The following is a 119,280-nucleotide window of genomic DNA, read 5'->3' as shown; positions in this document are numbered from 1 at the left end:
AAATAATTTTTTCTTTACATGCATCATTAATTAGTTCATGTCTCTTTTCTTTTCTGCGTTTTAAAACACAAGACAGATACATGATTTAATTTAGACAATGAAGGATTTTCAAAACGACTTTTCAAAAGAGTTGTTAGACAACTCTGACTAGGGAGTGTTTCCAAATCAAACACCAGGGGGCACTCAAGAGCCAGTTTTCTACAATCAAGATGACGACAGAATTTCCTCTAAAAACAAGTAACTAAATATACACACTCTTGTTGAAGCTGTGATTAAGAATATATATTTTAGGGAGTGTATTTTCCTAACTTAGCGCTTCAGATGTCTTTTTTTTTTTTTAACCTTTTCATGCATAAATATACCCAGTTTTGCGCCTTATCTCATTACTTTTACTTCATAAAATGTAAATATCTTGTCATATAAATTTTGCTTATTTTGGTGTTTTTTTTCCCTCCTGAATATCACAACAATTAAAAGTAAATGGATTGTCCATGTGTAGGTATAACACAAATAAAAAAGGACAAATAAATAAAACATTATATCTGAAAAAGAAATCTTCCAATGCCTTTATAATAAAAAAAATAATGTCTAAAATATTTATGACTAAAACAAAACTATAGAAAATATATTTTAAAACAAAATATAGCAATATTCTTGTCATGTACAAAATGTACACAGTTTAGGACTGTTGCATAATGCAGCTGATTTATGAGGTTAAAAATATATCTTGAATTTTTTTTTAAATCTAAGGTGTTCATTAGAACAAAAACAAAAAAAAATAGATTTTTTTGTTTATAATTTTTTTTATTGTGTATGTGCAAAGTTTGTTAAGATAAGCCAGAAACATTACTATTACTATATAATTTTTATTATTACATAATGTGATTTTAATTTTTATATTAGCCTTTAAGATCTCAGTAATCTTTAGAGTTTGGTCTAAAGGATAAGGGTACCACCCCAACGACAAGGAAAGGTAAAATTCAGTATCATTTTTCCAAGGGTGTACCATAACACATTTTGAATTTTTAAGCAACACCTCCATCTGCTGGTGACGTGTATTCATGCATTTCTTTTTTTTTCAGACTACCATTCACACCTTCGATAAATTATATCACAGATGCATACCAAATCTCCCTGTCTCTTAAAATGTTGGTTCAGTTCATATTTACAGGAAAAGTCTAATTCAGCAACCTACATGTAGAATAGCTATATCACTTCACACATGGCCAGTAAAATAATAATTGGAGCAAAAGGAGTGTAAAAGCAAAGAATGGCCAGACTGATTCAAGCTATAAGGAAGGTTACAATAACTCAAATAACAAGGTGGTAATCAGAAAAGCAAAAAATCTCAGAATGCACATGTCAAACCTTCAGGGAGATGGGTTACAACAGCAGAAGGCTGCACTGGGTTCCACTCTTGTCAGCGAAGAACAGGAATCTGAAGCTACAGTGCGCACAGGCTCACTGAAATTGGAGAGTTAATGTTGGGAAGCGCATCGCCTGGTGTGATGAATCTAGATTTCTACTGTGACCTGCAGATGAGTAGGTCAGATATGGGCATCAACAGTACGAAGCCATAGACCTGATCTGCTTTTTGTCAGCAGTTTAGGCTACTGGTGGTGGTGTAATGGTGTGGAGAATGTTTTCTTGGCACACACTGGGCCCCTTAAAACCAATCCAGCAGTGTTTGAATGCCACAGACTATCTGAGTATTACTGCTGACTACATAAATCCCTTTATGGCAACAATCTCATCTTATAATGGTTACCTCTAGCATGATGATGTGCCATGTCACAAAGCATTATTTCAGAAGTCATCTCAAATTGCTCAAATGTACTTTAATGGCCTCCCCAGTCACTAGATCTAAATCTAACAGAACACTTTTGGGATGTGTTTTGGTAGAACAGGAGATTCACACAGCTGTGGAATACATGCCACAAAGAATTGATGCTGCTGTTCCGGAGCAAAATCCGGGTAATACCCAGTTCCTAATAAAGTGGCCAGTAAGTGTATATTAGTGTTTTGACGATGGCGGTGTAGAGTGATGTCAAACATCTCCTATAGATCTTCAGATGGGTTGAGATCTGGTGAGGGTGAAGGCCATGGTGTATGATTGACATCATTTTTCTCCACCTCAACCATTCGGTGAGCCTTCGTGTCCTGTCGAAGGGGGCGGAGTCATACTGAAAGAGACCACTCCCATCAGGATAGAAATGTTTCATTATAACATAAAGCTGATGAGTCAGAAGAACTTTGTATTTATTTGCAATGATAAGGAAAAAAGTACAAAAGAATAATAATAGCAGTAACAGCTGTTGTCCACTAGATGGTCTACTTCAACACCACAGAAGAGAGAATGTTGATTTTCTGTTACTGGTTCATTGATGTGAAGAAATAGCACACAGCTTCAGTTGCAGCTTTTAGTGTATTCTCATTCTGGTCTGGCAACTCCGTGGCACTGACACCACCACACACACTGTTAAATAAAACACTAGACAGTGAGACAGCGGAAGACTTTTGTCGTATGATGAAACTCACAGCTTGTGGATGGTGTAACTATAGAACCAACTAATGTTTTAAGCATGTGACTAAAACCAATTAAATGCCTGTTATTTTGGTCATTTGGCTTGTTAGCAAGCAGGACATGCTATTTATACAGTGGCAGAAAGGGCACAAATATACACCACCAATTTTTCTTTTAATAATAATAATAATAATAATAATAATAATAATAATACATATTTTGTGTAACTTCAGTTACAGTTCGTCACTCTGAAAGAGTTATACATTAATGAATAAAATAAAATAAAAAACAACACCATAATTGCAATTATTTTAAAAAAGTAAATCATTCACAGATGATCAAAGCTTGTGTTGTTAGGAAAATGTACAGAATATAGATTATATTTATTTTTTTTATTATTTCTTGTTTTTGTTTGGAAGCCACTTACATTCAACCAATTTGCGTGGAGAGCATTTCAAAATAACATTATTTTTTTCATTATCCTATATCCTGAAAATGTTATGTTTAAAAACAGCACTCAAGCCACTAAACCTTCATAAAAATGTAGAAGATTTTTCTAACTGATAAAAGACACAGAATTTAGAGACGTGGGAGGAAAAGCACTTTATCGTAACGAGGAATCCTTCAAAACCAAAGTACAACTAAATATATGATATAGAATATATGTGAAATATATGATATAGAAGTGTGGATGTACTTGGAAAAAAATTCTGTTGTGTCTTATTTCAGTTCACTGGCCTTATTGATTTTATAATACAATGCAAAATACTACTACTACTACTACTACTACTACTACTACTAATAATAATAATAATAATAATAATAATAATAAAGATATAACACATATCAATATGAGGCCAAATGGAACTGGATTTGGAAATGAATTGTATTTTTGAAACACTTACATACAAAGAGACTTGGCTTGAGTTTCTTTTGTTAGGATTGATTTTTTATACACACACACACACACACACACACACACACACACACACACACACACACATATACATATATATATATATATATATATATATATATATATATATATATATATATATATATGTGTGTGTGTGTGTGTGTGTGTGTGTGTGTGTGTGTGTGTGTGTATATATATATATATATATATATATATATATATATATATATATCCTAACAAAAGAAACACAAGTGCCCTCCATTATTATTGGCACCCTTGGCAAATATGAGCAAAGGCGGCTGAGAAAAATTGTCTGTTGTTTAACCTTTTGATCTTTTGTTTAAAAATAATCACAAAAGTACTCTGCTCTCATGGATATCAAACAACTGCAAACAAAACACAGGTTTATCAAAAAAATGTATTTGTTAAATATTGGTATGCAACAATCATTGGCACCCTTTCAATCAATACTTTGTGCTACCTCCCTTTGCCAAGATAACAGCTCTGAGTCTTCTCCTATAATGCCTGATGAGATTGGAGAATACATGGCAAGGGATCTGAGATCATTCCTCCATACAGAATCTCTCCAGATCCTTCAAATTTCGAGGTCCATGCTGGTGGACTCTCCTCTTCAGTTCACCCCACAGGTTTTCTACGGGTTTCAAGTCAGGGGACTGGGATGGCCATGGCAAAACCATGTATGTTTTGGATCATTGGCCTGCTGGAAGATCCAACCACGGCCCATTTTAATATTTCTGGCAGAGGCAGTCAGGTTTTCATTTCATATCTGTTGATATTTGATAGAGTCCATGATGTCATGTATCCTAACAAAATGTCCATGTCCTTTGGCAGAAAAACAGCCCCAAAACATTAAAGAGCCACCACCATATTTAACCATGGGCATGAGGTACTTTTCCATGTGGCTACCTTTCTGTGTGCACCAAAACCCCCTCTGGTGTTTATTGTCAAGAAGCTCTATTTTGGTTTCATCTGACCATAGAACTCCATTTGAAGTTCCAGCAGTACCTAGCAAACTGAAGATGCTTGAGTTTGTTTTTGGATTAGAGTAGAGGCTTTTTTCTTGAAACCCTTCCAAACAACTTGTGGTGACATAGGGGACATCGGATTGTAGTTTTGGAGACATTCTGACCCCAAGATGCATGTAACTAAACTCAAACAATCCTCTTCACAGTGCGTTGAGACAATATAGACTCGCGTCCAATTCCAGGTTGATTCTTAACATTTGCACTTTACTGGAACTTCTTAATTATTGTCCTTATGGTGGAAATGGATATTTCCAATGCTTGTGCTATTTTCTTATCGCCACTTCCCATTTTGTGAAGCTTAACAACCTTTTGCCACACATCACATCTATATTCCTTGGTCTTACCTGTTGTTATGAATGAATTTGGCCTATGTGTTACCTCATATTTATACCCCTGTGAAACAGGAAGTCATAGTTGAGCAATTTCCTGCTCCAAGTCATCTAGGTGTACTAAAAAATGTAAAACATAAAATGGGAATATACTTATTAATATACAAATATATTTTTCTCATATGAATTCACAGGGGTGCCAATAATTGTTGCACACCAATATTTAACAATGAAAAGGCTAAACAAAGACAATTTTCACAGCCTTCTTTGCTCATATTTACCAAGGGTGCCAATATTAGTGGAGGCCAATGTATATACTTTATTATTTTTTTTTATATTTACAATGTATATTATTTTGGTGTGAAAGAGTTCAACTGTGAAGTGCTTTATTTAAAAAATAAAAACATTTTAAAAAGATTAGTAGTTTTAAATATATATATATATATATATATATATATATATATATATATATATATATATATATATATATATATATATATATATATATATATATATATAAATAATGATATTCAAGGTTTTATATCGGTCTCAATATTGGAAAAGAAAATGTGGTATTGTGCCATTTATAATAATAATAATAATAATAATAATAATAATAATAATAATAATAATATTTTTATTTCAATCTATTTTGAGGATATTGGACCATAAAGAAGAAGCTTAAATTGCACTCATGTCAATGTTTCCTGGGCAATATTTAGTTTAAAAAAAATTAATTGAGACATGACATGATCATTTCTCTAAAAAAAAAAAAAAAAAAAAAAAAAAAAAAAAAAAAAAAGACAAGTCTAAGTTTATAAGTTTAAGTTTGATGCTGATGAGAATTTTTTAATTAAATAAAATGTATTAAAATATTACATAATAATAATAATAATAATAATAATAATAATAATAATAATAATAATATGGTTGAAAATTATATTTGGAAATATTACATTTATTTTTTTACTACATAAATAACTAAATCATCCTCTTTATCTATATTGTTCTTATCTTTGGTTGGAACCACTCGCATCCAGTCAAGGAATTTAAGCAAAGTGATTATTTCCTTTTTAATATATTTTTTATATTTCCAAGTAGTCTTAAATAATGCTGTAATGTTTGTATAAAAAGTTCCACCCAAGCCGTTAAAACATCAAAACAGACACCAACTGATTTAGGAAATAACATCCTGACAATTGTTACACTATAATGTGGCTGTTTATATTTGATAAATTATTTTTAAATAATAATAATAATAATAATAATAATAATAATAATAATAAACAAGTTGTGTTTTTTTTTTTGTTTTTTTTTTAACACAGGAAACTTCACTGAAGTCAGTCATCTGGTATGGTCTATGAGAACATGTATGAGGGAAAAAGAAACAACACAACACATATTTGTTGAAAATTAAACTCTTTTTTTTTTTTAGTGATGTGGGTAAATTAACATTTCTTTTATTTTAAAATTTGTAAAATGTACATAAATTATATTTGACGCATCACCACCAAACGTGTTATTCAGTAATCATTCTTGCAAAGGGAAGGAACAGAAGAGAAAAGAAAAATAAAGAGAAATTGCACTAGACATTCCTTGTTCAGAGAATTTTCAAACAAAGATTTGTCAGACTTTTTTTTTCCAGCTGGGAAAGCAATGTGCTACTGACATCAACTACTGACGACAGAAGAGTCCACCAGACACCTTCATCGAAGCCTTCCCATAGAATAGAAAACCAATTGAGGAGCACGAATACATGTGTAATGCCTCGGACCCCGAGGCCCAAACACAAGTACCACTTTTATAACCAATCAATCATCATTTCTGCTCCGTCTCCCTTCCCATGTTCAGAGAAATGGAAACATTACATGGAGCATATGGATGCTCTCTAAAAGTGCTAGGTAACTGCTCTATGTTGGTTTGACCAGGTTGGGTGAAGTTTGCTCATTAAGCTTGGTTTCTTCTCTTCTAGACCCAGACCTTTTTAATTATAAGTGCAGATAAAGGCTTTTCAAACCTCAAGAAAATAAATGTGGAATTCAGCCACATGCTTTCAAATATTAACCCTCGTCTTTTAATTGATATACTACATAATGCCACCATTGGCACATTTTATATTGCACACAGTAATGAAATAATGGAAAGAAAACAAAAAGCCATGACAAGTGCTGTGGAAAGTCAAAGAATTGGGGGGAAAACCAAAGGACGTGCTGGCCATGAGTAATTCAGACAAATTGCTGCCAAGATCTAGAGCTGTGAGCGGGTAATCTCACAAATGTCAAATTTGGGCACCTGTAGCCAAACCTAGCCCACAAACCCTTCTCCTGTTTGCCTCTTCCCAAAATCTGACATGTGAAAACCAGTGGAAAAGACTGTACTGTGTTTTCAAGGATACCAACCCATGTCTGAGTTTACATGTGGGCTGATGCTTAGATGCGATTCAATGACAGCATGGGAAGGGACAGACTGAGTCAGTAGTCAGGGAAAGGCTGAGGGTCAGGAGCTTGTGAAACACCCATATTATCTTTAGGACACCAAGCAAGTCCAACAAAGCCTCAGAAAAAAAAAAAGGATATAGGAAAGACAAGAACCCAAACTTTGATCCAAAGCACCAGCCAGCGTGTAAGCATGTGGAGTATAAGGCACCAATGCTGAAGAGTATGCTCCCCAACAAGTAACATTAAAGTTGGCTCTCCTAGTCGGGCACACAATGACCGGCGGTCAAGCTTTACAACTGTTGTGCGTCCTTCTTGTTTTGAGCCTTGCAGCTTGTGGAAACAGAAGTTTCTGCTTGTGGGTATGGCCAACCTGCAGATCTACATCTCATAAAATTTGAGTTATTTGGTTACAATCGGACAGAGTGGCTCACAGGAACTTTCAGCAGTCGTGGTTTTATTGTTTTGCATTGTTTCACTGTTGCGAGTTCAAATACTTTATGCTCTTAAAGGCCTCCTTAAAGGATGACGTTCAGCTGGCTTCTACAAACATTACGATGTAGTTGAGAAGTAAATGGCTATAGTGGTGAGGCTTTGCTTGCCCTTCACGCCAACAGTAGCTGGGCAAACTCCATCGACGAACACGCTACATGACAAAGTGTGTGACTTGATCATTCATTCGTTCATATGCGACAGCCTATATGAAACTGTGAGCTTGTAAGCTTGTGAATGTGGTTTCATTTTCTTTTAACCCTTGCGGATGTCGTCTCTACTTTAAAGTGCCCGTGAAATCAAAATTGGGATTTCAGAACTTGTTGTGCCTGTCCAATAATAATATGGACACCAATTACGATACTATATCTAAAAATAACCCACAAAAATAGCGTTCCGAAATTTTTCTACATTGTTGTGTGATGACGTACATCTAGACTTTACTGATGATCATGCAATTATATGCACTCTAGAACACGTATACATGCCACCCTAGGAGGTGGATCTTACTCTATACTGTAACAACCTAGACAGAATTATGTACAAATATTGATAGTTATTTAGCTATAATCCTATCACTCGGACCATTCAATTCTACCACCTGATGCCTCCACGACCCTGTGACGCTCTCTCAGCACTGCTGATGATCAACCTCTGCTAAAAAGTCCATAAAGCATGTCATAGTTTTTTTGTGATTGCTGCAGCTAAAATGCTCAAATTTTCTGTGGCTTTTTTCAAATTTTGCGCTGAGATTTTTTTTGTGCTTTTATTGTGGAAAACTATGCGAATTGCCGAAATTGCAGTTGCACATTGTTTAGCACAGTCTCTCACAGTGATGTTTGTTGGTAAATGAGACCTTTTTAGCTGTACTCATGTACAAAACATGAATCGAAGGGGGCTTTGACTGAATGCGTGTTGTGATGACTTCACATGATGTGTCTTGGCCCAAATCTGAGGAAAATCTGTGATCATTTTGAAAAATTGAAGGCTACTCTGAATATTGCGGAGTTGGCTTGAGTTTGCTTTAATTTCAGTGATCGCAAAATCCTGGAGGAACTGGCTAAAACCTCCAGAAACAAGTCATCTCATCATCATGTATGATATTATTAAAGTCAAATGGCGTGGGTGAAGACGCAGATGAAAATCCTTCCCACTTCTCATTAAACTCTTTGCTTCTCCATTTTTAAATAGCTCTCTAAGCTCCAGTCAGGTATGTTTACATTCTGCAGGGGAGTGGTATATCGTGAATGCTACTGGCTGATGTGTAAGTCAACACAACTTCACTCTGACTTCCTGTTTCAGAAGGAACTACGTCAACATACAAAATGAAATCACTTAAATGGGCACTTTAAATGTTCTGAGGCCTTAAGACTCAACTTTTGAGTAAAAGAGTGCTGAATGAATAAATTGAAATGTAAAATGCCGATACTGCTTTGGTTCCTTCGTGTGCAAATAATCACGGTCACTGATTTCATAATATTGTGAACTTTTCTGAGGCAGGATACACCTCTTTTCAATAAGTGCATGGATTTGGAGATGTCTGTAGATAAACCGTACCCACAAATGCACTCCATTCCAACTTTGTCCTGCTACATTTCTCAAACGGGGAACGTACCAACATTATCAAGCTTCACTGCAGATCCTTACATTTCTGACTAGGGCTTTCCCCAACACAGGTCCTAAAGGACCCCTGAGAGAGAGAGTGAGATTTCATTGCAACAGACCTGTCGTTCATGTATGATCAAGCAGTCAAGGATTCAATACTGTATTTACAGGTTGAACGGAAATTATTCATCAACTAAGTGACCAAACATCACTGACAGGACACTGTCCATGAAATCACTAAATAGAAGGTCCTTGAGGACACACATTGAGAAACCCACCTCAATGTAGCTGTGTATAGGTTAACATGCAACAACAGCATTCCTTGGCGCCACTCATACTCTCATTGGTAGACCGATATAATATTTAAATCCTTCTAGAGATTGTTATTTAATTCCCCCACTAAAAACGTAGGGTATTATCTTCTCTGTAAGCACTGAAATACAGCTGACTCACAAAATCATACTCTGTCTATATATATATATTTTTTTTACATTAGCATTTTCATGTTTCTTTGCACCTTCATCTAGGGGCCTGGTAGTTTTGGGAAGAATTTTTCCATTACAAAACTTTCAAAGTAGTCTTTCTGTTGTCACTGCTTCCCCTTGTTTAAAGTATCTTTCATAACTTGTCTATACACTTCGCATGACAACAAGACACAAGTACATAGTATACTCATCTGCATGACAATTATTTCAATGGATAAAAAAATACACTGGGATTATACTCCATAGGCCACCTTTTGCGTATAGGTCTCCATGTCAAGGACCATCGTCCAGTCAAACAGGTCGTCTAAGAAACCGACTGCATTCTTTAGTACAGTGAGCACTTGTGACCTTTGCCAGAGTTAACCTGTACCCAAGGCCTTCTACGTTCACTGACATTTTCACCTCCACGGTCCTGAATAGCCTTCAGGTGATGCTTTTAACATATGAGTGGCATGGTTACCATGACAGCCTCTTAACTGGATTTGAAAATTTAGTTTTTAAAAAAGGAGAGAACATAAAATAAAACCATCTGATTTGTTGTGCTGAAGTTATTAGCTTACACATAAAGGACTGTTTTTTTTCATGTTTCAGCAATAATTCCATTTGAACATTGCAAACACTTTTTTTTCCTGTTTTTATAATATCTTTGACGTGTATAAAAGTTCTCGGTTAATAAGGGAAATAAACACTCAGTTCTTTATCTGTAGTCAAGTAGGAAACACAGTTCATAGCCTATATAATGTTATTACTCTGTTTAGCAGCCGCTTACTGTATTAATGGTGGGTAAGTGGATCACATCCAGTGATGGGGTACGAGTTGCACCTGTCATCTTGTGGAGGTTTGCTGTACGTTTGTGGATACTTACTGCCCCTTGGAGTTAAACCGTTACAGTTAAATCTTTACGTTTCTTTCATTTGTACAGTAAAGTTCGTTTTACGCGTCGTTTCGCTTTGTTTTGATCGTATATTTTTTTTTTTTTTGCATGTTATCCTCCCTCCCAACTCTCCGCTCATTATCAATCCTCATCCCCGTCGTCCGGGTGCATCTCTCCCGGCTGTTGTTGCTGCTCGCACACCCTCCTCTCCCGCTGCTTGTCTTGAATCTTTTTCATCTCCTCGGCGTATTTACAGAACGTGCTGCCGAACTTGGCCCACACTTTGTAGGGCACCGTGATGGAGTTGCGGTACGTGGGCTTCACCTCGCTCACGCGCATGAACACGCCGTACTTGTTGGAGCCCACGTCGAAGAAGAAGCGCTTGTTGTCCACAGTGAGCGACGTGCCTTCGGGCAGCTCGGCAGGCTCATCCTCCACACCGTAGTCGTCGATAAGTTTGGCGAGCGCGTCGCGGAACTCGATGAGCCCCTGCGCCGGCAGCGCGATGGTCTGGCCCTGCGCCGAGCCCAAGCCAGGCCCCCGGTTTACCGTCTGTCGGATCCGCAGGAAGCGGCCGCGCTGGTTCTCCTTCAGATCCATGTAATACTTCCGATTCTCGCGCACCAGGAACTCGCTCTTGAGCGCTCGCCTCGGCTCGTCCTGCACCGCGTCCGGGTTGCTGGGCCCAAGCTGCGCGTAGTGCTCGATGAAGTCCCCGAGGTAGTCTCGGAACTCGACGGCCACCGACATGGAGAGCGTCAGGCGGCTCTTGTTGCCACCGGCCCCCACTTCGGCGATCTTTAGGAAGCGGCCTTTCGCGTTCTGCTTCACGTCCAGGTAGAAGCGCTTGTTCTGGATGTCGACACGCTTGGACGCGAGCTCCTGCGTGTCGTGCTGCAGGCCGGAAGCCGAGCCCGCCCCTCCTGCCACCGCGTGCATGGAGCTCAGAGCCGGGCCCGTAGCCGCTCCTCCCTGCTCACTTCCACTGTCTCTGTCCGCCATGATGCCTGCCTGCCTTCTCCCTCCGTCTGCTGCAACCTCACAGCCAGCCAGCCAGCCACGCGGCCGCTCTCGCGAGATCTCTGCAATGAGACAGACAGGTTGGATTTAAAGCACCTAGTCCCGCCGTTTCACCGAATCCACGATAAGAAAACATACGTGCATGAAACAAATGATAGATACTACACAGTTTTGCTTGTTTTTCCCCCACCCTCAAATTACATCAAATATCCACACCAACTGCATTTACAATGCAACGCCATATTTGATATTCTTAAATACCTGATCCTGGGTGTCCTGTCTTCTCGTTCTGTGTTCTCTTAATCACCAGCCCTAAACTAAAAGGAAAAAATGAAGAAAAAAAAGGTCATTTAATTTTTTTTTTTGTTGTTATTGTGACAGAAATATACAGGTTGGCAGACTATAACCTAAATATTTGCAAATTTGATGATAACACTAACCAGTTAAAACGGTCATTAAATATTTGTTTTCTTATTGAAGCTCCCACCTTTGATTTTAAAGCCTGCTTTATAGCTACAGTGCACAAGGTTCGAGAAAATATGTACAGACAGTAGTCTAAAGTCAGACAACGGATCAAGGTCTCCAAAAATACACATAATTGTTGTTTGTGCATATGAAGCTTTCTTGTCAACTCATAACTCGTATTTGTAAAGTCACCGAACGCTTTTAATCTCATTGTGTATTTTTCCATTAAGATTCAATTCCACAAACTCGACTTTTATTTCAGAAATTTCATACTGCTCCAAACACGCATAGAAATATACCTGCAACCGTTTAAATATATTATTTAGCTCACCAATAGCACTGTAGTCATTTCTTCCAGATATGATACAATAATTCAAACCCAGATTCATATTCATTATTATTACAATGCAACAAAACAATACAAACTCCTCTTCTCCTTTTGTGTACATTATTATGATTATTATGATTATGATTATTATTATTATTATTATTATCCATCCATCTTCTATACCGCTTAATCCTTTTTCAGGGACTCGGGGAAACCTGGAACCTATCCCAGTGAGCATCGGGCACGAGGCGGGGTACACCCTGGACAGGGTGCCAATCTATTATTATTATTATTATTATTATTATTATTATTATTATTATTGTTGTTGTTGTTGTTGTTGTTGTTATTGTTATTATTATATTTAAATATTCTCTTGTCCATGATCAAACAGTTGAGTTTTGTCATCATTTTCATCTCAGTTACCGCTTTATCCTAGTCAGGATGTTGGTCGCGCTGGATCTGGAACGCATCCTGGGAATGGGCGCGAGGCGGGAATGCACCCTGGATGCGACGCCATGCCCACACATTCCCATCCAAAAGGCAGTTCGCCAAACCATCTACCGGAATGTTTTTGGGGGTTTTTTGGAAGATGGAAGAAAACCGGAGAAAACCCAGGAGGTCACGGGGACAACATGCGCATCACCACACAGATTGAACCGGCGACCCTGGAGCTGAGAGGCGGCAACCGGCTGCACAACCATGCCGCACAGTTGAGTTTTATATCTTTGCAAATTATTTGGGTAGAGTGCAGAAATTCATCTTGATGACATTCATGATACAGATCCCGATTGTCAGTTTATCATTAAATTAAATAAATCGCGTGCATATTTCTCAAATATAATGTTTATATAATGATTGCAAAGCGTTAAATTAAGATCAATGTGAATACAATTAAAGGGAATGAAGCTACCTTAAAATTGCTATAAGTGGAATAAATAACATACATTATAATAATAATATACGCCACATTGGACACAGAGAGGGTTTTGACATTTTTTCTGTCTGTGTATGTGGAAAGCCTGACTTTTAACATCATTTTATTAACACAAAAATTCAGGCTTCAACAAAGCTGGTTCGCATAAAATTATAACAGGCAATAAAATGTCAATAACATTTCTAAGAAGAACTGGCACATGGACATTCAGGTCTCACAGTATTTACAAAATAAATACAAATCAAACTGCAATCAGAAGAAATACATCTATAAAAGACAATGAATTTAAATATTTTGTGAAAGTATTCGTTGAAGTTTGCCAGGTTTAGAGAACTGCAATAATAATAGTAATAAAAAAATTAATGAAAATAAAAAACCAACAACAACAACAAAACACTGTTTTGTGGAGAATATTCTGCAGCTTGTTTTATTGTGCATCAGACGCTCTTATTATTTGTTTCAATCCGTTTCAACATCTTTGCCGAATGGGTTGGTCCAGGTATATGCAGAGTAACTTGCAGGACTCAAAAAATACTATTATTTATTGTTATTTTTAGTATGTAAAAAAAAAAGGGGGGGGGGGGTCTTATAAATATCTAATATCTGAATATTTATTTTAGCATCTGAAATTAAATAAAATTAGCAACGCATGTCATTTAAGTGCAGAATTGAATCGTGTTTATTGTAGATCTCGGTTGTAGAGTTGTAAGAAATCCTTTGGTCTCTTGGACATTTAATGAATTTATAATGCCTTTAATCCTGTCTTCTAAATTGTTTTATCTTTTACAATAATAACTGGGTTAAAACAGAATCTATCAACTAGATATATCTTTTTTATTATAATTTTTTAATGTTATCATAACACAATTATAACATAAGATAACATCATATCATAATTATGTTTCATAACACGCATACGTTTCATTCAAGTCAGTTGAAACAAACGAGTACGCATTAAATCCAGGAAGTCTTAATACGCAAATAGTAGACCTAAACATTCTATAAGGTTGTATAATTGGGGTCAAATTGATGTAACAATTTTCTGATAACATTTTATCAGAAATGAAAAAAAAATTATAAGTAATTACTCTGTATCTTAAGTATTGGTTAGGTGAATAGGAATATAACGTGAGGCAAATAAATTAAAACAATAATAAGGCAGATGAATGCACAAGTATTGACTTTATGGAAATTGTATTGTTCACAAATTTGTAATTAAAATATGTAGTTTTACATGTAGTGATAAAAATAATAGCATAGGCCCATATTTTCGCTTTGGATATATATATATATATATATATATATATATATATATATATATATATATATATATATACAATGAAATTAGTAAATTAGTAGATATATTAGTAAATGACGGAAGCGGTACAGGTTTTTGAAAGTCGGAAAGTTAAAAAAAAAAAAATGGTCCAGGCTCTTGATTACCGGGCAATCTAAACTATCAAGCCTTAACATGCAAATTTTTTAAAGGTTTGTGTTTTTTTCTCCACCCAAAAACAGACAGATAATAATGTTGTTTTCTCGATGATTCATAATTCGGGCGAGGCAGGCCCAATTCGGGCGAGGCATGGTAATAGTGTCATTAAGACGGCGTTTAAGGGCTCGTAAAGTCAGTCATGTTTTATCCGGTCAGAAAAACCTCTTCAGTATTCAATGAACCTGCTGTACTTGTGGCAGAAATTTCGAAAAATATTTATAAATAACATATTAAATGAGTAAACGCGTTCATCTAATTGATCAAGGAATAACATAATCAACCACACAGGGATAGACAGGCTGTGTTTTTCAGTAGAACAATTTTGTTAAATTGTTTTTACTTACTTTTTCTATGCTATTCTCTTTTAAATTATATTTTATTGCAATTAAATTCGCAACTCCCCCATATGATTACCTGATATATATATATATATATATAGATATAGATATAGATATATATGTGTATGTATGTATGTATGTACGTGTGTGTGTGTGTGTGCGTGTGCTGTAATAAATTTTCAGGTTCAGAAATTATTAACTGATGACTATACGTTTTTTTTTTACAGCTATAAATATATAAATATCGGAAAACAGCAATAACAAAAACAAAAAAGGCAGCAACTTTGCTATAATTCAAGTACTGTCTAAATGAACACTGTGAGAGTAATTTTACCACTGTAAATGTTTGTTTTGTAAATTCCGTGTAATTAGTATTCACTTGTGAACTAATCAAAGAACGACTATTGTAACGTCAAGGTTCCTATAGGCCCATTAAAGGGGGTCTTGTAATCGAGAACTGATCACACGAAACCGTGAAATTCTGCCAACAGACGCAAACCTGGTCGCCCCTAAAATGGGACCGAAAATAGCAGCGTCCAAGCAGAGTGTGTAAAGGACAGAAAGAGAGAATGACAAGGCATTGTGTTGCAACTGATGTGTCTCAAATGAGGTTTTAAAATGTTGTGACATACATTCGTTAAAAAAAAATAAATAAATAAATAAATAAAATCCCGTGGTACAATGATTCAAAATGCACTTTGTTTTTTACTGCAACGCCCTGTAATGTTTTGCAACTACTTATAGAGTTTGCCTACGCAAAGTGAGCGACACCTAAAGAGTTCGACAAATTCCTTCTGGTGCCATCATGTTGATGAAGAAGCGATTACACTGCATTTAAAAAGTGCGAAGCTCATAAGCAGCTACGCGGTCCGTTTGTTTAGTGTTCCCCCCGCTTAGTCTGCAGCAAGTGCGTTTTAGCGCCTGTGCAGCAAGGAGGAGGGGAAAAAGACGCAGAAAAGCAAGCTGCGAAGGCCTACCGTGAACACTAGCGCGTCTCCCTTTCGCCGCTCCACAAGATGGAACGAAAGAGCGAGTCGTGGCATGGAGACGGACGCACGCGAATATTGCACGCCGTACGGCCGCCTTCTGATGTCAGCACGCTGCGCTCGAGCTCCTCCTGCCGTCGCATTCGTGCTACTACAGCCTGCGTCTCTGTTAGAACGGTCTCTGCGCATACGTCTACAGACTTACTGCATCATCGTCACTGTCAGCGCTACTCTTTACGCCACAACTAAAAAGTATTATCTGTGGAATGAATAAATCTAAAGAAAAAGGAATATTGCTAAAAGGGTCAAATGTCGCGCGTGTGTGTGTGTGTGTGTGTGTGTGTGTGTGTGTGTGTGTGTGTGTGTGTGTGTGTGTACAGGTAGTCATACATAAGGCCAGTGAGGACACACTGATACTCAGACACTAATCACCCAGCCTCATTGAGAACTCAAATCTTCCGGAACACGACCCAGAGCTATCAGACTGACGTCAGAAGCGACCGTGCAATATCTGTGCTACTAGATTGAAATACTAATTAAATAGATACAGCTCATTCCAAACGTAAATATTAGGAATATTACCACACATGAGCTACCCCTTCATCTGGCCCATTTATGGCTTAAATGACGACAATGAAGTCAGCTTGGTGAGACGGTATGTTTACAGCCAGATCACTTTCGGACCTAAATTGAATTGCCTCACACGCCTTTTCAGCACACACTCCAAATCCAATTCACTTGAACTGTGGTTGCTCAGCATTTTTGGCCCACAATCCACTTGCCATTGCCATAACTATCCCTTCTGTGCCTGAACTCACGCATAGCTGTCATTTCAAATCTGCCTTTTCCAATGCCAGTATCATGCTTACATTGCAGACATGGATTTGAGGCAGTCTGTACAATGTTGTAAATCTGTTAAATCACCCCAAAAACCAATAAAGGAATAAAAACAGTTCGATTAATTTGAAATCTTTCAGAACCATGGACAGTGCTTGCTTATTTGCATGTCGAGGTCTGGTCTGTGATGATAAAATGTATTTGTATTATTTTATTTTTTTACATAAAAACGAGCAATTAATAAACTTCATAAAGCTCATCAATGCTGCATAAGAATCTTTGTCATTTTTCAGAGGGTAAAGAATGAAAAAAGAAAGAATGAAAACCGTAAATAATTATAATTATAAATAATTATAAACCGTTTCTATATTATGAGTTTCAATTAAATGAACTGACATTGTTTTCTCTCTTTGTTTGTTCTCGCTCACTCCCCTACTACACAGATCTCATCATCATCATCATCATCATCATCATCATCATCAGTAGTAGTAGTAGTAGTAGTAGCCTAGTAGTAGTTATAGTAGTAGTAGTAGTAGTAGTAGTAGTAGTAGTAGGCTAGTGGTAGTAGTTCAGGTAGCCCAGGATGTCAACATGGCTTGTTGAGAGCACAAATTGTTTTCCTCACTATTTTCACACGACTCAATCTAGTTACTAAGTCAAGAACAAGTTTTGCTGTGTGATGTTAAACGCATAAAGGACAGCAGAGGTCGCTCTTAGTGAATATTTAACAGCATCCTTGGATGCGGCTCCACAGGTTCAGCAGCCTCGCACTCTATCTTCATATTCTTCCTTATAAGTGAGCATCCATAGAAAATGTGAAATCACATATACAGTATTGTTACCTGCATTCATAGCTTTTCTGCTCATTTAAGCTGTTCACTGTATAAACTCTGCCGCCTGGTTGCACAAGCCTCTTTTATCATCTTCCAGTGGGTATTTCCTCCCCGCAGTTTAACGCAGATCGCAGCAATGTATGTTTTGTCCTCTTGGAAACATTGGGATAATGCTTTTCTTGCCTTCTTGTAGCAATGCAGCGGATGTCAGATGTATGGATTTGATGCAACGCCTCACGATCATTTCTCTCTCTCTCTCTCTCTCTCTCTCTCTCTCTCTCTCTCTCTCTCTCTCTCTCTCTGAGGCCGAGCGGCGAATGTGACCTGAATGCAGCACATGATTTAGCGATGGAACGAGACGAAAACTCATTCAGAACTGCTGAAGAATCCGTGACGCGTTTCATCGCCTGATAACCCGCAAGCTGCTGGGAAACGATCATGTCGGCGCGCATCAATAAAGAAACGGAATATTAGTGGAGGGACGGTCGCATCCTCCGACACCAGACATTTTGGTTTTCCGTTTCTTTTCCGTATGGATTTGTGATGGCAGAGATCATGGATTGACACATATATAGACTCATACACACACGGCGGTATGTCGGTGCTCTGTGTGCGGTGAATGTGTCTTTGGTGCGGGGAGGATTACTGCACGTTTCCCCCGCTCCGTCCGCGCCACACTGGAGAAGCGGACAGAGACTGGCCACGAGGGACACGATTGGAACAGTTTATCGCTTGAGGCATTAATAACCCGGACTTTGTCGCTCAGGAAGTGGATTTAATGGTTTTTACTTTGAGCGGACATCGATCGTGCACCGCAGCATTTCACGTTCGTTTCTTCCTGCAGTGAGTGATACAGAGGCATCAGTGCCGTTAAGCGCGCTCACTACACTACTGCATTTTTTGGGGCAAAGATAGACTGCGGATACTTGCTATATATGGCTGTGTAGCTTCCATGGAGGAGGGCCAATCCCCTCATTTCGTTGCATTTTTTCTCACAATGCGTTTTATCCGAATGTACTTGGGAGATTTTTAGCCCGGAGTCATTTGGCCGTTCCACTATCTGCCGTCTCCTCTCCAACTGCAAGATTATCGGGAGGGGAAAAAAACCCAGCAGCGCATCCCCGATGGCATGGACACTTCCGCAGGGTCTGCCGCGCCGCCGTGCTACCGGAGCCCGTTCGCAGCCCGCCCGAGCCCGCGCCGAGCCAAAGCAGGCGGCATGAGGCTCGAGCCGGTGCCCTTCTCCATGCTGGTCATCGGGGTCGCGTTCGCGTGCCACTCCCCGAGCCCGAGCTCGCTGCGGGAGCGCGCCCGTCACTCCGCCGTGGTGATCGAGGGCCGTGTGCAGTCGGCGCCCCACAACGCTTCGGGCTCCGAGCCCTACCGGGTGGACGTCAAGGTGCTGGACGTGTGGCCGCGGCACAGCGGCGGCCTGGAGCGCGAGCAGCTCGTCACCGTGCGCGAGCTGGGCCCAACGAGCGGGCCGTGCGCGCGCGTGCTCAACGACCACCAGTACATCTTCTTCATGGACCCCACCGACGAGCCGCTGGTGTTCAGGGCGTCGTACGCGCCCCTCGAAGCCAGCGGCAAGGATCTGAAAAAAAACGTCGGGAAGATCTTGTGCGAGGACTGCGGTAAGTTCGAGCAAGCCAATTAATTATATATACCGTCACGATCGGGTTCGTTGTCATTTCTTTCCATGTGTATGGTCATGTTTCGCCAAAATATATTTGCTGCAAAGCTGGACGCTTTTCGTGTATAGACTCATTAGTCAGAGATCCATGTAGTGTCCTTACACAAATTCACTCACACACTTGCGCACTGCAAACAGATAGACAGACAGACAGATAGATAGATAGATAGATAGATAGATAGATAGATAGATAGATAGATAGATAGATATAGACATAGACATAGACTTCTGATATGCATCAATATATTAGACTCCAGATTGAGATCCAGGCTTGACTGTCAGTGAAAGAAAATGTGAAATCTCTCACTGTTGGTAGCATGAATTCAAAGTAAATCTCAAGCCGGAGTTGGAAAAGAAAATCTCAGCCATCACTGTCATAGCTATAATATCACAGCTCTGCAGACGAGTAGACATCCGACAGAAATGTGGAAATAAATATAAATGTATTAGATTTCTTAGATACACATTTTTAGGATATAAATATTTCTTAATTATTTGTGCCAGGCTGACTGTTATCTCTTCAGATTCCTGAAAGCACTACCATGGCCATTGATAACTAAGAATGTCGGTGTTTCTGTTTTTGTTTTGGTGACAATGATGCTTAGCAGGTGGAAGACTTTCCTGTCGCATTTCAACTTTCAGATTTCGCTTGGTTCAAATGTTGCTTGCACTGCCCGGGGGAGGGGGGGGGGGGGGGGGGGCGGGGGCAGCTGCATTTTTCTCCATTGCAGTGGTCTCATCTGCCCAGATGGTGGGCCGGGTCCTCTGCAGAAAGGATTTCTGGGCCATGCGCTCTCTTCTCTAGCTCTGTATAGGCCTGACAATTGCAGTGGACTTCCCGGTTTTTCGCTGTCCAGGGTGCTACATCTGACCGCGCTTTCCTTCTTCTAACACTTCTCTTAAAGGCTGATTGACAGGAGCATATAATACTAATGATTCTAAATTAAAGAGGCAAATTAATAATTAGTGTATTAAAATATTGTTGTAATTTGTAAATATTACAAAGCCCATTGTGTAGTTTCCACGGCACACGTAGGTTATGGATTAAATGTGCTAGATTAAGTGCATATGAAAGCCTTCTGTAAATGACTTTGCAGTTTCTGTTTGTCAAGCCTGCTCACAAGTTACTACTGGATACATTCCTCATGACTTGTTGCATCTATTTTTTTTTAAGTTGTCTCAATTAAAGTTCTTTAATATTATATACATTCATTCACTCATCTTCTGTAATTGCTTTATCCTGGTCAGGGTCTAAGTGAATCCAGAGTCTATTCCAAGAACACTGAATGTGAGGCAAGAATACACTGTGGACACACTTTCACACACTCATTCACACCCAGGGCAATTTATCATATAGCCAGTCCATCACCCAGCATGTTTTCGTGGGGGGGGGTTCACTCCCCAGAACCTGAAAGAGACCACATGGGGAGAACATGTGAAATGCCACACTGACAATACAGTTATGCGTTGGCTCACAACAGAAAGTTGTGTAATTTTCTTATTCATTCACCAAACTGCAGCTAATTGTATCGTTTCTCTCTAGTATCAGACCACTGATCATTTTACATGGTGCCAATTAAAAGCAAAGCATACATTACAAAGTGTTAACTTTTAACATGTGTTTTATTAACACATCAAAACACAGTATAAGTTAGATTTAATTGGGATTCAGGTTACACACAGCAAGGTAAAAGTGTACAGAGGAACACTGACATCTGGAACACCAGGAATATGAAACACACAAAATATTAATCATGTATCATTCAAAATTAATAGACTAACCAATCTGACAATATTTGTATTATGTATGAAAATGAACATTTCAAAAGTCTGGACAGATATCAGTGTTCCAATTAATACCCACAAGTGTTCCTCAAGGGCTTAAGGGTTCTTAGCTTCTTAAAGGGATTTAACTTGCAGCCCTGACACTGCTTTAGGCTTCTACAGAGGGACATGTACATTTTCTGTTATATGACTGAAGTATTTGTTATGCTTCATTGTGGATGTGAGTTGACTTCAGGAAATCTTGGATTGTGGTTTCGAAAAAAAATAGAATTCACTTATCGCCATGCTTGCTTTAAGCTATAGAACATTCAAGGTAGTGCAACAGGTAGTGTTGAGGCCTCACAGCTCCAAAGTCCCTGGTTTGATCCTGAGCTTGGGTTTTTGTTTGTTTTGTTCTTCCTGTGTCTGTGTGGGTTTCCTGTAGGTTCTCCGGTTTCATCCCAAAAACATGCAGGTGGGTGGATGGGCTCTGCTAAACTGTCCCTAGGTGTGAGAGTGTGTATCATGGTAGCATTCTATCCATGTGTATTCTCCACACCCAGTGTTCATACGATGACCACAATAAAACAGTTAATGTAGATGAATGAAAGAATGAAAGATCACACGAGCACATTGTGTGTTATTGCAAAAACAGTGATTTGGCAGCAGGCATGAATTGAAAGTGATTGTACACAACCCCACATGTTCTATTGTTTTTGTACAACAATTTGTACATAATAGAAAAAGGAACACTACAAACATTTATTTTTCAAATATCTATTTTTGACATCAGCTATTTTTCCTCCTTGCTGTTATACAAGAAAATATTGTAACGGCAAATACGGTTGAGCCTGCAAACTAGCAGGCTATTTATTCGTCATCAGCCGGCTCTTCAGCGTAAACGCTGCTACAGTTATCATATTCAGTAGCAAACAGTTAAATGAGATTATATTCTTTGAACACATGCTACTTCACGTACAAATGTAGTTGTTGTTCCAACCTCTGTGGAAACTTGACACATGTTCCATGACAATATATGGGGACTTTGTTCATAATTTCACTTTTCTTCTTCCGTGATGATTGAAGTTTGTCCGCCATCTAGCAGTAACAATAATTCAATGTATGGAAACATTCATTCATTCATTCATTTGTTCATTCATTAATTTTCAGCATCCACTTAATCTTTTTTTTACCTGTTGTTTTTTTTTTGGAGACATGACATCTCAGTTCAAATGTTACGTCATAAGTGATTTATTTCCATACAATTTCTGTATGCTGGAAAATCATTTCATGTGCATGTATAATGGGGTATAAAGTAATAGCGCATAGTTCAAATTTGCAATACTGACCAGAAGGTGATGAGTTCATATCCGAGGCCTGCCATAGCACCACTTTCCTTAACCCTAATCGCTAAGATGTTTACTGGGATTGGATTCTGTCTCATGGTAAAAGCATCTGCCAAATTAATGAATAATTGTAAGTGCTCATTTTTATTCAGGTTATCTTACTCTGCAATGCTGTAGTATAAGATAATTTTTACATGGTAGTGGTGATATTGTCCAAGCAAGGGTGACTGTAGAGAAACCTTTATGTTCTGACACTTATAAGCTGGGTGGATGTCTTTCTAATCTGTATCTTGGTTGCATTTAATGGTCTCACCACATCAATGTTTAAGTATATAAGAATAGAAGTATTGGAATGTCATGCATTGTGCTAGAAAGGAGACTTTCTTCCATGTTGTTCTCCAAACCCTCATCACTATTAACAAAGATCACAGCTGTTTTGAAGTAATGAATTCCCAGATTCCCCTGTAGCAAGATCTCACTGATATAACTGCATGACACAAAGACAAGAATAACTGCTGATTGACATGTACTCAGGGAAGGACATATTTTCCTTGTGTCTGGGTTACTTGGTTGTAATTATTTATTTATTTAAAATTTAAGGAATCCATAGGACAAGGAGCTTGTGTAGCTTTTTGTAGGTTCTATGAGGGAGTACTAATTACTCTACATTCTCTTGAGATTGCAATGATAGATCCCTAGGGGAATTGCTAATATATGCCATTAATCTGTCTTCAGAATGCGACTGAAGGAAAATATTTAAAAAGACTCCATGGAAAGTGAATATTGCAGTGCCTACAGTAAAGGATTGAAATATATAAAGAATTAATGGATGGTGTGAGCCGTCAAAGACTGCTTTGGAAGCTGCATCAGGCACTTAATCGGGAATTAACTGAGCTCTGTCAGTATAAGGGCATCCTCTTGTTGAATTAGATTGCAACTGATTTCTTTAAGTGTGTCATTTGTGCAGAGCAATAAAGCATGTTCTAAATGTATATGTTTAAATAGAATAGGCATTTTATTGGTGCCCTTAGTTGTCTTTACCTCACAAATTAGATATAGTTAGATTTGGAAGTAGGTCCAAAAATGGGAAAAAGAACAGGCAATGTTTTCCTAATCAGAGTTTGTGTCCACTGTAGCTTCAGATTGCTCTTTTGTAGCCCACATGCCTCAATGTTCAACATTCTGAGATGCTTTTCTGTTGACCATGGTTGTAAGGAGTGGCTATTTGAGTTACCGTATCCTTCCTGTTAGGCCATTCTCCTCTGACCTCTCTCATCAACAAGGCAGAACTGCTGCTCACTAGATGTTTTTATAATTTTTTGCACCATTCTGTGTAAACTCTAGAGACTGTTGTGTGTGAAAATCCCAGGAGATCAGCATGTTCTGAAGTACTCAAACCAGCCCATCTGGCACCAATAATCATGCCAGGGTCAAAGTCACTGAGATCACATTTGTTTCTCCCATTCTGATGTTTGATGCGACCTGTATCTGCATACTTTTATGGATAATGATGTTCTGTAAGGAGACGTTTATTTAACATTTATGAAAGGAGTCTCCAGTGTCAGCGCTTTGTAACAGTTTCCGCCACAGGAAAGTCTTCAGGACAGAGGAGTTTGCACTTTACAATTTCTTGGTGAAATGACAGGCTGCATAAAAAACATCTTATTAACTTCAAGAACAAGGGAATAAAAGAAAAACTGTAACAACAGTGATAACAGGAACAAACATATGTTTTATAGCATTAAATGTACCTACAAATAATGAAAAAGCATGACGTGATGTCCTTTAATAAATAATAATTTGTAATTGGCAAACTGGAGTTGTTCAAGAGGAAGAAAACACTTACAATGAACATTCCTATAACAGCCTGCTTTATTGTGCTGTATACCTTGCATATACAAGAACAGTACAGTTACATTCTTTTCTTCACATATCCTAGCTTGTTAGGAAGTTGGGATAAGTGTTAAGCCAAAAGGTTAAACCAAAGAGCCCACCAGTGGCAGCTTGTTAGTTCAGGGATTTGAACTCATGACCTTCTGACATGCAGCCCAGGGACTTAACCACAGAGTCATCCAAAGATATATTAAGAGTACAATTCACACCTACAGTGTCCTACAGAGATATAATGGCACTTGTCCCAGGCTCTTGGTTGAGTAATTCATGATGTGTAGTGCACTTTATGGAGATTCAATGATGAGTCTTGAGTTCGCATCTACCATCATTCTAAAGGAAAGCTCAAACTAGCTTATTTTATCCCAGGGGCTATCTTACATGTGCTCGTGTTCTGTCTTGCATACCATGGCTCTCTTGGAAATGGGGCCTTAGATGCTGTTCTGGAACTCCTGTGTGAGTGCAGTGCTGTTCCTTGACTATGGAATACTCAAGAAGGGCTACGTATTGATCCTGCTCATGCATGATGATGAATGTTTGTGGAGATTGTTCACTATCCTCCTCTGGAGATGGATTCATACACTGCATCCCCTCATGGGTACTGTGCTTGTGCTGTTCAATGCATAGCCACACTGATATAAGATGTATGACAGAACAGGACACACGTGTCATACACTCCATGGTGCAAATGTCTGAGAAACTGATTTTCCTGGATGCGAGAGTCCATTATATAGGGAAGATAAACATATTTTCTACCATTTATTTAATGTATAAAGACCAGACCTGTATACTGGGATAAAACATCTTTTTGTGAGTCAGATTTGATTTATTCATAGTGATATTTTGGGACTTATAAATAGTTTGGCCAGAAGTGAGCGTACACCATTTTATCCTTACCCCAAAGACATAGTCAAGACATGTTCTAAAGTTTGTGTCTTTACTACCAAAATAGCAGTGTACAAACTGCATGCATAATGCATTCATCACACCTCAAAAAACGTAATAAATGTCCGATGAAGTCCAGTGTATGTCCTACTTAATAATTAGCAGCAGCAACGCTCTCTTCTTTAAACTTTGAACCACACTTCCTAAATGGGTTGCTTGGTGGAGTGACATTAAGGTCGCAATGCTTCTTTTGGTCTATTTATATATGTAATGGTGTGTCACAGAGCATCAGAAGTCTATTTGAGTTTACTTAAGAATGCAACAATTTGTTTATACATCAATTTTGCATGATGGTAAACAGGTAGTTACAAGCTTTGGAACATTAGTTTGAGCATATAATTGTGTATACTTGTAATTGTGGGGGATGTGTAATTGGCAGGATGACAATAATAACATAATGACAAAGCTTCACACAAAATGTCGAGAGCCTATCACACTTGACTAATGCTATTGGCTAAGATCTAGTGAATTTTTAGAATAACCCAGGCTACCAGCTCATTTTAAGTGGTTTTAGACACACAGTACTGTACAGTAATGTTTCTCATTGCCTGCAAGGTATACACCAAAGAGCTAATATCATTAACCAGGGTTGCCAGGTTTTTAACAAAAATTCCATCCCAACTCCGTCTTAAAATCCACAGAAAAGACTTAACATTAGGCCAACAATTTGTTTTGGGAAATAGAGACAAATGTTTCTTCTTTTTTTCCACAATCAAGTGAACTTGCATAGGAAAGAAGTTCACCTTGGTGCACACACATTTCTGATGTATGGACTACCTCTTTTAATCTTTGCAATACAGTATATATTACAATAGAAGTGGTTCTGTACATCGAGGACCTGTCTGCACTTTGATTTAATTTTGATTACTTGCTATAAAACACAACCCCAAGATTGTGTAGCATCTAGAATGGCAGTCAACTCAGCAGAAAATTGGCTTATATCTGTCAAATAGCCAATTTTTAAACCATTAGTCACCTCAGAAATGTATGGGGTTGTGAAAGAGGACTATATGAATATTAATGTTTGTTGAACAGCTGAAATAAATGGTGGGCTCTTCCCCACCAGTCCCTAAGGATGAGCCTCCACTACCTCTCAATACGTTTTGTTGCATTTCGGGGAGAAAATTGTTGAGTTTAAGTGAAACCTTGTATAGCAAAGACTATTTTTGTCTTTGACTCAGGGCATATTTTTTACAGCAATATGTGCTTTTCTCCACTTGTTGTCTGCATATCGTCAACTCAGCTCACTCCTCCACAATCCTGTATGCCTAGACCAGGCCTCTCTCTCTCTCTCTCTCTCTCTCTCTCTCTCTCTCTCTCTCTCTCTCTCTCTCTCTCTCTCTCTCTCTCTTTTCCTCTCAGTGTCCCAACCATGAGTTCACTTGCCATCTTCACAAAGCCCCTCATCATGCTGAGTATCTGACGTGAGCACTGAGCAGCAGTCAGGCTCTCTGGCCAGATCTAATGATTGCCATAAAATTTATGGTGTGGTTAACTCTCTAAATACTCTCAACGTTTGTGACCTGATATGTGTAGCTCTTATAATTGAGCACCAACATCCCATTGTTTAAAAAATGGTTGATGTTCAAGTCCATTTCTTATATATGTAAATAACATTAGATAGTTCTAATTAATGTTTGCAGTTTGTCCTGACTCTTGTGTAGTAACAATTTTATTTTAGGTTTGATCACTTTGTGTGCATTTATGTGGCTAAGGAGCACACTTATTTAGAGTTATAAATGTATAGTATATAGACTTCTCGTGCACAATGTGAAAGAAAAGTATCATTTATGCCATATCATATCGTTTTTTGACATGTCTTCGTATCGGACAATACATTCATCAGACTGCATAATAAAGTAGGCTATTCACTATAGTATTTTATGTGATAGTATTCACTATAGTATTTTATGTGTTTAATAAGCATTTAAACTTAATCAAGCCCATGTTCCCTCCTCTGACAAAGTAACTTACTCTTTACTACAAATTAGGAGAGGCTACAGGGGTGTAAAATACACATGCTTCTCCCAATCACACAGTTTTTTTCCAAGCCAGTACACTAGCATGCTAGCATATTAGCTCAGGAAAAGCAGCAGTGGCTTAGATCAGCAGCAAGCGTAAGTGAGCAGTTGTGCTTCCTGAAAAGTTACGATGGTGTGTCAGTTACACTAATCCTTCTGTGTCAGTCGGTATTAGACTAAAATACAAAGAAATGCACGCACACACACACACACGTCTCTCTGCTGCATTCGAGCAGCCATTCCTCACTGATTCAATCCAAGCTAAAGAAATCACTCCAGCGATTGGGAAGTGCAGAGACTACTCAGTAGTGAGGAATGCAGGATTCAAAAACGTGTAGAGCCACAGAGAGCTGTGTAACTTTAGCAACAACTAACAGCAGAATTTAAATAAAGCGTTGTGAAAAAGTATTTGCCCCAATCCTGATTTCTACAGTTTTTGTGTATACTGTATCTCATACTAAATAAATAGTTTTAGATCTTCAAACAAAATACAACATAAAACTAAGGCAACCTGAGTGAACACACAATACAGTTTTTTAAAAAAATTTATTTTACTAAAGAAAAAAAAAAGGTTATCCATCATCTATCACCAATGTGAAGAACTAATTGCCCCCTTAAACTTAAAATCGGTTGGTGTCCCCTTCAGCAGCAATAACTGCAGCCAAAGACCTCTGATAACTGGAGATCAGTCTGTCACTTAATTCTGGATCATCGCCTTGCTGTATAATCCAGTTGCGCTTGAGTTTCAACTTACGGACTGAAGACCGGACATTCTCATTTAGGATTTTCTGGTAGAACGCAGAATTCATGTTTCCCTCAATTATTGCAAATTGCCCAGGCCCTGAAGCAGCAAGGCATCGCCACACCATCACACTTCTACCACCATGCTTGACCGTAGGTATGATTATCTTTTTTGTGGAATTCTGTCTGGCTTATGCCAGATGTAATGGGACCCCTGTCTTACAGACAGTTTCACTTTCCACTCATCAGTCCACAGAACATTCTCCCAAAAGGTTTGAGGATCTTCAAGGTGTGTTTTGGCAAAATTCAGCCTTAATGTTCTTCTGGGTTAGCAGTGGTTTTCACCTCACCACTCTTCCATAGATGTCATTGTTGCCCAGTGTCTTTCTGATAGTGGAGTCAGGAACAGTGACCTTTATTAATGCAAGAGAGGCCTGTAGTTCCTTTGATGTTGTCCTTGGCTCTTTTGTGACTTCCTGAATGAGTAGTTGATGTGCTCTTGGAGGAATTTGGGAAGGTCGGGCACTTCTTGGAAGGTTCACTACTGTGCCAAGTTTTTCGATAATGGCTCTCACTATGGTTCTTTGAAGTCCCAGAGCCTTTGAAATGGCTTTGTAACCCTTCCCAGACTGATGTTTTTCAGTATTTTTCTCATCATTTCTGGAATTTCTTTAAATTTTGGCATAGTGTGTTACTGGGTAAGACCTTTTAACCAACCTCATGCTGTTGAAAAAGTTCTATTTAAGTGTTAATCTGATTGTACAGGGTTTGCAGTAATCAGGTCTGCTTGTTTCTAGTCCAGCTGAGCCCCATAATGAGTGCAGTTTCATAGATTTGGGGAATTAGTATCTGGGGAATTAGTATCTGGGGAATTTTTCACAGCACTGTGAAAAAAAAGCTTTATTTTGCTGCAGATAGATGGCTGCAATCGCAAAGAGCACACACTGCTTCTCCTTCATTTCATAGGTTACGATGCATATACTGTATACACTGTACACAATGCATATACTGTATACACTGGTGAATTTTATATACAAATGCTCTCCCTCTAGAATGTTTAATTTTAGTGGCAATGGTTTGTTGTCAAAAGTGGAATGCTAGTTGTGCCACCCACTGATAAGTGTTACTATGGCAACCAGTAGTAGGAATGTCTACTGGCGACTTGCACTGATAAAATTGTGAAAGTGTGAATGAACCTTTTACCTCCTTTTTTGTGTTTTGTATTTTGAATTTTGTGTACTGTTACATCCTTAGTGAGATCTAGTCAGAGCCTGGTGACAAGATCTTTTATTTGAATGAAAAACTCCGTGTTTGGCTGTTGCTGACTCAGTCATTAGTCTTACAGCCACTTTAGCGACCTAACTATCCCTGACCGTCTTTATTCCAAAAAGTACTCTTTTATAACACAGCATTAGCTAATGAAGAAGAAAGCAGTAAGGGTGCCATGTGTTTGATGGCATACAGAGAAGGTTTTACTTGGATTAAATGTAGGTGGGTTTAATCCAGCATTTCCGGGCAGTAGAAATGGCAGTAAATTAGTTTCATGATGTAGAAGGTTCTTTGTCACCGGCGCTAAATGACTAGTACTTCTGCTGGAAATGAGTTGCATGTTCGCTATTGTTTTTAGCTTCAAACACAGAGTCATGTTTGAACTGTGACCATTGATTTTCTATTCAGCATTTCTCGTGTGTGATCTGGCTGAGTGCTGTTTTAACAGATCTATTCTAGCACACGCTCCAAAGACCTCAGCGGTCAACAGTGACCTCTCGATTTACTCCCACTGAGCTGGAATGGAGCCATCTTACATTATCCTAACACCACACACAGATAATGGGTGCTGTTTATTAATTGCACATTTTATTTCCAAATGGCATTCCATCCAACGCAGTGTGTTATTGCACCCTTATAAGACAGTAATGTTTCCGTTTAAGCAAGCAGCAGAACATAATAGCACACAATCTAATGCTACTCCAAATCTATGAATCATGGTGACTACCACAACAGTCAGGAACATTTCTGACCTCTGTAATGAATCTACACAATGGAAACGCAAGAAGCTGACTGGTAAAATGATGACTAACTGGTCTAAGGGATTTCCTGAAAATAATAACAATAGCACGACATTATGCAAACCAGAAAGATCCAGTGGAGATAAGTCCAGGCTCACAATTTGTAATTTATTGGCGAATCTGCAGTGTTGGAATTATCTATCTGCATGGTGATAGCATTTAACATGGCATGGATCCATTGAGTGACATGGGCTGAGAGGAAATCGGGTGTCTGGAATGAAAAGTGTCGATTTTGAAACTGAAGATGGCTACCATTGAATTGTGTTGCATTTTAATTGCATTTTATGGTGGTCCTTAAGTGGAAAACCCATTAACAAACCAAAAACATGACAACAAATCTTAAAAGAAGAGCAAAATCAAAAACACAGCAGCAAATTCAGAAACATGATACCCCTTATTGTTAAACATCCAAATATAAGATTATTAAACCTATTTCTAGACAATATTATTATTTCTTGCTCTGTTGGCAGGTTATTTTGCTTATTTTAATAATTATGATTATAATAAAATTATCTGCCAATAGAAAAAGACTATTTCAAGCCATTTGTACTCATTTCAAGCTTGAAATAATCTTTTTCTATTGTTTTCACATTTTATATATGGTTTATTGTAATCTTATAATAGGAAATACTAGATACATTTGACTATATTCAAGTTATTTCCACTTGCTGTAATTGTTTTTTTTTTGCAGTGAATATGCTGTTTCAAATTATATGGAGTTTATACTTTGTATGGAGGCAAAGGAGATCCTCATTTTATACGAGTATGTTGCTTAGACAGTATATTGAACCTTTTTACTGATATAGGGCCAGGGATGCTCATCCTCAAGCTCAACCCTGCAGTACGGTGGCTTATCCATATTCAAATGCACATGAATAGCTATAACACTAATTAAACTGGCATGGTTCTTGATAGTTTTTTTCTGTGTTTATGAACCTGATTGGATGCATAAATTGAAATGATTGGATGCTAATCTGAGTCTATTTGATGGATTTGTAGCATACAGTCATTGGCTGGATTAGAGAAGATTTGTAGCGAGTACTTTGAAAGTCTAAATAAAAATGTATGGAGTAAAAAGTAGGTTTTTAACTGGAAATATAATTTAAAAAGAGTACAATGATTCAATTTCAATAATACTCAAATAACATAAATATAAACACTTTTTGTTGCATAGTACAATTAAGAAGTAATTCCCAAGCCGGTTTACTAGCCACAAATTTTTTGTAATGGTGCACTGCTGTCAGTCATTAATCACTCAAATCAAAAGTCAAATAGCAAATAGCATTCCTGGACAATGATTTCTCTCAATGGGTCTAAAATTCCTCCATTGGGTTAGCCAAGGCTCAGAAAGGAGCCATTTTAGAGAATCTATTGGAAATGACCTTGTTGAATTACAATAGCAGCAAAGCGCTTGTCCGTCAGTTGTGTAATAAATCTGAAGATGAATTTTTGTGGCTAGGTCTATGGGGAGTTGAGCAGCTATATAGGGGTTATAAGGTATTAGAGGCTACACTCAGGCAATCCTGTATAATGCCCTGTAATTGACAAGCTGTACATTTTCAGCAGTAACCATCACACTGGTGGAATGTTTGCATGCGAGCACATACACAGTACCTGTTGAGCAATATACTTATTCCCACTCATGAAATCATTTATTTTTAACTCAATGAAGTCAATCAACTCATATGTATACATTTGTGTGCATTGGCATGCACTTGAGTGGAGAATTTGTTGACTTGAGGCTAAAATGTAGTTATGCATATTGGCTTTTACTTTTTCCAAATAACACTATATAACAATGTTCTATTTTAATAAATATTCATCTAGTTGCAGAGCTATATCAAAACTCAATACAGTACAACACAGTTTGTTCTGTTCTGTATCTTCTTTTAATGCTATATGCCTTTAAAAAAAATAATTAAAAAAAAAGAGTATAGTATTATAATTAATTTGTACTCTTGTTGGTGCATTTCTTTTTTTGGCTATATAAAACAATAGAGGAATGCATCACATTGACCACATAGAGGCAGTATATGAACAGGATTTTGACCAGCCCCAAAACATTCCCCAAAAAAAAAAGTGTGGGTGAGGCCTTGCTGGAATAGAGTGACAGTGTTACTTTCATCAATTGCATTTACTTTCAGTTTAATTCGTGCAAACCACATGTAATAAAGCACATTGCTGGAGTTTAAACTATTCTACTCCCCAGATGGAACATGTTTAGAAATCATGCTACAGAGTAAATTGCAACGTAGCACGCACATTTTATTCTATGATGGCATCTCTCCGATCAAACTGAATGACCCCTGGGGCTAGTTTAAATACCTTAATGAGTGATAGCAAAGAAATAAACAACAAGCATCAGTTATAGGATTTCCCACTAAATCTGAGGCACTATTGATAGGTTTTCTTCTTTTAACAGTTCTTAATCTGTTGCATATTATACTTAAGCCCTGATAGCATGAACGTCTTATGTAACATTGGAATAACAAACATCTTAGCAGATATTAGTTATGACAGAGGCTGGCAATTGAAGTAAACTGACACGCCATGCAAATGTTTTGCTGAGAGGCAGAGGAGGTGGTTTTCAGGAGCAGAATTTCATGTTAGTCTTTCCTGTTTACTCATCCTTTCCATGTTTCCTGTTTCCTTCTAGCTGACTGAACAGGCTCCAAAGGAAACTAAGTGGATGGAGAATTCTAATTCACCCCTATAAAATTACTATGCTAATCAGTCCTGTACAACCCACCATGCTTTAATCCTAAAGCATTGTTATAGGAAGATTCTTAACTGTTTTCTGTGACCATTGTGTCTATTTGGTGTTCGTGCCTTATTATTGTTAGTGTTATTTTTTGCATTTCTGTAATATCTTGTTTCATCTCTCTTCCTGAGAACTTCATATCTCCTATTGGAATTGATTGCATCTTGGAATAGTAATTATTGTGGTCTCAGTGTTCTTGGGTCATATCCAGCTGTGTTGCATTGGATCTGACTGCAGTCTTAGATGCTGCTTTGACTATCATCTCTTCTAATCCTTTGCTGAGTCCAACCTCATCTCTAACCTCTTTGATTTCATTCTCACAGAAGAATGGCCATAGCGAGGTTACATGCCTGTGCAAAGTATGCAAGATCCTTGACATGGGTCACGTCCACCCAAGGTTGTACTGTACGTGGATGTTCATTTTAGCTGAGTCTACTATAAGTCCGTTCTCTGAGTTACAGCTCTCTCAGCCCAATCCTCTCATCCATTACATCCAATACTATGGGCGCTCAGCCTTCTCATTAGATGTGGTGTTTTTAAAGCCTAGAAAAAAAAGGAAGGAATTAAATTGTAATATAGAAGTATAGGTGAAATAAGGAGAGGACAGAGATGAGTAGGAGTTCGATGGTGGGTGGGTGAATAGATGCATTGCTTTTTGCCTGGAAGCTCCTTATCAACTATTCATCAAGACGGCACATCACTTACCCGCTGCAGTACAGTATGTGCACTGAAGATGCTGTTAAGGAAGCAGCCAGATTGGCAAAGAATGTGAGGTTAAAGAGATGTGTTATCTTTCTGCAGTTGCTTCCACAGACCCTCCCAACACCACCACCAATGCCATCATAGATTGGCAGATTGGTAACATAATTACTATCACCACAGAACCCCACACCATCATCACCACCTCTACCACCACCACAAACCACTGACCTTATATATAACTTTATCATTATAATCATGCCATAGCAAACCTTTAATATTGCTTACACCACAGACCTCTGCAACACCATCACCACCTCAGACCCCATTAACACCATCACCACCATCAGAACAACCACCACAGACCCCTCACAGCACAGATTGCTAATATCATAACTAGGACCCCAGACCACAAATGTGGTCTATAAATGTCAAATATGATCAACAACTCTATTTCAAACACCATCAGCACCACCATAGACCACCTCTTCCATGACCAACCTCTTCCATCACCACCACCTCCCTCCACCAGTACTATCTCCTACACCATTAGTACCACCTCAGCTCACCAATACATCACCAACACCACTACCACTCTCAAACAACACTATCTCCAACATCATCATCAAATCATTAGTAATACTACATACCTTCTTATCACCATTCATCAAGACATTCATCAACACCATGATCTACACTGTAGAACATTAACACCATCACTAGTAACACCATTACCACCACCATAGATCAAGAGACATCTACACACCATTACCAGCAACACAAACCCTAGCATCATTATCACCATTATAGAGCACTGACACCATCAACACCACAGACCAGTACCAGCACCAAATGACGCTAACATCTTTGTTAACACCATCATCACCACCACAGGCCCTATCACCAACACCATGACTGATCAACAAAATCTTTACCAGTACCACAGACCCCACAATGGCCATCATAGACTACTATTGCTAACACCATTACTACCATTAAAGAACACTAATGCAGGATTTCGCTGAGTTTTTTTTTTATTGTTGCAGCCAAAAATGCTTGATTTTGTGCTTTTTTTACCCATAGAAAACTACTGGAATTGGCGAAATTGCAATTGCACGAAATTGTTTTGCACAGTCTTTCACAGTGATGTTTGTTGGTAAAAGAGACTCCTCAACATAATCACCCACACTATCCCCAATAATAATATTACCACCACATCTACCACTATAGACTGACACAACACCAGATTTTCAACTCATCTCAGACCATTCAACACCAACTTTATCAACCCAGGACAGACTATAGTGCCATCATTACCAGCACAAACCAGTAACACCATCAGCAGCACCATTATCACCACCACTGACTACTGTCAACAACACTATCAACATCACCATCACCACTCCTCACAGTGTTCTGTGTTTTCTCTTTTTCTATATCTCTCACTCATGCCCTGATATCTCTCTATCTATGGCTCTGTTGCTCTGCTTTTTGTCCTCACTCTCACCTTCACTCTCTCTCTCTTTCTGCATGTCAGTAGGGAGCATAGCTCATGTCTAACCTGTAATTTACTGGTGCATAAATTGATCTTCCCAGTGTGTCTTCCCACACACTATTCCCTTTTCCAACCATCCCTTAGTTGAGGGCAAGTTTATTTGGGTTGAAGAGGGTGGATTTTTCTCAGGTGTTTTACCAACTTGGGTTACAATGCTGTAATATTTTATTTCCTCAGTCTTAGCAAGAAACCAATTTTGTTTTTGTGTAACGGCTTCTCCATCAGTAGGAATAAAACTTGCTTATTACTAATTTCTTCGCTGTCCTCTATATTTAGCTAACCCTCCAGGTTACTGTCAGTCTTGTATAGATTCGACAGGGTTGTGATGTTTCCCAAACATAACAGTCTATTGACTGTTGTATAAGTTAGTCTAGCAGGTCAATATGCCATCATTCTGACTTCCTGTTTGAGAAAGAAATACAACCCCAATTCCAAAAAGTTGGGACACTGTGTAAAATGTCAATAAAAACAGAATGCAATGATTTGCAAATCTCATAAACCAATATGTTATTCACAATAGAACACAGAAAATGTATCAAATGTTTAAACTGAGGAAATGTACCATTTTAAGAAAAAAAAAGGTAATTTTGAATTTAAAGTCTGCAACACGTCTAAAAAAAAAAAGTTGGGACCGGGCAACAAAGGGCTGGAAATTTTAGTGCTACTAAAAAGAAACAGCTGGAGGATAATTGGCAACAGGTCAGTAACATGATTGGTTATAAAAAGAGTATCTTTGAGAGGCAGAGTCTTTCAGAAGTAAAGATAGGTTCACCAATCTTAGAAAAACTGCATCTACAATTTGTGGATCAATTTTAGAATAATGTTCCTCAGCATAAAATTGTAAAGACTAGGAATACCTCATCATCTACAGCACATAATATAATCAAAAGATTCCGAGAATCTGGAGAAATTTCTGTGTGCAAGGGCAAAATCAATAATGCATGGCGGCACTGTACTAAAAACAGGTATGATTCTGCAATGGAAATCAATGCATGGGCTGAGAAACACATCCACTATCTGTATTCACTATCTGTGAACACAGTTCACCGTGCCATCCACAAATGCTGGTTAAAGCGCTAGCATACAAAGAAGAAGCCATATGTAAACATGATCCAGAAACGCCATCGTCTTCTCTGTGCCAAAGCTCATTTAAAATGGACTAAGGCAAAGTGGAAAACTGTTCTGTGGTCAGAATAATCGAAGTTTGAAATTATTTTTGGAAACCATGGACGCCGCGTCCTCTAAACTAAAGAGGACTAAAGAGGAGAGGGACCATCCGGCTTTTTATCAGCGCTCAGTTCAAAAGCCTGCATCTCTGATGGTATAGGGATGCATTAGTGCCTATGGAATGGGCAGTTTGTACATCTGGAAAGGCACCATCAATGCTGAAAGGTATATACAAGTTTTAGAGCAACATATGCTTCCATCCAGATTCCATCCCATCTTTACTTCTGAGAGACTCTGCCTCTCTTAGATACTCTTTTTATATCAATCATGTTACTGACCCGTTGCCAATTAACCTAATTAGTTGCAAAATGTTCCTCCAGCTGTTTCTTTTTAGTAACACTTACTTTTCCAGCCTTTTGTTGCCCCATCCCAACTTTTTTGAGATGTGTTGCGGCCATCAAATTCAAAATCACCTTATTTTTCCTTAAAATGGTACATTTCCCCAGTTCTACTGTGAATAGCATACGAGTTCATGAGATTTGCAAATCATCGCATTCTGTTTTTATTTACATTTTACACGGTGTCCCAACTTTTTTGAAATTGGGGTTGTACATCAACATATGGAATCAAATCACAGCTAACATGCTATTTCATACAGGCTTGAAGTCTGAATACCGGTGTACACAATTTTGGTAATAACTCTGTGAACTATGTGTACTCATGTCTACTTGGTCCACAGTGCTGATGTTGGCTGGATGTTTGTGTGCTGTAAAATATTGCAGTCAAGCTATGAATAGAATGACCTACAAGGAGTAAACCACATAATAGAAAAAAGGGAGTGCAATATATGAAGATATGTGAAGTAATATGCATCTGAGATGCTTTTTCTTTCCTGAGAAAGTGCAGTCTTTCTTAGAATGTTGCTGTACACATTTAGAACAATTTATGATGAGACAATGGATAGTTCTGAGAACAACTGACACACTATCAATTTTAACCTGAACCATATCTTTTTTTCACTAAAACATTTTTGAGAAACTCTTTTTATTCTTGAACTATTATAGTCTGTAGCACTACAGTTTTAATAAATTGTTTTTATTGCATCTACACAGTAAAGTCTCTAGTGTTGAATTAACACCCAGAGTGTTCATTTGTGTCCAGTGGACTTATATATACACTGTAGGGTGTAAATTCAACACTCTGGGTGTTAAATCAACACTGGGGATTTTGCTGTGTATGACTGACACCTTTCATTGGGTACCTAGTTATTAGTCATTGTTTTTTGTTTTCTTACATATTGCTTTATACACTCAATCATTAGCTACAGATAATATTAAACTGAAGTTAGAATACTAAAGCTACTATATAATACCTTCTGTGTTATATAAATAACATATAATGCTATGTTCCTGATTTTCTATGAGTCACCCTGACAATCCTGCAGTAGTAGTTCACAATCATGAGCTGTGTCAAGGGTGTTGGGTTGGTGTTTGGTTCTCATCACAAGACTGAGAAAGTGAGATTGTAATGGGTTATTTATTTCTCTCCTAATTTGGTGGGATGCTATTGAATGATAGCCAGCCATTTATCCATAATTTGGGAATTTGTATCATTAGCCTGATGTGAAGATGTTGAGCCAGAACTAACGATAATCAGCTAGTGACAGATGGGAGGTCTACTTGGTTATAGCGTGTGAGTGAGCCGTCTGCCCACCATAGTGTGTATATGCTGTGTTTCAGCTGGCTATTCAGCTCAGTGTTTTTGACAACATACACAGATCAGATAATAAAACCCATAGAAAACTACAGATTCAGTTCTAAATATACACACATCAGAAGCAACCAGAGGTTATAGTTTTGTTCTATGTTCTATGATATTTTAGCTAGCTAGCATTAATTAAGGTGCTACGTTGCATCTGTTTCATTGGAGATGAAAATAACCACACAGTAACATGATGTAAAAGAGCAACCAACAGATTTACTTGGTACTCAGTAACTTTGACAATTGCATTGTTAAGCACAATAGATATGAGATATGAGTCCACAATTTCAATATTCAAAGCACCTAAAAACAATTTTTAAAAAAAAAGTAAAGTAGGCATTATCAGTATTATTTAATATCAAAAGCAATCTGAGTGGTTAGTAGAGTTAGGGGGAAAAGCGCACCATTAGCAAGAAGGTGTGTGCCTGCCTGCAGGTTATAAGCTGTGTATTAGCTGAAAAACTGTTCAACAATTAATTTTTATCCAGATGAAAAACTGTCGCTAAATTAAGGGGGTGGGTGGGGGTGGAGTCCACCCTTGTCAGTGTCATAGTGTGTCATATCTCACTACTAAAAAGCCATGCAGTTAACAAGTAAATGTGTACATTTTCCCACACCCCAGTACAAGCTGAATTGCTCCTTGTCACGTTATGCCGCACTTTGTCTCAGTGGCTGAGCTTTGAAATTGCAAATAGACTCACATCTGAGTTTGATTCATCTTTAATTATAGCTGCAAGGCGTAAACTCCAAAGCGAAACCACTCCTTACACGTAGAAAAACAATGGCTTAGCTGGTGCAAAGTGATTTTATGTAACTGTATATTCATATATATATATATATACACACACACACACATTATCTCACAAAAGTGAGTACACCCCTCAGATGTTTGTAACTATTTGATTATATCTTTTCATGTGACAGCACTGACGAAGTGGCACTTTGCTACAATGTAAAGTAGTGAGTGTACAGCTTGTGTAACAGTGTAAATTTGCTGTATCCTCAAAATAACTCAACACACAGCCATTAATGTCTAAACGGCTGGCAACAAAAGTGAGTACACCCCTAAGTGAAAATGTCCAAATTGGGTCCAATTAGCCATTTTCCCTCCCCAATGTCATGTGACTTGTTAGTGTTACAAGGTGTCAAGTGTGAATGGGGAGCAGGTGTGTTAAATTTGGTGTCATCGCTCTCACACTCCCTCATACTGGTCACTGGAAGTTCAACATGGCACCTCAAGGCAAAGAATTCTCTGAAGATCTGAAAAAAGAATTGTTGCTCTACATGAAGATGGCCTAGGCTATAAGAAGATTGCCAAGACCCTGACACTGAGCTGCAGCACGGTGGCCAAGACCATACAGCAGTGTAACAGGACAGGTTCCACTCAGAACTGGCCTCGCCATGGTCGACCAAAGATGTTGAGTGCACGTCTCCAGACCTAAACCCTATTGAGCATCTGTGGGGCATCCTCAAACAGAAGGTGGAGGAGCACAAGGTCTCTAACATCCACCAGCTCCGTGATGTCATCATGGAGGAGTGGAAGAGGACTCCAGTGGCAACCTGTGAAGCTCTGGTGAACTCCATGCCCGAGAGGGTTAAGTCAGTGCTGGAAAATAATGGTGGAGACACAAAATATTGACACTTTGGGCCCAAATTGGACAATCTTCCAGGACTTCTTCTGGAACCAAGCCTTGGTGGAATTCGAGGTATGATTGGGATCATTGTCCTGTTGGAAGGTCTAATGACGTCCAAGCTTCAACTTCCTCACAGACAGCATAATATTTTCTCCTAGGATTTACTGATACTTTAATGAATCCATCTTGCCTTCCACACACTGCAGGTTTCCAGTGCCAGAGGATGCAAAGCAGCCCCAGAGCATCACAGAGCCACCACCATGCTTGAATATGAACAGAGTGTTCTTTCTTAATTCTTTTTCCTCCAGACATACCGCTGATCCATTGTGCCGAAAAGTTCCAGTTTTGTTTCATCGCTCCACAGAACAGAATCCCAAAACTTCTGTGGCTTATTTATATGATTTTGAGCTGACATTTGTTGTGCTTTTGCGTCAGTAGTGGTGTACTTTTTGGAGTTCTGGCATGGAAACCTTCTGCGTTTAGGATGCGCCTTACTGTGCTCACTGAAACCTCCGTGCCTGTTTCAGTGCCTGCAGTCATTCAAGTGTTTTTCACAACCTGCCTTCTCAGAAATCTGGTTGCAGCCGTTGATAGCTTCCTTTTTCTGCCCCGTCAAGGTAGTGTACACTCAACAAACCCCTAGCCAGTTCAGGTATTTCATGTGTTCCAGTACAAGCACACCTGGTGCAACTAATGAAGCCCTTGATTAGTTGCATCAGGTGTGGTTGAGACAACACCTGTTTTGCATATCTGTGTTATGAGGGATTCAATTCAGGGGGTTGAATAATTTTGATACTGGAGAAATCATCATAAGTTGCATTTTCAGTTGAATTTGGGGAAACCGTTTGAACCATTTCTTGTGTTGAACTATTTCAATTGCTTTTGTTTGATTTGTTCATTGCAAACAGCTGAAAGTCTGTGAATATTAACAATAAACCTGATTTGCAATGGGGGTTGAATAATTTTGATTGCAACTATATATATATATATATATATATATATATATATATATATATATATATATATATATATATATATATATATATATAACTATATATATATATATATATATATATATATATATATATATATATATATATATATATACACCTTTAGGACAAAATGAAGAAGACAAAGAAATTTAAAGCAACAAGACATTCCATGTGTTGGTTCTCACAGAGGTTCTTTCATCACCAAGTAGCAAAAATGGACATATACAGTATACAGTGAAATAATATTCAGACACTTTTTTTTGTTTAATTTAATTTCAGTGCCTATATCCACTTCAGATTGACATTCACAATGATTCACTTTGTATTTATAAACAAAGTATGTATTTGTAAGCATATACAACAAATTTCTTTCCTACTTCAGTAATATTTAAAAGTTTCTGTTCTAACTTTGCCAAATGTAACACACTGCTATATCGGTCAGGGAAAAACTTTTTTCTAAATATTTCTGTATTAAATACAAAAATTATTTTTCTTGTTATAGCTAGCATACATACACCCAGCTTTCATTTTTTAAATATATTTTTGTAGATAAAAGGCAAAATGAACATACATTTTCTTTTCTTTCCATTTACAAACCATGTTGTATGCAAGCCATAACTTTTTGCACAACCTTACACATACACAACAATAGGTTATTGCAATAATGATGCTGTGTATGTTTGTGTATAAGTGTATGTTTGTGCAAGGATGCAAGTAAGCGTTGTGTTAGGCACCATTACATATGTGTGGTGTTAAATGCATGCTCAGTTCCTGCATGTGCATGTGATCAGTGTCCAGAAAAGACCAGTAGCAACTATCACAGATGCCTGACAAACGACAGGCTGGCGAACAAAAGCCAATGAGGCAAGGCGCCTGTGTTTTGTGTATGTGTGTGAAGTGCTGAAAGAGGGGCTGCCGGCACTCCCGCTGAGAGTCTGCTGCTCTGTTTAACCGACGTGTCCAGCCTTGTTCCCCACATGTACCATCCACATCCCCAACTTGTGTTTGCTTCCTCAGGTATGTCGTAGGTGTGGAATGATGTGTGTCTCAATACGCAGCAGCTTAAACCAGAATGAATAGTTGTTCTTGTGCTTGCAAGGAGAAGAATTTCCTTGGGTGGGATTGGGGAAGTGTCCGTTCAAAGGGAGAGCTCGATAAACACTGAAAACACATATAATAGAAGCTTGACTAGCATGCTGTTTATACAGTCTCATTCATGTCCCAACCCATAACAGCAAAACTGGATGTTTGTCATATTGAAGACGGAAGAATAGGTCATTGAGATTCAAAAACCGTTTTCCGTTTTGCACTCAAAGAATGAAATTGTGTGGCTTTTTAAGAAGACAATATCGCTAAGTCTTTAAATGTTGCAGTGCAACAAGTGGCCTTCACAATATGGGATTGTTCGGTGTAAAAGAAGCTTTACAGTTGCCTGTTGCATGCCGTGACATTGTCAGGGAGATTTGGAAAGAAAAGAATAACATTGAATCCTTGGAATTTGTTTCTGGTTTCGTGTAAAACTTAGCATTATCACACAGTAGTTGGAGTGTATTTAACCTTATTGGTAAATTACTGTTATTTTTCAACCCTTTTTTTCAAAAAAGACTGACATTTTCTCTGAGTCACTGCAGAAAGCCTTACTGAAGGCTCATGACATTTTCTGTTTGTGAGGTGGCCCGGAAAAAGCTGCCGGATGTTCCTGCAGAGGAATTCTGGAAAACAGCCAAAAGCAACAAAAAAAAAATCTGTTTTTGACTAAAATTGTGTCTGCCATTAACACATGTTGACTTCTCTACTCTAAGAAAACATAAGTAAATTTTACCAAAACAAACAAAAACTTTTATTTAACCTAGATTTTTTGTTTGTCTGATTGTTTTTTGGTGCCTGTAAAGGTCACATGTGTAAAGAGCCAGTTTAGCATATGCAGCAGTATTTTTCTGAAGTGCTTTTCTGAGCTTTTTGGTTAGTTCCATATCATAGCATTAATAGCATTGATTATTGACATAATCAATTGAGAATACACACACACACTCACCATCCACTTTAACACAGTGCATACAGTCATGCAGATACAGGTCAAGAGCTTCAGTTCATGTTCACATCAAACATCAGAATGGGGGAAAGTGTGATCTCTGTGACTTTAACTGTGGCATGGTTGTTGGTACCAGATAGGCTGGATTGAGTATTTCAGAAACTCCTGGGATTTTCTATAGTGTATACAGAATGGTGCAAAAAACATCCTGTGGGCGGAGGGTCTACAGCTGAAACACTTTGTTGATGAGAGAGATCAGACTAGAATGACCAGACTGGTTTGAGCTGACAGGAAGTCTATAGTAACTCAAATAAGCACTCTGCAGCAACCGTGATGAGCAGAAAAGAATCTCAGAATGCACTACACATCAAACCTTGAAAATCAGTTTCCACTCCTGTCAGCCAAGAACAAGAATCTGAGGCTGAACAGCTGAATATTAGAAGAAAAAAAATCACCTGGTCTTTTTCCAGTCTTCAATTTTGGGTGAGCCTGTGCACGGGATAGCCTCAGGTTCCTGTTCCTGGCTGACAGAAATGGAACCCAGTGTGGGCGAATTGTTGGAAAGATGAATTTCAGGGCTTTTACTAAACCGTAAAAATTTTTTACTAGCATATAAACTTACACCAATGAGTATATATTTTTGCCTAAAAGAGTCTCTAAAATAAAGGACACAAAAACAATTAACTAATTTTCAGATGTCAACACAAGATCAAACTGTACCATTCTTTCATTTTCCGGTATTTTACTGTAAACTAATGCATTGCTCTAATTGCCCAATCGTTTATAGTGCAATCCTGCAAAATAATTTTATATATATTTTGTTGTAAAATATATACTGTATATTTACAGTGATTTTTAACATTTTTTCCTGCTCTGTCACACCATCATCAAAACATGGAAGAGCACTTATACATTTTGTATAGATGAAAAAAGCAGACAAAGTTTTAAAATGTTTAAATGACTGTATATATATATATATATATATATATATATATATATATATATATATATATATATATATATATATATATATATATATACATTAATAACAATTTAAATGAATTTTCCGATAAAAATAATAAAATTATATTTTTATTATAAATAAAATTCCACCGCCCTCTGTCTGTTTACTGTTTATGTTCAGTTGGGTTATTAATAGATTAATAGATTACGCTGCATGTAAACGTAGCCATTATTTTTTCCAACAATGGACCTGGAGTACCCCTGGGCTGCACATTTGAATATTTTCCGTGCTCTAACACACCCACGTCAAAACCTGATGATTAGTAGATCAGTTAGATCAGGTGTGTTGATATACAGGCAGGGTTACTCTAGGAGTTTATGTATGGCTGTTAATCATTATTTATAATTATCTTAATCATTTGCGTAATTACATAACAGTCATACATGACAAATATAATTATTTTGACGATAATTATTTGAATGACCTCTTTCAACCCTACAGTGTAAATGGCAACATGGATGTGTTCCTTCTATTTTCCAGGCACTGCTTGTCCCCACAATATTCATATTCCCTAGTGGCCTTTATCGTGTGTTGTTTTGGAAGTATTCCTCAATTTCTTGCACTCTCCCTCTCTCCCATTTCCTGTTTACCTCTTCTTACACATCTGCTATTTTTTTCTTGTTCTTCTGCCACTTTCTTTCAATTCTCTCACTTTTGGTCCAGTGTTGCTCATTGTAGATGTAGGCGAGAGTGTCACCTGTGCGTCGGGGTGAGGAGCCGACGCGGAGTGTTGCTGGAGCTGTTCCCGGAACAGTGCTGATGGGGGAATAAAAGACAGATGGAAAAGTTGCCAAGCCACACATTGAGGCTAATTCCCTTCACTTCTTGTTTTTAAATGTGCTTTGGCCATGTCACTGTTGTAAAGATTGCTTTTTACTTATTTACGCATCTGTGACACAGAAATATACAGTGAGTGGAACAAAATCCTATAAAATATTGCTTTCTTGTGGTTTGACAAGGTCAGTCATGAAGGCTTGTGAATGTGTCTGAGGCTGCAGTGTACTCGAGTACTCATTAGAGGATGTGGGTTTAAGTGGGGTAATTTGAAGCTGGCCGGACCGGCTGCAGGAGTGTGCCTATCTGCTCGTGCAAACAGACCGTTTCCGCTCTGTTCCCTCTCTTATATTGTTGTTGATAGATATACTGCACTGACTAGCATAGCCTATTGTACAACCACTGGCTGCTTTATTAGGAAAACCATATTAGTACTGGGCAGGAACCCCACTTGCTCTCAGAATAGACTTGTGGATTCTTAATGGTGTTTTAAAAAAAATCTTTTGACATTCTGGTCCTTGCCAACATGATTGCATCACATAATTACAGTCAGTCTCCCTTTCTTCAGTGTTTCAAAGGTGCTCTGTTTGATTCAGATCTGGTGACTGGGGAGGCCATTGAAGTACACTGAAGTGTTTGTGATGTTGTGCTTTGTGGCATGGCACATTATCATGCTGGAACTAGCCATTATAAGATAGGTAAATCGTAGCCATAAATGGACGCACATCAACAGCAACAGCAATCAGATAGGTTGTTATATCCAAATGATGCTTGATTGGTATTAACAAGCCCAGTGTGTGCCAAGAAAACATTCCCCATGCCATTACACTACTGTTGATACAAGGCAGGTTAGGTTCATGGATCACAGCTGATGAAATCAAGATTCATTAGAGCAGGCAACGTTTTTCTGGTCTTCAACTATTCATGGTTGCTCATTAGAATCGATTGATAAAGTTAGTCTGTGTGTGAAATGAGCTTTAATACAACAAGCAGAACTGGCCAGTTATGCTGGGTGGCTTTAAATATGTGATGGCACTGTGCAACATGCCAGTATTTTGTGAAACCTACTTTTTTGTTGTTATTGGTTGATAAGATTTGCATTCATGACCATGAAACTGCAACAAAGGCAAAAACCCCATGCATCTCACATGAAAACTGTTAGAGTTGACAGGTGTGATTGAGCATTGTCTGGCACCAACAACCATTCCATGGTTGAAGTCTCCGAGATCATATTTTTTCCCCATTCTGATGTTTGATGTGAACATTAACTTAACTTCTTGACCTATATCTACATGATTTTATGCACTGCACTGCTACCACATGATTAGCTGATTGGTTTATTGCTTGGATGAGCAGGTGTGTAGATGTTCCTAATAAAGTATATACTGTATGTGCTAGCTAATTGTGCTAGCTAATTGGGTTAGCGCCAAGAAGTAGAAAGACGACTAGTGTTACATCCGTCTTTATACAAATTCTATCATATTTAATTTTGCTTGACATGTAATAATGTTAGATATATTACTTGGTGTTGCCAGAGGACATTGTTTTGTCAGTCATTCATGAAGACATTGTAACCCACAGCTGAGGAAACAATATACATCAAGAAACGTTTTTGTTTTTTTTTTTTCTGTAAATGCCAAAACTCCAGTAGAGGAACATATGCTTTCATACACTCTCAGAAACTGGCATTCGTTAATGACTTTTGTGCAGGGTTCATGAAATGGTAACCCTCTGAATAGAACCTTTAAGCTTCTTCCTTTTAAACCATATCAAATAACTTTTTAGTGTTCATAAGCATTTCAGCTCTGTTAAGCTGGGCTTATAGAGTGAAGTGTAAAACGATTTCTTTTGTTTGGAACATGAAGTTAATTTTTTCACCAGTGTTTTTTTATACCAATATAATGGTGAGCTTATATACATATAGTGACAACACTGAAGAATTGACACTTTGCTACAATGTAAAGTAGTGAGTGTACAGCTTGTGTAACAGTGTAAATTTACTGTCCCCTCAAAATAACTCAACACACAGCCATTAATGTATAAACCGCTGGCAACAAAAGTGAGTACACCCCTAAGTGAAAATATCCAAATTGGGCCCAAAGTGTCAATATTTTGTGTGGCCACCATTATTTTCCAGCACTGCCTTAACCCTCTTGGGCATGGAGTTCACCAGAGCTTCACAGGTTGCCGCTGGAGTCCTCTTTCACTCCTCCATGACGACATCACGGAGCTGGTGGATGTTAGAGACCTTGTGCTCCTCCACCTTCCGTTTGAGGATGCCCCACAGATGCTCAATAGGGTTTAGTCCATCACCTTCACCCTCAGCTTCTTTAGCAAGGCAGTGGTCGTCTTGGAGGTGTGTTTGGGGTCGTTATCATGCTGGAATACATGCTGGGATCATGCTCTGCTTCAGTATGTCACAGTACATGTTGGCATTCATGGTTCCCTCAATGAACTGTAGCTCCCTAGTGCCTGCAGCACTCATGCAGCCCCAGACCATGACACTCCCACCACCATGCTTGACTGTAGGCAAGACACACTTGTTTTTGTACTCCTCACTTGGTTGCCGTCACACACGCTTGACACCATCTGAACCAAATAAGTTTATCTTGGTCTCATCAGACCATAACACATGGCTCCAGTAATCCATGTCCTTAGTCTGCTTGTCTACAGCAAACTGTTTGCGGGCTTTCTTGTGTATCATGTTTAGAAGAGGCTTCCTGCTGGGACGACAGTCATGCAGACCAATTTGATGCAGTGTGCGGCGTACAGTCTGAGCACTGACAGGCTGACAGGCTGACCCCCCCCCCCCCCCCCCCCCAACCTCTCCAGCAATGCTGGCAGCACTCATACGTCTATTTCCTAAAGACATCCTCTGGATATGACGCTGAGCACGTGCACTCAACTTCTTTGGTCGACCATGGCAAGGCCTGTTCTGAGTGGAACCTGTACTGTTAAACCGCTGTACTTTTAGCCCCTAAAAGGTTCATCAAGTGTGCATTGGATGGTCAATAGTTACAGTGTTTCAAAGATATTCTACTTTGAAACTTAGAGCAATGGTTCTCAAAGTGGGATATGTGAATTATATATACAGTATTATATATAGTCTTTGTTACAGCAGTGGGAACCACAACCCTTATCAAAGTTATATTTGCTATTGAACTCTTACAGTTATTAGCCTATATATAATGTCAACCTGGACTTATTGTGTTCTGCCAGTAGAAAGTTTAAGAATAAAAGCTTTATAGCTCCATAACATATTGTAATGATTAGATTCAGTTGATTAAAAAAAATCTGTGCTGAGGGGTCCTTGGAATTTATTTGAAGGTTAAAGGGTTCCTTGGCTGCAAAATTGTTTGAGAACCCCTGCCAAAGACCTTTAGGGTGCTTTATGGAGCATACAAGTGTACATTCAATCAAACAGTTTGAGAAAAACAGTGTGTCCAAAGCCTTTCCTGTGGTCTTTAATAGTTTGTAATGGGTTAGGAGATGGATTGGTATCAAAAATGCTTTTCATGGTTTATGCCATTTATATGGGTCACGTTACAGTATATAATGTAGCTTCAGAGTCATATTCTTGGCTAATAGGAGTTCAGCCTGTTTGCTTCAAGGTTACGTATTCTGAGATGCTTTTCTTCTCAGCACAGTTATAAAGAGTGGTTAACTGAGTTACCGTAGACTTACAATCAGCTCAATCGAGTCTGGCCATTCTTCTCTGACCTCGCCTCTGAATGCCGTTTTTTTTATTCTTCATGTGTGAAAATCCCAGTTTCTGAAAAACTCAAACCAGCCCATTTGGCCTAAATAACATGCCACAGCCAAAGTCATTGAGATTCCATTTCCCCCCCCCATTCTGAAGTATTATTCTGAAGCTCTTGACTTTATGCGTTGCACAAGCTGCCACATGATTGGCTGGATAATATCATCAATGATCAAGAGTACAGGTGTCCCTATTAAAGTGGCCAGTGATTGGATATTCCTTTGTGTTTTGAATAGTCACTCAAAATACTGAGCATCATGACTGTGCTTATTTGCTCTAATACAACTTTTCTTAATGCACAGAATCTCACTTGATAAAATCACACAAAAGTAAATAAATGATTAGAAATCATGTGTAAAAACCTGAACATTTATTGTTATTGTTTTTTTTTAAATATTTATTTAATGCTGGGATTTCATGGCAGACATTGTGCAAGAGAAATTCTGCATTGATGAGTCTCTGAGAAGGTCTCTCCACATTTTACTCAAAAAGTGATTTATTATTTATGACACACTAAACAAGAGGAAACATGAGCTTATTTTTGATAAATGTAGCTCTGGAGCTCCTTTGATACTCTCCTCTCACTGAAAACATTATGTGTGTCTTTATTTTGCTATTATAGTTTCTCTCTGGATGCTCTGGAATGCAAATATTCAGTCGCTGAGAGCGAGTGAGTCAAGGTCAGGGCCTCAGTCTAGGGAAGAAGGGGGCAAGACTCCAAGCTGGCAGGAATCACAGTGGCCTCTGGTGCATTCCCTTATCCTACTCGGTCTTCACACTCCGTGATATCTGTCATTTCAGAGGAGCACACGTCATTGTTGGGCAGTTGGCCTCGATGAGCTATAAATTCCTATACAGATTAATCAGTCTTCAGGCGAGTGATTAACAAAGACTGAACATCTATTTGTTAAAAAGTATGTCTTTTCAGCCTGAGTGAATCAATGTCTTTGGAGAATTGTGTTGCTGTTTTTGGAAGTGTGTAAAGTGTACTGCTGGTCAAAACTGTCTGCCTGTCATACTGAAACAGCCCAGTCACACTCGTCCACTTCCTCTGACCACAATCTCACTGTGCAGCAAATTACAGGAGCTGTCGTAACACTCGCATGAGGGGCCACTCACTCCATTTCCCCCAATCTTCACCCCGGTTTATCTTCTCTAAAAGCAACACCCCTTGTTCTCTGCGCAACCAGGTCTTTGACGCCGGGGAGATGAGCCAGGCCTCTGTACCACACCATACTGTTTTTCAGGAAGGCTCTGCATCACTGGAAAACAAATGGGCTGATAAGCAGGACCCTCGATAAGATGCAGCTCTTGGAGTTGAAGTAAAAAATGAAATGCAAATGACTGTTGTGGAATGGGGGGAGGCTTCCTCACTGTGACATGTTTGTGCCGGGCCCCAAGTACATTCTCCAGATAAAGGACGAGCCGAGAGCACGCTTGGAATTTTATTTGATTTCAGGAGCGCGGAGCGGACGTGTGCGTGGAGCAGAGCCGATAAGGGCTGAAGCTGTTTCCCATGTTTCCCTGTTTTTCAGATCAAAACTCAGCAAAGGCCATGATGGCAACAAGGACTGCTCAGGACATGTTCCACAAACAATATTTGTGTGCTTATTAGTCACTTTTTGAAGTGAAGTAGGTGGTGTACTTGTGTTTACACTAAGCCTAAAAGGCCGTGTATACATCAGTGTCAGGTGGGCGTTTTTGTGTTTGCACTAACCTGAAAGGCCATGTATACATCAATGTCAGGTGATGAGTGTGTTAATGGGCTACACATCGGCCCGTGTTTGAGTATTTAGCTCCACGTGCATGCGTTTGCCTTAAAGTGCCAAGGAGCATGTGGGCGCGTGTTTGTTAAACTGTATGAGAGTATGTGGGAGTGTGTTTGTCTGTTCATCTGAAGAGTGAGCGAGAGCGAGCCAAATGGAGAAATGAAATGCATGTTTGCCGGCTGATATCTGCAGTGCCATCAGATGAGCTCAGCTAGGTAGACTGCAGCAGATCTAAGCGAGAGAGGCCCTGACTCACCAACCACAACAGACGAAACAAAGCAAGCATGTAAGACAACTTTACAAAACACAGGCTCTTTCATGAGGATGGAATAATTGCCACCTTGTCACTCCAGGTTTGATCTTCCCTTACATATAGGATGCAATAATCTAGAGGACAAAAGGACATTGAAGACTTATTGTTGCCTTACATTCTTTTTAATGTCTTTAAGAAGTCACTGCTGAATAACACTGCTTTTCATTGGGTAATCACATTTCCTCATCATTGATGCTTCAACCACAAAGTAGGCAACCCGGTCATCCAGCCTTTCCCACTGTTTTTGCACCTCTGACATCTCTCCCCTGGCATACCGTGCTCTCGTCTCTGTTTCTCACCTCAATGCCGCTCTGCAGGACAATGGGGGCGCTAATTATACCCCTCATAGGTGAATTTTTATGAAGGTCTGCATCTCGCATGCTGGGCAGGGTGTGTTTTTTTGGAGCAGCTTGGAACTCATACAGCCCAGAGAGGATATAGTTATTTGCTTCCATCTGGCCACACTGCCACGCCATCTGGGTGAACAATGCTAAGGTGGACATTTAAAGCTAGCATGTGGCGAGGTTCTCCTCTGTCATTCTATGTCAATAAGTTCCAATAAGTGATAGTGAGGCTGAGAATTCGAAATCACATCCTATTGGTTGCTTTGTTGCTATAAATGTATACTCTAGAATGTGTAGAGCGCTAAAGGCGTGGAACCATGCCGTCATGAAGCTGGGTCTCATTGCATTAATTTGCTTATGATGAGCTGAATGCATGAAGCTGAGTTTAGTATGTGCAGCAGGAGGGACTGAGATCCAGCTGGGTTTTTGGAAAGTGATAGTCTGGTGATTGACAGCTGAGTGGTGGAACAAGCAGACAGATGAGAAAGTGAATGAGAATCGGAATCTCATTTTGTTAGTGGCCGCGGTCAGAGCAAGAGCGTGTCATACTTTCTCTCCAAGCTGTAGTGTATCCCTGCAGACTGAGCAGAGGCTACCTCATGGACATCTGCGTTTTCACGTGGGCGCAACGTCTCTCTCCCTCATTACTCCCTCTCTCTTTCTCACGTTCACTCATACTCTCTCGCACTCCCTCCCTTTTCTTGTCCTGAACGGTTTCCATGGAGACAGCTGTGGTCTGTGGAAATGGCCCAGAGCTCGGTCCACACTAGAACAGCTCCCTATTAGCACTTGCACACATGCACGCCCTAAGACACCTGCACGAAGTTATGCACAGGACTTATTTACAAACAGCATAACAACTTTGCATATTTTCATTTATTCATTCATAATATATGCAAATAATACATAGTTTGCATGCTTTCTATAGCTGCTCCTCAGAAAACAGTGCTTGCATGCTTTTGAACAAGCCCTCATCTGCACTGCTGAGGGAAGCAGAGATCTGTAAAAGCCCCTGCATCTCTGCTTCTGCTCCACTCTTACCCCCCTCTGCAGCTTCGTGCAGTGTGTGTGGGCTGTCTTTTCTTCCCACTATCACACAGTAGAGATTTTATCCCTGTGATAGTAGTGTGTGTGTGTGTGTGTGTGTGTGTGTGTGTGTGTGTGTGTGTGTGTGTGTGTGTGTGTGTAAGTAAGTAAGAGAGCCTCTCCTGACCTTGAGGAGGGAAGCTTTCATCAAAGCCTCGAGACGTTAGTCACATCTGAGAGGACAGCTGTGTCAGGCTCGACTGCTAGCATTCAGATTCCATAATGTGCTGCTGGAAATCTACTCTGCAGCCTCGATAGATAGACACACGTTAACTCATGCTATGATTGATAGAAAAAGCTACTTAGGAAGTCTGTGAAAACTAGGGCCAAAGCAGAGTACCATACCATACTGTATGTACACAGAGTACCACATATATACTCAGCAGCCATTTTATTAGGAACACTGGTACACCTGTAGCAGCACAATAAATTCATGCAGATACAGGCTGGCTTGAGTATTTCAGGGAAAAAAAATCTTCCAGTGGGCTAACTCATATAACCACTCTTTACAAGTGTGGTGAGAAGAAAAGCATCTCTGACCACACAACCCGTTGAACCTTCACACAGATGGCCTACAAGAGCAGAAAAGGCTACAGTGAAAACAGGCTCACCGAAACAAACTACACAAACAACAAATAGGCTTGAATTTGTACATAATCTGTCTGACTATGGATTGGTGGAGTCCAAACTCTTTAGAAATGTTTTATAACCTTTTCCAGCCTGATAAGCATCAACAACTCTTTTTGTGAGGTCCTCAGAAATCTCCATTGTTCATGCCATGATTCACTTCCACAAACATGTTGTGAAGCTCAGACTCTGGATAGATCCTTGTTCTTTAAATAAAACAGGGTGCTCACTCACACCTGATTTTCAACCCATTGAATGAAAACACCTGATAATTTCACCTTCAAATTAACTGCTAATCCTAGAGGTTCACATACTTTTGTCTTTCCATGGCACTCTGTACAGTATATCTATGTATAGAAAATTCAAACTTTCAAGCACCAATGTGTATATGTACACAGTCCACTCTGAAAGTATTGGAATGTCTCAGCCAATTCTTGTTTTTTGTTTGTTTGTTTTTTTGCTTTTCATTTGAGATATTTGGGTTTGAGTCAAAAGATGATCATGAGATGATAGATCAGAATTTCAGTTTCGTTTCATAATATTTACATCTATCACCTCATATTCATCCTTTGATCTCAAACCTGTATGCCTTTAGTGTACAGCAAAAACAAAAGATTCGACCTTGCCATTCCAATACTTTCAGAGGGGACTATGTATAGTATACTGAAGTGCCATGTTGAAAGAGTAAAGAGATCTAGTGGTGTTTGGCAGCATTAGTCATAATTCTCATTAGACATGATCCCTCACTGTGAGTAATCAGCAGGTTCAGTTGATCAAGGGCTATGTTTTTACGTGCAAAGATTTTCAGCAGTCGGAAAGAATTCATTCCAGTCACAAAGAGACATAGAGTCTCACTGTTTTCTCTTCAGCTCTCCCATGCACAGTGCCCTGAAAACTGCACTCACATTTAAACAACCAGATGGGGGTTTAAAACCATTATATCTCCCAAGATAAACTCTCATCCTTGTGAAATGGCAGCAGTGTGTTGGGGCAGCCCGTGTGATGATGTGCAGGTTCAAGAAAAGCCGAGGAGGAGGGGAAAGGAGGGAGAGGACGAGGCACTTATCTTCTTCCATCTGGGAGGAAGTCTTGGGTATAGGGGTGGGGGTTCCTAGAGCTAGAGATGAGGACTGGTAGAGTGGCTGATTCAGCGTATACAATCCCAGCTATTATAAGCGAGTGGGTCTGCACAGTTTTTTTAATTTTACTTTTTTTACTTTTTTGAGGATGTCAGGCATCCTCACCATACCGATCGCAGCAATGAGCAATCAGCTGCTGAGATAAAACAGATGCTTTTTAATGGAGGACAAGACATACGGCGGAATATTGTGTTGTTTAAATTACAATACAGAAAGTGTTTGTGAATATATGTGGTTTTGGGAGGATGGGGTGGATGAGGGGAAGGGGGTTGGCACAGGATGGGGCTTCAAAAGGATCAGAGCGTCATTTAGGATGCATCTGTCTTGTGGTTTGTCTCCACTTTTTGCTAATGGGCCTTCACCATGTTCAATTTATCACACATGTCCTTCACATGCGGCTTGTCTGTCTTCAGTCTTACAGCTCCTACATGCCAAACTATGTGCTGTCTGTTGTTTTTGTGGTTTGTCCTGCAATTCTAGCCTAGTTGACCCTCGTTCATGCCTGTCGTAGCCTTCGATGTAAAATCAGCATCAGAAGAGAAAGAGTTCTAAGTAAAACAAGACTGAAATATCCAAGTATAATGTTTAAATCATGACCAGAGCATTTCAATTCGAAGCAGACGATTCACAGTGATATGAGATTGGTAGCTGGCCAGGACCTAGACTGCATCCTAACAAACTAAAAGTTACACTCCACTATAGCTACTGGTACTGGTACTCCACTCATTTTTCTTCTGTACTATTTAGTACTGCTCCACTGATTTTTATTCTGTACTATTTATTATTTCACTGTTTACAAATACAGACTACTGCCTCCTACTGGTGTGGAGAATGATTCAGTTCATTCAGATTCAGAATATATGTACAACCCTGATTCCAAAAAGTTGGGATGCTGTGTAAAATGTAAATAAAAATGGAATGCAATGATTTGCAAATCTCATAAACCTGTATGTTATTCACAATAGAACATAGAAAACATATCAAATGTTTAAACTGAGGAAATGTAGCATTTTAAGGAAGAAATAAGGTAATTTTGAATTTGATGGCTACAACACATCTCAAAAAATTTGGTACAGGGGAAAGAAAAGGCTAGAAATGTAAGTGTTACTAAAAAGAAACAGCTGGAGGAAAATTTTGCAACTAATTAGGTTAATTGGCAACAGGTCAGTAACATGATTGATATAAAAAGAGTATCTAAGAGAGGCAGAGTCTCTCAGAAGTAAAGATGGGATGGAATCTGGATGGAAGCATATGTTGCTCTAAAACTTGTATATACCTTTCAGCATTGATGATGCCTTTCCAGATGTACAAACTGCCCATTCCATAGGCACTAATGCATCCCTATACCATCAGAGATGCAGGCTTTTGAACTGAGTGCTGATAAAAAGCCGGATGGTCCCTCTCCTCTTTAGTCCTCTTTAGTTTAGAGGACGCGGCGTCTGTGGTTTCCAAAATCAATTTCAAATTTCTATTCATCTGACCACAGAACAGTTTTCCACTTTGCCTCAGTCCATTTTAAATTGGATTATGTTCACGTATGGCTTCTTCTTTGCATGATGGAACTTTAACCAGTATTTGTGGATGGCACGGCAAACTGTGTTCACAGACAATGAGCTCTGGATGTTTTTCTGAGCCCATGCAGTGATTTCCATTACAGAATCATGCCTGTTTTTAATGCAGTGCTGCCTGAGTGCCCAAAGATCATGGGCATGCAATATTGATTTTCAACCTTGTCCCTTGCTCAAAGAGATTCTCTGAATCTTTTGGTGATATTATGTACTGTAGATGATGAGTTATTCATAGTCTTAACAATATTACGTTGAGGAAAATTATTCTGAAATTGTTCCACAAATTGTAGACACAGTTTTTTTTTGCATATTGGTGAACCTCTGCCTATCTTTACTTCTGAAAGATTCTGCCTCTCAAAGATACTCTTTTTATACCCAGTCATGTTACTGACCTGTTGCCAATTAACTTCCAGCTGTTTCTTTTTAGTAGCACTAACTTTTCCAGCCTTTTGTTGCCCCATCTCAACTTTTTTAGACGTGTTGCAGCCATCAAATTCAAAATTACCTTATTTTTTTCTTAAAATGGTACTTTTCCTCAGTTTAAACATTTGACGTGTTTTCTATGTTCTATTGTGAATAACATATGGGTTTATGAGCTTTGCAAATCATTGCATTCTGTTTTTATTGACATTTTACACAGCGTCCCAACTTTTTTGGAAACGGGGTTGTATATATCGGCGTTTCAGAAGTTATCTTTTTCAGTCTTCTGGCAATAGTTCGCCAAAGTCAGCTTATTCTGTCATGGCCCTCGGAGTTAGAGAGCTGTTCAGCAGGGAAAATGAAACAGGCACGCCCTGTTGTTGCTCCCATGTTGTGATTCTGCAATTATGCATGCCAGCCTATTGCAACACGTCTCTGTTTATCACAACATTTCTCCTTTTTTTCTCTGTATCCTTGCCTCTGCCAATTTCCTTCTACATATGCCAACTTGTCCACTCATATATCTGTGCAGTTGGATAACTGGGACTCCTCAGTTTACATGAATGAACTCCAGTGACTTAACTTTTTTATCTCACCGAAATACACATGCACGCACGCATACACACATACACACGCACACTCACTCAATGGTGCCAAAGCTAAGAACACAAGCAGATAACAAGCCACGTCTTGCTTGGCAGTGTGGGAAGGGTGTTCTGTGACCCACACCCGGAGTTGCTGCAGATCTGTCATTACCACTGACAGAATTGCTTGCTACAAGGAAGCTGTCGGACACATTACCGCATGCATAGAAATATACATTCACACACCACACACATTAGCACACACAGTTTAGCTGCAATGTGGCCTTTGAAGTTGTCAGAGTGGAATAATCTGCTGAGTAGCATGACCTGTTGGGACATGACCCTCTTCCATGCACTCATACACACCTTCTCAGTGGTGACACTGGAGATTGGAGAGGGCAGAGCTGGAAAAGGGCCCATGACACCATATAATCATGACTCATAAGAAACATTATGGAATTCTGTACTCTTCCTCTTCGGCTCTCCCGCCCTCTCTTTGTATTTTTTCTTTTCTAGTTTCTGTCTCTGTGTAGGTGTTGGAACGAAACCAGACCATTCTGGTCGCACGTAGGAATTCTAGCCTAGAAGGAATAGCAAAAAGTCTTTAGTAACATTTTCTTACCTTGCACATGTCTTCACTCTCTTCTGATAGCGTGACTTTACGGAATGACATCATGTCGTTAGTAGAGACACCGTAATCAGCAAATCTTCAACACATAGGCACATCATGATAGAGGTTCGTTTAAGGAAGCCCTTATGCAGAGACTGTTATGGTCCTCTATCTTGTGTTCTTATCTGAATGGAGATGCTTTGCTTAAGGGCACAACAATAGTGGGGCCCATGAGAGGGATTTAAGCCTGTGGCCCTTGGGCCAACAGCCATTTTGTTCTTATCTGGATCAAGCACTTGCCTCATAGGTTGCAGGTGTGTGAATGAGATGTAGCCTTTAATAGATACAAGGCCTATGCAAAATCTTGCTTTAAGGACCACTCTATAATGAATCATTTTAAATATCAGAAAAACATTGACTTGTTAAAATAAGTGTACACTACTAGAGTTTGTTAGAGGTTTTATATAGAAAATTCACACAGACTGAATTATTTCCTTTCCTTTCATGTATGGCATTTGGTAGACGCCCTTATCCAGAGCGACTTACATTTATCTCATTTATACACCTGAGCAGGTTGGGGTTAAACAGCCTTGCCCAAAGGCTCAGTAGTAGCAGCTTAGCAGTGCTGGGATTTGAACTCACATCCTTTTAATCAGTAATCCAATGTCTTAACCACTGATCTACCACTGCCCTAGCTTTCCTTTCTTCTCCTATCTTTTCCTTCCTATCTTTCTTTCTTTCTTAGTTTTTATTGTTATTTTATTCATATTTCATAGTCCTATGCACGTTATACACAGTGTTGCCAGTATATGAGGCGCACCTTCCTGCTCATTGGTCACATGGTCCACATATCATGTAAACACACTGTAGTTATACGCTTACAGTCATGTTGCTTTTCAGAACTTTGCCAGCTCCCTGTAACTTGTACATTAATGAGAACATGACCACATGTTTTTTGGGTGGTGAACAGCAGTGTTTCTGGGAACATCTCAGTACCAATGTTCGGCTAAGAAGAGTACACCAAACAAAAATATCCAGCAAGCAAATGACTGTACAAATACATTTCCTTGGGCACTGTTGTTATTTCCTGGACCATTAAATCATCAGAAATACACACAACCAGTACACACAAACACACATATTGCTTCACATATACATATAGAGATACATATTAGATCATGATAATAATGTGCCGGCTAATAATGTTCTCACCTTCTAAGTAAGTTCATCCATTTCCATAGTTAAGATGGGCTATTTTTTTATATATATAAAAAAAATCAACATTATGTATGACATCTATTAGTCTATTAGTACATATAAGCATAGATAATGTCAGATACACTGAAACTTCAGAGTAGTTTTTTTTCCATCTTGGTTAGTTTAACTTGCACTCAAGGCAATTTCTTAAAAGGATATCTTTACTTTTTCATTCATGTTGACGTTTGTGTACTTTATGCATCTACCGGCCTTGACTGTGAGTGTGTGCGTGTGTAGGGAAACAGTCAGCTTAACTCAGCTGTGTGCACGTGTAAGATTTCTCTCCAGAGACTGCTCACGATACTAGCAGGGACACGCTGGGACTCGCTTACAGTAGAGGGTGGGAGACAACAAAAAAGCTCAATGTGAGCGTAGGAGGAAGGGGAAGTAAAGTGAACAAGGTTGAAGAAGCGGCCGTGCTTGTTCAGAGACATTTTTATTTTATCACTGCTTACCTGGAGAGCTAAATAGACTTCCTAGATGGTAATTCTGGTTTTGCTGCACAGTCATAAAAGGAGAGTTCATTTTCCTTGGAAGTTTCTTGGGAGCGTATGAGAAGCTGGTTTGTTCAGTGGTGTCTGGGATGTTGGCCTAGGCAAAGGTATCAGAACGTGGGGCAATATCTGGACCCTAAACACAGAGGGCATCATATATGTCTGTGACCTCTGATCTGAGGCCATGGTGGAGGCCCAAAAGGGCAGGTGACCAGGAGTGGTCTGAGCAGCAGCTTTGCTGGATTCCCTCTCCAGCCTCAGGACTCATCATGCTTATCTGAAGCTTTCAGTCAGTGAACAGTTGTCTGACAGCAATGGGAAATGCCTCTGTTGCTCCCTCCTTCTCCTTCTATCCCTCCCCTTCTCCTTCTCTTTCCTTTACTCATGCTCTCCCTCCCTTTCTCTCTCTCTCTCTCTCTCTCTCTCTCTCTCTCTCTCTCTCTCCACTGTCGTCTCTTGCCTGTATTCTCTCTCTGTCACAAGTAGGTGTTTCCCTCATGATGGGACCGAGTGTATATAGGGCACGAGCGCTCAGACAAGTTCAGAGTCTTAAGCACACCTGCCACACGCTTCCCTCTTAGGACTATTGCTGATTCTCATTGCTGCCCAAGTCTTTTCCCCTCTGAGTGGATTTATACTTTTTCGACACCATCATGTCAGAGCGAAGAAGGGAAGGAGAAGAAAGGAAGAAGAAGGATAGGAATGGGAGGAAAAAAGGTAAAAAGGAGCGCAAGGAACAAAACCGTGATCTCACTCAAGGTAAAGAAAGACGCAACACGCAAAGGTGTGAGTGTGTGGATGTATGCATGTTCGTACGTGTGCGAATAAGGGAGGGGTGTGAGACTCAATGGGGAAAATCTTACATCTCATCTTGTCAAAGCTTGCTGCCTGCTTTTGTCACACAGGAGGACTTCCTAAATGGCAGCGCGTAGCGTCACATCTGGCCTCCTTGGCCTGTGGCCTTGTAACGGTGCATAAGTGTGCGTTTGCCGTGTGAGCCTCAGTCTGTGTGTTTTGACACACTGGGACCTCCCTGCTCCCTCAACCGGCTTTGCCAAGTTACTTTACGATTTTCACAGTTGATTCCTGTGTTTGGTATCTTAATTAGCGCTTGTGTTACTGAGGCTGTGTGAATTTCCTCTTATGCTTGCAAGCCACCTGGCAAGAGCTACTATTGATTCGATTCCATGCTGTATCTGAAGGAGGCTGCACTGCTGGGCATCTGCAGCTTTTACTGCTCTTACTGCAGTTAAACTCTAGATATACTCTTACAGTATCACTGCGGTTACTGTTTGAATGAATGATAGTCTCTAAGAAGCTCTTGAACAGCTAATAGAGTGCAACATGCTTGTGTGGTCTATCTCAACGTCTGTCTTGGGTTCTGCGAGCCTCAGCTTGTCACTGCAGTCTGACCTCGGGGTCATGCAGGAAGAGAAATTCTCACATATTCTGTGACACTCACTAGAGGATCTTCTGTGTAGGACAGAATTTTTGGACGCAACTAAGTTTCTACACTGTGATCAGACTGCATGAATTTGACAAAAATGTTTTAATCATTCCAATGCCATGAACTGTCAACACACCCTCTAAACCTTTTTGTAATTAGTCAAAATGCTTGCACAACAAAATTTTGTTAAAAAGAGATCATGTACATGAATCCTTTTGTAATTTCAGTATTGCAAATGCCAGTATTGCACTAACGATTAGCAAAAAATCTATTGTGCAACTCTATACTTGTGTACATCTTACTGAGGTGTAGAAACAGAGATTGAGGTAGCAGGTCCCTCGGGAAGTCATCATTAGTCCTCTGAGCATTTACCTTGATCCAAGATACCCACATTAGGTTAGTGAACCGGAAAGGCATGGCATAGTATTGTCTCCCAACGTTCCCCTCCTCCCCATCTCCCCTTCATTTCCAGGCTCATCCATGGCTCTTCTCCCTTCATGGGAGGTTTCCTTTTTGCTCTGTCGCCCTGAGGCTCTGCTTCGCGTGACCTCCTTGATAAAATGCTTTTATTATTCGGGACACTTCTCCTGTTATTTCCTTCTTAAATGTTGTAGACTGTGTTGTCTTTACACGCAACTGTAATCTAACACAAGGGTGTGTGAGGAGCCACTTTTAGTAACCATGCAGCTTTCTCTCCTGGATCTGTCTTCACGAAATACTAATCTCTTGTGCTTTGTCTACTGGAAACAAAGCAAAGTTAGGAAGAAAGGAATAACTGAGAGATTCAGCTTTTCCATGGAGGCTAAGGTTAACCCTGTCACACGCATTGCTTTTCAGCATCACATTTTTATGCACTGCTAAATTTAACTCGCTTGATGTCAAAATCGCAAGTAGGAAATCATGGTGATTGACTCATTTATCCCTCAAACCTAGAGATGGAAAAAAAAGAGTTATGTTGGAGAAATATGTGAGTGCTATGGCCTAAATAAGATTTTTGATGTCTGCTGTTGGGATAAGGTTGTGATCAGGATCTGCTATAGACTTGTAGACTGTGGTATTTTGTGATATCTGTCATGGACTGCTGTTCCTTTTCCTTCTTCGTTATTGAATTTCACACATGGTGGTTTAGTGGTTAGCACGACATGCCTTGCACTTCTGGGGTTAGTGGTTCAAATCCCACCTCCGCTCTGTGTGCGTGGAGTTTGCATGTTCTCCCCATGCTTTGAGGGTTTCCCCTGGGCACAAAGACATGCATTGTAGGCTGATTTGCATTTCCAAATTGTGTGCTTGTGTGCTGTGATGGGTTGGCATCACCTGAGTTCCTTGTTTGGGATGCTCCAGGCTCTCCCTTGACCTTGTGTAGGATAAGCGGTATGAAAAATGGATGGATGGTTAGGCAGGTAAATTTCATGACTGGTCTAAATTTTTAGATGATCCATAATTGTTAAGGGTCTGTAAAGCCCATTGAGACGTGACTGTGATTTTAGACATCATAAATCAGTGACTTGATGTTAAGTACTTGAGTTGTTCTTGAAAGCCAGAACAAAATTGCAGATATAAAAGATTCCAATAATGCCTAAAGAACACTTTTGATCAGTAATTTGCTAATATTATTTCCTTGGTTTCTTTTATCGACTTAATTTATTGTTTACTCCATGATATATTTATTATATAAATATGATCTCAATTGGACATAGTTTAAAGACTTAACTACAACTTTTTAAAGTGATATATTATACAGTCCAAACTTTGCTGGCACCTAATTCATAACCCTCGAACATTCTCTCTGGTTATATTTAGTTTACTACAGCATTTATAGACTTCTTTTTCTCTGTGGTACCCATCTGGCCCAAATTTAGCAATGTGTGTAAGAATGTGCAAAGGAAGTCGACTCAAAAGTGGTTAGAGGTCTCCAAGGTACTGTAAAGCACAAGGGCCTTTAATGAATTTAACAATAACATTGGGGCACACGGTGGCTTAGCGGTTAACAAGTTCGCCTCACACCTCCCCTTATAGCTTTGTAATACCAACATCATGGCAAGATGGTAAAGCCAGCATCTCTGTCAGTGCCGGTCCTTGCCCATTTGGTGCCCTAGGCGAGATTCATCCTCAACGTTACCTCTTCTGAGGTAATTACACACATGAAGAACATTAAATGTGGCTTGGTACTGTTAATCGGATTTGGTGGGATGGTGGGATGGTGGGGCAGCACCTCAAATATGGTGACACCCTAGGATTGACAAACCTTGATGTGTCTGATGGTCTTAATCTGTCATTGTTTTCATTGTTTTCCACTTTGGTTTAGTAGAAGGTGTTTGACACTGACAAGATTTACATGACGCAATCCAGGCTAGCCAACATTGCTGTATGATGCCAAAAAAACACAGAACCTCCTTAGGCACGGTTCCTCTGTTTTGTTTTGTTTTGTTTTGTTTTGTTTTTTGCATCTATGCATTCATGTGTATGTCAGAGAGAGAGAAATGAGTGAGAAAAGAACATAGCAAAGTGAATGATTTTGCTAACATTTCTAAATAAGAGTGCACTAGCTATATCGCTTTACGAATAAATCAGTACAGCTGTGCCATAAATCTTCACACCTCTAAACTGATTCGAATCAGTGAATATTTATACCTCCGATTTCCATGATTCAATGCAGTAGTGAAACTGGTATTTTGTAAAATATAAGATATAACATTTGGCACTTTTCTCCCATTGTTTAATGTATGCTGACTAAGTGACACTATTTTTTCTTTAAGCATATGCTCACTTTAGTTAAATGAATATATGTACTCTAAAATTAAACAGCATATTTGGTGTGCAGATTGTATTTGTTATCATTATTGCTTATACTGTATTAATACATTTCCCAAACCATATATTCATGTAATGGGAATCATAAACATGACTCATAGCTATGAATCTTTGCTGATAGTTAAAAGGTTGACGTATATTGTTTTCTAGACCAATCAATGTACAATTCTCTTTTTTAAGCAGACATGTCATTTGTGATTTTGTTTGCATTTTTTATGAACCACAGATCAGCCCTAAGGACAGGCCACATGGCAAAATTACAGTGCGTCATAATTCTTTAGGCAATCACTGGTGACTAGAGGCAGCAGAAGTGAAATACAGTTTCTTCCTGCAAATCTTGTAGCCTCCGTATTCTTTGCCTTGTTTGAATGGAAAAATCGTGCAGTCTGTTCCACCAAATTGACAACACTAGAGCAATCTTGTTCTGAGCTTTCAGTTTCTCTCAAAACTTAATATTTTTCTCAGAACGGCCTCCTTTGTTATATGCTCTTGAGCAAAAATTGCATCAGCGCACATTCTACAAATGCAAGAGCGAGCTTGTTGTAGATCTTGCAAGCAGCAGAAATTGGCAGCACTTAATGTTGCATCTGAGCATGAAGCGCTGTAAGGCTTTGCATTTTTCCCCAGCCATACCCAAGGTGATTTAGAGAGTTTAGACTGAATCTTGGCACCATCCCTGAGGCTATGCATTTCAGAGTCATTTTAAAATTATGCGCAGGGCCGCAGAGAGAGTGTCATGTGTCTCGTAAAGTGTGACGTTTGTATAAAAAGGCTGGTGAAATATGCAACCTGCGATCTGCTTCGGCCCGTTGATCTACAGCACACACATAGTACACACATGCAGACTGAGGAACCAGATTCAGGAGTAAAAGCTAGTAAGAAACATTTGAGCAATTATTGGATGTTTATTATCACATTTGAATCAGTAGAGGTTTTTTTTTTTTTTTTTTTACATTTATACTGTTATAAATAATTCCGGATAATTCCTTATTAATGATTGGGACAGAACTTCATTACAAGCTCGCTTATTATTATTATTATTATTATTATTAATAATAATAATAATAATAAAAATAAGAATAAGAATCAAATCAATTTGGGGTTAATTTCAAGTGTTGGGTCCAAGTGCACCTTTGTCAAGTTCGAATCGAGACCAAGTCCGAGCCCTTAATGGTAGAGTCTGAGTCGAGTCCAGAAAGTAATTAAATTGAAAAAAGATGTGAAATTGCTATTGTTAACTCAACACTAAGCTGTTAAATTAATATTTTAACCATCACAAACCAATGGCAACATAAATATAACAAAAAATACCACTATTACATCTTGTCATTGCCATTTAATATTTCTTATTTCATGTCATCAGCACCTCAACTAGTTTACTATCAGTTGGGGGGGATATAGAGGTATATATAGAACTTTTATTATATTACAAGTGTATGAAAAAGCAAATGAACCTGTTTTGTTATTGTATCACCCTATATTGTGTTCTCCAATTCGAGATGACATTTCAATAACTGATGCCTCTCCCCCACAGTTATATAGCCTGAGAGAGTACAGAGTAGAGTTACATTTAGCAGCATGTCATAACAACAAGCTTCATGCTTTATTGCTGCTTTTAATCTGTCTATACATGACAACAAACTCATTTCTGAACACAGATCTGTTCTTGTAACTTTTTTCCATTTTAATTCCTAAAATGAAAGAAAAAAAAAAAAAAAAAACCCTCTATCAGCAGGGTTTATGATATTTATTACATTAAGAAGTACATTTTACGTGAAATTCAAGACTGGAATCACCAGATGGTAATGTTTAGATATGACTACAATCTTTACCGATATTTTACATTAAGGAGGAGTTTTCTCAGGTAGGTCTATCAGTAAGAAATACTATGGAAATTGAATAAAGCAATTAAATGCTATATATATATATATATATATATATATATATATATATATATATATATATATATATATATATATATATATAGACTTCACTGTATGACATGTACAGTGATTCTTATTAAATTTACTGAAATTATTCAGTCAAATGAGTGAATGAGTGATTTTCTCCTTGTCTTTTGTTGTTTGATTAACATTAATGACACAGACAGCAGCAGGTTTATTAGACTGCTGTCACTTTAAGACCCAATGCACAGATTCAATATACTTTATTGACACACCTCCGATTCTTCCCAACTGTTTACAGTCACTTAAGATATAACCGTCTGTGTTTACATGTATACTCAGCCAGACCTGTATTTTGACATTTTGTGTGTATATTTATTTGACCGTTAAGCATAATAACCCACTAATGTTAACTCCCTTCAGTACTCACACGATTAAACGCTTGAGACGACTGAATGCTGCCTCATCGTCCGAGTACCGAATTGAGTTCTCTTTAGCGGCTTATTACGCTTGGACACACAAATAAATATACACACATCCCTGGTCAGGCAGGGAGACATTCATTAATTTCTAGTTATCTTAATTTTATGTTGTTATTATTTTTTTTTTATCTTTCTTTTCATGTTATATGTGACTCGACAGTACCAGGAAAAATGTACAAATTTTTTACAAATTTACCCGAGTGCATGAAAAAACCGAGTTCGTTCATAATTGGACTCGAGTACCCCAACTCTATTCATTTCTAAGAGTAGAGTTGTAACACACTCACTGAAGAAATATTTCACTGCAGTGTTTAACCAATACATCCTTTCTAACACCAAGCTTTTACTTGCAGCTAACAACAAAAAAGAAAAACTGACATTAAACAACATCAATATTACAAATGAAATTCAGGTATTGTTAAAGACCAGTTTGTTCTGCACTATTGTTGGTTCTCTGAGGCCAGCATTTTAGTACAAATAACTCCAAAGTTATGTGCTCAAATCCCATTGTTGGGCTGCTCAGCTGCATACTTTACATCTTATCTCAATTCGAAAATTCTTTGGATAAAAACATCTACAAAATGACTAACATCTATCACAACTATCACAGCACTGGTTACTTTTCCTACAAAGTACAGCACAATACTGGTGTCATGTTAATCTCCGTTCGACAATATTTCTAGAACTCTCTCTCTCTCTCCCTCTGTGTGTGTGTGTGTGTGTGTGTGTGTGTGGTGGCAGTAATGCTGCTGGATGACTCTTTCTATTGCATCTGTAGTGTACAGGTGATAGCATGGCCAAGAATTCTGTCTGAGTAATTCCTGTACTGAGAAGAGAATAGAAAACTTGGAAGGGCAGTTGTTGAAACCGGTCAATAAACATGTAACACTTTCATAAATTGTATCATAAATTGCATCATAAAGGTACCTGTAGATGAAGCTCTTAATCTAAAGTATTGAAATAAACACAGAAGTGCCTCGATTTGTCGCTTACTGTACAAGAAAAAAATTTTGGTAAGATGTTTTCTCATGTCTGTAGAGACCTTCATTTTTAGAACGTAATGGTTGTAGTCTAGAATTTGCATTGTATTGTATAGTCACCTGGTGAAATTCAACAACTGCCCATCAACTTCTAAAATAAGCAAATTTCGAATCATTGAGTTTATAGCTCTTTTCTCCATCCAGGAAGACATGTTAAAATTCACATTCATGCTAATCGTACTAGCGCTACAGATGTGGTAGTTTGAGATTAAGTTGAAAACACCTGAGTATTTCTTTAAAGCACACCAGTCATTGATCTATGACTTAGGAAAGCGGGCTGGCTTTAGTTATCACACTGTATCCATTTTTCATTGTGCTGAAGCAAACCACAAGCCTTTGTGTGTCTATCGCATTCTCGGAAGTGAAGACAGTGTTAAAACCCTGAGCTAGCTTTGCTTTTGGCGTTTGGAAAGACGTAGGCTTTGTAGCTTTAAAATGTCATTGGGAACCTGAGAAGGATTAATACCATCACCACATTCACAACACTGGCACTAAAGAATCTGGCACCACACTGTAGTATAGTATGTCAGGCTTCATTAGTCTCAGCACAATATCAGGAATGCCATTCTTTCAATGAACAAAATGTAGTAGGCCTGCATTTACTGGGACGGAGAAGTGGGCCAGAGATGCTAAAATTAGGCTCGCTGCTGATTGTTGCAGGTCTAGCATCTTAATTGAAGTCATTACTAAGATACAGTAAGTTGTTTATTTTTGATACTTTTGCTTCTAAGCCTTCAACAGTGGACACATTTGTTTAGGTATGTGTCCTAAACAGACATGACAGAGAATTTTTCTTTTTGAAAAGCTAGCAAGTTTTCCCCCCTTAAATTAGCTAGTTATCTAGCTTATGCTTATAATAGCGTTAATTACAGTACAGTCAACAGATGTTGCTTTTCTTTTTCAAAATATTATAAATGGTAGACATCTAAAGTGATATGACACTGTAATCCAAGCAAAATAAATCCAAAGGCAGAGGGAAAACAGGAAAGACAGTTATTAGAAACTAGCAAATAAAGTAGCATATGCTAAGGGTGAAAGATTTTTGCTTAGACAATTTCACCCTGAAATCATGGCCACTTCACTGCTAACCCTAAGGGAGCGATTAACATTATCTGCTGTTAGCAATGTCAATACTGCTGGTCATCCTCTGCTTTTTCAGTATTAACCTACTCTTTACCTGTCCTGTTACACAGTCATTCATTGACTGGCCAGGTCCCGTCTGAATGTCCCATGTGGATGCTGGACTGACTGATGTACTCTAAAGTCCTCGCACTACTTAAGCATCTTTCAGGACAATCTGGCCACGTTGTGTCTGACCACTGGTTAGCCTCCTCTTTTTGGCGTATTTATGTGCGTATTATCTGAGCTCTAATGTTTGATGTTGGTTTGAGTTCTCCCAGCTGCCTTACTGCTTCTCTTTCATGTAATAGCAGCAGATATGTTGAAGGCCAAAGCCTACTCCCTGTTTACAATTAATGTGAGAAGCATTAGTATAATCAATCAGGAGTTTGTTCTCCCCTAGACACAGTGAGAATGCTGGGCAGTGTGGTTCATATCACGGAGTCTTTTAAGTGTTTAGTTTCAGTGATAGGGAGTGTGGGTCTGTGCTGGCTGTAAGCAGCAAATTCATTTAGTCAAGAAAAATAAATGGGATGGGGGGATACAGTTGTTGCTTGCTACTTACTTGAAGAAGAAATTATATTTAGGAAATTTGACACTGTCTTCCATGGGTTTATGTATTTTTTAATGTACATGTATATGCCCGATGTCAGAGGTTCTCAAACTTTTCCACCGTGAGGCCCCCCTTGTGTCTATTAGTGTTGTCAAATTTTCGCAATTTTTTTTTTTTCACGCTAGGCACGTCTGTATTAACTTTCTCAGCCAAGAGTCTGCATCCTCTATCTAAAAATGTATCAATTTTAAATAGTCTTAGGTTTTATCAGTGTATGGCTAACAGTACTGTACACTAGTATATCAGTGGATGTCTCTGTTTGGCGTGTGTCTTCGTGTGCTGTGTAGAACTGATTTCACTTATTAATATTTCTCATTTTTATGGGCATCATACTTCAAAGTTCAAACTTACATACAGGCTTAAAAAATATTTTTAAAAAGTAATAATAAAAAAATAATATTCTATAATTTCTATGCAGCCCCCCTGGCACCATATGGCAGCCCCGAGTTTGATAACCACTGCCCTATGTTATGTATGTTTTAATGCACTCTATTGCCATAATCATAAGCAATAAGGGACAGGAATTCATGGACTGCTATTGAGTGTAATAATCTGTAGTGAAGAATTTAAAAAAGACAAAAAGAAAAAAACAGCTGCATGCTGCCAGTGTGTCGGGTGAAATTCTCTGGCCAGATGAGATGTCTGTATGACTAGCCTGTTTTAAGACTCTGTGTTGCCCCATATAATAACTGATCCATGGAACAACATGTTTGCACTAATATCAAACAAGCAAGTGTAATCTGACACATTTGTTCTCTTCCTCTTTCTAGGAGCTCCTACAATAAAGCCTTTGCAGAGCCCAGTGGTAGTTGCAGAAGGAGCCCAGTTAACAGTGAAGTGTGAGGCCTCGGGTAAACCTCCCCTGTCCTATAAGTGGTACAAAGATGGCACCTTTCTGAAAGAGAGCAAAAAAGTCGGGATCAGAGCCAGGAAGTAAGTGTTTGATTAGCAACCATGTGTGCATGTGTCTTTTGGATTCTGAAGGTTACACAGGAATCACAGAACAAAAATACGCTGATTCGTTTGGGGGCATGGAACAAGAAATCCCCTTGTATTTGTAAGAAAGTAAAACCATAGCTCAGGTTACAAAACGAAAAGCCTGTGTGCTTCCTTATAAAGCGTTTCACATCATAACACATTATTGGTCATGTTTGCTGCTAAATTTACTGCTGCCTGGATTGCAGCCATTTAAGAGCCATCCGTAATATAAAGCTGCACATTAAAATCCTTTTGAATTGCTGTTTAACAGCACTGTTTTGATCTCTAATCTGCTTTTGCTAGGTTTGACATCCATGTTGTTGGGTTTAGGTGATCCAGAGTAAAGTCTCATGACTCTTCTATCTCTATGTCGCAGGAAAAACTCCAAGGTCCAGATTGCTAGTGCTCGGCTGGAGGACTCTGGGAATTACATGTGTGTAGTGGAGAACGACAGTGGGAGTAGCAACAGCACAAGTACCGTTCATGTCCAAAGCAGTAAGTAACAAGCTAAGCCATAGCTTGCTTATAATTAAATGATCCAATTCTGTAATTTTCCATAAGTTGTTTGAGTGCTGCAATGTGTTCCACTGTGTTCCAATGTGTTCCACTGCTGTTACAGAAACATTGATAATGCAGCCCCAATCCAGCTGCTGATATCATCAGTTATGTGTTTTAATACTTTGTACTACCAAAATTTGCACTGCCAAAGAAACAGTATTATTTTTTTTAGACTTTCTCCATGTGATTGTGGTTTGAAGAGATTTTAAATGTCTTGTTCAGCCTCTTGAGCTTTGTTTGGTGATACATTTTGAAAGACCTTTTTCCCAAGAGTTTTTCTTTGCAAATGCTATATCACCGGAGCTTTGCTAACATGCCAAAACACTGCTCTCAGGCTAGCCACTGAGCATCTAGATAGACACTGGACAGTTTGCAGTCATTCTTTTATCCACAGAATTCCAAACAGGCAGATTTGAAATATTATCAAGAAGGACAATATTTTCTCAATAGCAGGCCAACATCCCAACGAGTTAGTTATAAATTCCTCTTATCACCTTCTGTCTATTGACTTGATTATGTGGTCAGTGTGGTTCTTGCTCTGTTTCCTTTGCTTTCACTGTTGAACACAAGGTGTGCAAACCCTGGAGCAGAACGCTTTGATTGATTTATGGAGGTTTCCATCTAATTAGCAATGGAATGCTTTGACTCTCCCTCTTCTGTGGTTAGATGGATGAGAGGGTGTCACCATTTGAAAGGCATATATAAACAGAAATTGTTTATTTTACAGACCTGGTTTTTGGTCAAGTGTACACCACATTTCTCCTTCTTCTAGTCCATTTTTTTATGTTCTCTGACTTTTTATTCTGCCTTTCCCTTACTCCGGCTGGACTACTATATTCACCTTGGATTTGCTGCTTTGTCATACCGGACATATTTACAAATGAATACTCTTTTTCTGGATTACTTTTAAGATTTTTTGTTGGTTATTTTTGTCTATTTTTTTACTATACTTTTCTTCTGGATTATTTTTTTCTCCTGGGCTTGTTGTTACCTCATCCTCCTGGACTAGTTTTTCTTTGCCGGGTTTCGTCGTAAATGCTCTGAATGATGTGTCCTGAAACTAACTCTTCTACCTGACAGCTGTGAGCCCTCTTCCTGTGAACCTGGCGCCATGTTGGTCTATGTGCTGGTGAGTAATTGTGTACTCTCTCATTAGTTGTGCACCGTCAGTATTGCTAAGCCTTTCATCCTACCGCTGATTTTACTAGTTGGGCTGCTGGTGTTGGCTAATGCATTTGTTTGGATTTGATGTAGATCTCCTACTGAGCTTATGGATGGTGTACTGTCTATTTGTTTTGTTTTTTGACAAGGCTACTTGGTAATCTTGTGCACTCATTGTAGTTCTCAGATAGGCTGTGATATGTGCATTTCTATGTCTGTGAGTGACTGTAGTTGATGGCTATTTATGGCTGGTGTCAGTTGTTCTGTATTGCTCTTCGTCCTCGGTATGCATTTTGCTTTACCAGATGCTGCCTGACTGTTTATTGTTTTGCCAGCAGTGCAAACCATACAACCTGGTCAAGCAAGCAAATCAAAAAACAATGGCTATAACCCAAGTTATTGATTTCTCTACCCCTTTAGGAAGGTGGACATTCATAGTCACACCAGAAATTACAATGTCAATGCAGGATGGCAAAATTTACATTGCTAAATTTTTATTTCATAACCTACAAAGCTCTCTTGTTTATTGAAAGGACTACATCTCTGAATTTTGAATCTTACTCTTCTGAGCACTCATTGACCCACTTTGTATCCAGTTATTTAGTCTGATCCCTAATCTTGAAAGCTCTGATCATCTGTTATGTTATACCCAAATTGTTTCTTCGGCTGTAAGTACCTTGAATCTGGAACCTTGAATCTGATCAGTCTTGAACTCTGTAATTAAGGGCTTATTTCCAATCTTCCAGTTATAGCCAAACTACAAAAAATATATATAACAACCAATTAACCACTCAACTACTATTCTACTCAGCCACTAGTAGACTTTCCATTTCCAGAGATTCCTTTCCATGCCATAAAACTGTGGCAGCTCTTGAAGGAGTGACTAATTGTCAAGGTCCACTTGTCTTCCCTGACTCTTGTGCCCTCAATATTCTTATTTTGCGAGACTTTAGTACAATCCTTTTATATAATGAGTCAAGTCATTCTTTTGTTTTGTCTCTTTTCATTAGACTTTATATTCTATCTCTGCGATAGATTCTATGTTCTGTACATTCACATCTATCCACAAATATCTCTTTGTCCCTTAAGGATCAGATGTTAGTCCTTTTGGTCTTCATCTTATTTAATGCCACTCCTCCTATGTATTCTCATATTGGTGTATTGATGGTTTACAATAAAGCATTAGGAAATGCAATAGGAGTATTAGGAAATGTGCATTAGGGCTGGGATCCTGCACGAACCATGGGATCCAACAAAAAGTCACGAGAGGAGGCGTTGATTACTGTCAGTCAGATATGAACATGTGGGACAAAGAAATGCTATGTTCATTAACATGAGAGCATATAGAGTACTCATGTACACTGCATGATGCATTTTCTACGACATTCATTCATCAGTAATGGCGTTATAATGGTCAATGTTATGGTGGTTTCAATTACAGTTGTGTTTATATTTTGACTAATAGAACCAGTTAAGCTGGCGCAAACACTAATAACTGTTGGAGCGGATGGGATTGGTCAAGAGTATCTGCAGGAGAGGGCAGGACTGATCGGAATTCTTTCAAAAGCGGGCAGGAAAGGAAGTTCCATGAAAAGCCTCTAGTCCAAAACTGGATTCTGTGGAAAACAGATCATTCAGTGCCATCACTCTCACTATGGGCTATTTGATCAAGACTGAGCTGACAGATTTAATTTTCTCCCAACAATACAACATCATTTTCTTTGAGCTTATTTTCTTCTTGCCTTTGTTTTTTAAAAATGTAAAGTGACATTGAGTGTGGGAAAGATGCCATATTAATAAAAAATATTATTTATTGGGGCAAATAAGGCTTCCTCTGTTGCTTTTCACTGTCTTTTGTGCAGGAACTGTTTGAACAAGACAGAGTTTATTCTTCTTTGAAAAAGAGCTCAACTGCCACACTGATTTTGATGGAGTTGTCCATTGGCCACACCCACTCACAAATTATTTCCTCAAGGGTGCATTAGTCTTGTATTCGTTTTTATTAAGCTTTTGCCAAGTTGTGAGGCCTAGTTCCTCTGGAGCTGCCAATATCATCTGACACATATTGTGCTGCTTTTCCATTGAAGACAGGTTTAAAGAGGCATGCTGTCATGTTTTTGCTATCTAGGAGTTGCTGCAAATTATATTGCGAATTGATGCGTATGTTATAAGGTTGTATTTTTTGCAGTGGTCTAATAGTAAAATACCAACTTTGTAGTTTTCACACTAGGAATGCGACTCCAGCAATTATAGCAAGGTTAGGTGAAGGTACCCCGTTAGCAATTAACAACTGTTACTAACATGATAAAATCTAGTGTATACTAATACGTATACTACTTGTCCACATACAGTATGCTGTTCAATTTATTTTTATCTTACCACGCAGCCACAGGTCATACCCTGACTAAGCAGTCTTTTCCCATCGAGTTGTAGGGTGTAAAATGAAAATAGATTAAGAGACCATGTGCACATCTACTCCTCCAGCAGCAGGACAACCACTTGGGCTATATTTTCAGGTGTCCCTGTGAAAAACATATACAGCTGTTACCTTTACAGCTTCTTTCACCTCTGTAAAGATTCAGTGCTCCTTGTTGCCATCTCTTGTCTAGCATGTGTGTTTCCACATGAACGTAAGACCAGCTCAAGGCCACTCTTTATACACACTTGCATCTAGATAGGTGAGATTATCAGGATATCAGTGTCTGGAGTGGGGCATTTGTTTTCTGTGTGGTAGCAGGACGCTTCAAGGTCATTCTAAAGCCAAAAGTCTTGATGCAGAAGGAATCAAGCTAGTGAGGTGAAACTTATATTGCACTGAATAAGCAAAAACTTATAGGTAATTTAATTTATAAGAAGTAATTTAAAATATACAGTTGATAAATATTACAAAAACCTGATTGTTTGCTTGATCAAAACCTTTCATGGTAAGAAGCTATGGATAAGAGTTTGAACCTAATCAGATGGAGTGCTGAAATCTTTCGAGTGTTGGGTTGATTTTGTATAACGAAGCACATGTGGTGTTTATTATGTTATTATGTCTTATAGCAGAAGGCTGGATGGTTGCCCTTGCAGTGAGATTTAATAGGCTGGGGAGGGTTGAAGGCCATGCTGCTTGCCATAACATAGGCAGAAAATCTAAATAAACTTGATGGTATGTCTGCATATATATGAATTTATCTCTGTGTGTGTTCATGTATTTATATAAGGTTTTTCTCACATTTGTAAGTGAATAGTTGGCTGCTTTTCCACAGTGAGGTTACCCCAGGTAACATTTATATATCCTATATCTGGTTGATGGTGTGTAAGCAGCACCGTTCCTGCTTCGCTTAAAAGTCATGTTTTTGAGAGTTGCTGCAGCAGTTACAGCATGTTACAAACAGACATATATGTCTGTGTAGGTGCACTTAAGTAATTTGAAACAAGCCCAGAATTTCTAGGATGGTTGTGTTGTGTAGCTGAAGGAGCGTGATGCCTCCAGGCTGGGATACACCCACATTGCCTTTTGAACATATAGCAACCCAACCAAGAAACACCAAGCGAGAGATTCAACACTGAGGCAGCCAAACACTCCCCAGCCTTAGGTAACATTAGATTAATAGAACCGTCCAGGAAATACCTTGAACTTGACAGTGTTTCATAAAATTAATAAAATGTTTTTCCCAGCCTGGTGGAGCATGAGGGGGCCGCCGAAGATGAGGAACACTCTTATCGTTTCCATTGCTGTGCTGTTCTGCCACACAGTGGGGGGAGAGAGAGACCTTAATTTATTCGGCGCGCTGACTCGGTTGATTTCCATCCTAAGGTCATCAGTGAAATGGCTACTGCTGTGAAAGGCTGCAGTGCTGTGAGGCTGCTGCAGCAGCATGGAGCCGCAGTGCTATCTGTGTATATGCGCACGCCTTCCCAATGGGGGGGTGGGCAAAACAACAAAGACTAAGAGAGGGAAATACAGAGGATGAGACCCAGCTGCTTTGCAGAGTAACTTGCCTTGAACTCATTTTGTAATGCAGTTAGAGTCTTGGCTTGAACCAATCATATAGACAATTGAATGCAGGCTTGAGCCAATCACCTTGCTGGAATTTTGTCAGTGTTTGTACTGGTAGTAACAGGAAATCGATCACTGTTTTAAAAGAAATAAGTAATATAAGGTCACATAAGTAGTGCACAGAAAGTGGCGTACAAATTCATCATCCAGCCGAAACAGGAGCACTATTTGATGAAATTCTCATTTGATTTGTACAGAACCTGTAAGTAGCTACTTGTAAACGTCCACATTGTAGCAGCTCTTCTTGGTATAGTGATGTGATAAGTAGGGGCGTAGCTTTCCTAACAGACCTTGCAGGAGATAATAATGTTAAAATTATATTGAGTGAAATCCTACATAATAAATATTTACATTGCAAAATGGAAGTCTGATAAATGGCAGCATGGGTGTGTCATTCATTAAATGGGTGTGTTTGAGTCGTTTCATTTGAATTACTCAATGTTTGTCCAGAATCCAGAACCTTGTCAATTTACAGTGGGGGAAAAAGTATTGGACGTGTCAACATTTTTTTCAGTAAATATATTTCCAATGAAGCTATTCACATGAAATTTTCACCAGACATCAGTATTAACTCAAGAAATCCAGAAATATAAAGAATTCACAACATTAAAGGCCATAAATAAAGTTATGTGTAATAAAGCGTGATGAGACAGGAAAAAAGTATTGAACACACTAACTGAAATTTATATAACACTTAGTGGAGAAGCCTTTGTTTGTAATGACAGCTTCAAGACGCTTCCTGTATGAAGAAATGAATCGGCTGCAGTGTTCAGGTGTGATTTTGGGCCATTCTTATAAAGATATTGTCTTTAAATCTTGTCCAGTTGAATTCAAGTCAGATTACTGACTGGGCCATTCTAACACCTTGATTTTTTTTCTCTGAAACCAAGAGTTTCCCTTGCTGTATGCTTTAGATAGTTGTCCTGCTGGAAGGTCCACCCACGTCTCATCTTCATCATCCTGGTGGATGGCAGCAGATTCTTCTCAAGAATTATATGATTTTATTATATGAAGTCTGCCAGTGCCATCTGATGAAAAACAGCCCCACACCATGATGCTTCCACCTCCAAACTTCACTGTTGGTATAGTGTTTTTAGGGTGATGTGCAGTGCCATTTCTTCTCCAAACATGGTGTGTAGTATGACAGCCAAAAATTTCAATTTTGCTCTCATCTGACCAGACTACACTCTCCCAGTATTTCATAGACTTGTCCAAATGAGTTGTAGCAAACTTTAAATGAGCTTTGGCATGCCTTTTCTTTAGTAATGGAGTCTTGCAGGGTGAGCAAAAGCAGTGAAGTGCATTGCCTATTGTTTTCTCTGTGAAGATGGCACCTGCTGCCTCCAAGTGTTTCTGGAGCTCTTTCTGACTCCCTGGTCAGAAATCTTGCGAGGAGGTCCTCTGCGTGGCCGGTTGTTGATGGAGTGATGTTGCTTTCACTTCCAGATAATGGCCCCAATGATGCTTACTGGAGGATTCAGAAGTTTTGCAGTACGTCTGTATTTGATTCCATCAATATGTTTTGCAACAGTAAGGCTGTGAAGGTCTTGGGAGAGTTCTTTGCTTTTACCCATCATGAAATGTTTCTCATGTGAGACCTTGGTAACGATAAGCCTTTTTATAGTCCATCAATTTACTAACCCAGCTGATATTAAGTTGCACGGATAGGAGATATAATTACTTATTTTCAGCTGACTTAGATTTCAGCTCGTTCCTTGCCTTACCTTGCCATGAAGAACTGCATTTTCTTAGTGTGTTCAATACTTTTTTCCTGTGTCATAACTTTATTTATGGACTTCAGTGTTGTGAATTCTTTATATTTCCAGATTTCTTGAGTTAATACTGATGTCTAGTGAAAATTTCATGTGAATAAACTCATTGTAAATATATTTACTTATTATATATAATATATTTAGAAAAAAAATGTTGACACGGTCAATACTTATTTGCCCCACTGTATTACTTACTATAGTGGTATAGGCTTGTACTTAAACTAAATGTATACAGGATGTATTTGTGTGGTTTATAGGCATGTTCATTCTTGTGTCATGTCCTTTACTCACAGAGTTCTTATAGAAGGGGCGTCATCTTATTGTCACCCCTACTGAATTTCAATATTGGACAGACACACACACACACACACACACACACACACACACACCAAGGCTTTTTCCAAAGATAAAGTTGATTGCATCCATTAATAACAATGGTCAATGCTAAACGTGTGAACGTCTGAGTAAAGGTTGGCTAAAGCTATCAAGGGAAAGAAAGACAGAGAGAGATCTTGGGGCTATGGTTAATGAAGACAAGCAGCCGCCATCATCTTGCTTCCCCCAGCGTCAGTCTGGTCTCACAGCTGCCTCTGAATACTGGTCGGAGTGGGGAATCATTGCTCAGTATCGTGACCATCCACCACCTGCTGCATGGTGGTCCTGCATGTGTGTGTGTGTGTGTTTAAGGTGATCTCAAGATTTTTTCAGGGCGTAGGTCACTAAAAGGGTGAAACCTTACAAGGGTTGAGGTCTCATGGGAATGTGCACTCCAATAGAGAGCAAACATGTGTCAGTCAGTAGCCTGTAAAGACATCCATAGGTAGGCCCTCATATTTAGCCTGATCCCCACCATACACCATACTCCAGCAAAGCAGTGCCTGTTTATTCACTGTTCTATGATAAGGCTCAGATTAAAAGTGAGAGGTAGCACAGTGTGAAAATGGACCTTTTGTCAGCATTTTATAGTCGCAATTTCATGTAATTTTCCATAAACGTATTGTACCTGACCTAATGATTGTAGGGTATGCAAAGGCATGAGGTTTCAAAAAGCCTGTGTCAAATGAATGCAACCTGTTCTAATTTGTCTGGTGGAATACTGCAGCCATGATGTTGTCCTTAAAAGAACAGATCAGCATGTATATTAAAACCCCCTTATCCCAAATGTAGTTGATCAGCAAAGACATGTTTGGTATCCAACATTTGCTTCTTTGGTTCTGTACTGGTGCTATGGTAAATGCTGCTAATATGTAATGGAAGTTTGTAACCTTCAAGCAAACTGCATGCCTAAATCATACCAGATGCCTCAAACCAGGTTGGGTGGCTTATGTGAGTTCTGACAAAGCTAGCATTAAAAATGAATAAAACCAGGTTTCAAAGCTAAAAATTGTGGTAGTGTCTGTCTTGAATTAGTTTGGTATAAGCATTAGATTTGTATGTTCGACGTAAAACAGCAAACCTCAGACAACCAATGAGTACATAAGGGAAAAATGTGTAAATTATATATGTTTTTTGCCAGACTATTCCTTTACCTCAGCTGTAAACCACTTCCTAGTGCAGCATTTAGAGAGGGCTTTGGCATTAGTTTTGGTCAAAAGTCTTGTCCCTTGGGGGCGCTGCCCCACTCAGAGAGAGAGAGTGAGAGAGAGAGAGCGTGACATGAGAGGAATGTGTTGATGGAAAATGCAGCTGGGCGGCTGATTGTTCCAACCTCATCAGTCATGCTGGGGCCCACCAGCAGCACTCTCTCTCTCTCACTCTCTACCCCTCTCTCTCTTTCACACATGCGCTCGCACAGACACTTGCACTCCTGTGAAGCAAATGCTTCACAAATACTTCCCTGCACACAACACCTGGCTATATGATGAAAGGTAATCCATTTCTGCCTAAGTTCTCTAGCCCAAACCATTACTTGGCTTTAATACAGATTTTAACCTCAGTGTCACAAAACAACTGCCAAGCGTTTAGGCTATTTCTTTCGTGCCAGTCATCTTCCTGTTTTGCCATGTTTTTTCCTCAGGCCCTTGTCTTTCATCTTGTACAACAACACCTCGTTTCTGTCAAAATGTCTTCTTCTTTACATAACAAACCAACACCCCCATGTTCTACATTTATTCATTTAGCACTGTTCTCTCATAATTTCTTTCATAGTCCCCTCTTGCCTTTAATCTTCTTCCTCTTCACAGGTATTTCATGTTCTTTGATAGCACAAGCAAGTTGAATAGCTAGGATCAAATAATGCTAGAAATGTTCTTTTGTCATTGACTGTGGCTAGGTGGCATGAAGTGAGGCCCTAAAGCAGTGGTCAGACCAAACATGAATAAAAATTGTCTGGCAAAAAGCCATGTCATTTGACTGGGGACAGAAAATTTAATTTGCTTCTGGTAGTGGTTAATTTGCTTTGGAGTGAGTTAATGTAGGTGAACTTTAACCTTTAATCTGTGAACCTTGGAAGGGACAAGTGGGTGGGCTGTGGTATCTTTCGGGGGGGGGGGGGGGGGGGGGGGGGAGTTCTGTGACTGCTGATCTGCTCTGACCGCTGTTTCATTTGAACAGATTCATAAAGACATTAATAATTTTATGGCACCCAGATATGCCATACTATCCACCTCTTTTCAGTCTCTTCCGGTTAAGCTTGCCCAGACTGCTGGACGCTATGAGGTTTATTCGACCTTTGTCCCAGGGGTCAGATTCTTTACACTAGTTGTTTGAGAGGATAAGGTGCACTCCATTTTGCAGCTCTGAACATGTAAGGTGCACATATATTTCTCATGCTGCTTAGCAAATGTCGATCCAGTTCCACCTCCATTTTCTGTTTCTCTCTTACTCTAAACTGACTGGTGCATGCTGGAGCTGGTGGTCTTGCCTAGTCCGAATTCATTACTCGCTTAAGGATATTTGGGGGTGAGTTCTGTTTTCCTCATCAGGCTGATTGCCACAGGAGCCATGACAAGCAGAGCAGCTGTGAAGGGGCTGTATGCTTGTGCCTTGGTGCATGGGTGGGGTCAGATTTGGCTTTCCACAGACAGCCAGCTCACCCCACCACCACCATTTCACTCCCATCTCTGTTCAAGGGTGGCCGCCTGCTCATGCAAGTCCATCTTGGGGGATGGAGATCTGACACCAGAGGCATGCCATCACTCCACACCAGTGTATGAGTGCATGTGTGAGTCCATGTCGGTGGAGCAGTGTAGAGAACAACAGACCAGGAAACAGCAATGGGAATTTTTTGGATTGCTTAGCTGACATGGAGCTACATCTCTGAGACCCTTTGGAGGAAAAACACTGGAACGGTGGCAATCTATAGGATTTGGAAGCACCAAATGGACCCAGATGTGTCTTTATATCCTTTGCCCGTGTTGCTGGTGTCACTTTGTGAGGGGCAGAGAGTGGCTGTCGTGGCTGGGATTGGGGTTGAGGCTAGCTCTGGGGATGAGGCTCAAAGGAGTCTGGGGCTCCAGGGTTACCCTCTATCCCATACTGCTCCTCAGCGATGGCAAAGGTGTGGCTGTAGGAGGCCATGCCAAGGGAGATCTGTGCTTCTGATGCCAACTGTGTTGCTTTTGTTGCTAGGTCTGGGGACCTACCTGGTACTTCTGAACCATTTTCTGATCCCTAGTGGAAACCTTGACCTGCCAAACATCCTCAGAAGTGAGAATGAAGATGTTGAAGAGGAAGGAGAGCTCACAGGGAACTCTAGTCATTCATGGATGCTTATCATGCCTACTGGCATGACTGTTACTCCTCCCACCACATTCTTCATTCGGGAGACCATAGACGTGTCCGTTTTGGCACCTGGAACAACGTTGTCCCTGGCATCCTCCAGCCCCACAGCCAGCAGCACCCCACCCTCCCTGGGTATGTGCCCAACTCCTCTGCTTGCTTTTACATTTTCCCTATTGTGCAATCACATGCAATAGCATTCTTTGATTTCTCTCTGTGACATCTCTGAAATGATTGTGAGAGGACAAGACCGGGCACATCAGCTATTCAGCAGGAAAAAGGGCAAAGGGAGAGAAAAATGTTAATCAAAAAGTCAAAAAGACAGGATGAGGTCCACCCAAAGTTCTTTTTGGGGGGATTACATGGCCACTATTGTTTCTTTCTCTGATAAGAATGGCGGTTTATTGTCGAAGTCCATGGCTCCTGAAACCGGCTTTTTAGAGTATTAGCAAAGGTAATGTTTTGTTTACGACTCTTGCAGATTCTTCAGAAAGATATTTTTTGGCCTCCTTCCATTTGTCGCATATGTCTCCGGGCATCATGTGCTTCCACTGAGGACTTTTTGTGGAGAATTATATAAGTATTGTGTACATGTAAATAGTGCAGTGAGCTGCTGTGATAACTGAAAAATCAGAGGTCAATCTCTCATGAACATTTAATTGTAGGTTGTTGTTGTTGTTGTTGTTGTTGTTGTTGTTGTTTAGGTGTGGGATGTGTGTCCAAATCAGTTGAAGGTAGAAGAGAGGCACATTGAACTTCCATCATAGACCTGAAATGAATTGAATTTTTAGAATTTGTTTTTCTTTTGAAGTCAAAAGTGAATTAAGCATGATTTTCTTCACAAATTGAAGTTTTTAAAGTGGTTGTCCCACATGATTAAATCTTTTTATGAAAAGAGTCATTGATCTCTTTAGAAATCACTTAGCAATATGATCAATAAGTGCAGCTGGTTTAACTACAAGCTAACTAGACAACATTGGCTGAATTTCCATTAACTGTCCTCTTGATTACAAAGCACACATCAAAGCTCCAATTAGGGACTTATTCTGGCCAGCCAATTCTGTTCTGTTTCAGCAATTGCAGCTTTAAAGATTAAAGAGAGTTTGTGTATGATTTCAATTGATTTTGTGATCTAGTTCTGTTAATGTACCTTTTATTTGGAGTAAACTGTAGAATTTTATTGGGATTTTTCTAATTGATAAGTGTTATAACAAGTGTTAGTGATGCTTTTGAAATTTTAATGGATACTGTTTTACATGCTGTTGCGTAGTTTTATGTGACAGGGCCCGCATGTGGAAAAGCCTTGGCTCTGAGTTGTTATCATGCCTGTATAAACAATTATTTTAAATCACTGATATTGATCAGAACCATGTGTTGTCTCTATACATTTATTTGAGGAGTGAGATCTGCAAACAATTTCTGTCAAAGGGAAAAATTACAGTGTGTCTTATGGGGCGTAGTTACAGGATTCTGGGGCATTTCATTCTGGTTTTTCCTTTTGGATTCCTTTAAATTCATTGGAATGTCACAATCAGAGGTAAAAGGCAATACATTAAAACAAGATGACAGGCATCTGCTTTCACAGAAAACTTTGCACACATTTTTTCCCACTCTGTAAATATTTTGCCCCTGATAAACATGCACTTCTTGGGTGCTTCAAAAAAAAAGAAGCTCAGAAAAGAGGCTTCCATTCAGCTATACACAATTTGCTGGGTCTGTGTGAGTTACTGTCTTTAGTGAATACATGAATGGCAGCCAGTAGCTAAACCACAGATCTTCTAGAGATAATGAGGCTAACATGGTTTATACATCTCTGTGGAATGTACAATCTCTACAACTGCAGTGTGCACTCACATATTTGTTCCATTACACAGTTTTGAAACATTTCTTAACAATTTACGTATCATATCTCAGATGTTGAAATTATGGTTTGTGATTTAGTAACCTCTTTTATTGTGGCACTCATCTATTTCCATAAATTCAGTCATTTTACTATGAAAAACAACACATGAGCCTATTTATCTCTATACACACTCATCCATGTGGACTGCAGCAGCCTGGTGTCTAATCAGATGGAGCCCTCTGGTCTATGAAAACAATTGCACCAAGACTGATCTTTTGAATTAGATTAGCATTTCTCTGTGGTAGGCTACATGTGTTGGTTTAGGGATTGTAATGTAGTGGTATATGTTGCAGGATGTGTAATGGAGAAGACTTCTCTGAAGGATTTGGGAAGCTCTTTTAAAGAGAGGGATGTTTCAGATAATGAAAACAACACAAAAGCTAGAAGAACGCATAAAGTCTAAACTTGACCTTTTGGCTCAGTAATTAGAGGGCTGTGTTGAGACTGTAATGAAAGAGACCACCAGAAATTCCCAAACTCATTGGGAAGAAGACTGCTGTTACAAGGGCCTGACTGGCAAAGCATGTTTGAAGCATCGTTCCTCATGTATTGCATTTTTAGCATGCTTCTCAATATACTAAAGCATAAACCACATATTTCTCTTACAGAGTGCATGCATATTGCTTTGATATTCCATAAGCCTGAAAAAAAATCATCTAATTTGAATTGTGAAGACATTCAGCCCCTAGTGAGCATGTGCATAGTGCACATGACTCCAAAATAGGGAATAAAACATTCTGAGCATTAGGGGTCTCTCCTTTCAATTTTACGACTTTCCTAGAACCGTTTGGCGAGCAAAGAAAGATAGACATGTTTATGAAGCTTTCCAGATGGCCTAGTTTTGTTTCTCCACCCTACCTCCAGAATCTCTTTTAAGTTCCTTGGCCATGGAGGAATTATCAAACTCAGGAACAAAGATCACTGGCCAAACTGGAGATGGCGGGAGCGGCCTTGTTTAGGGGTCCAAGAACCCTTAACAGTTTTGGCTTATCCCTCTGAGGGAACCTGATACGGGTCTGTGAAGTGTTTCCCATTCAGAGAGGATCCCAAGTTGAACCATTTTAAGAGGTGATCAACTACTAGTGTCACCATCAGGCAAGGTCAACCTGTCGATAACCGTGCTTGCACAAAATGTAAGAACGGAGCGCAATAGATCGAAATGTAACCTATCCAGTGATTTAAGGACTGGAGTTTCTGAGCTCTGCATGATATGAGGCAAATTAGCAAGGGTGACCAGGTGAAAGTGACCTTGCTGGAGTGGAATGGGTTGTTGCCGCAGCTCAGGTTAATGCTGCAGTGGTGGAAGTAACTGCAATAGACCAAATAAGTGATTCCTGTCAGCAAATAGTCCGGCGAGCTGACTGTGCCTCAGGCTGGAGGACTTAGGAAACAGGCTCAACTGTCAGCTTAAAGAAGAAATGCTGATTAGCGACAACAAAAGCCATTCCGGATAGGAAGTACCATATTTTCACCCCCTTTATCATCTTGAGAAAGACAGGAGCCAACAGTGGGATAGGCTTTCAGCTACATCATATCCATATAGGGCACAGAGGAAGGATCTAGTTAATTATTTGTTTTTGAATTCCAATGCTGTATCTTCCCATTTCATTGAGTGTGCAGAGTGAGTAAATATGCCTGTATTGGTGTCCTTCCAACCTCCAGTCAGTCACACTCTAGTTTTTCCTGTGGCACATGCTGTCTCAGCAGGTATTTACAGCATGCTCCCAGACATCCAACAGCGAGATGATGAAAATAACAGATACATAGAGGAATACTGTATTTGTGTAATTGACATGGCTCCATAAATGAAAGGAGGGAAATCTGTCCACAGAGTCCAGAGGCATGAGGATGTCAAACAAGACTGTAATTAATCGCTAGCAGGCTGGATTTTGGAGTAGGCTAACTAAAAATGCTAGCATGGTTGAAAGTGACAAGGAAAAATGAATGGGAACTAGTTGAACACACACTGAGTCAGCGATTAGCGTACAAAATTATTTTATTCCATATAGTAAACATTATTTTATTGTAAAATGTTTTACCATTTTTGGCCCATCCATCCTTTGGCTCTATGTGACATAACAGTACAGTATTTCCCAATATAACCACATATTATTGGTCTGGCTCTTGGAAATTAGAGATAGTAAGGACTAAAAGAAATGTCTTTTCTCTAGAGCTCTGGCAGAGAGACCCTACCAGGCTGAGTGATACTTCTCATAAAAGATCACTGAAGCGATGTGTCTCACAGGAATTCAGTTATATATTGGGTCTAGTATGACTACAGAGGCCCTCAGGGAGACTCACTCCATACAGGGAGGATGGAGGAGAACACACCACTCAGCAGTCCCTTTTGGCCTATGGTCAGAGCTCTCGGCTCCCTGCATGTGTTTATGCAAGCCAGCAGAGCACTGTTATTACAGTGTGTCTCTGCTGTTGCTCTGCATGGCATTTTATGCCATGCCATGCAATAAATAGATAATAAGATGATGAAGAAAAGGCAAAGAAAAACAGACAGATGGTGACTGGTCATGTCAGAACTGTAGGTATGTGAGGCATTAGATTCAACAAGGATTTCTTCTGGTCTTAAATATTCTTTATTTTATGAATTTTCATATCAGCATACCTGAACATAATTTAAATATGCAAGACATATGATTTATGCAATTTAGGACTTAACGCAAATGTAGTCAATTGGCTATGAGCTCCTGTGGTTTCAGACACTGTATGAAACACTGTTATCTTGACAGAAGTACCTAAAAACAGATGTTGCCGACACAGGCATAGCAGCTTTTTTTTCTCAACAAAGTTTGAGACGTACCTCCTAGCTGAATCTGAAGCTTGTGCAGCATAGTACTGTGGTTGTGGCGGCTGTGGCTCAGGTGGTAGAGCAGGTTGTCCACTAACCGTAGGGTTGGTGGTTCGATTCCCGGCCCATGTGACTCCACGTGCCGAAGTGTCCTTGGGCAAGACACTGAACCTCAAGATGCTCCCGATGGCAATTTAGCGTCTTGCATGGCAGCTCTGCTTACTCACTGTGTAAAGTGCTTTGGAAAAAAGCACTATATAAGTACAGACCATTTAGTGGCAGAATTTACGTTACACATTATACAGACTCAGAAGCAATTTGCTTGCACTTTGTACCAAGTGTCCTGTTTCTCTGGAACCTTTGTTTACTATGTTTGATTTATAACTATGTCTTACATACAATATAGTATACAGAATATACATATAGATAGACATGCACCTGCTCTGTTATTAATTTATAGTATTACTGAGCAAAATGACACTTTTTGAGTTGAGGTGTGTGATGATTTAGGCAAACGCTTTGCACAATCATAGCCTATTAACATTCCCGGTTAGCAAAATTGGCTTAAGAACTCCAGTGCAAAGCTAAAGAAGGAAACATTATAGGTATTTTTGTGTATATAGGTATGATGGTTCTGTTTATTTATCATATCATGTCTATTTACACCTGGGTGAAAAATAGACATGTCCACACAGTACATCTAAAACAGGATTGGCACATCCTAATTTACTAATATAAACTACATTAGCTATCTAATCACAGTACTATGCTAATATTACCAGCTGAATAGTTATCTCATTTTTACCTCACCAGAAGCTAGCACCAGATAAACATAAAAGCCTCACCAGAAGAATTTGTCTTCAGAAGCTATCTAATAAGTTTGCTAGTAAGTTAGCTGATGTTGAAGTATTATATTATTTATTTAAAACTGAGTGCTGGCAAAAAAAAAAAAAGCTCAAATGAAGCTGTTATATTTTGTAAACCTGTACATGAGTTGAATCTAGCTACCACAGGATAACTATTATTTAATTAAAACAGCAAAATTAGCAAAAAATCACTAGTAAGCAAGTTAATAGTAGGGTAATTATTATATAATTCAAACAATAGCCAAATCTTAGCCCTTATGTTCCTGATTGGTGGCAATATGTGACAGAAGGAGCCTAGTGAAAGTGAGAATCATATTTTAAAACATGATACTTAATACTTGACTTTACTAAATGTTTACATTTAGTATAATTATCATAGAGTACTGTAATCTAATGACTTTTTCTGATAATGCAGTAATGTAATGCATTTCATTTAAATTTTATGTAAATTGATTATAGTTACTGATGTCAATAAAATATGTTACTTGTGTTACACATGTATTCTTAAGAAAACAATATTAAGTAAAAAGCATTTTAAAAATAAATCATGTGTTCCCCCGTTTATCACTACGTAACTGAACGTCAGTAAAAGAAGACCACCTGTAATTTTATATCTTCAGTGAACGGAGGCGAGACCAATCAGACAGGGTTTACAGGAAAAATACGTGGAAATACCCGTGTCTTATTGGCTGAAAGCTCTCAATTCTGCCAAACGCTCGCTCAGTCAGTGTGAGGAAAAATTTATATATGCCGATTTTTTTTAAATCAGTAAAAGGGTTGAAACTGAAACACTAACATTCTCTGATGCTGAGCAGGAAAACAAGGTGTGTAAATGTCTATATGAGTTCCAGTTTATGTGAACATGATATGAGCAGAGCATAAAGAAAGATAATGTACTTTGCGGGGCACTGTAGGAGCTAAACCCATACAATGATAGCTTAGTTGTGCCTCCCTTTGACTAGCGACACCAAACTAGTCTAGTTAGAAAAGTTATCTATTTTATCTGTCTGGTAGTCCTACAAACAGTGACAACACCCGAGGCACGTTTTATGATAAATCCAAGCTTTTCATACATTGTCATGCACTAAAATTACTGAAAGAGCTATGAGTTTCATTTTGTATTGTATTTTTGGAGGTTTGATAGCTTTTGAAAGTAGCTTGAAAGTAATGTAATGGATAGTCTGATTACTTTTTACATGCAGAAATCAGTAATGTAATCAGATTATAATTTTAAGTAGTAATTAGCAATCTGTAGTAGATTACTTTTTTTGAGTAACTTACCCAACACTGATCATTAGGCCATCAAGCTCTCATCTGCACTTTTTAGTGTGCTGTTATCGAGTCCTTCTGTTGTTGACATTTGAGGTGAGGTGTACATGTCTCAGAGCAATTGTTCTGTAAAAAGTCACATACCTGTACATCACTGGGGAAGTTGTTTGCGATTTCACACAATATTTGTTTTCAGCTTTTTAATCACTTGATATTTCTTGATGTTTGAGTTGTGGCATGACAACTCCCTAAGAAGCTTAGCATAAATGGAACACAGACTTGATTATAGGTGTTTTCTTGTGTGAAACATCCATCCATACATACATCCATCATCTATACAGCTTATCCTTTTCAAGGTCATGGGGAAACCTGGAGCCTATCCCAGGGAGAATCGGGCACAAGGCGGGGTACACCCTGGACAGGGTGCCAATCCATCGCAGGGCGCAATCACATACACATTCACACACCCATTCATACACTGCGGACACTTTGGGCATGCCAATCAACCTACCATGCATGTCTTTGGACTGGGGGGGGGGGGGGGGGGGGGGGCGGAGTACCCAGAGCAAACTCCCGCAGCACGGAGAGAATATGCAAACTCCGCACACACAGGGCCACGGTGGGAATCGAGCCCCCAGCCCTGGAGGTGTGAGGCGAACATGCTAACCACTAAGCCACCGTGCTGTGTGAAGCAGTTAACTTTTATAAATGAGGAGTACACACTAGCATTAAAACCCGTGCTGAGTTTTCTCCTTCATTGTCAGTCACATGGTCCAAGTGAGTCAGATGTGTAGTGGTTGTTGTGAGTCCATGATGAGTTCCTCTTGTCGAGAGGCTAGTCATTTCTCCACTGTGAGTACAACCCTGTCACTGCTTTATTCACTTAGAGAGAGAAGAAGAAGAGAGAATACCAGTGCATTTTGTTCTTCACTGGATTTCTGAGTGACTTTGCTGTCTGGATGCCTTGCCTCAGGCTACATTGTGCTGAGCACAGTTCGCGTCATATTCCGGGCTGTTGCTCATTTTCACTCATCCATGTGCAACAAGAGTCTTTTTTTAAGGAAAATTCAAGCTGATTAATGTCTGGAGCTGGAGAAGAGTTTTGTGAAGACTTAATATCTGACAGCCTTCACAGCTGTCAGTCTCAGATAAAGGGACAGACTTTTACTGGCTTTTTTTTTCCGGGAACATTTCCCTTAAGCAGCATAAAAGATGAATGAAATTAGAGACCCGTCTTTGGCACGTATGTTCATGGTTCACATTATTCATTAAGACACATCACCTTTCTTGAGCAAAGAGTGTCATTTACTGGGAATTTTTTTTTTTTGCTTTCTGAGTAGAAAATAGAAAGCTTTGATCTTTTGGATAAAGTGTGTGTGTGTGTGGGGGGGGGGGGTCTCTGAGGGTGTGTGGGTTTGCATGTGCATACTTGTCTTATCCGTTTTGCAGGTCTGTGGCTGTGGTCATGACACTTTCTGTAATTATTATAGTATAATTTCACACCATGTTCACACACATTTGGGAGAGTATGCAGCTGCACGAACACTTGGCCTGTGAATCGTTAGAGAATATGTTCCCCATACAGTTTGTCCTTCAACAATCAAAGATTTGGAAAACAGAGTAATAGCTGTGTGCTGCTATGATATTCTCTGTTCTTGCCCCAACACAATAGTTGATAAATGACACTGGTACGTGCCAACAGGAAACGACTTCCACTGTCAGTCATTACTTGTTTCTTGTTTCAATTCAACAGTCACACATGTGCCCCATGAGAGCAGCTTTTGGATGAAAGCCATAGACAGATATGTAAAGTTCAACCGTGTACTTGTAACAAAATCCCTGCAAAAGCATCCGGTGTTTTATTCCAGCTTAATCACATCACACAGCTCTTTTATAGACCTGCTTACTGTATTGTACTGTATTAATTTCCCATCTAGCTGCTTCATAGCAAGGCGGCATATGTGTTCTAGTTTCTGTATTAGTTTAATTGTAATATGCAGAGTTGTTTGTATTTATACAGTAAGCATGCTACTCCAGCTGTTACAGCTCTCCTCTACTAGCTATTATAGCAACAGCTGCTACAGCTACTTCTGAAGTGAAACACAAGCTTCCGGTATTAAACTTTGCTAATGACTCCTTTGTACACACGTACATTAAGATTTTCCTGGAATTAAACGTGCATTAAACGTCTGTAATGTTAAGACATTTCTAAAACATGAGTTATTATATGAGCAAAAATGTATATGATCAAACTCCTTATTATCATGCAGTGGATTCGGCCAGTTTCTTCGTTTCAGGGTTTTGTTAAAATTTTTCCCTCCCAGAAACGGTCCACCAACTAGAGCTCATGAATTGTACTTTTTTTTTAACAATGGGGATGGAGTTGATGGGGAGAAGGGGATTGCATTTATTGCAATTAGCATTCACCTTATGAGCAGAAGTAGGCTCTAAAAATGAAACACAGCTTTTTTTAAGATGTGGTCTGGAGCAAAGATTTCAGGTACAAAAACTAAAATATATAGTGATATAGTAATCGCCATTATATAGTGATTTCTGAAGTACTCTTTTGTTTTAGAAGCAGTACTTTGTATAAACTAAAAATGCCTGGCACGTCAGTTTGACTTGGAAGGTCTAACCATACAACAAAGGGATTCCCCATCAGAGAGGGTTCCAGGTAGAACCCTTTCTGTGTATATAAAGAAGAATGTTCCGAAGTGAATACTGTATGTAATGTTAATCATCTCTCTAAGCAGACAGGACTGATTGTACATCTTATACTCCAGCATGAAGAGCTGCTCGAATACAGCAAGACATTAAGCCATTCACGAATACTAAATCAACCGAGGCACATGGAGTGTTCTTGTACTCTCTCTTACGGAAATGTTTATCTTTTCACATTGAGCATCTTGAGACGCCATCAGGGCTGTTGAGATGGCGAGGAGATTTGTGACGGCGACTAAGAGGTCATTGTTGTGAAGTGAATGGCTGTTTTCATTACGCTGTTTAGATAGGCTGCTTGACGGGATAAGATGGCCATTATGCACGACTAACACGACCCGCATGATGTAATGAATGTTATCTCTTCAGATAGGCCACTGTGTCAAAGGCTGCTTATTTTATTTCTCTCAAAAATGATGACTTTCTCAGCGGAGACCTCCGTCAGAGCGCTTTGCCGAGACCTGCCCGTGCAATTACGCTGGTGTTGTGATGCTAACGCGAAAATTGTTTGTCTTTTCTCAGTAACCACAGCGTTACCAACAGGCTCAGGCCACGAGAGAAGATGCAACGAGACAGAGAAGGGATACTGTGTGAACAACGGCGAGTGTTACTTCATCAGTGGTATAAATCAGCTCTCCTGCAAGTGAGTTGCTCTTCCTTCTACTTTCCCACATTTAATTTATGAAGCCTGACATGTTTGTGTATAGCTAAGCGTGAACCTCAACATTCATTCTTCATGGCTTTCTGTACATCACTCTGTATTTCTTCACTTTAGACATTCTCATCTCCGAGTGTAAATGAATGCTAATGTGGCCTTTTATCACACTCATTTTATCATTTGATGTTATTTTTTATCTTCTTCAATTAGAATGGAATATCCATAACACAATATCTGCACATACACACAAACACACACATACACATTTTGCTCTTTTTAGATTTATAGTCATCTCAAAGGTTGGAGTATCATTGGATGGATGGATGATTAAGAACTTCTCATTAAATTAATTGCTTTCTTTGAGTACACAACCTCTTCAGCACAAGACATATGGTATCCATCAAATCCATCTTGTCCTATTTACCCAAGTCACCCCTTCATCCCTCCCTCCCTTTCTCTCCATTGTGGGTCTTCAGCAGTAGCCCTTGATCCGCTCTTGGTCTCAAGCTTGTTTGAGAGCCAACAGGTTGACTTATTGGTGCAGATGTTGAGGAGTGTGATTTCTCTCTCTCTCTCTCTCTCTCTCTCTCTCTCTCTCTCTGTGATATGCTTAGCAAAGTGAAGATAGGCCTCTCACCCTACATGTTTAGTGTGCTGGAGGGAAATGTATCAGACCTCTTCAAAATGCCATGTCACACTGGTTTAGAGCTGGTGCAAATATTTACAAAGGCCGAGGCCTCTCAGAAGGTAAATAGGGTCATTGCTTACATTTCAATTTCAACGGTAAAAAAACACAGGTGGCTTTCACACAGATGCTTTTTGGATATCTGAGGATGACTTGTTATTGACCGAAATAGCATTTTGGCCCTTATTATGAAAACAATCTACTGCTGAGTAAGGGCATCGAGTAGCTGTACAAGGGTTTGTTTGGGCCAGATCCAGGAGCCTGTTTGTGCAGGAGAGCATATCTAAACATACATGTATATAAATGCTGTGAATATATCATTCACAACAAACAAAGTGAAAGCAATACAATGTTGAAGTACAGCAACACTAATGGTACAAAAACTAAATTATAGGCATAGAGGTTGCTGAAGTGCTTTTGTTGTTTTAGAAGCACTGCTTAAACTAGCCTACATCAATGTGACCTTAAGTATTGCACAAATTTCAGTATTTCTTTTCGGTATTTGAATTTAAATGCACATTTGAGCGTTTAATCTAATTTTAGTTCAGTTAGTTCATTTTGGTTCAAATGACCCTCGTTTCTTGATGTCGGAAAAAGGCATCAAGAAATGAGGCAAATGCATGTCACTCATTACAACATGTTCTGAATGGAGTATAAAAGTAAGGAAGAAAGTCTTGGCTACAGAATCCTAGACTGCACAAGAAATACGTAGCTTAACATCATAAACAAGAACACATTGCTGTGTGTGTCAGCATGTGTGTGCTTGCTGCTTGAATACTGCTCAGCAAGCAAGCATTAAGGACACGGCTACAACGGCCATTCAATACGCTGTGTACCCAATTGGAGGGAGCTATAACTCAATTGCTGCAGCTAATTCACTCACAGGGGAGTTATGGGTCCAGAAAAGTCAGATAATGCAGATAATGCCTGCAGGGAATTGTTGCCCCAAAGCCATCTCGTTCAAGTCCAGCAGACAGCCTGCCTCATATTTATGCCCTGGCTTCTTTCACTTTGAAATATAAAGTTACACACACACACACACACGCGCACGCAGATCTGCAGAGGGAAGCACGGGGTAACAGATGATCCCGGCCATAATTATTTGCCTACTGTGATGGTGCAGAGGTGTATTTCATGGTGTGGCGTGTTGAGCCTGCCACACATGGACACTGTTGTCACACGGCGTGGAGATATGGAGAGGACACAAGCCAGCAACCAAGGAGATTTATATTCCGGCAAACGGAGATCTATTGCACAACCTGTCTGATCTGAATGGAGCACTTTTTCTGGGTCTTCTACAATAAATCGGTAGCAGGCATAATGTCTGTCAGTTACCAAGCAAACAGTGAATTGAATTGGCCAATATATCATGTGTTATTGCATATTATAAAATATCATCACAGACCATATACATAATGTTTTTAAATGCTGCGATTGAAATATAGATGGTCTATATCTGCACGTTAAACGACTGAAAATACCTCATTGTGTAATAAGGGGGAAAAAATTATACTGCACTTTTATGCAGTATAAATAATCAAAGTAGACAAAATGAACTATGTTTATGAATAAATGAATTGATTTGTTGTCTGTTTTATTTTGTTGCTCGTTTTCCTTGCTGTATTTCACGTCGTTCTTGCTGCTGGATTTGCTTTGTGGTAAAGTTATCTGTGAATCAACATCAGTCTGCGGTATCAGTTGTTATCGTTGGTTTATGTAAGAGAGTCGCGTCAACTCCAAGCCAGACATATCTGCCGTGGCAAAGGACTTTTTTAGGTAATCAGACTGTTTACAGTAATGTTAGCTAGCATTAGTTGTTTACACACTACAGTAAAGTATGATGCATGGTTGCTAGTCAGAGACATCAATAATGGTCATTTTAGACTGCAACAACAAGTTAGCTAGCTATAAATAACAAATACTAGCTAGCTAATGTTACCGAAATAGTATCTTATTATGGATCTCATGGATCTTAGGCACAGAAACTGTCTGGTTTTGAGATCAACTTGGCTTGGTGATTGAAAGTGTCCATGATGGAAAGATCTCCATAACTGGAAGATTTATGGAGCATTGTCTACTTTAGTCCTAACACCAAAGTTAAGCATGTATGCCGGCCGAATGATTAAAGGATATGACTGAATCAGAGCAAGAAAGTCAGACACAGGACACAGATGTCGCAGTGCTCTCTGAGTCAGGACGGACTACTCCTTGTTTCTGGGTCAGGACGCTGGTCCCAACTCTCCACGGTGTTAATGTGACCCAGAGTCAGCCAGCAAACTATGCCAGACCATATTCCTCTCTTTTAGCTCTTGGATGAAGCCCATTCATTACAGAGTGATGTCTGATATATCTCACTGTTTCCACCATTGGATATAGTGCAATGGAAATTTGGTTCACTGTATAGGGACGCACATGCATATCTGATTAAGATGGATGAAGCATGGGTCAGAGGTTCAGGATGGAGTATGATAGAGAAGACCTGCTAGCATATGATGAGAGAAAAAAGGAATGACATTTAGTATCAGTGTTGCATGTAGTGTTTGATGAAGTGGACAGGCATCTGTGTAAATATTAGGATCCTGAGAAGTTGCTGGGCAAGCAGACTCACTAGAACATGGGCAAACAAAATGTTTGCACAGATCCAGTATGGACCATCTTGGAAAGATTAGTGTGTATTGTGAACATCTTGTTTTGGTTTGGAGAAGAAAAGGCTGAAGATAGGGGAGTGCAACTCAGGCCCTCACAAGCATGTACGTGTTACTTCTTTGTGTGTGTGTGTGTGTGTGTGTGTGTGTGTGTGTGTGTGTGTGTGTGTGTGTGTGTGTGTGCGTGTGTGTGTGTGTGGTGGCTTGCAGAAACCATAGGTGATGTTCAGGACTAAGAGCTCTTCCTTTGCTCTTGTGGATTCCAGACAGTTCCCTGTTAAATACTAACAGTCCAAGCTCTTAGTATACCAGATTGTGACATGGCTCTAGAACAACTAAGAGAAAGATTTAAAGTTCCATCTTCAGGCTTTTTCACACCCTATAAACTTGCCTTAAAGGCTTTGCATGTAGGTTACATGTCCCGTGTCTCATCTGACTTCAGAGAGCACTGAGATAGTTAATGAAAGGGTCCTGGGAGGGAGCCGCACGGTAAGTGGATCTGCAGCCTCCTCCATGCCGAGCAAGTTGAGCGAAGGAGGTTCGGCAGATCAAGCCATGATTAAAGAGAACATGCTTGCCCTTTATCTTTGTCCTGCACATTGAAGATGTATTCATCAGTGCCGACTGAGTTAGCAAAATTAGCCCTGTGAAAACAATAGCCAAACATGAGTAATGCTCATTATGCACTGATGAGCATTAATTTGTTTACCAGAACAACACCAATACGAATAATTGGCCAATCAAATGCATGAATGGAAATCATGTCAGAATCACAGCTCTGTGTTTGACATGAGCACACATTGGCTCACAACTAGCTTAGAAGTCTTGCCAGCAAATGTTGACATACTGCATAATTCCAAATTTTACATTCTGCACATTACCAATCAGGGCTTGAAATGAAGCACTTTCTTGCTCACCAGCCACCATTCATATGGTTAACTGTTTTCTGAATCCAGGAGCCTGCCTGGTATTTTAAACTTCCAAGATACAAGATACAATTTGCAGATACATGTTAAGCACTTCAGTTCATGATCAAACATGAGAATGGTAGAAAAAATGTGATCTCAGTGAATTTGACTGTGGCCTGGTTGTTGTTGCCAGACGAGGTGACATTTTTTTTCAATCGTCAACTGTCCAGTTTTGGTGAGCCTGTGCCCACTGCAGGCTCAGATTCCTGTTCTTGGCTGAAAGGAGAGAAACCTGATGCTGTGTTCTGCTGGTTTAGCCCAGCCACCTCAGGGTTTGACGTTTTGTGCTTTTCTGCTCACCACAGTTGTAAAGTCACTGAGATCACATTTTCCCCATTCTGATGTTTAATGTGAACAGCAACTGAAGTGCTTGACCTGTAGGGTTCCTATTAAAGTGGCTGGTGAGAGGTATTTACCACCAACATGAATAGTAAATTAATGGCATTACCAGCGAGTGCCAAACTTACCAGCATTTAGCAGATAACAGGTGTTCATTTCAAGCCCTGATTACATTGCATAGTGAGCAAATAATAGCCAACATATTGATTCAGTGTGCAAGATCAACCAGATGAAGTCAAGAATGCGTAATGTATATGTGTTATTATGTCATCTTGTCCCCCTCTCCTCCCCCCAGATGTCCGAGTGGATACTTCGGGCCGCGGTGCTTGCAACCGGAGCCCCTTCGGCTGCGCATGCCCAAACCTAGTGAAAGTATGTTGACTTGAGAAGCGCAGCTTCACACAGAGGACCGGTGTCCCGCTGTCACCACTTCTGTGTCCCTCCTGTCCTGTGTCCCAGAGGTGTTGACAGTGGGATGCTTTGGCCTCTGCGGTTCATGGTGCTGCTCTTGTTCTAATTTCATGTTTTCTCTGCTTTCTTCTCTCTTTCTCTCTCTTTTTTTGCACCTCTTTCTGCTGCATTTCTCTTCTCTTTATGTTTTTATTCCTCCCTCCTGTCTCTTTTCTCCTTTCTGTGGTTTTGTTTCCTTCCATCAGGTGTCCAAATGACTTTACTGGCGATCGCTGTCAAACCTACGTTATGGCCAGTTTCTACCGTATGTCCATTTCTTCTTCTGTCTGTCAGTTCTGCATGCAGGAGCTGCTGTGTTATGAGCTCCTTGTTACGCTCTAATGGTGGATGCTCTGCTACTCGTTCTAACAGACGCAGTCAGTTGTGTTATCCCATTCCCTGACCGATTGACCCTCCATGTATCACCTTTTACTGATAGATTTCCCATTTTAAAAAAATTTAAAATCATATAATTAGTTAACAGTATAAATCATACGCATGGTACTTAGTATGACTGCATGTTTTTCATTAAAGGAGAATCATATACTTTCATGCTAAGCCATTATTAGATTACTAATTGGTGTTGTGTATGCAGTTCTGAAAATATATATGTAACCAAGAAATTGCACCATTGCATCTTAAAATACATTAAAACAAATAACAAGTACTAACTATATATTAAATACATGTATAAATACATTCTGTGTGAGATCAAACTGCAAAAAAATATATATAATATATAAATATAATATATAAGTATCTGGACAGCTTATGCATAATATATAGATATTGCACCTGAACTTTTACCTTGATTAAAGAAATACTCCACCATTTCTTCAAGTTGATCCTTATCTGCTGCTTTTGTAAGGTATATACAGTTACCCCTAAGAAAAATTTCAACACTTAGAACACTTAGAATTTCAACACAATAGAACATCTGACTAAAAATTCAGAATAGGATGAGATAGGCATAAAATAAAGATTTCTGTTCTTACGTAATGTTATTTAACTTTCCAACTGTAGAGCAATACAATAAAATAAAATTAAAAAATGAATAAATAAATAAAATAAAGCATTTGTGGTTACTTACACTTTCCCAAAAGTAGTAAGTAGTCCCATGTGAAAGGAATCATTAAAACAATAAAACATGACAGTGTATGCTGTTATAGAAAAATAATCAAATGGGATGGAATGATATAGCGTGAGTCACCGATACCACTCGCCAAATTTTTTTTCTCTCTCTCTTGAAGTTAATATGACCAGAAAAAAAGCAGCTTGTTATGTTATCTATTATAGTAAGTACAAAGTCCTCTGTTCTAAAGACTTTCCTATGTAGGAACAGCTTTACCTCTGACTGTTATAAAGTATATACACAGGAGATGCCATGCAAAAATGCTAAATAATTTCCTCCTCACAGAAAACGTCACCATATCACCAATTACATTCATATTTCAAATCTGTTGATAAAGTCCCTGTGTACTACTGTGTGCTATTATAATAAATTAATTAACACCTTCTAACACCAATCAGATATGAGAATTCAGCAGCCCTGTGGTATAAATAGGTCTAAATCTTCATTTGAAAACAGCTTTAACTGAATGGTTGAAGGAATGTGTTCTACAAAAATGTTTTGCATTAATGTTTATTGATAGAATTTGTCACCTAAGACGCCCCTTAATTGAGTTTTGAGTAAACAGGTAGATAGTGATTCTTCACTGAATTGTTTGCCTAAGCTGTAAAGAAGACTTTGTGACAGAATTAACAGTAGTTCATTAACAGTGTACAACACTAGAGTGTTTTCCACACAGCCACCCACTGTGAAAACCAATAACAGCATGTCATAATCCTCAGACTCGAAGAAGAATACTCATCAAATGTGCATGACTGGAACCCAAGTATAATCATGTCCTATGGTTCAACCATCATCTTGTTCAGACTTGAATACTAGACCAAATGTTTCTGATTAATTTAAGCGAACATGCCAGTGTTGTTACGGCCATGACATCCATACGCAAAGCGCTTTGTAGAAGCGTTTTGAATTTGTGGTCGTCATCAATTGAAAGACAGGACAGTCAGGTATTGTGGATTTTAAAAAATGCAAAGTAACCAAGCTTTCCTACCATTCCACTGTATAAGGAAGCTCATTTGTGTGGAATACACCATTGGAGTTCTTTTTATTCATATAAGCTTCCCTTCAGGGGAAAATCTCATAGAAACCCTCTTACCCCCCTCTTCCCCCTCCAGTTCCTAGACCATCCCCCTAATTACAGAGATAGTAAATAGTATCTCTTCCCTGAGGTAACATGCTTTAACTCCAATACACACCAGTATTCCTTTCTTACATGTCCATCAACTGCAGAATTAGTCCCAGAAGAAGGTGGAGCAGAGGGAGAAATTGGCTTTGACAGTACGTGGCCGTGGGCTATTGGCTCTTACACGAGGCCTATGTTCATACAGAACCATGGCTTTGTGCTCTCATCAGCGTTGCTATGCTGGCACTGTTTACCTTTCAACATGACCCCGGTGTTAACACATGCTTATTTGCAAGAGGACAGCAGATAAATCACGTCAGGATGGATGTAAACAAACCTTCGAGGATGAGGAGCTTACAGGATTTCCTCTCCAAATAAAAGAATAAAGGAGTTATAATTTATGAATTGACATCGAGGAGGCACTCAAAATGGCACACAGCGAATGGTATAATTTGACATGGGGCCTATTAACATGTCAGGTTATGTCGATGTGGGATTTATAAAAGCAGAATGGTTACCTTTGTTCAGGTCACCTATCAAGTCTTTACACGTTATTTTTTGTTAGTTCATGATCCGTCAAAAGCCAGGTCTTTCTTTTTATGCACAGTTAGGAGGTCTGGAGTGGAAGACCTTGTGGTGTAACAGTGAGAGACATCTTCATGTCTACATTGTTGTTCTGCACCTAAAACACCTCCGTACAGGCCTTCAATGGGTTTAAGAATATCACTGGTGCTGTTGATGCAATCAGATTGAAATCCCTGTGTAATGTGTCTGGCAGTATTTTGAAACATCGGAGATGGGAAAAGAGGATCCTTGCTCTTCGTGTCTAACAGACGAATGACATGAAATCACTTCTATGGAAAGTTCATCATCTTGTATTTACTGTCAGTGACCATGCAGATAATTCTATATGAAAAACACAAGCACTAACATCCTCCTCTGGAAAATCTGCATCACAACTGACATGATTAATTATTCCAGCCTGCCAAGTAGAAAAATCAAGACAGTAAGACTGTCTGGATAACGCCTTGTGGAAGCTTAATTGGCTTCAATCAAATGGACAGAAACAGGTACTCAAGATGGTATAGGTCCACACATTGGTCCAGATGTTGTCATAACAGCTGTGGAAATTTACAGCAGCCTACGTTCATCCATCCTGTTAAGGTGGACAGATGAACTCCTCCCCCAGCCGCCCAGTGGGATGGGACAATAGAAACGGGTGCGCGTTGCTCTGACACATCTGTCATCATCCAATCAACTTCCCCGGTCCAAAAATAGGAAAGCGTGACATCATCACGGAACCATTCGATGTTTGCATGCGAACTCATTTGCCGTAACAATGCTGTGCAATACTTTACAATACTATGCTTTATAGAATATTTAATTAAATATTCACATGCAACGAATTTGGATTGTACTATGACCACAGAAAATGCTCATTTCTGATTGGCTACAGGTATTCTTACATTGGGACACTGCTAACATTTGAAACTGAAATGGAATTGGATTTCACCCAATATCTTGCAAACTAGTGGAGGTGGAATGGTATAAGTTCAGCGGAAGCTTACCAATGTTAATCAGTAACAAATATCCAGTAAAAAAAAAGTTTTTTTGGTCATAATAACTTTGTGCAACTTCACACTTTAAAATAAGTCTACATTAAATCAATTGTAATGGTGCACTGGCACTGGCAGGTTTTGAAGGCAGGCTTTATAGTCATAGTGTATGTTATGGGATTTTTAAACAGAGTACACACTTATCCAGGAAGTCCATGTGGGATAATATTGTGCAACTCGCATTCTTACAGTTAAACTAAGATGAAGAATAAGATGTATACGGTAGTTGTATACTTTGTAAACTTTGCAATCTATCCTGATTGTAACAGTGGATATTGTGCTCTTCCAATTGTGGTAAACATAATATAAATCATACCTGTTTTTGATCAAGCACAGCATTACACACTAAGCAACAAACTGAAACCCAAATATTTCTGAGAATTTCTGAGTTATGCAGTTAACTATGTACAGCAACTGTAACAGCATGTTCTCATTAATAGATAACAGTGTTCTAAATATTCGCCGCAAGTAACGATTAACATTTAACTCTAAAAAAAAATTTTAAAAATGTAAAAAATCAGCCAAATGGTTCATGTCTATAAATGTATGTAATATCTGTAATTGTGCATCAGAAGGTAAGATTGTTAAGTTGTAAAATTTATGCATATTAATTCATTCATGCATCCCTGAATTCTTCTTGTATACAAATACAGTTTAATTTCTCTGTCATTAATATGACATTAACGATTAATCACACATAAAATAATAAATTAATCTTACAGTTCTTCCTACAATAACATAATAAACCTTATGACAATTCCCTCTATTTCCTACCTGTTAATCTAGAAGTGCTTTTTAGCCTATAGGGAAGTGTATGGCATGCCTGCATGCTCCAGCATGCTCTAACAGCTCGCTGTTGACATAATATTCTGGTGCTTATACGTGCACTCGGCTACAACATTGTTTCTTTCTTACTGCCTGACTCACCCTTCTCACGCCACTCATGCAATGCACATGTGTTGGAATATCCTTCTCTTAAACTTTGTTCTGTTGTGTTTTTCTCCCTCTACCTATCACCTTCCTGTCATGGCAGAGTCTCTTGGGATTGAATTTATGGGTATGGAACAATTCTTCCTTCCTGATTCTCTTCTTAAGTAGATCTGTGTATATCCAGCAGTGTTCGCCAGACCTCCATCTTTCTCAGACATCCACTTTCTCTGCGACGGACTCTAAAACAATTGAACATGTTGATTAACAGATCGATCTGTCTGTCAGCACTTGCTGTGTAGTAATATAACCCCTTTTTCCTAGTGTCAGCATGAGAATCGGTATCTGCAGCCCTCGTTCTGTTGGGGAAAGCACCAAGGGGATTGTAGTGGCTCTTTTAAGAGGACGCAGATGTAACTGTTTACTGCTCTAAATGAAACCGAAGACAATCTTGTTCATGCATGCAGAAAGTGCTGGATCGACATCAGCAGACTGAAGATACTTAAAGTTTTTTCAAGATATTATTTATTTACTGATACTGTAACGTACATATGATTACTATAGATGGGAAACGAACAGGAAACCTGTTTAATGCAAACTGCCTAATAGGAGTCTGTTGTTGAATTTGCTTCGAAAATGTGAGGTCTTGAGTTTTAATAAGCTTTTTATCACTGGGGTAGGTATTGGGGACAGGTTTTGGTATCTATTAGGGGTGTAACACATTACCACTATCTGATTTAAAACCTGGACACACTGGAAATCACTGGAAAAAACAAAGAGGTAGAAATGCTAGTACGTATGCTAGTAGAATTCTGGCTGTGACAATTACTCAACCTCAGCTACATCACTCAGGTTCAAAATTGGTCTCAACTAGAGATGTCTGCATGATTGTTTTTTAATCCAATTTAAGAAGTTACTGGTTTTGTTTGTACCTAACAAATTTAGTTAGTTGTCCTTCCCACAATGCATTATAAACAAACTAGTGGCCTAATTTAAACAACCATGTCCCTGACCAGGACATGCATCGAGTCTCGACCATTTGCCTGAATAGTGAGCCTCCTAATCATATTCGTATCTGTTTAGAACACGTCTTATCTGTTCATTCTGACACACCAAATTACATAACTAGTATCAATGTCACCTCTTCTGTGTTTACGAGTCTATGTTGGTAAACACATAACCTCCTGTCTATGAAAGGACAAAGCTTACAAATACCTTTAACTAACATATTCATGGAAACATTCTCCATAAATGTGTTTATACCAACAACTGCCCTTAGAGTTCTTTTTAAAGTGACTTACAAGTAAACATAAAAATGTTCCTTTCTTTTCACAGTTCAAGGAAATATGTAGAATTACTGTCACTTTAAGGTATTCCTAGAAATTTGGCTGGAAAAAAAAACAACCCAACAGTGTTCCTTTGAATAAAAACATGGCATAAATAAACAGTTTTTTGGCGATAGTATCCCAAGTTTGTTTCTCCTCTATTTGGAGAAGTGTGCGTAAGTTCTAAGCTGACCACCTGCGGCCTTTTTGATCGTCCTGCTCTTAGGTCAGTATGACTCGGGGGATTTACGCAAACCTTGACAACCTGCTATTTACCTTTTAGTAAACAAGAGGACATCTTCAAGTGAATTTGTTTGGGTAGTAGGGCTAAAAGCGTAATTATGATCCACCTGGCTAGTTCAGACCCAAGCTGTGTCACCTGCTAGTCATCCCCACTCACGCACATACACTTATCAAAGCTTCCATAGTCCGCGAGTGATTATGCTGTCAGACGTCATCCGTTTTAAACGACAGTCTTGTTTACCAAACACCAGATGAAATGGTGTTTTGATGTGGAACTGGATGCTGGGTCATGGCAGGGGACACGATAATGAGCAGTCGAGGTAATGGAAAATTTTCCCAGCTCTCATAAAGATTGTTCATAAAAAAAAAAACGTGGACGAGTGCTGCAGATAATAGCCTGTTCTCCTTATTTTGGGGCATAACTGTTGGATTTCCAGCAATGTATGTCCTTTCCACTCTTCATTACCTTTGGTTTTACTATCTTCCGTAACTTTCTCTGCCCTCTACCCTCATGTTTTCCTGTCTCTGTGCCTTTTGTCATGTGCTTCGTTCGAAAATTGGACACCGTCTATGTTTTTGTTTTGCTGTTCTTGGTTTTAAGTCATTGAAATTTACTCTCTCTGTTGTAAATAGCATGCCAGTCTCCATTTGTCCACTGTTTACATTGGTGTTTATATGTTTTATAGATTCGCCTGCTTTCTTTTACCAACGCCCCTTGTTTCTCTTGGAAATTACCTGTTCAGTGATGTGTATAAACTCCTACTTGAGTGGAGTTTAGAAGTCCAAAAAAAAAAAGTGCATATACACCCGGCTCTCGCTGTCACAGAGCCCTGTTTAGAAAAAAAATTATTACTCTCACTATTTTCAATCTGCAGCCAAGGTTGCCAGATTGGATTAACTCAATGTCACAATGTAGAATGATGGATTAAAACACAGCCTAGACTCTGACTTGACCAAAGTACTATCAGATAAATGTTATTTTCCATTGAATACAAAATAAATATTAGCCTGGTCTGTAGTATGAAGCATGTCACAGCTGGATCATTTCGTTATGAATTATTATAAGCCTTCCTTAGCTGTATAGATCCTCCTTTGATAAAATCCATGTGGCTGTTCAAAGGAACAGTTCCAAGGGAAACACAAAAGGCTATTTTTTTTCTTGTTTCTTTCTTGTTTCTTTTCTGATTCGATCATTCGGCATGCTTTAAGGAGAGTGCATTTTGTTCTCCTGAATTTGAATTGCAGTTGATGTTTATTTGCTGCAATAGTAAAAAGCTGTAATTAACCTCACCACCGAGAGTCCCAACCTGCGCCTCTGATTGCATATGTTCCATTATGTAACGTTCCATCAGGTAGCACAGCCTGCATTGCATAGTCATCTGTATTTGTGCTGGTGGATCTCCACTGGTCCCCCAGCATAAAGCAGGCTGTGCTGTGAATTAATCTGAAATGCAATGCCCTCCAGTGGACGGAAACATCTATGGAATCAGGGAGGCAGGTTCAACAGGGCCTGCAGGGATTCCCTTTTAGCGCAGTGTGATCCATCCTCACATCCATGGTAATGATGTGCGTATGGCTCACCCAAGCATTTTCCACTGCTGAGCTGGCCCATTACAGAGAAAAGAGGAAGGCTCGGGGATGTCCCATAGCTGTAATTAACTCTTATCCTCATGTGGCTAATGAGTGTGCGGATCTCGACTCCACTGCAGAACCTGAGTCATACTCCGTGCCTACCCACACTAGGTGCACACTATGGCCTTGCTGTAGTAGTGAGAATGCAGGAGCTGTGTAGGGCTAGATCTGGGCAATATGATATCATATATCAAGATAAACTTGCTTTTATGGGAATTTCGCTGGTGCGTTTGACCATATTTTGCATCAGTGAACATCTCTAACCATATCCATTATTGCGGTAAAAAGTTCCTGATTGGACATTTAATTTGAATCTATATTGATACCATTTGATTTTTTTTTTCTTTCAAAGGTGTTATTTGTCATTTTTAAATGTTTATATACTGTAGACCTATAATAATCATCAGTCAACTATAATAATAATAAACATTTTAAAGTTAACTTCTAATTAACAATATTTTTTTATATAATCAGACCTTTTTAGATTTTAGCTTTGGAGTCTTTTCAAGCAACTTTTGACATTTTAACGGCCTGGAAATAAGCTCCACCCCCAGCCAGATGTGTAAGAGCTGCTATAAAAGGCAACTCATGAGGCATACACAGTTTTAACAGAGTGTAAGGTTAAGTAGAGGAAAGGGTAACCTGTAAACTGTTTCTTTATTTTTTCTGTGTTAGTAGAAGCATGTAGCAACATATAACTGAAAGATATAACTGAAAGCATATATTGTTTTTAATATGCTGTTTTGCTAGAACCTAAGAACCATGATACGTATGGTTGAGTATCGTGATACGATATTTTTACCATATCACCCATCCCTCCCAATGAGTTATGATTTCTCAGTGCAGCAGTGGAAAATGTTTAGGAGGATGTGAGGAGGTTGATCTGACATGCTGACGATGAGACACTGACGGTTGTCTGCTTGTGTATGTGGGTGTGTCTGGTGTGGTACAGAGGCAGAGGAGCTCTATCAGAAGAGAGTCCTGACAATCACAGGCATCTGCCTGACTCTGTTGGTAGTGGGCATCGTATGCGTGGTGGCCTACTGCAAAACCAAGTAAGTACACAGTGATTACTCTTGCCATAAGCTTCTTTGGGTTTCAGTGGCCTTTATCCTGTAGCGTTCTTCACTATGGAGTGTGATGTGGTGAATGTGACTCTGGGTCAGTGTCTGAAAGAGTGACGCTGCCTCACTATAGCCTCCCCCCTAGGAAACAGAGGAAGAAGATGCACAATCACCTGAGGCAGAACATGTGTCTGGATCACCCCAATCGCAGCCTGGCCAATGGACCCAACCACCCAGGTCCCTGCCCTGAGGAGATCCCCATGGTGGATGTAGGTTTTTTACAAACACAGTCCGTCATGTCTTTAGATATTTCTAGAACACATTAGTGTCTGGTTTTACGTTGTCTGATAGTGTGCGTCTTTTATAGTATATCTCAAAGAACGTCCCAGCCACCGAAAGAGTTATGAGAAGCGGAATGGAGGCGTCGTTTGTCGGCAGCCATCATTCTTCCAGATCCCACAATTCCTCCACCCGAGCCCACTCCTCCACACACAGGTACAGTCATCACGGTTATGTGTGTGGTTTTGTGTGCATCGTTTTTGAATCATTATTACACAATATATATCTTCACATTACTCCTATTATACACATAGAAGCTAACAAACAGCCATTTTTTATTATTTTCTGGAAGCATTCTGACATTCTTTTTTCAGTCTTTTAAAATCAAGTCAGTAACGTGAGCGAAAAAAAATTTAATCTTCAAATGTGACACATTATGGGTTCACTAATTTCTTACAGTATATTATACTCCAAATCATATTGTAATACCATAATCTACTCATTATGTCCAGACTAGTCACTCTCACACCTTGAAATTAACTTATATGTTAAATAAAGGTCTTTTTGAGGATCAGGTCTGTTTTACACCTACCCAACATTCTTTTCTCTTCCTCCACTGAGGGTCTGACATGGAATTATAGCCTGGAGTCTTCCTTTACACTCACAGCAGTTTAGTGTTTTCCGCTATTGCGTGAATATCTCATGGTCTTTCCTAGGGCTGCACAATAAATCATATTTAAATTCTGTTAAATCACTATTTTTGAATTCCTGAGATAATTACTCATATCTAAACATAATCAGCTAATATTAGACATCAATGTTTATTCACTCTGATGCATTAAATCACAATCTTGCCATTCATGATTTCTGTTGATTTAAGTGGTTAAAGTGGTTATGATTTTAGACATTATACCTCAACGCTGCTGCATTCTCAAATCCGTTGATTAATTTTCTATAACAGCAGCTCTTAAAATAGTGCCAGCTGTAATTCAAATCACAGGTTTATATTAATAATATCTCTGACAAACTCTAATAATATCATTGCTATAGAAATGACTACTTTATAATTCATTAGCTGTTACTACTCCACTAAAAGGAGTCTCTAGTGTCAGCACATTGTTTTCCAACATTACAGATTCTTCAGAATAGTTCCAGTTTCTCTGTAACATGGCAAGCAGAGCCATGTCTTATTAACTTTAAAAGAGAGGAAAATGAGAGGCTAGTGAGGGACCAGCAGTTTTTATAGCTATTGTAATGTAGGTCATAAGAGGAACTAACTTGTTTTGAGGATGCACTGCAACAGTGAACGTAACTATAAACTGATCAAAAAAAAAGTATCGTGTGTCGTTCTTTGAAAATTAGTTATTGCTATGGTATATGATGAATAAAACACTGTCCTGTTATGGAAAAAAATATATTTTGGGGTGTTCAGTCACTTCAGGCTGCATTACCCCGACCTGTTATTGATTATTTTCCTATTATAGCATGCCCTGTCGAGTTCAACCCAGTCTCTTCCCTGTTTCACTTCATATTCATTTAAGTACAGAATTTCCAGTTTGTCTACTATTGTATCATATAAAAATTCTTACGATGGTATTTAACATGTGCATACACACACACATCTAGAAACACATTTATACACACACATATATTAACACAGAAATTCCTAACCACTGTAATACTGGTACTACAATCTTGGTCTATCTAGCCACATTTCCTAAACTGTGGCATTCTTGTATATATCGGATGCCTAAAAGAGAAAAATATTTTCAGTTCATCTGTCTGTATCTTTCTCTCTTTCTGTGCATCAGACATGACGAGAAGACGTGGAGCCTGGAGCGGACAGACAGCGTGCTGTCAGACTGTCCCTCGGGAGTGCTCTCGTCCTCTGTGGGCACCAGTAAGTGCAGCAGTCCGGCGTGCATGGAGGCACGAGCGCGTCGTGCCGCTCACTGCGGCTTCCCTGAGTCCCACCGGCCACCGATGCGCTATGGAGACTCCTTTGACTCGCTCGACTCACCACACAGTGACAGGTGACACTGCCATGCCTATAACAGCACTGTGATTCTAGCAGTTGAAGCAAACACTGTTAATGTATTTCACACATTATAGCACATAGCAAAGATATTGGTGTACGCCGAGAGGTATGTAACTCCGTAGGGTGAGGAGGTACAGGTCAAGCTGAACCCAGATGCACATTAGGCAGCGAAGCTAGGAGCTCTATTTATATTTACATTTACGGCATTTGGCAGACGACTTACACTTATCTCATTTATACAACAGAGCAGTTGAGGGTTAAGGTTCCTGCTCAAGGGCCCAGCTTGACAGTGTTGGGATTTGAACTCACAACCATTTATTTACAGTTATCTCTTGCCTGCTAGCCACCCCCGCCATCAAGCCACAGAGAAAACAGGAGGTTTTATACCGTACGGGGTTCATTAAGTCAACAAGAGCTGAACAACACATTATCTCATGGGTTTTTTTTTTCAAAACCTCTAGTGTATCACCAAATTTACCTCATCTTTCCCTCTTTCCAAATTAGACAACGAAGATCACGTGATAAGGACATTCAAGGAAAATACTCTCCGTATGTGAAAGAAATGACTTGATGCCAAGCAAATTGGCAGGGTTGGTGTGAACAGAGGAGGGGGCTTAAGCGGGAAGCGTAGTTGTCACATGTGCTGTGAGTAGAGTGTAAAACCACACTGCAGTGGCCTGTAGCCACGGCGGTTGTTATTTATGAAAGCATTTACATCTACTCTTGAGACCCTCAACTGCTGGATCTTAATGTTCACGCTGCCATTTTCCTAGAATTAAAGCAAAGATGGGAGAACCTGTTTACACTGCCGCGTAACAAACATCATACAATTTAAACACTGCAAAGGTCACAGAGTTTCTGGTGCGCTACATGCACACACAACACAATAAAAGCCAGAGGCTCATCTTTTAATACTGCTTGTGTTTTGGCAGGGGCACTTCTCGTATTTTCTCTTCATGAAAACATTTGACTCACACTGCATTAAACCAGCACTCAATTCGAGGCGGTAAACTTGTCAAACTTTGTATTTTGATTGGAGCATGTGTACTTAATCTATCAGCTTTTAGTTTATCCTTAAGTGGCAGGGCAAAATGTGTCTACTAAGTAATATACATTCTTCAGTGACACAGTTCATTTGAGTTTAGAATCATGGGGATTGTCTTCTTTTATTATGACTTGTTGCATTAAAGAGCTAGTCAGTGTTTTGACATGCATTAGATGAACACATGCACATTAAGTAACACCGACAAAACCCACCTCCGTAAGATGAAATGCCTGAATGCTGGTGCAAGAGGGGGAGTTTACTGAAATAATAATTATTGATAAGCAAGTAAGCAAACCTCCTTCTTTTGATTGGTTGGATGTGTGAGGGTTACAGCAATTGGGGTTTTTTTTTCTCCTTCCCATTTACAGAGTTGTTCTTTTAAACAGGGACTTATATGGGAGTCAGTTAAACCTACCATGTATATTCAGAATATCTTTGTTCACTCCATACTCTCCCTCACTCTGTCTCTCTTCTTTCAGGTACGTGTCAGCCTTGACCACGCCAGCGCGCTTGTCTCCAGTGGACTTCCATTACTCACTGCCTCCACAGGTGCCTACCTTCCAGATCACGTCTCCCAACGCCAACCACGCCATGTCTCTGCCTCCAGCCGCCCGCTCCCCCTACCCACCCAAGGAGGACCAGCCGCTGCTTCTCTGCTACCAGCTGCCTCTGCACGAGGCCCAGCACCATGAGCCCTACCAGCAGCGGATACAACAGCAGCGGGCACGCTCCTACCTGCAGGACAGTGCAGGCAGCCTGCCTTCCAGTCCGTACCGGCGGGCCCAGGACGACGATGAGTATGAGAGCACGCAGGAGTTCCCACCCTCACTGGAGCAACCAAAGAGAAGCAACGGACGCTGGCACAGGTCCAGACTGAACGGGCACGTGGCACCACAGGGCTACCGGCCGCCCCGGGACTTGGGTTCGCGCAGCTGCCTGTCGGACAGTGAGTCGGAGGAGGGCGAGGAGGGCGAGAGCACGCCCTTCCTCAGCATGCAGAACATAAACACACCCGAGCCCTCAGCCATCTACAGGCCCGCGCTGCCCACACACACACGGACTTCCCACACACAGAGCAGACATACACAGCAGCAGCACGCGCGCTCCAAACCGGACAGAGCTGCCCACTAAAGACACAGTCCACCTACCCACCTGCAAAATCTGTATACCTATAGACCTGCACCTATAAAAAATATTTTTTATTTTATATAACTAACAGATATTCTAAACAAATGAAATATTTATTTTCATTTTAGCAAAAAAAGTTGTCTACTAGTTAACAGCAAAGACTTTTTTTATAGGGAAAACTCTATTTATATGTACATTTTGATTTACAGCATAAAAGAGACGTGCCAATTTTTTCACAACTTAAAGAAATAGAATAATATTGTGGTGCCTTTTGCTGTATGCCGATGCCAGAGGGCCAGTGGAGTTTTTGTAGCCTTTCTTATAAGGACGCCTCATTTTTTATACACACTCTTTCGTTGTCTCTTTTTTGGCCTTTTGTTTTCCTTATCCTTGTGTTCTTTTGGGAGCTGACCCAACCATTTGAGCAGTGACATTTCCTCCCCCTTTCACATCATGCAATATAAACCGCTCTTAAGGTGTATGTTTACAAGAATATAATTCACATGTTTAATGATTATGTTGCTTTCCTAACAGGAACTTAATGACAAATGCAACTGGGACAGGGGCTCTTTTTTTTTCCCAATGAAACGGAAGGAAAGTATGTGGTGTGCATTCAGATGTCCAACTGAGTGTGTGTAGATGTGCTGCACACCAATGTAAAGTGTGTGAGCAGAAGGAGGGAGATGTCTAATTTTCCAGACTATTGTCTATTTATCAGACTTCTCACTACTGAATCAAGGGTCACAAGCTTGTTATGATGTGAGAGGTAGAAACTCGTCCAGCTGTAGCAGATGTGGAGGTTTTGTTGACGGTTTAGTCATTAGAGAGCCTCCACACTCCAATCCTCTCTTCCCAAACAGTCCTGTTCCACTCTCTCTCATTCTGTCTATCCTGTCCTTCTAGTGAGACTGATATAGAGATGTTTAATAAGTCCATTGATGAATTTTAGAGGTAATGACTAAAGCAGATCATGACACATTTCTTCCATTACAAGAAACATGAAAAATAGGAAAATATCATTCATAAGGTCTTTTTTTTTTCAAGAATGAAAGAGAGAGTGGTGAACAGCCACGTAGTGTCTCAGGACAACCCCTTCTCACACTTCCTCCCTCTATCACAGGACTGAAGTAAAAGGAGAACCCTTGCAGGCTTATGAATGTATAAGCTCCCTCTTCCATCCCCATACATGCTGGGAATCTCATCATAACACACACACACATGCACACACACATACACACAAGACAAGACAAATAGCTGTGAAACTTCCTTGGGGCCATAAAAATATGCCAAAATATGCAAGCTTTATATTTTACCATTTGTTTTCTGAACAAACCATAGTGCATTGTGTGAAAACTGTGACGCTTGATTTGAGTTTGGTGTGCTTGAGTTGAGCTCCCCTTAATTCCAATGAATCAGACCACCAAACCATGACACATTACACACGACAGCCATCTCCGAGTCCACACAAGACCAAACACCAGACAGCTCTAGTCCTGCATGAGTCCGTCGATCAGGACGTTCATAACGTCGGTCATCTTATAGAAGTTCCTGAACACTTACTCATGCTAAAATTGGCCATGATGTCTCTGGAAAGTAAATCTGAAGATTTTGATGTCAAATGTGAAGGAACACATCATTGGCATAGACAATTCAGGAAATCCAGAGAATGGAGGAACGTAATGACAACTAAAACATTGTGATTAGATGAGCAAAGGGAAAGAAAAAAAATCGATTTAAAAACTAGATCCTTAAATGTTTTTCTTGCTCCATTGTGGTGGCATAAAGAACTATAGATACTACTAAACATATAAATATAAATTTATAATTTTTTCTTGCACTTCAACGACCAGAGTTTGTCTTCTGTTTACTCCCTGCCCTGGTGTTTTGGATCCTGTTTGTATGTTTGAGAAATGCAAAACCAGACAGTGCTTCTCTAGTTAGTTTTAAATGTGATATCCCTTTCCTCTTCCTCTTCCTTCTCCACCTCTTCCTCCAAAAAAGCCCCACTAGACTATGACAGTTCCTACCGTTTCTTCCTTTTGCGTTTCCTCCTCGCTTGAGAAGTTTGAACACCTCTCCTCTGCATGTCCTTGTGGTCAAGGTTAAATGGGTGCATGGTAAAAAGCAGCAGATGATTTTATTTCCCTCCAAGTCAGTGAAAGTGTATTTCATTTAATATTCAGCAATAAAAAAAACAAGAGAATCTTTCTCCCCCCATGTCAATTCTTGGAATATGCTAGGAAAAAAAAGAGAAATACATGCCAGGTTGTCTTAGATTGTAAAATAAAAATTGAATCCACGTCTTCACATTGAAAAAAATAAATAAATCCTTCGTATCATTTCAACTTGTGCGCATATATGTGCAACGCTGCTGTGTGTGATTTGTCCATGCGATACTTTTACAACTACAGATTTTACAGGACTGTTCATTCGTTTACAGATCACCAGTGTACTACCGTAGTAATGGGAAAATGAGCCTGTGGTAGCATATACTGTATATATATATATATATATATATATATATATATATATATATATATATATATATATATATATATATATATATAAATCCAACCTACACCTCCAGTACAGTGGTCACATGTACACAAATTTCATGAACACTAAACCTTCCTTTTTTTCTTGAATAAATAGGATAGAAGACAGGTACTCTAAAGATGTACCGCTGAATGTGGAGTCAAATAAATCCATATTAATCATTAGCAGGTGAAAGAGATTTATGTTACATTTATCAACATTTTAATGACCGCAAGAGAGTGTGTGGGAGATCCAGACAGATTGCGGTGGAAACAGACACGGGAGGTCAGAAAGTGTGAACGAGGGAATGTATGTAGCTCCAGCTGTGCACATCTGAGCTGTTGTGTCAAAGAGACAATTCTTCCTGTCTTTGGAGACACTTGCCAAATCATTCATCTGGCTCCTATCGTTAGTAACACTTTCCTTTTTCCTCAGTGATTAACCTGATCAGCCTTGAGGTTTTTGTTTTTGAACCTTTTTTCATACTCTTCGGGCAATCCTGACGAGCCTAAACATGAAACAGATGCCTAATGTTCTAAGCTGCCAAAGCAAGAGTTTAAACAAACTGGTCTACACTGGAGCTTTGGGAGTTATGCAGCATTGAGAGGAATAAGATGTACAAAAAGGCCATGTCATTAGAATTTTTTGAGTGATTAATTATTGGCCTCGTTGCATATTTTGTTATAGATCTGAAGGCATTAATAATTTAATAATGGAAATGGCATTTTCTCATGCAACAACAAACTATCAATGTTTTGAAGCAAGTGTGAGCGCTAATGTTTGCAGACATCATGTTCTGGGTCAACAAATGTTGAAATTAAGTTTAGTTCATCTTTTTTTTTATTATTGTAAAGTGTGTATTTTACAATGACTATCAGGGATGTGAGGGTTTTTTCCCCTTTCAGTAAGATTATAGAGTGTCCCATTACAAAGTCCAGCCTCATAGGAAAAAAATAAGAAACAAACGCTCATTTACATACCTGCTCAATATATCCATCATTGTTCTCAATACACAATTCCAGTGAGTAGAACTATTTGGATTTGTTCTTTCTTGCTTAGATATAATATAGTCTTAAAAATGTAAAAACATATAACAGTAACCCTATAAAGCTGGACTTAAGGGATACCCTGTATAATATAAAACAGGTCTGTGCTTCAGTTTACACCACTCAAATTACAGACCAAAACCAAGCTAGCTAGCTAATTCCAGTTTTTAGATATGTATGGTTACTCAAAAATAGCTCAATTTTTGCTATATTGTGCACGTCAAAGGTTGCTAGCAAACATGACCAATGGTTTTACTGACACAATATATGCTAATAGTTAGTCTAACATTAGCTAGCAATACTGACTGTTATGTAAAGTACAACCCCAATTCCGAAAAAGTTGGTACAGTATGGAAAATGCTAAAATAATAATAATAATAATAATAATAAAGAAAGAAAAAAAAAAAAGAAAGAAAAAGAAAAGAAAAAATAAATAAATAAAAGAGTGATTTGTAAATTTACTTTGAGTTGTATTTAAACAAAAATGTGTAAGTTCAAGGTGATTTACCTAATCAACTGCATAATTTTTTGAAAACAAACATTTATTTTGAAATTGATGCATGCAACACGTTCCAAAAAAGATGGAACAGGGGCAATTTAGGACTAATAGCAATGTGACAAGTTGAAATAAGAAGGTGATGTGAAACAGATGAGGTAATGGTCTAATCATAGTATATAAGGATCCTCCAAAAAAAGGCCTAGTCCTTCAAGAGCAAGGATGGGTTGAGGCTCACCAATCTGCCAACAAACGTGTCAAAAAATAAAATTGAATAAAATTGAGTACAACATTCCCCAAAGGTAAATTGGTAGGATTTTGGGCATTTCACCTTCTATAGTGCACAATATAAAGAAAAGCAGAATGGGAGAAAATTCCGCTTGCTAAACTTAACCAACTGGTATCTTCAGTGCCCCAAAGCTTAATAAGTGTTATTAAAAGAAAAGGTGATATTTACACAGTGGTAAACAGTCAACTGTCCCAACTTGTTTGGAGTGTGTTGCAGTCATCATGTCACGTTTATTATGTAATGAAGGTTAGGATGGATGCAAGTGCAGATAACAGAGAGACAGGCAGACAAATCCAAAACAGGAGACAATAGCGAGGTCAAGAAATAGGCAATGGGTCAGACAATTGGAAAACAGGCATAAACTGGGCAGAAACAAGGTCAAAGAACATGAAACTAAACGAGGAACGCTTGGTACGGTGATAACACTCATATTTCGCCAAGTGCAAAGAGACATAAGGGGTTTAAATGACAAAAACGCAATCGGGGTGAAACACAAGACAGCTGAGAACAATGATGGCACACCTACGGGAAACAACCAATGACAATACAGGGGCGGATACAGGACAAAAACCATAACAAAAACATGTGTAGAACGTAAACAAAGTCAATGTCACTGAAGACTCAAAATCATGCGTTCGCTCAGAGCTCGCGCATCAGGCTCACCCTTCGAACTCGTGCAACGGGCTCATGCTTCGAGTTTGCGCAACGAGCTTGCACAATGAGCTTGCGCTTTGGGTTTCTGAGCACACCGCAATACAGCAGCGCTAGCTCGAGTGGAAATCGTGACAGAACACACTCCCCTCCCCTGGGGGTCCTGGCCCTCTGGGCAAAATGTCTTCAGCTGAACCGGGAGCCTGAGTGGTGTGCTCCACGGGGCAGGAAGGCAGAGCGGCATCCTCAGCGGGGCAGGAAGGCAGAGCGACATCTTCAGCGGAGCAGGAAAGCAGAGCATGTTCCTCCATCGACTCTGCAGGCTGAACTTGGTTGGTTGTGTCAAAAGACTTGGGCGTGAGCAGAACTTGGTTATTCATGTCAGCAGACTCAGTTGTGAGCAGAACTTGGTTGTTCGTTATGTCGGTTTCAGGCATGAGGAGATCTTGGTTGGTCGTGTCAACAGACTCTGGCATGAGCATAACTTGGTTGGTCATGACGTCGGTTTCAGGCATAAGGAGAACTTGGTTGGTCGTATCAACAGACTCTGGCGTGAGCAAAACTTGGTTGGTCGTGAGATGAATTTCAGGCGTGAGCAGAACATTGTTGGTCAGGTTTCAGGCATGAGGGGAACCTGGTTGGCCGTGACGTCGGTTTCAGGCATGAGGAGAACTTTGGTGATCGTGTCAACAGACTCTGGCGTGAGCATAACTTGGTTGGTTGTGACGTCGGCTTCAGGCGTGAGGAAAACTTAGTTGTCCGTGTCAGTGACCTTGGACTGGAACTTGATGTGTGAGGTCGCCTCGTCGACCTCAGACTGGAACTTGGCGTGGAAGATCACATCATTGATCTCAGACTGGAACTTGCCTTTGAAGGTCACATCATCGATCTTTAGCTGGAACTTGGCGTGGGAAGTCGCCTCGTCAACCTCAGACAGGAACACATCTTGGGAGGCCGTCTCTTCGACCTTGGACAGGAACTTGGCGTGAGAGGCCGTTTCTTCAACCTCGGACAGGAACTTGTCTTGAAAGTTCGTTTCTTCGACCTCAGACAGAAACTTGGCTTGAGAGGCAATCTTATCGACGTCGGATAGGAACTTGGCATGAGAGGTCGTGCCTTCGACCTCAGACAGGAACATGGCTTGGGAGGCTGTCTTGTCGACCTCGGAGAGGAACATGGCATGAGAGGTCATCTCTTCGACCTTGCACATGAACTTGGCTTGGGAGGCCGTCTCTTCGACCTCGGACAGGAACTTGGCTTGAGAGGTCGTCTCTTCAACCTCAGACAGGAACTTGGCTTCAGAGGCCATCTCCTCAACCTCAGACAGGAACATGGTTTGAGAGGTCGTCTCTCCAACCTTGGACATGAACTTGGCTTGGGAGGCCTCCTCTTCAACCTCCAACAGAAACTTGGATTGAGAGATCATCTCTTCGACCTCATACAGGAACATGACTTGGGATGTCACCTCATTTACCTCTAGCAGGAACTTGACTTTATGCTGGGGCTCTGGAAATGAGACCGCCTCATGAGTCTCATGCTGGGGCTCTGGGAATGAGACTGCCTCGTGGGTCTCATGCTGGAGCTCTTGGGATGAGCCCGCCTCGTGGGTCTCATGGTGGAGCTCTGCAGGTGAGACTACCTTGTGGGTCTCAGGTTGCAGTTCTGGAGATGAGGTCGCCATGTTGACCTCCGGCTGGAGCTCGGTAGGTGAGACCACCTCATGGGTCTCAGGTTGGAGCTCTGGGGAGGAGGTCATCATGTTGACCTCCGACTGGAGCTCGGCAGGTGTTGAGACTACCTCGCGGGTCTCGAGCTGGAGCTTTGGGGAGGAGGTCAAATTGTAGTAGGTGGTGAAGGGCCTCGCAGGTTCATTCATGAGACTGGCCCTCCCCAAAAACTCATCCAGGTTGGGGGTGTATTCTGGACTCCCAAACTCCTTTATCAGTAGTCCCACAGACTGAGTTACATTGTAAAGACCCATGGCTTCTGTACGGGCCAGACACTCCACCCACTGGCGTGCTTGGCCCATGAGCCAGGACAGTATGAACCCCAGTCACTGCCTCTGGTCAGGCTTGGGGTGGCCAGGTTCAAAAAATGCAATTGGCAGTTGAACAAAAAATAACCAGGTTAGCTGAAAAATCCATCATATGGCTCTGGGGGATCCATGGCAACCCATTGATGAAGCTTGACAGAGTTGAGTCTTGGTACGGTGTTCCTAATTACCTTGGCATGATGTTTCCTCCTTCTTCCTGCTGCATCCATGGTGAGGCATAGTATTCTGTCACGATTATTCATAATGAAGGTTAGGATGGATACAAGTGCAGATAAGAGTTTATTTAGAGAGACACAGGCAGAAAAATCCAAAACAGGAGACAATAGCGAGGTCAAGAAACAGGCAATGGGTCAGACGATTGGAAAACAGGCATAAACTGGGCAAGGCTAGAATCAAAAATGAGAAACGAGAAACAAGGTCAAAGAACATGAAACTAAACGAGGAACAGGGTGCTAACATTTGGTACGGTGTTAACACTCATACTTCGCCAAGTGCAAAAAGACACAAGGGGTTTTTATGAGAAACATAATCGGGGCGAAACACAAGACAGCTGAGAACAATGATGGCACACCTATGGGAAACAACCAATGACAATACAGGGGCAGAGACAGGACAAAAACCATAACAAAAGCACATGTAGAAAGTAAACAAAGTCAATGTCACTGAAGACTCAAAAGCGTGTGTTCGCTAAGAGATCACGCATCGGGCTCTCAAGCTCGCACAACGAGCTTATGCTTTGGGTTTCCCGAAGAGGGGAAATCGTGACGCATCAGATTTGAAATGAGGATATATTTAAAAAAATAAATTAAATTCACAAAGTAAAACATCAATGTGTTAATAATGTGTTTTCAATATAGTACAGGGTGAATAGAATTTTCAAATGACTCTTTCTGTTTGTTTTTTTGCATTTCCACACTGTCCCTACTTTTTTGGAATTCGGGATATAAAATAATTTACCCTGCATTAGTTATTTTCCTTGTAAACTTAGCTAGAGTTACCAGTTTTGATTAGCAATCTTCCTACTGTAAGCTAGTTTGTGGCTATATGCTATGGTATATAGATTATCTAACATTAGCTAGGATCATGACTAGCGCCAACCTACTTAATCTCAAATAGTAACTGCCGGAATGGTAATGTTACCATTAGCTAAACTTATTAGTTAGCTGGCAAGAAGTAGCACAATGCTTCATTTAAACAGCTGCCTTTACATAATATAGGAGTAACGAAAATTACAGAATTCCTTTTGCAGTTATTTTGTTTTTAATGAATAACATCTTGCACAGGGGGCCACAGTGGCTTAGTGGTTAGCATGTTTGATTCGCACCTCTGGGTTTGGATCCCACCTCCGCCCAGTGTATGTGGAGTTTGCATGGCCTCCCCCTGCTTCAGAGGTTTCCTCCGGGTACTCCAGTTTCCTCCCCGAGTCCAAAGACATACATTGTAATCTGATTGGCATTTCCAGATTGTGCCTTGCAATGGGTTGCCACCCCATCCAGGGTGTGCTCCGAGTTCCCTGGGATAGGCTTCAGTCTCCCCCACGGCCCTGTGTAGGATAAGCAGTATGGAAGATGCACAGGTGTAACATCTTGCACCTACGAAAGTCCAGAAAGGCCTTTTTTTTTTTTGGTGATCTCAAGATATCCAAAGTTATTTTTCTTATATGTCAAAATGCATTATTGGCTGGGCATATATAATATACATCAGAGAAAGCCTTTACAGAAAGTACCTGGTGCAGTCGTAGAGTTACGGCCTTACAGGCCCATAATTGTAGGTTTGATCCTGAGCTTGACAGCATGTGTGTGGTTTTCAACTATATTTTTCCCACATTTTCCCTTTTGGGATCAATAAAGTCCATCCATCCATCCATCTGGGACATGTGGAAGGGTGGATAGATAGATAGATAGATAGATAGATAGATAAATATTGAGAGTGACAGACACACAGACAGGCAGACAGATGTATTTTATTGATCCCGAACGGGAAATTTGGGAAAAATATAATCAAAGGCTCCCAAGCTTGGAATCAAACCCACATGCATGGGGCTATAAAAGCATGACTCAACCACTGCACCAGCTACTTTCAATTAAGGGTTTGTCTGATATATGGTATGTATGCCCAATGATGTTTTTTGACATATGAGAAAAACAATTTCTGGTCTCAAGAAAACAACTTTCTTTCAACTTTCTGAGGTCCCCCAAAAAATAAGATGTGATCTGGAGAAAACAACTTTTGTTATCTCAAGGAAACAATATTTGTTATCTTCAGATCAGCAAAATAAATTAATACATGGCCTTTCTGGACTTCCAGATGCACCACCTGCTTCAGTTCTGTCTAACAAGAAATGTGTTAATGTTTAGCATTGGAGCTATATGCTAATTCTAGGTAATGTTAGACAAAAACAACCACTATTTTTACTAAAAGGCAATAAGTGAATATTTTCTAGAATAATTTTCCCTAGGTGTGAATGTGTATGCATGGTGCCCTGTGATGGACTTGTGAACCAACCAGGGTGTATTCCTGTATTCCACATGGCAGAAGCAGGAATTGAGCCCCCAAGGTGTGAGGCAAATGTGCTAACCACTAACCCACCGTGCCCCCCACTGCAGTATTGTGTAATATCTAATAAGATTTGGATGAAGATCAGTCACATCTCTGTTCCTAAGAAACTGTCCAAACACATAATAACTAACCAGCCTGGTCACATTGCCCTGCTACCAAAACCTCAGCTTCTTGGTAAATTTATAAATTGGCCACACCCTTCCCCAGAAACCAGACACCCAGGGGTTCACAAAATATATTAGCTGCTCCAAGTCAAGTACTAGTGGAGTTCCATGATCGCATGATTCTTGCTATGGAGATTCCCTGAAAACTTTTCAGCAAAGATCTGCAACATATCACTTTATGGGATGTAGTTTATTTACAATAC

General features: G+C 39.5%; 2 protein-coding genes across 7 annotated transcripts; one reads left to right on the top strand and one right to left on the bottom strand.

Moving 5' to 3' along the window:
* Nucleotides 1–6,217: 6,217 nt before the first annotated feature.
* puraa (purine-rich element binding protein Aa) lies at nt 6,218–16,336 on the bottom strand. The gene is made up of 3 exons (XM_047162016.2): nt 16,264–16,336; nt 11,988–12,043; nt 6,218–11,788 (listed from the first exon to the last, which is right to left on the bottom strand). Exon 3 carries the CDS (start codon nt 11,706–11,708, stop codon nt 10,848–10,850), a length of 861 nt encoding a protein of 286 aa, XP_047017972.1. The 5' UTR covers nt 11,709–11,788; nt 11,988–12,043; nt 16,264–16,336; the 3' UTR covers nt 6,218–10,847.
* A 430-nt stretch (nt 16,337–16,766) lies between these two features.
* On the top strand, nt 16,767–111,629 carry nrg2a (neuregulin 2a). 6 transcript variants are annotated; one of them, XM_017492567.3, is made up of 11 exons: nt 16,767–19,576; nt 68,968–69,130; nt 69,552–69,670; nt 90,513–90,633; nt 95,942–96,000; nt 100,637–100,660; nt 104,683–104,785; nt 104,940–105,063; nt 105,162–105,289; nt 106,885–107,106; nt 108,636–111,629. In XM_017492567.3, the coding sequence occupies exons 1-11, from the start codon at nt 19,072–19,074 to the stop codon at nt 109,285–109,287; spliced, it is 2,220 nt and encodes a 739-aa protein (XP_017348056.1). In that variant the 5' UTR covers nt 16,767–19,071; the 3' UTR covers nt 109,288–111,629. The 6 variants fall into 6 exon arrangements, with proteins under 6 accessions (XP_017348056.1, XP_017348054.1, XP_017348057.1 ...); XM_017492565.3 differs by having other exon boundaries at nt 104,928–105,063; XM_017492570.3 differs by lacking the exon at nt 16,767–19,576 and adding an exon at nt 59,228–59,498 and having other exon boundaries at nt 104,928–105,063.
* Nucleotides 111,630–119,280: the final 7,651 nt, after the last annotated feature.

The sequence above is a fragment of the Ictalurus punctatus genome, chromosome 18 (assembly GCF_001660625.3).
Source record: "Ictalurus punctatus breed USDA103 chromosome 18, Coco_2.0, whole genome shotgun sequence".
NCBI lineage: Eukaryota > Metazoa > Chordata > Actinopteri > Siluriformes > Ictaluridae > Ictalurus > Ictalurus punctatus.
Note: the sequence above shows the minus strand (reverse complement) of the source record. Positions and strands in the feature narration are given on the sequence as shown.

Bases quoted from the DNA above. Each gene is read 5' to 3' on its own strand.
- puraa (XM_047162016.2), bottom strand. From the start codon at position 11,708: ATGGCGGACAGAGACAGTGGAAGTGAGCAGGGAGGAGCGGCTACGGGC.
- nrg2a (XM_017492565.3), top strand. From the start codon at position 19,072: ATGGACACTTCCGCAGGGTCTGCCGCGCCGCCGTGCTACCGGAGCCCG. The intron at 69,671-90,512 runs GTAAGTAACAAG...GTCTTTTCTCAG, and splicing joins TACCGTTCATGTCCAAAGCA to TAACCACAGCGTTACCAACA. The intron at 100,661-104,682 runs GTATGGAACAAT...GGTGTGGTACAG, and splicing joins TCTTGGGATTGAATTTATGG to AGGCAGAGGAGCTCTATCAG.